The 144,179-nt window shown below is 37.5% G+C and overlaps 1 protein-coding gene across 2 annotated transcripts; it reads left to right on the plus strand.

Annotated features, from left to right (window-relative positions):
- The first annotated feature begins 22,089 nt into the window (after positions 1 to 22,089).
- On the plus strand, positions 22,090 to 119,082 carry Lnpep (leucyl and cystinyl aminopeptidase). Of its 2 annotated transcripts, none has more exons than XM_052750694.1 (18): positions 22,090 to 22,377; positions 63,972 to 64,812; positions 69,336 to 69,474; positions 70,839 to 70,970; positions 76,461 to 76,581; positions 77,233 to 77,387; positions 80,017 to 80,130; positions 81,529 to 81,660; positions 88,479 to 88,610; positions 90,668 to 90,828; positions 91,045 to 91,133; positions 98,772 to 98,955; positions 100,257 to 100,413; positions 106,004 to 106,188; positions 107,861 to 108,022; positions 109,192 to 109,332; positions 110,291 to 110,372; positions 110,956 to 119,082. In XM_052750694.1, the coding sequence occupies exons 2-18, from the start codon at positions 63,995 to 63,997 to the stop codon at positions 111,085 to 111,087; spliced, it is 3,036 nt and encodes a 1,011-aa protein (XP_052606654.1). In that variant the 5' UTR covers positions 22,090 to 22,377; positions 63,972 to 63,994; the 3' UTR covers positions 111,088 to 119,082. The 2 variants fall into 2 exon arrangements, with proteins under 2 accessions (XP_052606654.1, XP_052606653.1); XM_052750693.1 differs by lacking the exon at positions 22,090 to 22,377 and adding an exon at positions 22,548 to 23,888.
- The last annotated feature ends 25,097 nt before the right edge of the window (positions 119,083 to 144,179 follow it).

Below are 144,179 nucleotides of genomic sequence, written 5' to 3' on the forward strand. Positions count from 1 at the left end.
CCACAGCAAACTTATGAAGATGCTCCCTGTGGCTTCCCATTGTTTAGGGAGAGAGTAGAGGACACAACAGCTTAGGTAATTTGCCCAAGATCACATAGCTAGTCAGTAACAAAGCTAGGATTCAAACTAAGTAGTCTGGTTATAATGAACTCCTCCTGTTACTGCGCTAAGTATAAATACTTTAAGACTAAGAATATTAAGAACTGTAAGAATATGTACATACCACCTACATTTATTTTAGACTTCATTGAAGGAAAGTTGATCCTGGGCAAAGCCCTTGAACTAACTTACTATCTCCAGCATGAAACAAGTAGTCCTTCACTACTGAACTACTTAGAGATGTTTTATTATGTGATGGACAGACACAACATTTCAGATGTCACTGAAAATCTCAAGGTTTGTATAACTTTCAAAATATTTGTTAAGCAAATACACAGTGCCAAGACAACTGGCAAGAGTCAGTGTGTTCTGTGTAAACTTCTTGGAGATAAACCAGTGAGAAGCTGAAGCCACTGACTGATAGCCCAGCCAACACCCTAGTACATAATGGTTAAATAGCCTTTTTGTTTGTCATAGTTAATCTTAAGAACTGGATACCACAAATCTTCCAGAATCACAGCAAAGTATTTAGTAACGGAGATTTTTTTTATCATATATCTCCTCGTCTTCTCTCAGACAGGAAATTGCCTCATTTTTTTTTTAATCTTAAAATTCTGTTTTGTGTTGGTGTGCTGGGCAAGAAGCCAGAAAAAGATAAGCTTGAGGAAAGATTCATGCAGAAAGTTCAGAAATAGGCTTCTCATGGTAAGCGTGATCAGGACTAAACTTGTCACCTCTGTGAACCATTTCCTGTTTTTTTGCAGCATTATATTCTCCAGTATTTTCAGCCAGTGATTGACTCACAAAGTTGGAGTGAGTTAGCTCAGTCTGCAAGAAGATGCTTCTAACGTTGTCTTGAAGTTGGCCTGTGACCTACATCACACTACTTGTATCCAGAAAGCAACTGAGGTTTTCTCCCAGTAGATGGAATCAAAGGAAAATTAAAGTAACTCTAGATTTCTGTCCTATTCTTTTCCTTTGATGTAAAATTCTTTGCTTGAGCAAGATAGTAGATCTAAAGCCTTTTGGTAAGGATGAAAACAAAAAGTGCTAAGAGTTACACATCCCATTTCGCAATCTCACAGAGTGGGTGCTCAAAACATTTCTTGGGAAGCAATGATCCCAAGAAGAGGTAGGAAACAATGGCATGGCAATAGGAACAAGGTAGCCAGGGGGGTTTATTCAGAGGGAACTAAATTTCTACAAGTTATCCTCTTTAAGGACAAAACTACATTAGAAATAACAATGTGAAGTACACACACAATTAAAACACACTAAGATTTTGTGAAATAATTTTAAAAAGATCTTGTATTTAAAAACCTGTCTTTATTCTCCTTAGCAATCAATACCAAAGTCAATGCTAGGCCCCATGTTTCAACTTTAATGGGAAACAAATAGTTTGGGCCATTAAAGAATTGATACCATGGTAAAATTGATTCTGGGGGTGATTATAATCAGAAAGATGCCCAAATGATCAATGGTTATAACAATTTAGCTTAGTTGCTGTAGCACCTCTAATGTTTTAGTATAAGCATTAATTTCTGGCCAACACATGATTATTTTAAAAAGCCTGTCTCTATAGTCATATTGTATAGGATATTTTAGTGAAGTTTATTTGTGAATTAAGAATTTTTTATAAATAGATTTTTCCCACAAATTGGAGCCATGGAATGCAATGGTGTTAATTATTTCCATGCCAGGTTGCTAGAATGTGCTAACATAATAGCATAATTTGTCTCCCTATATAACTGAATCTCAGTGAGTTGTTTGAACTTCTGTCTGGAATTTTCTTTCTTTCTTTCTTTCTTTCTTTCTTTCTTTCTTTCTTTCTTTCTTTCTTTTTCTTTCTTTCTTTCTTTTTCGGGAATGGGGTGGAGTTGAGACACGGTTTCACTGTGTAACAGCTCTGGTTGTCTTGAAACTCCCTTTGAAGACCAGTCTGGCCCTAAACTCAGAGATCCACCTGCTTCTGCCTCCTGAGTGCTGGGATTAAAGGCATGTGCCATGACTCTCCCCTCCAACCCCTCCCAGTTTGAATTTCCTTAAGGAAAGCAATTGAAATTTTATTTTTTCTCTTTTTGGACTTTTCTGGTGGTTGCAAGATAAGCTTGAAACACATTTTAGAAAAACATCTTTTAGACCTATCATCCTCTTTGTTTCTTTGAATGTGTTGTTTTAGTGAGACAAAATGTAACATCACACAATGGATTACTACCAGTAGGTCTTAATGCTAGTTGTGAGAGAAGGATCTTAATCTTCAATAGCCCATCTATGGTAGGTGGGGGTTCAATCCACTGAACATATTATGAACAAATTCTGGGTAAAATTTTTTCATTGTAACAGGTCTTTCTTTTTATAGGTAGCTCTCTAATAATGACACAGAAGACTTCTTATTAAGTATGAAAGCTTGGGCTTAGCTTAGGCTTGTTCCCAACCAGCTCTTAAAACTTAAATTAACCTGTTTGCATTAATCTATGTTCTGCCACGTGACTTGTTACCTCTCCTCAGTACAGTATGTCCAACTTTCTACACATCTGGCTGGTGAATCTCCTGCCTCAGATTCTTTCTAGAGTTCCTATCTCTACCCAGAAGTCGTGCCTATCATCTCCTGCCTAGCTAGCTATTTGCCATTCAGCTCTTTATTAAACCAGTCAGAAGATACCTTAAACAGGTGAGGTAAAATGAAGACACATCTTTACACAGTGTACAAAAAGATTATTCCAACAATTCATAATTATATGTTATAGAGGTTTCAATTCCCCAAACCACAAGACTGCTACTATGACTCCTGATGATGGAATTATTTACACATGTTGATTGCTTCATGCATTTGTGAATTCAGACAAATCATTTTAAGGCTTCCCATGAGCTAGCTAAGCATAGCTATACGAGCTAAGGATAAAGACATGGACAAGACAACTGTGTGTTTGCTGTTAAGGAACTTACAGTGCATTCGTTACCAATTTTGTTAAATTTATAATTTGTAATCACTCAAGCCTAAACAGTGTGGGTAATAATATCCATAATCATTATTTCATGAGTCCAGTGGCACTCAGATACTACATTCATTCAGTAGAGTGTACACAGTACAGTGAAACATCAGTATCACAGGCTTAAATCCTGTCTCCAAAGTGGCTTAGCTTTCTAGAGATTTATTTCTTCTTTTTAAAAACACACAGTAACAACTCTCTTTGTGCTGTGATGTAGCTTCATGACAGCTACATGTTTCCTGTCCTTCCCCCATTGCTCTATGTTGTTTTTCTAAGCTCCTAATATGAATACCAATTACTGTTGTCCTATCTATACTTAGTAAAAAAAGAAAAAAAGGTATAGTAAGTTAGAACAAAAACTAGTTAACACCAGGTAAGGCAACAAAAAGCCTAGGAAATGTAAAATGCCTTAGACTTACCTCAAAAAATCTTTTAATATAACATTAATTTTTAATAATATTTTTAAAGCTAAGTTGTACCAATAGATGAATATATGACCAAATTTGTACAAACTAGTACTTTTATATACAAAAAATTCTTCCTTACTTGTTGACCCATAAACTTTTTATTTTTATCTCAGGGTAAGTTGAAATTCTGTGATTATTCTGCTTGCTAACATGCTGTTACAAAACAAATAATTTGCAAAGTAAAATTACATAAAAATGTCCATTAGTGTTAAACAGAAAAAATAATTTCTAATACATGAGGCACTGGGAATAATTTGGGGCTGATTCTGTTATTATAACCTAAAATTGAAATAACAGTTTTTCATTCATTAAACCTTTTTCTTCTCTTTGTGCTCAATGTTATAGTATTTCAACACATGTTTTAAAGACTGTATGTTCTGTGGATACATAGACATCAATAGGATGGAATTTATGGTGATATTTTATTTGTATTAAAATGTTATTTGTATGTTAATAAATAAAGTTGCCTGGGGGTCAGAGCTATTAGCAAGCCATAGGAAAGCAGGGCAGTGGTGGCGTACTCTTGAAATCCCAGCACTTGGTAGGCAGAGCTGGGTAAGTCTCTGTGTGCTCAGGGATACAGCCATTATTGGATACACATGCCTTTAATCAATACCAATCATGGAAAACCTGGAGGTCTATACAGACAGGCCGTGAGGAGGCGGTCATGTGGTTGGGTTTACAACCAATGAGAAGGCAGAACAGGAACTCTATATAAAGACTTTAACACAGGGGTAGCTCTGGTTCGAAGAGGTAGGACCACCGCAGGAGGAAGGGTAAGGTTTTAGCTCTTAACTCTGACCTCTTGGCTTTCTTCTTTGCATTGGTTCTGTGTTTCTTATTTAATAAGAAGGTTGGTTACATCTACAAACGGCATCCAACGTGGTGGCAAGAGTTTCCACCTAAAAACTGAGAAAAAAGATTCTAAAATGGAGCTAAAAACAGCTTCCCAATTGTCTTTCTCAAATGAGCGGCAGCTGCCGGTTTGAGCTACTGGCAGGTTCCTAGAGTGTGCGCTCTGCAAGTGGCACATTAAGCTGCATGGTGGATTTAGACTTTGCTAGTACAAAACAAAAAAAAGAGGTTTCTGGGCTACACGCTGCTTGGATAAAAGCATAGACCCACGATAGCTCCCAGAGCTGGTGGTAAACCACCGACATGTTGGGAAGCTGAGGTGGGCAGAGTCAGCAGCCACAGCTGCTGCAGCTTAAAGCAATAGATTCACAGTAAGACAGATTCAGATGTAATAGTTTACAATGTGTGTAAAATATATGTAGGCTTAAGAGACAAAAAAGGTGATATATACAGTTACATAAACAAATACATAGTTTTAAAAAATAAAGTCTTTAAAGAGACAGTAAAATTAATATAAAAAATAAGCCCTGTAAAAATGGATATCACACAGAGAATCTGGATTGTGTTATCTTTGGGATTCTTAACTGCAGAGAGATATTTGATTGTAAAGGAAGCTGAGTTAAACCAATATGCATATTTTAAAGGTACCTTGACTTCAAAATTTGGATATAAGGATATGTTACTTTGGAAAGGAGACTCTGCTTTTGTTCCCACAGAAAGCCAGAGGCTATGGATTTGATCAAGATTAAGATACATCACGTTTGACCAGCCAAGACCCCCTGAAGGTCTCTGATGACACCATGGCCCAGATGATCCAACATCCAGAATGGTTTGAAGGCAACTGGCTCAGACAATACAGCCTCACGGACTATCCCATAATCCTAAAATTTTCTTTGTATCCCCATAAGATACAGCACCCCCCTCCAGCAGGAAGTAGTAAGAGAAGCTACGCCCAAATTCCCAAATTATATGTAATTTTACTTTGTTAAGGTTAAAACCTTCCTTTTTGAAAAAAAAAGGGGGAAGTGCTGTGGGATGGTCTGTATGGCAAATGTGTTGCTGATTGGTCAATAAATAAAACACTGATTGGCCATTGGGTAGGCAGGAAGTGTAGGCGGGACAAGGAGGAGAATAAAGCTGGGAAGTGGATGGCTGAGTCAGAGAGACACTGCCATCTGCCACGACGAGAAACAGCATGTGAAGATGCCGGTAAGCCACGAGTCACATGGCAAGGTACAGACTTATAGAAATGGATTAATTTAAGCTGAAAGAACAGTTAGCAAGAAGCCTGCCATGGCCATACAGTTTGTAACCAATATAAGTCTCTGTGTTTACTTGGTTGGGTCTGAGCGGCTGTGGGACTGGCAGGTGAGAGTGATTTGTCCTGACTGTGGGCCAGGCAGGAAAACTTTAGCTACAGGAATTACCTACTATGGCACTATGAACAGTCACTATTAGGTGCTGAAAAAACAATTCTGTACACATTGTCTACCAGCAAGCATCAAGAAAAGTTGATGGAATAAGTTCATTAATCTATCTATATTATTAACAGTATCCTAACACATAATCACTAAAATCTCAGTGGCCATATTTACTTTTTGACTTAATTTTTTATTATTATTTTAAGCATATGAGTGTTTTGATTGCATGTATGTCTGGACACTACATGTGTACCTGATGACCACAGAGGCCATTAAAAGGGAATCTGATTCCCTGGAATTGTATATATTGACAGTTGGTTATAAGCCACCATGTGGTTGCTAGGTGTTGAGCCTGGGTTCTCTGTAAGAACGAGTGCTTTTACTCACACAAATTCTTCAGCTACCAATTTTAAAGCTGTAAGTCATCAAATTGAAATTTGGATAGATTTAATCATACTTTCTGGAAAAAATGTAAATTATGAACAAATATTTTCTCTGTTATCCTTATGATTGACACTAGGTAAATGGTATGTTTTGTGTCTAGTTCCTTGAAATAAAATTAATTGTTCAAAACTTCTTGTATATAATATGTGTATAAGGGTCTGATCAAAGTCTCTCAAACAACAATGGGGTAGTTTGAATGTAATTGGCCCCCATAAGCTTACGGAGAGTGGCACTATTGGGAGAAGATGTGGCTTTGTTGAAGTAGGTATGGCCTTGTTGGAGGAAGTGAGTCACTATGTTGGTTGGCTTTGAGGTCTCATATGTGCGCAAGCCATGCCTCGTGTCTCGGACCACTTCCTGTTGCCTGCAAGCCAAGATTTAGGACCCTCAGCTCCTTATCCAGCACCATGTCTGTCTGCATGCCACCATGTCACACCATGATGATAATGGACTAAACATCTGAAAATGTAAGCCATCCCAATTAAATGTTTTTCCTTTATAAGAGCTGCTGTGGTCATGGTGTCTCTTCACAACAATAGAAACCCTAAGACAAACAATTAAATGAAATTATGTTTTTTAAAAGTAAAATTTTAATTGGCACATTAAAAATATTAAATAATAGACATTCATCATATTTTATTGAACATTAATATACCTCTTTCTATTACTTTAGTATATTTGGACACAAGTGAATTCCCATGTATATTACAACTGCTGTGAAATGAATGCTGTTTTTTTATTTCTACAGGCTAATTGAAGTAGGACTGAAGGGAAAGATGATCAAGACTTAGGACTTGGCATATCTTCTTCACCTAATTGCCAGAAACCCAAATGGTCAACAGTTAGTCAGGAATTTTGTCCAAGAAAATTGTCCAGTTTTCTCCTCTCTCTCATCTCCTTCAAAAGTATGTGTTTAATCCTAATGTATGTTCTACCATGGAGATGACTCAGCTGCATGAAACTGGTGCAACCAAGTATCCCTCAGAGCACATAACAAATGCTCTCCCTACCCCCTGCCATCTTAACCCAAATTCTCAATGAACTCTGGCTTTAAAACTGCAACAGATTATCCTGCCTGAGTACAAAGAGAGCAATGAGACTGTAATGAGAAAAAGCATTATCTCAGTACAGACAACAAAAGGCCAGAAAGGACTAGTTGAGTTAAATGTAGTTTTCAGTTCTATCACCCCTGCTCTGTTGCTTGGCTTACACCTCAGCTAGAAAAGTCTAATGACACAGAATGCATCAAACATAGTTGGCCTACTTTGCAAAGTCAGTTTTGTCCTAAAAAAAAATCAAGATACTTTTAATTAACTTATTTATTACACAAGATAATGAGTCTCATCATGACATTTTCATGTGTGTCATTGTATCTCACTGTTATTCACCCTCATACTTTCTCTGCTCCCTCCTTCCCTTTCACTTGTCACATTCCTCCCTAAAAATAGTCACACACGCATACACACACACACACACACACACACACACACACACACACACACACATACACCCCTGTATGCATATCTGTGTGCACAGATTTTGTATATGACAAAAAAAATCATACTTTGTCTTTCTTCTATAATATATTACTCCCTCTTATCTCCCCTTTCATTACTCCACCCCCCTTTGCATAGACCTCTTCTACTTGCCTGAGTAGACTCAATGTACAAGAGAAAACATGCAAATATTTGTCTTTCTGAGTCTACCTTATTTCCCTTAACATTCTCTAGTTTCATGTTTCTAGAAATGACATAATTTCATTCTTCATGTCTGAATAAAATTACATGTGTGTATCACGTTTTCCTTATGCATTCATTTGTTGATGAGCATCTATGTTTCATGTATAAGTATTTAGTATGTTGACTTAAAATCCTTCAGTTATTTAACCAGGAGTGGTACAGCTAAATCATATCCAAGTTCTGTCTTCAGTTTTTAGAAACCTCCATACTGTTCTCCATAGTGGCTATACCAGTTTGTATTCCCACCAACAGCATGGTTTTTTCCACATCCTTGTTAATATTTATTATAAATGTTGTTAATATTTAAATGATAGCCATTCTGATATGGTGGATGAAATCTCTATTAGTTTTAATCTGCATTTTCCTGTGGGCTAAGACTGTTGAACATTTTTTCCCCAAATACTTACTGGTCATTTGCATTTCTTCTGTTTTAAGAAATATGTTCAGTTCATGTTCCCACTTACTGATAAACGTTCTTAAAGGACATTTAATTTTTAGAGTTCTATGTAAACTTTACATATTAGTCCCTTTCAGATGTATAGTTAACTAAGTTTTGTTTTTTACCATTGTTCAGGCTCTCTTCTCTCTGCTGATTGTTTCCTTTGCTGTGCAGAAGCTTTTTGTTTTATTCAGTTCCTCTTGCCAATTCTTGGCCTTATTTCCTGAGCTATTGGAGTCATTTCCAGAAAGTCCTCACCTATATCTGTATCATGAAGTATTTTGCCTGTTTTCCTCTAACAGCTTCACATTTCTATGTATTACTTTAAGGTCTTTGATCCATTTTAGATTGATATTGTTGTTCAGGGTTAGAGATATGGATCTAGCATCATTCTAAAGGCCAATATCTGGTTTTTCCCCTGTGGAGGAGACCCCCACATCCCAGACTCCTGGCAGCTGAAAGAAAACCTAGTCCAAGTGTTTCAGACACGTCTACACCTGCTTCTGATGTTGGATTGCTTCCAAGTTTTACCTGGGGATTCAACTTTTGGGAGAATTGGTGACTATTCCATTATGTTACTGGACCCAGACCAAACTTTCTCTCAATAGAGTGGTCATGATCAGATTATATAAAGAGTGCTTTCTCTCTCTCTCTCTCTCTCCTCTCCCTCTGTCCTTATCTCCCTCCCTCCCTTCTCTGAAATGTCATTCTGTATGCTGTGGATGTGTGTTGCTCTGATTGGTTGATAAATAAAATACTGATTGGCCAGTGGCCAGGAGGGAAGTATAGGTGGGATAAGCAGACAAGGAGAATTCTGGGAAGAGGAAGGCTGAGTCAGGAGTCACCAGCCAGACACAGAAGAAGCAAGATGACAAGGCAGAACTGAGAAAAGGTACCAAGCCATGTGGCTAAACATGGATAAGAATTATGGGTTAATTTAAGTGTAAGAGCTAGTCAGTAATAAGCTTGAGCCAATGCCATACAGTTTGTAATTAATATAAGCCTCTGTGTGTTTATTTGGTTCTGAGCAGCTACAGGACCAGGCAGGAGAGATTCATCCCAACCACAGGGCAGGGCCAGGGCCAGAGAAACTTTCAACTACACCTCCCTCCCCCTTTCTCTCTCCCTCATCTCTTTTTGTCTCTCTCTTCTCCCTACTAGGTCATTCAGTCATCCTTCATCCAAATTGGAAATGTCATTTGTAACTTATATATAAAATAGCAAGAAATGTCAGATAGCTGTGTGATTTGCCTTATCTGTTTTAGTTAGTACCCCTGATATTCCTGTTTCTACTCCTTTCTTATTTCTCTTTTTCTTCATAATATTTTTGTTGATTATTTGAGAATTTCACATCATGAATCCCAAGCACACTCACTTCTCAGTCTTCCAGGTCTGACCCCCTGCCCCACCCTATTTCTCCACCCTCCCCCCAAAAAAAGAAGAAGAAAAAAAAACAAGTCTTATCTGTGTTGCCCATATACTCACTGGATTGTGGTCAAATTCCTGGTGCCAGTACCTTAAAGAAAATGGAGTCCTTCCCAACCCCCACCAGAAGCCATCAATAGTGAAAAGCTATACCTTAGCATCCTTATCCTGATCTTTAAGAGTTCTCTTCAGTGGATTTCTGTCTAGTCTGTTACTTTTGTGGGGGTAGGGATGGGGGTATATGGGGATTGTGGTTGTCACATAAGCCTTCTATGTCCCTCTTTCTCAGCTGTGAGTCTGCAGTCATTAACACCATGGCAAAAGTAGCTTGTTTGCCCTTTATGGCCAGCAGGAGCATGGATCATGAACTTACACATGGTTCCTGAAGACAGCACAGACCACAGACATCTACATGGTCTTCAGCATCAGCATGTGCCAAAGACCACAGCATGGTCTCTGGTGGTAGTACAGACAATGGACATCAACAGGGCCCTCTGCTGCTGTACGTGCCACAGACACCATCATCGCAGCATGGTCTGGTGACAGTGAAGGTAACTCACATCAACATGGATTCAAGCTGCAGCACCGACCACAGGCATTGCATAGCCTTCAGTCATAACATGAGCCACAGACATCAACACAGACTCCAGTGGAACCATGGACCTGGACATCACCATGGCCTCAGCTGGCAGCACAGGCCACTCAGATCAACATGACCTTTGCAGCATGAAAGCCTATGGACATCAACATGGTTTTGGGCATCAGCCCAGACAATTGGACACTGCATGGCCCTTGGTTTCCTTTCTCATGTCTTAGAAAGAAAATTCAGAGTTCTAACAAGCAGCTCTAAGTCAAGAGCATAATTTTCATTGTGCACCCAGATAGACTTCAAGCAACTGACATCTACATAATACCAAATGGAAACTACTTATTTTTTTAAATGCAGAGCTATGATATACATATGCATATTTCTTTAAAGGCTCATAAAAGCTGATTTGACTGTTTCCATGATTGTGAGTGTGCTTTGAAAGGGTGAGTTTTTTTTTCCTGCAATGCTGTAGATTTCCTTTGTAATTGGAAATTAAGCCCTTCCTATCAAGTATTGAGCCTTGAGGGAGACCCTTGTTGGCTTGGATTCCTTGATGTTAATCACTTTGACCTGTGGTACAAGTTCTCTGTATAAAATGTTGAGGTAAAAGACTGTGAATGAGACTTCAACCTAGTAACACGCCCCCCCACAAATAGTATTTAAAATTCATGTTATCCAAAATGTGATGAAGAAGTATATAAGACACTATATTAGAATGCAGACAGAAGATATTTAGCATATATTGTTTATCGTGTGCTTTCAACTTTGCATTATAAGTTCTAACTTTTAAGCATAAGTACATAAGAATAAAATGGATAGGCTGTTATTATGTTATTTATTATTTCATGTTTTCCAGTCTTCTTCATCCTTTCATAATACACACAGACAGTTCAGAAACAAAAACATGTATATTGGGAGTTGGGCATATAGCTCAGTGGCAGAGCACTTGTTTAGTGTGTGCAAGGCCCAAGGGGTGATCCTTGGTGCACACACACACACACACACACAATTTCTTGCTTAAAAACCTTTATTGTTAAGGTTATATAAAAATAGAGAATACTATTTTTAAATATAACAAATACTAATACTTCTGAATAATAGAATCATATTTTTCCAAAATCTTTCATCTACATTTTCATTTTGATAAATTTCATAAATTCAGGATTATACCTAATGAGTTATTTTACATTAATTAATAGTATTTTTTGGTTTTTTTTATTTGTTTTTTGTTTTTCGAGACAGGGTTTCTCTGTGTAGCTTTGCACCTTTTCTGGAACTCACTTTGTAGACCAGGCTGGCCTCGAACTCATAGAGATCTGCCTGACTCTGCCTCCCAAGTGCTGGGATTAAAGGCGTGCGCTACCACCACCTGGCAATAGTATTTTTGTAATGTTTAATTTATCATGTACTTACTAGTACTGAATATAAATAATATATGATATGATAAAATAACATCAGGCCAGTGTTTATGTTATTTGAATCTGTAAGACTGTGTTTTCAGATTTGACTTGGGCTTGTTTGCTGTGAGAATCATCATCTCTGGCACATCTCACTTTTCTTCTAAGGATAAGCTGCAAAAAGTTTGTGACTTTCTATTCCCAAAAAAAGTCCAAATTGTAGAATTAAGTAAATTTGTATTCAATCTAATTCAAAGTTCTCATTTTATTTGAAGAAAAAAGTTGATTTCCAAATGCCACACACCAAGTGAGTAGAACAGGTAGATTGTAACCTCTTAAATATGTATTCATAGCATTACAGTTGAAACTATATGACATAATGAATGATGTTTTTATATTTCATTCATATTGCATATGATGCAAGGATGATCATATTATTAAAGTTTGGAAACATATCTGTCTTTTAAACAGAATTACTATAGTCAATAATTCTAGTTGTCTTTGTTTAAAAAAATTGTCTGATTTTACATCTTCTCACACTCTAATATTTTACATACTCGTTATATTACACCCTGAAATTATCCTGTAAGCAAATTTGGAATTCCAGATCTAAAATCCCAGCTTATCATATTTTCTGCAACTTGGATAAATAAGCTACTTCACTTCATGCACAGTGCTCACTTGTAAGATAACCAATTTTATTATGTAAAAATAAAGTGAAATAGTAATTATGCACAAACAAGAAAGCAATCTTGTAAAGGTCAGCACAAAATTGATGGTACTTGTGTGTATAATTTTCAAGCCGTTCTGAAATCTTTTGGAAAAAGTTGTGTTTTGTAAAACATGGCAGCAATTTTAAATGTTTTTTTTTTCCTGGTGAAATTCTTCTTTGAACCTCTAACGGTGCAAGGCTCAGAGCTGGGTATTGTCCAAATTGTTCTAGAAACCAAAACCAAAAATATTAAATAGCTAAAGAAGAATGTTACCATTCTGAAGAATTTGCTCCAGGTTAGTATTTAAGTTAGTATGTGGCTTTAATCCCAGCACTTGGGTGGCAGAGGCAGGTGAATCTCTGAGTTCAAGGCCAGCCTGGTTTACAGAGTAAGTTCCAGGACCGTCAGGGGTACACAGAGAAACCCTGTCTCCAAAATAACAATAACAACAAAAAACAAAAACAAAAACTAAGCAAACAAAGAAACAACAACAACAAAAAATTAGTATTTGATTAGTAGAGAACATGCCAGCAGTACTTATGATAGAGTTCTGGATGTTTTGTCTAGTCAGTAAGGAGTCTCAAAACAAACAAACAAACAAAAACAAACAACCACTCAACTTAGCAGCAGCTCAGCTGCCTGGGCCCAGCTATCCTCTTGATCTGACAGATATATAGTGAGTACCGGAAGGCCAGTTCAATAGTCCCTTTCAAAGTAAGTTTGCAAAATAATAGATCTGAGTAGATTTAGATCTGTTATTTAGATCTAACTACAACTGTGTGCCTCCATGAAACCTTCTCTATCACCTTACACTGTGTCTAATTTCTAATTTCTAATTGTAATTGATTTTTATCCTTGCTTAGTATTCTAGAGTTTCCCCAATCACTTTGCTGCTAAACAAAAATTCATAAATAAATGTGCTCTCTCTCTCTGTCTGTCTCTGTCTCTGTCTGTCTCTGTCTCTGTCCGTGTGTGTGTGTGTGTGTGTGTGTGTGTGTGTGTGTGTGTGTGTGTGTAGAGAGAGAGAGAGGGAGGGACGGATAGGAGGGGTAGAGAGATACCAAGGTAGATAGACATAGATATAAATATTTAAATTCTCCCCATCTTTAACTCAGCCTTAACTGGTTACTTTTTATCATATATGAAAAAATCTGGTAGAAAAGATCAAGAAACCAAAGATTTTGTCACCACATCTAAAATTTCTAGAAACAAAATGTCAGGTTTATCAAGTCAGCCCTGGGGACTTTGTTGCTCAAGTCTCACAGCTGTGAAGAGACCCAAGAATGGACTTTTGAAGCTGTCTCTAAAGCAGCTGAACTTGCAGTCATGGAAATAGAGAAGACAAAGAAGATAACCACTATACAACTTTCATTTATAAACTATTGCCTTTTAACAAATCCTTTGAAGGTTGCAGTTAGACTGAACTATATATTCTAGATTAAACCATTATTTAATGTAGATATTTAAATGTAGCATCACATTTTGTAGCTTAGCTTTAGTGTTTCTTCACCTGTTCAGGGGACCTCATGATCTCTGATACACTCAGATGCCTCTCTTAATTTTTTACATTGAATTAATTTTTAAACTGTATTTAGGTTGGATAAAACCTTAAAATTATGTTTACCAGGTAATTTTTAATATAACTACCAGAAAATTAATATATATGTGTATTATAGTTCTATTTAATGGTGATGCCCTAGGTCCTCCATCATGAACTGTGGAGTCAAAGTTAACAGGACAAGGACAAAGAGGTACAATTTTCCTAGGTGAAAAATAACAGTGTTTGAAAAATTACTCCTTTTTTGTCAGAATTTTAAAATTTATTTTAATATATTATCTTTTATTTATTCTTTGACAATTTCATACATGTAAACAGTGCATCTTGGTCATATGTAATCCTATCCCGCCTTTCCATTTTCCTCAGGACCCTTCAACTTCCTCTTCTCACCCCAAATCCCAGAACCTTGACACATCCCCTTTTCTCCTTCATGTCTTTCCCCTTTTTTGTTAGTAACCCAGAGTTCAATTAGTGCTGCCTCTTGGAATGCTGACTGATTTTGTTTCTTTGAGTCTGTGCAGGTAACCATAGTTAGAGTTCGTTCATGGGTGCAATGGCCATATCATGTCCCAAAGGCAGCATTTCATGGCACTCCTCTCCATCCTCTGTCCCTTATATTTTTTTTCTGTCCCTCTTCCAGGATGTTCTCTGAGCCTGGTGTGAATGGGGAGAGCCTAGCTTAATATTGACATGCCATTTAAGGCACTCACTTCTCTTCACCTTTTGAATAAGATGGTTTTTTAATAAAGAAGCCCTATATATACATACAGGTAGTAAACTTAACAAATCAGTATGATATAAATAGTTTCATGAAAACTTGAGTCAATATACTGCTGATTATATTTGGACAATGAGGGAAGCTGGGGAATTTCAGGGCAGGAGGGGAGGGTGTTATCTAATCTGTTTTGAATCTTAGTGCTGTCAGAGGTATGAAACTAATCCCTCAGGGACAGAGAAAGATGACTGCTTTAGGTTATCTGCTTCCTGATACCTTGATCTCATCAAAATCTAGTCCCTAAGTCATTGGGGGAAAAGGAGAAAAGGAACACGGAAAAAGTGTCTTTTGTATGTTGAAGTATATGTGCATTTCATATAACTCATATTTTAACAGGTTGTACTGTATTTTTTTTTTTTTACCAAGAGCAATGTTCTTTTACTTTCTTTGCTTCCTTCGACCCTACACTTATAGCACCAGATGTTAATCTTCTACGTATTGTTTTACTTGACTTGCAAAGTACTGCTTCCTCTGATGGACCTAAACTTGTACCAGCAGTCCCTTTGACCTTTGACTATTTCTGTATCCTTTAGTTTTATACAAGTCTGTTGTAAGCAGTCTCATTATATCTCAGTTTCATTTCCTATTATAGTCCCCAACTTGGGCAGGACCTGAAATATGATATCTGTCCCCAGCATTCTCAAAGGCATGAAAACTGAAGCTTCAGATGGCTCCTTCCCTCCCATGTCTGACTTCATTTGACCCACAGTAATTTTATGCTAACAGTTCAGAGCATCAAACTTTAATTTACACTTCATTTTTAGCAAGAGATGCAATCAGGGAACCTAGTCCAGAATATTCCTAGAAGCCATCATAATCTATATTCTAATTTATATATGTTTAACATTTTTATATAAGGAGCTCCTTGGGATGGAAATTAGTTTACAGTGTTGACCCTGTAAGTGCTGATCTCTCATAAACAACATTGTAGCATAGTAAGGAAGTTGGCAGAAAAAAAAAAAAAAGAACCCAGATCATTTGTCAGGATTTAAGTCAAGTGATTTCCTAATATTTATAGGGATGAATGCTTAGAAAGTCTGAGAACTGTGAACTTGATGGTAAGACCATATTACTGAAGACACCATATGCTTGAGTCATAGGACACAGGGAAATCAAACTGGTACTGCCCTGGAAGCGTTATCTCTACTGACTGTCTTTCATAGTGCTGGAAGGTACTATACATACTACTGGAGAAGTAAAGTAATCATCAGTGTTACCTAGCTATGGTACCCTTTGAGTTACAATAACTACTGGCCTGGCAAGATATGCCCACTGGTACAATAGTGGCAATAATGTTTTGAGAGTAAACAAGTACTTTCTGATTGTATTTAAGGCTAGCTCCACAAGATGGACCTTTTTCTGTTATTTGGTCAAAAACTCCTGGCTAGGTAGGTCACAGGCTCTAGGGGAGAACCTACTACTGTTCATTCTGCTAGATGAGTATAGTAGAAATTGCCACTTGTAGAGTAATGTAGCTTTCAACTTTCATCCGTGAAACTTTTTTTTTGCAGTAGATGGTAATTAATATAGAGATTCACAACTGATAAATGTACAATGAATAAAAGACTGTGGCATGCTCAGCCCTAAGTGGGACATGTATAATTGCACTCTTTTCTTCTCAGGCTCAATGATGATCTGAAGAGGTGAAAGAGTATAAGAGCCAGAAGTGGTGGAGGATTGCTGAGAAACAGTATTACCCAGATATAACAGGGCCATTGCACACACGGATTCACAGGGGCTGTGACTGCATGCAAAAGGCCTGCACAAGGCCTATACAAAAATCAAGTTTGCCAAAATTCCACCATGTATGAGGGATGGCTTGCAAAGTCGCTACCCTGGTTAAAGAGCTATTGATACTTTATGGCTGTTGCAGGAAAGAGTCAGTTTTCTTAGGATGTAGCCTCTGAGAGGCTGCCCATTCTATAATGGATAGCTTTATATCCATGTACATACTGGCAGCATTATGTTGTTTTAGTGGTTTAGGAATGAATATATGAATATTTTTATTATGGAATTATAAGAGTTCTTTACATATTTAGATACAAGTTTATTGTAAAGCATATGATTTGCAGACATTTTCTCTCTCTCTATAGGTTCTTTACTCATGGCTTAATGCTATTCTTTGAAGTGAAATCTATTTTGATATTTAACTTCATCTTTATTTCTCTAATAAAGATGTCAGGAGTTGAATAGTTTCCTCTTAATTTTTAATGCTACAATCATAATTCTCAATATCTCAGAATGTAATCTTACTTTGAAATAGAATTGGTAAAGATTAAAATTATTTAATTTAAGGTCAGAGCGGAGTAGATTGGTCCTCTAAACTAATATGACTGGAATCATTATAAGAAGGGGGAAATGTGAACACATGTTTTGTAGAATATTACTTTAACTAAGCAAAGATGTGTTACCTTTGTTTATGCTGCATTTGTTTCATTATGTAAAGATGTGTTGCTTTGTCTGCCTAAGGCATCTGATTGATCTAATAAAAAGCTGAATGGCCAATAGCTAGGCAGTAGAGGGATAGGCGGGACTGGAGGACAGAAAGAATAAGTAGTAGTAGGAATCTAGGCTTGAGAAGAGAAAGGAGGAGAGAATGAGGGAGAAAGAGAGAGAGATGCTTGTGGCCAGCCAGCCAGGTAGTCACCAGCCAGCCAAACATGGAGGAAACAGGAAAGTAGGGCAAATGGAAGGAAAGAAAGGTAAAAAGCCCTGAGGCAAAATGAAGAGAAACAGGTTAAAATAAGTTATAAGAGCTGGTGGGACAAGCCTAAACTAAGGCCAAGCATTCATAACTAATAATAAGTCTTTGTGTCATGATTTGGGGGCTGGCAGTCCAAGAAAGCCTGCTACACACAGGGGTTATCCTGTCAAGTCAAGAAACTGCCAATACCTAGAAGACAATTCCAAAACACATCTTTCTCTAGTGCCTTCCAAGGGCACCTATCCTTGACAATACCTGGAACTTCGACTTATATCCTCTAGAAGTATGATACAACAAATTCCACAAAGCCATACAGATTTCAGGGGCCTTAGAAGGTAGTCCTAGCAAACTAATACTGATGCTTCTTATGAATGCTAGATTTACTTTTCATTTTTAGTAGTTACAATATATCAAAATTCAAGGTCTAATCATATGGTATGTATTGGTTTGTAATCTTAATTATAGTGTTTATTTATATTATATTATTATGTGCAATTTTATATTGCATTTGAGGCACTCTATCTTAATTTTTTCTGTACAAGTATCATAGGACAAAAAATTATCAAAATAGTATTAAAATATGTCTACCTTTAGTGGACATAAATTTTGAATTTATATTCAAATAACCTCACCCTTCCCTTACACAAAACAAAAAAGGTAAACTCTAACCTCAGCCCTTCAAGACTATTGTCTAAGAAACCTTTTCACTTCTAGTGGTTTCTTTAGAAATGTACAAAATACAGACTTAGCAAATGAGACATAAGAATTCTCAGGGGTTTCTGAGGAAAGTTTTCTTGTTCTCAAAAAAGGGACATGAAAGAGAAAGTCCCTTCTTCTGCCTTCCCTCTTGCAGCTTATGCCATTTGGACCACATGACAGTGAGACTTTTTAGAAAAATCAATCACTCAGATGGAAAAGTAGAAATGAGCAGCTGGGCTCCCGGTAAAGTTGTGGTGCTGTACTGAGGATCAAGTCTCTGGAATTCTTCCGTGTAATGACAGATTTTCTTATTGAATGAAAAGTAAAAAATAAAAAGGAAAGGAAAGGACATGACTGCTCCTAGTAGAAAGTTTATTGTAGATAAAAGGGAGAGCATAGGTAGAGGCAGGGACAGGGACATCTGGACATGGACATGGACAGGACATGACCAGACTGAGTTGGGCCATGTAGGAGGAGAGGGGAACCAGGTGCAGCAGCCAGGAAGCCAAAGGTCCTAAACGGGGATAGGTAAGCAAGATATCTGGATTATATAGGGAAGAGCCTCTTGGAGAAGGGCAGTTCAACCCCTGGGCTGGAAAGTTCAGGGTAGGGGGTCTTGGTATGCCAGCCATACCCTGTAACAGGTAGGGTCTGAGGGAGGCTGGGAGAACCTGGCAGCCAGAACTGCTTTGATATGTTAAATAGGCACCTCAACTGTTTGTCCCAGGTTTGATACTTAACACTTACCTTTTAAATTATTTTGGTTCAGGGGCTTTGGATTTTGTTGTCCAAAGCAGCTGAACTAGTAGGTAGCTATTCTTTCCTGATAAACCCCTTTTAAAATTGGATGAATCTTCTTGCTAATATCAGAGCTCTCCAAGAGTTATTTTGAATTATTCTGCTTTTATAAATATTTTAAAATTTTATATAACTTCAAACATCACCAATTAATGTAGTTTGTGTGCAGCCAGTGGGTTACAGGAGCAGTGAGATACCAGACCTTAGAGTGGCAGGTAATCCCACAATGGCTATTGTTTTTTTTTGTTAGGAAGCAGCATCTTTCATTTATTCAATATTGTGAAACAAATAATGGTTTTAAATATGTGAAATTTGACATGAATATAAATTACCATTTATGGATATGCACTCTTACGGACTGCAGTCATTGACACTAACTCCCTTGTGTGATGCATGGCACATACTAAAACCCATGACATTTGAATTTTTCAGCTGAAATAAAAATGTTTTCCATTTAAATATACTATTCCAATGTAAAATAAAGAAGAATCAACAATCTAGATTATGATAGATATGGTAATTTTTAAAAATAAAAAAATAGAGTACCTGATCTACTATGGATCAGTCAATCCACACTTCACATTAAGTGAGAGAATGAGAGGTGAGAGTAGGTAGATTATTTACACAAAGTCCTGGGAAAGGCAGAGACTTCTTAACTATGATTGACTGGCCTTAGCTTAGGCTCGTACTACTAGCTCTTTTAACATAATTTTACCTGTTTCTATTCATCTACATTTTGCCCTAGGGCTTTTTACCTTTCTTTTATACTGTATGTCCTACTTTCCTGCTTCCTCTGTGTCTGTCTGTCTGGCCCCTGGAGTATCCTTGGAATCTCTTTTCTTTCTTTCCTTGAGCCTAAAGTCCTCCTCCTACTTACTCTCCCTGTGCAGAAGTATGCCTATACCTCCCTTGCTATTGGCCATTCAGCTGTTTATTAGACCAATTAGGTGCCTTAGGCAGGCAAGGTAAAACAGCAACACATCTTTACATAGTTAAACGAATATTTCACAACACCATTTTGCTATAGATGGTAGAATATTTCTTTTTATTTTTGAGTGATATTCATTGTGGGTGTGAATGTAACAATTCAACCATTGTTGGGTATCTAGTTCAATTCCTTATCTTAGCAAAAAAGCATAGGTGTTAAGATACCTCTTTGAAAAACAGAATTTCCTTTGGATATACATCTAGAAACAGTACAGCCAGATCCTAGCATAGATCTATTTATAGTATTCTGGGGATGCTCTCTATTATTTTCCATAATGGCTGTAATAATTTATGCTCCCATTTTTTGTTTCTTTATAAACAAATGTTAGTTATCCAGGGTGCTAATATTTTTCACTTCAAGCTATTAATATGTATTCTGTGTTATAATTTAAATGTTAAATAGTATGCAGTGATGACTCTGAAAATTGTAAGATGAATGCATTAGATAATGTCACCCTGCCTCCTCTGATAATGAATAGTAACTTTTAATAACCTCAAGTGTTAGACCCTTAAAATAAAAAAGTGAATCTGCCGAAAGAAAACATTAAAGATAGAAACATAATAAACTACAAGAGTAAAAACCTGTAATCATTTTCCCTCAAAAAGACTTTACAAAGTCAAATATAAAACAGTATTTGATAGAACAAAATTTGATATTAGCCCTATAAGGCTAGGCAGGATTCTGAAATATGTTGGTTTTATTTACTGTTTGCCTGCAAAACAAAGTCCTAAGGCTAAATGGTCCTCAGTGCCTTTGCTTGTACTCCTGAATAGTAGAGATTATATGCAAGAGATGTAAAGAGATAGCCCCCTTGTCAAGGCAATCTCTTGGTTCCCTCAAATTTATGAATGCAAATTGTGAAATACTTAACCACAAAGTCTTCAGAGCCAGAAAAAATTAAAACAAAACCCAAGATAATGTGATTCACACTTAAAAGGATGATAGACTGTAGCTTACAGGTGAGGTGAGGTGATTTAACAAGCTGTGGAGTTTTAAATATCTCTGCTACTGAGTGCTCTGGCAACAAAAATAACACCAAAGGGACATAAAATGACCTAATAGGGAGGAGTTTCTTATTTAAGCAATACCAAGGTGAACCTGGCTCATTTCAACAAAATCCATTAATACAAGAGTTCCTATGGTTCGCTTTCTATATTTGGTTCTGAATTACTCTGAGATGGAGACCAGCCTAAGGGCTCAGCCTATCTTTCACACAGTGAAAAGACCAAAGCACTACTGAGATATGATGTGATGAACATTTTCTCTGTATTGACCACATATGAAACCATTAGAGACATTCACTATAAAGACATTCACTGGAAAGGTTTCAGTATGGGCAGTAAATTAGAACTCTAAACATTATATTGTAGTTACTTAAAATTGCTGTGGGATGTTCTGCATGACAAATGTGTTGCTGATTGGTCAATAAATAAATCACTGATTGGCCTGTGGCTAGGCAGGAAGTATAGGCGGGACAAGGAGGAGAATAAAGCTCGGAAGTGGAAGGCTGAGGCAGAGAGACTCTGCCAGCCGCCACGATGAGAAACAGCATGTGAAGATGCCGGTAAGCCATAAGCCATGTGGCAAAGGTATAGATTTATAGAAATGAATTAATTTAAGCTGTAAGAACAGTTAGCAAGAAGCCTGCCATGGCCATACAGTTTGTAACCAATATAAGTCTCTGTGTTTACTTGGTCTGGTCTGAGTGGCTGTGGGACTGGCAGGTGAGAGAGATTTGTCCTGACTGTGGGCCAGGCAGGAAATTAGGAATTAGGAGACATAGCCCTAAAAAAAGCAAAAGGCTGCCCAAGGAATTTGCAATTTTTTTTTGATTTATTTTTTGTTGTTGTTTTGTTTTGTTTTTCGAGACAGGGTTTCTCTGTGTAGTTTTGGTGCCTCTCCTGGATCTCGCGCTGTAGCCCAGGCTAGTCTCGAACTCACAAAGATCCACCTGGCTCTGCCTCAGGAGTGCTGGGATTAAAGGCATGTGCTGATAAACAATTAGCTTTTGACAACTATGAGTGCTCTGAAAAAACCTGCAGGAGAAATCTTTGTAGAGTCTACTGTGCTTGCTGCTGTTTTAGGTGTGTGACCAGAGGATTCTCAGCAGGGGTGACATTTGAGCTAAGAAAACACCAAGCTGCTGAACAGTTTTGCAAGGATCTTTCATAATGGAATGGTTAACAATGCTCAATGAAACTTGGCAACTTCTAGGAGCCTCATGAAGGCCTCAGGGTCCAGCAAAGGACGGGCATGTTGATGTCGCCCCAGAATTAGGTAAGGAGTTTAGGGGTTACTCCAAGTTCAGTTGGTATTCATAGGACGTTGTAAATCAGGAGTGGGGAGTAGGGAGTATTGACGTCTTAAAAATATTGTACTTTGGTTTTATTTCTTAGAACGTAATTCGAATTTCCTTATGGGTTGAACAACATCACTGCCTCCTCTCTTTTGCCCAGGATATTTGTGCAAGCCCAGGTTTGTTTGCACCAGACGCCAGGGGTTGACAGCCTGGGAGGAGTGTGTGACAGTTGGCTAGCGCTGTGAGGCCCAGGCCAAGCCAAGTCGCCTCAGGGGCCGAGGCTATGCGCTGGGGGAGGGGCGGGGCGGCGGAGCAGAGGAGCTGTGACTGCTACTGCTGGGAGGGATAGAGGCCTCACCTCGGGGTGCTGGTGCCCCGCAGTCGGAGAGGGAAGAGCAAACACCCTTGAGAGCCTTCTCGGGGGCTCTTGGGTCGCACAGTCTCTAGGGGTCTCCTAGGCTGGTGGGGGCTGCCCCGATTTGTCACCGGAAACAATGGGGATTCCGGGCCCGAGGCAATGGCGCAAGTCCTGGGGGAAGGGGAAATTTAGCTTCCTCTGGTTTAGCCCTCCGGGGCCAAGCCGCGAGCCCTGGTGGCTGTGAGCAAGGGACTTGCAAGTGTCGAGTTAGGACGGGACTAGGCTGGCGGGCCTCTGTCTACAATCTCTTCGCGGACGGTCCGTTCTCCTGTATCCCGGCCGGTTTTTGTGATCTGCTCTCATCTCTAGGCCAGGCCCTAAGCAAAGAGCAAAGAACTGGCCAGGGCCCCTCCCTCCCGGGCCCCTCCCTCCCTCGGATCTGGGGTTTTGTAGCAGCAGCAGCAGCAGCAGCAGCAGCAGCAGCAGCAGCAGCAGCAGCAGCAGCAGCAGCAAGGCGCTCAGGTTCTGGAAGAGAGTCTTGTCGACAAGCGCCGCAGGGCTCGCTCCAGGGGTGAGGAAGAGCTCTGTCCTGGGGTCTAGCTCACCACAGAGACCGACGATCCCTGGCCCTGCCCTGCTTTCAGATCGCGAATTTAGCGACAGCCCCTTCGCTACCCACCGGCCGCGTTTCCGGGCTCAGTGCTGGGGTTGCGGCACCCGGAACACAGACGAACGCAGTATGTGCACTAGTTGTTGGAACCGGGGTACAGCTCTGCGGCACTGAGAGCTCGGCGGCCCCAAGTATGCCGCTGGGGGCGGGGCTTGCAGAGGCCCCGCCCCAGCCCTGCACGGCCCTCCCCCGCCTCTTGGCCGAGTAGGCCAGGGGTTGAGCTGCGCTCTGAGTCCACGCCTCAGCGGGTCTCTTTGCAGCAGTTGCGAAAACCCGGAACGAAGGTGTTGTTGCCGTTCGGCAGAGCGGCGCCGCCCCTCGCCGCACCTCCCCGCCAGTCCTCGGAGGCCTCGCTGGGCATGCTCAGTCCGCAGGGCCGCTTCAGCTCTCGTAGTAGGAAGCTTGGGGCGCTTGGCTTGTGAGGACCCACGGCGTTGCGAAGATGGAGCCCTTTACCAATGGTGAGTGGCTAGCCTGAGACTCGGATTCCTGGGCTTTCAGGGTCCAGAGGGTCAATTGTGGCACGGGGATCGGGCTGCTGGGTGTCCCCGCCCCAGGGGTTTCCCAGGAGAGCTGGGGGCGGCAGAGGGGCCAGGGCCGGCTTAGGGCGGGCGTGAAGGTCAGCCCGCTCCCGGGGGCTAGCACCGAGCCGCCAGGTGAGGCAGTGGCAAAGTTTGGGATGTTTGTGCGGAGGAGGGGGCGGCGGCAAAGTTGGCAACCGCAGTTTGTCCCCGGAGAGGCGGCCACTGCCCGGAGAAGCGGCGCCCGGGAGGAAGCCAACTCGCGATGGGAGCCTGGAGCTGTCCGCCCGTCCTTCAGCTAGCTGCTCTCACTCCTTTCTGTAATAGGGCGGGGTAGGGCCGCGGGCCTGGCAGCGAGATTTAGTGCACCGCAGGGAAGGAAACTTACCGGAGGCTGGCTGGTACTGCTCGGTGCGGCCAAGGTGCCGCCCCGTATGGCCACCTTTCTCTCTGCTGCTGCTGAAGCACTCCGTCGGACGACCAAGCTTTTTACCAGCTGGGGATATTGGTCTCCTAGTCGGAGATCCATTGAATATTAGTGCTTATATCATTAGGTGACGGGGTGAAAGTCAAAGCAGCCTATGTCCAGAAAACAGCCACAGACTTTTACTCCACAGCTTTGTCTGGTCCAGAAGTGCTGGAGTCACAATATAGGTGTGAGATGCCCCACCATTTTATGATGTTAAATATGTGAATTCACTATTAGGATGTAAAGTAGGAAAACTTAATAAACGATAGGACATACTGAAATTAGAGGATCCACTTTGCAGTTGTCATGTATTTCCAGTGTGGTTGGTTACTTCGGGTAGGTGGAAAATCAAATTAATAGGAGAGAAGCGTATGACTATTTGGGTGGGTTTCTTACCACTTAAGGGACTGGGGGGACGTTGCCCACTGTGTCCACTCTCCTGCCCGACTTTGTTGTGTACTTCATTCCTGGGTCTGTGACCTACACATGTTCTCCGTTTCCCTAATTCAGAATGTTTTATTTTACTGCCATCTTTCTGTCTGCAATGTTTACTTAGGTTTAGTAATGACAGCTTTAACTCTGAATTTTCTTTCTCATTTGTGTTCTATTTGTAATTACCAAGGCTCCAAGAATAGTATGATAAAATTACCGAGAGAATTAAGCAAGATTTGAACTGAAAGGCACCATAAAGACCATCTAGTACTTGAATGCTTAAAACAGGTTTTAGGTCCTTGCAAATCGATATTCTAAGGCTTTTTCTTCTAGGCAGGATTCTCAGATCCCCCTTGTTTGTAGGATTTTAAATATGAAATTTCACCCAAATGAAAACAATGTCTACACAAGAATGAGTCAGGTTTAAAGCTGGTTGATTTACTGAACCTTCCCCTACAGAATTAAAGTACATTCTCACACCTTAAAGTTAAAATCTTTTCTCCTCCCATAGGATATCAGCTTTTAGAAGTATTTGCAAATTGTCTCATTTGGGAGGACAGTGGAAAAATCCTGGAGAACAAAATAAAGAGGCAAAGGTTCAACTTTCATATAGGAAGTTGGATTCTAATTCTTTTCTGTCTACCAGATTTTCACAGTTGATGCTGCAGACTAGTTGGCAATGTGTCATTTGAGTTCATATGGTCTTACTTTTTCTCCTTTCACAAGGAAGATAGGAACTACAACATATAAAGTCAGTAACACCTTGGATACTGCTAATTTAAGGTGCTTTGAAGGTTTTAAGATGAACTAGGTATTTCAAAACTTTTGAAGGTTTTTGCTGTAGAATTTTCTAGTGTCTTCAAATATTATATAATGGAAACTCTATTTTTGTATTTAGTTACATAGCATGCACATGTAATTCTATAGGTAGTCTCTTACAGACTTTTATCGTCTTAGAATGTGTGATTGAAGGATTGCTTTATCAAGCTTAGTACTGGCTTTTGTTATACATTGATTCTCTTTTAGTAAATCTTTCTCATTTACATGTTCTTGTATGTCTCTGCATAAAGAGATATGTACGGGAATGCAATAAAGAACAATTTCAGTAACTCTGGATGCAGGTTTTTTTTTTTTTTAAATACTACCAGTAGTTCAACGACCTATAAGTTTGTAAGATAAATGAATTTAGTCTTGTCATTTCAGCCTTTAGTACTCATTGATTTCTGTGGTGTTTTCTGTAGTTTCCCTATTTTCTGTGAAATGTGCTGTTGGCGTGGCTCATCTTCTTGATCCTGGCTCTCTGCCCACAGTAATATAATGGGTTCATGTGTTAAATATCTTATGTTCATCTGTCCAGTTAATAACTCCTGGAACCCATTTAAAATTCATGTTTCTAGAAAAGGCCTATAAGGATGTACTTCAGTGCCAGGAATTCCTATTTGACTCAGGAAATATTTTTGGCCTTGACCTTGAGAGGAACTGTTACCACATTTAAGACCAGTCTGGCTTTGGTTCTCTGGAGACTTATGGGTAGAGGAATGTGTTGACTAGTATTTAGGATTGGTTTGACAGTAGCTGTCTTGTCCTGCCTTGTCCTATTCAGAATCCTTTAGGAGTAGTGACCTGGCTCTTTACCAGCACCACAGAAAGTTGATGGAAACTATCTAGGTTTTCTGAGATGGATACTAGATTAAGACAGCTAATTATTTGATGTCCATATGCCTCTGTCCTCATTTGTTTGGGATATTTCATAATAACAAATTTGTGTTAAGACATGCTAAAAGTCGGGGCTTAATTGCAAAATCTGGTTGAGAGGTCCAGGGTCAGGTCTGGAAATCTCTGACTCCTTTTTGAAGCTACTAGAAGTATTCAGTTAAAGAGAGCTTGGGGAGGTTTATCAGGTAAACAAATACAGACTTTACAAACATAGGGATGGATTAATTTTCTATTATTATTTAGTATATGTTTTGCTAACAGATTCTTGTTTGTGGTGTGATTACAAGTAAATCTAGTGGTTGGAAAATCATTGATATATTGAAGTGCCATAACAAAAAGCCTAGTAGAGGTTGTCATTTTTATATGAATAATATCACCTCCACACGAATCATTTTATTACTGTACACTGGTGCATAATCAAACAAGGGAGACCTCCTGTCTTTCAGAATTATGTCTTTTTATTTTTAGGTTGGTATCCAATTGAAAGTGTTTTTTAGTTTTTAAAATGTAAAGTCTTGACAACAAATTATCATGTGTGAGTTGTAAAGCAGTATAAAATTGTGATGCCATCTTTTTATCTTGTAAATAACAGTTGTTTTATAGATATGTGCATCTTTCTAAAAACAAGTTTATAGTATCATCTTAAAAATGAGAGCTTACCATGTACCATTTATGTGTACATTTACATATATGCCCATACATTTCTTTTGTTCTGTGGTGAATTTAAAGAAATCTCTAATTAAAGTTTTTTTGTAATGGGATGTGAATTAAATTGTGTGTGTGTTTTCCCTTTCTGCCTTATCTCTTAAATTACAGTTGGGGAAATCTGATATAAAAATTGAGAGTTAACCAGGAGTAATATTCCATGCCTTTAATCCCAGCACTTAGGGAGACAAAGGCAGAGGGACCTCTATGAGTTCTGGGCCAGCCTGGTTGACATAGTAAGCTCCAGGCAGCCAGGGCTATGAAGTGAGACCTTGCCTCAAAAAAACAACACAACAACAACAACAACAACAAAAAAATCAAGGGCCATCTAGCATCATAAAAAGTAGGTAGAAAGGGTAGCTAGAAAGTAGTCCAGTTTAAACTAGGAAGCAGTGTTAGAAAAATTCTTTGCTATTATGTATTCATTTTCAAAAGTGTCTTAAGACAGAACCAAGTACAGCATATTTTAGAAACTGTTACAGCAATGACTGTCATTTATCTGTATGTGATCTTTGAGAACTCAGTCTGAAAGAGATAGAACCAAAAAGAAAAGGGGTTATCATGTGGAAAATCCAGTGGTGATTTCATGCTCAGTAATTCAGTCATACAGCCTCTTTTAAATTCTTACTTTAGAGGTAGATTTTCTGCTATGTTTCACAAACATATCATCAGATGATGCTAGCCCAAATAAGAAATGGATTGAAATAATTTAATTTTGTTTTCATGCTAATATAAAAATGTATAAATATAGAAAAGGGAAAGCATTGCAACTTGGCATAAGATAATATTCTAATTGTGACAGAGATGTTCTTTGTTTTCTAACCTGTTCATATAATGTTGGTTACTAACAAGATTACATTTCACTAATGTCACATATCATCTCTATTAGAAAACAGCATTTTTATCTTCTCCAAAACTTAACCAAGATTACCCTGGACTTTGGGATAAATCCAGATTAGGACTGTGGTTCCTGGCAGTTAAGCTGTGTGTGATGCAGCTGTGTTCAGTCAGTTACTTGGTGTCTGGAAAACTGTGTGGGGTTGGAGTTGAGCTCCTGATACTAAGCTTTTGGTAAGGACCTGATGACCCTCCTGCCCCCCCCCCCCCCCATAGATATCCTTTCTGTTAATGGAAAACCAGGAATAGGAATGGTGGGAAATTTTGGAGCCCTTCTATTGTCATAACTTTTTATATCTAGTGACCTTTACAGAGAATGTTACTTGTTGCTCTAGTGTGGAGCACTGAAAGTATTAACAGGAAGAACAGAGCTGTTGTGTCCATGGAAGGGTCATCCTCAAGGAATGAAAGTGCTGGCAGGAAACAGAAAAAATTTGCTAGGAATTTAGCTGTACTACCTTCTTTTCTTCTAGTTAGAAAAATTCGGTCACTTTACGGTAGGACTATTTCCTGTCCAGAATATTCTGGATTTGAAGAAAATAAAATATAGACAAGACTGTAGTCATCCTTTTCTACCACGATAGCAGTCTTTTTCTGTTCTTATTGCGTGGTTTGTTTCACTTTGCTGTTGGTGCTTATGATTGAACAAAAAGCTGATTGATTTTAATTCCAGCCTTAGCATCTAAACTAGGAACCAAGCTGTTTGCCAAATAAAATTGAGGCTTGCAAGGAAGTTTCCAAAAACAATGGAGTGTTAAGTTTAATTATAGGAGACCCTTTGAAGTTCTTTTCCTTCTCATATGTACTGCTTAATGAAAGGCCTCCTGGGCATTCCACATATTTCCAGAATGTAGTCACTGAAACAAAATTTGACTCAGTTATCTGTACTTCTGCAGATTGAGAAGTCTAAACTTTTCTCTAACTAGAGGGTTCTACTGGAGGAGGCCAACTGATGAGGAATGAGGGGAGTTAGAGAAGCTTTCCCATATTTCTATGGGGAAAGCTGCTTCAGTCGAGGGATTGGAAAATGCAGGAGAAGTCACCAGGAGAATGGAGAATGCAATGAGAAGTCACCTCCTTGGGTTGATGTATTCCCTTTTCTTATAGCAAATGATGGCTCTGTGAAAGTGTTTTCCCAGGCAACTGCTTCAAGTGTCATAAAGGAAATTCCCAGTTGCAGAGGAGGCTCTGGTCATTGGTCTTGTGCTCGTGTGTGTGTGTGTGTGTGTGTGTGTGTGTGTGTGTGTGTGTGTGTGTGTGTGTGTGTTACTGTCCTCTATCAGTCTCTGCCTTAATTCCCTTGAGATGGTCTCTCCTTAAACCTGGAGTTCACTGTGTTTTATGACTAGGCTGGCAGCCAACAAGTATTGGGGATCCTCTTGTCTTCCTCCTGCAGAGTTAGAGGCACACGTGGCCATGTCCAGCTTTTTCAGAGGGAGGAATGATTCTGATGAGTCAAACTCAGGTCCTCATGCTTGTACAGCAAGTGTTTTTACTCATTTATTCATCTCTCCAGCTGGGGGCATGGTGTTTCTTACAGCGGAAACTTACTTTGGAAGATTTTACAACAACTATCAGAACATTCATCACCCAAAAAGCATTACATCATCCTAGGAATGAGAAAACTTGCATGGAGATTAGTAGTACAAACTAGGGAGAGCTGAGTGCATGAAGGACTATTCTAAGTCAGTATTGATACAGTGATATGAAGATAGTATAATGCTTATCCAGTTTTGGTTACCAAAAAAGGTTCTATGGTTTGGTTAGGGAAAGTTGCTGTGGCCCTTGAGACTTGAGAAGAACTGCTCTATCTAGATTTACCAAGATCTTGTATAGGAGCTTTGGCTGGCCTATCTATATACTTAGTAGCAGTAATTTTTCTGCTCTTTGAACTGGATGCTCTGTCAGTCTTTGGGGTCACTGATAGTGTCTCATCAGTATCTAGAGTGGGTAGCTAGATTAGGAAGACAGTTTAGGCTGAGCGTAGAGGATTGGGTGCTGCTCAGTGGGGATGAGAAGTGTATTATTCTCTTACACAGCACCTTTACTTATACAGTGATTACTGAGAGGTTTGGTAAATTTTCCAGTTGGTGGTAACATGCAGAAAATCATTGAATCTAAATAAGAGAGTCTTGAAGTACAATAAGGACAGATTTACTATGATGCTATTAACTTTGAACCTGTCTAGTTGTTCATTGCAGATGAGCACACATTTATGTTTCAATTAATTGCTGGTTTTAGAAATACTAAAATACTAGATATTAAAAATACTAAAGTTGAAGAACTCATACATCTGTTTAGTTTACATAATCGAATGGCAGTGATTGATTAGTTTAAAAATGTGGTTACAATCTTAGCTTTTTAATTATAGTTATTTTAATGGGCTAAATAAAAAAACTAGACTACAGATAGTTGTAAATTGGTGAGAAAAATTACTGCTTTAGTGATTTAAGATTATTATATACTTGTATTTTATTAGTCTGATGAATCAGATGGAAAGTATTTCAGAGACTTATCACAAAAAAGTATTTCAAAAGATTGTCTGCAAAATAATTACTTGGTAAAATCTGAGATTGGGCCTGGCAAATTTATTCACCAACTGAAATATTTTCTGATATGAGCTTTTTGTTTGTATTGAAATGTTATTCATTTCCCTTATAGATCCCATTATTGGTATTTGTAAGTGCATTCTCCTGTTCCTCATCCTGAAATCTACTTCCCTGGGCTTTGATCTCAGAAAACAGAGTGCTGTTATGTAGGATGGCATGTTTCAGAATACATGAAATCCATTATGAAATGACATTATATCCAGTCCTTTATTCTTTCTTCAGAGGTTAAAATTTCTAATTTTATAATTATAAAATTATATAAACTTAACTATATAAACTTAAAGTATAATTATAAATATCTTTAAAAGTTTATAGTATAAATTAAGAAAACTTGGTGATGAGCTACAAAATCTTGGAAAATTACTATCATGAAATCAATCTCCCCCCACCCTTCCATAAGAGCAACTCTTAAGGCCATTTGGTTCATGAGCATGGTCACAGCTTCAAAAGGAGACAGTGAAGAAACAAGATAATGAGAAAAACAAAAATTAAAAACATTAAAATTTTGATTAATATTAGATAAAATCAACTTAAGCCTAGTAAATTAGTTTTCAAGAAAACCAGACCATTTTTATCATCTAACTTTGTATCCAATAATTGCATCAAACTTAAGGTTGATCCTTTGTTTTAAAACTACCAGGAACTGCCCAGGAAATATCCTTTCTAATATAAATTTTTAAAACAATACTTTTTATTTTTTCTTTGAGAATTTTATACATGTCTACAGTGTATTTTGATCACATCCATTCCTTCACTCCAAATTCTCCCAACCCCCCTCCTCTTTCTTCATCTTCCACCCCACTCCCCACCCCATAACTCACTGACTCTAGTTAGTACTGCCCTTCTAAGTATGGGCATGATCCCTCACTGGAATATAGACAACCTTCCAGTATCCACTCCTCCAAAGAAAAATGGCCCTATCTCTTCCAGTAGCTATCAGCTAGCAATAGTTCCTAAACGGGATGTGGGGCCTTGTGAGCTCCTGACCCCCACTCCATGCTAGAGTTTTGACTGGCTTGATCTTGTACGTGTTACTGCAACTGTGAGAAGCTCTGCCATGTCCTGAAGATGTCACTTCACAGCATCATTCCCAGGCTCTTCCATTCTTTCTGCCTCTTCTTTTGTGGATGAGAGGTGGAAGGTTGATAAAGATGTCCCTTTTAGGACTGATCATAGAACTAAATTTTGATACAAATTCTTGGATGCTGTTTAAATTTCCTGAATTAACAAATATTCTTAGCACTGTATGTTAATTATGCAAAATAATGGGATTCATTAAGACATTTCATACATGTATATAAGATACCTTGATGTGTTTACCCTTTTTATTACACACAATTACCCTTTTCTCCATTTCTGCTGGTCTTACTGAATAGACAAATATTTTACATTTTTTTTGTTTTTTTGCTTATGTCTATTTTATACATATTATAAAAAGATACCTTCACAAATTATCTTTACCATATCTTAACTTACTCCAAGCTTTGTTTTTAAATAAGGAGTCTAGGTAGAATTGTGACCTGGCTCCTGTTCTTGGAGAGCTTACATTCTTGCAAGAGTAACTTTTTAAAAGGCTATGAGCCCAAGCTAACGATTCTCCTTGAGCACTGTCAGGTTGAGAATTATGGGTCCCTTCTCACAACTCTTCTCTCAAGCTCATTTAGTTTTATATTTTTCTTTATTCTTCTTGAAACTCTGTCTATGAATCCATCTTAATTTGTAAGACTGTATTGCACAAGATAGTGTTATGGTGAGCAATTCAGATGGCTTCATTCAAATTCTGGCTTCTCTCTGTCTGTGCCAGTAACTTTTAACTTAAAGATGTTACAGGATGTTGTTTTTAGCTTAAAAACTAAGTTTTATACAGATTTTTACAACTTTTTCTGTTCTGAGCAGTGGTTGAAGAAACATAGTGGTTTGATTGTGTTCTAGTTGTCCTAGTTACTGTTCTGTTGCTGCAAAGAGAGACCATGACCAAGCAACTCTTATAAAAGCAAGTATTTAATTGGAGTCCTGTTTACAGTTTTAGAGGATCAGTTCCTGATCATCATGATGGGAAGCAGACAGGCATAGTGCTAGAACAGTGTCTGACAGCTTTATATGCTCATCCGTAGACAGCAGACAGAAAGAAAGGGACTGGGCGTGGCTTGGGCTCTTGAAACCTCAAACCCACCCCCAGTGGCACACCTGCTCCAAGGACACACCTCCTAATTGTTTCCCAGTAGTTCCACTTCCGGGTGACTTAAGCATTCAAGTATCTGAGCCTATTGGGAGTCATTCTCATTCAAATCACTGCACCAGCCATAGTGAGATTTTTGAAAAATTTGGAATGAATTTTATTTTTCTTGTTTAATGCTTTACTGATTTGTAATACTTTTTGGGAATTGTGGCCTAAAAGTAGAGAAACCCTTCATCCCCACTTTAAGTTCTGGTGTAGGTAGGTTTTTTTTTGGTTCCCTCAAGTGAATGTAATGTGAAATACCTCATTATTCAGTAGAGGTGGAACCTACTTTAATCTTAGATTAGATTTTAAATATAGTTTATATTATAGGTAGAGTTGAAATAGACCAAAAGAGTGGTCTTTATAAGATGATACAAAGTCAATGTACTTTATTAGCTATCACTAAGGCCTGTGTTTTTCAGGCATCAGAGATACAAGTGTTTGTAATATCAGGCTCAGAGCAGCTCTCTTGCTGTGTTTCCTCACAAGAGGCTCAGTAAACTAGTTTTACTGATTAATTTGTGTTTATGTTTGTGACTGACATCTTAGTATTTTTGCTGAATGACTGTAACTTGGCAGCAGTTTTGGCTGAGAGTACATTTTGAATTTTGCAGTTTACCTCCCTACCTCTACCCTACCGTAGATTTGGATCTGTTTTTCTGTTTTCTATTTATTTTCTTACTAGAGGTAATATTTTGAACTTAAGAAACTCAAATGCTAGTGATTTTGACTAAGGAACTAAGAAGGGTGTCATTCTCCTGTAAGTATTGGGTGGCTGTGCAGGTAAATTACAGGGGAATAGAGTATAGAAACTAAGGGAAAGAGATTAGACTTTCTCACAGGAAAAAGCATAAGTGGTATGTTATAAAAGCAGAGATGCTACATGATTAGGATTTTGTTTGTTAAATGCTTATAAATATTTGTTTGACTCAGTATAAAAAATGTATATGTTTATTCATATAGGAACTGTTTAATTACATACAGCATATAAATAAAAACATATTTTTTAGTTAAGCATGAAACATATATCTGTAATCCTAGCACTTCAGTGGCTGAGGCAGGAGAATCTCCAGTTTGAAGGCAACATGCTGAGACCTTGTCTCAAACAAACAAACCCACAATTCTATGTATATTGTTACTTTGATTGTCATCTAACAGTGTTCCAAACATGTTGGATATTTATTGAGTGTTATTTTAGATTAAGATTACTTCAAAAAACTTGATTTGTATTCTTTTAATTTAGAGGTCTGTCTTTCCTCTTCCTTTTCTTAGAAACTTCTCTACAGAAAAGGATCTTTTTGTTTTTTGGAAGACTGTCTCCTATGCAGCTCTGGCTGGTCTGGAACTTACTAAGTGGGCCTCAAACTTGCAGCAATCCTGTTTCCTGTGTGCTAGGATTACATGTGTGAGCCCCACACCCTGCTTAGAACATTCTTAATTGTTCATTCAACTTCCCTTTTCAGTGAAATGCATGTATTGATCTTTGTTGAACTACAGATCCTATGCTTTACAGAGAGAAGACAGTATTTCTCAGTGTTTGAGAGGTGGAATGTGATGCGGGGGTAGGGAGTTTCTTTCTCTGAAAAAATTTTGAAGTTGAAGTTGGAAAGTGACCCAGTTGGGGGGTGCTAGAGAGATGACTCAGAATTAAGAGCACTGGCTGTTCTTCCAGAGGGCCTGAGTTCAATTCCCAGCAACCACATGGTGCCTCAGAAGCGTCTGTAAATGAGATCTGGTGCACTCTTCTGGCCTGCAGGCATACCTGCAGACAGAACACTATATATAATAAATAAATCTTGACAAAAAAAGGAAGGAAGGAAGGAAGGAAGAAAGAAAGAAAGAAAAAGAAAGAAAGAAAAGAAAAGAAAAGAGAGTGACCCAGTAGTTTCTTTTTCCATTTCTCATCTTCTGTACTTATTCCATGGCTAGAGAGCTGTTGTCCCTTTGAGGCCAAAGTAGTGTGGTTAAATCAATTTTTCTTCATGTGGTAATGTGGGGCCTTCTAGGGACTTGAATGGGGGCATTTTGCCCTTCATTAGAGAGCCACAAAATCAGTCCCCAACTGTTGTGAGATATTTGATTACACTGTGTAAAGCTATGTCACTATAATTGGTTTAATAAAAAGCAAAATGGCCAAAGCTAGGCAGGAGGTATAAGCGGAATTTCTGGAAAGAGAGAACTCTGGGAAGAAGAAGGGGAGTCACCAACCAGATGCAGAGGAAGCAGGACATGCACGAGGAGAGAAATGGGTTAATTTAAGTTATAAGAGCTAGTTAGAAACAAGCCTAAGCTAAGGCTGAGTGTTCATAATTAATAAGAAGTCTCTGCATCATTACTTAGGAGATGGCTGGCAGGACAGAGAAAGATTTGTTACACCCAACCAATTATATTTCGCTTTTAAAACTGAATTTTCTAATATCCCAGAGAGCTGATAAGAAGGCATAAGCAGGTCTTACACAATCTTTGATTAAAGAAGGTGAAGCTATATTGTAGCAGTTGATAGCAAGGCCATGTAGCTGGAGTTACCTCCAGTCCCATCTGGGCCCGCAGCCGCTCAGACCCAAATAAACACACAGATGCTTATATTATTTAAACTGTTTGGCCTAATGGCTCAGGCCTCTTGCTATCTAGTTCTTATATCTTAAATTAACCCATTCCTATTAATCTTTAAGTTGCCACATGGCTTGTGGCTTACTGGTACCTTACATCTTTCTTCTCATGGCGACGGCAGCTGGCAGCTTCTCTTGACTCAGCCTTCCACCTCCCAAAATTCTTCTCTCTCCTTATCCTGCCTATACTGTATTTCCTGCCTGGCTACTGGCCAATCAGCGTTTTATTTATCAATCAATCAATCAGAACAACACATTCACAGCAGCCCCAGCACTTCCCCTTTTCTTTTTTTTCAAAAGGGAATGTTTTAACTTTAATATAGTAAAATTACATATAACAGAACAATTATCAAGCAAGAATTACAGTTTCAATATCTAGTCTATTTATAATATCTAGTCTGTATTTGGCAAAATTAAAGGGGATATCCTATCTATCCTATATTTGTGAGTCTAAGGTTTCATATCTAACTTATCTTTTATCATGACTAAGGAAATTATAACTATCTACTCTTCAACTACATCAAAGACCTCAGAAGGATATAATATTACCTGAGAAATGGGAGAAGGATGCAAGCAACTTTCAAGAGTCTTGTGAGAGTAGACAGAGACAGCTGGCAGCCTGGACAGTCATCCAGAGTTCCTCTGTAAAGTTGGGGCATCTGTCTTCAGCCCACAGGCCTAGAGTCTCTCAGTTGCTTCTCTCTGTGTCCTGTAGAACATTTGGCAGTTTCCTCTGTGAAGCAGGAACCTGAAGGACCATTTCGCCAAGCAAAGTTCAGCGGTCACTTTCCTATGGGTCCTGCATGTCCAGTTGATCAAGCGGTCCAGGCAAGAACAGTTTCTTGCCCAAATGGTTATTTTTGCCAAGAAGAAGATGAACTCCATATAGAGTGTCTTCAATGCCTATCCTCCTCTCTGAAGTAAATCGGTGCTGCCAGGAGCAGACATGTCTCACTGTCCAGAAAGTCTAAATTTTTAAAACATTTTAAATGCCATATTCTGTAGGTCTTTGAAGTGTTTGAAGATTACTTACCTAATTGAGTTATATCTATGTATACCTAGAAAACTTAACATGACTATAAGTTTGACTATTATAGAAGACTGATTATTAATCTGTATTTCTTAATTATCCATTGCAATCTAAATGAGTTACATAAACATAATACCTTAAACAAGAGTATAAATATATATATATATATATATATATATATATATATATATATGTAGCTAGAGTTTTCCTGCCTGGCCCACAGTCAGGACAAATCTCTATCACCTGCCAGTCCCACAGCCGCTCAAACCCGACCAAGTAAACACAGAGACTTATATTGGTTACAAACTGTATGGCCGTGGCAGGCTTCTTGCTAACTGTTCTTACAGCTTAAATTAATCCATTTCTATTCATCTATACCTTGCCACATGGCTTGTGGCTTACCGGGATCTTCACATGCTGTTTCTCATCGTGGCAGCTGGCAGTGTCTCTCTGACTCAGCCTTCCACTTCCCAGCTTTATTCTCCTCCTTGTCCCACCTACACTTCCTGCCTAGCCAACGGCCAATCAGTGTTTTATTTATTGACTAATCAGCAACACATTTGCCATAAAGAACATCCCACAGCATATATATAAGAACAAAATCAACTCTAAATTTGTATCAGTAAACTAAAATCTATACCAGTGTAAAACATTTTAAACAAATTGTTCTTTAAAAGTAGGTTCAATAATCCACTCTTTTTATCCTATCATATCTATATCCTATATTTCCATATCATATCCCCCTTTCTTCTTTAGAAAGAGATTGCATTTATAATCAACCTGTTTTAAATAAAAATGTTGGTTTTTCTCTGTCCCACATCAGAGGGCTCTTCTGATATGGGACAGAAGACTCTCAACCTTTTGTTTTAGTAATATGCTTGGGTTTAGAGATGGAGTGAGCCAATTCCATCTCCAAAGCCAGCTTGGTATATTTGGGAATTTGGGTGTAGCTTCTCATACTACTTCCTGCTGGATGAGGGCTCTATATTCTTATGGGGACATAAAGAAAATTTTAGGATTATGGGGTAGTCTGTGAGGGTGTGCTGTCTGAGCCAGTTGCCTTGAAACCATTCTGGATGTTGGATCATCTGGACCATGGTGTCATCAGAGACCTTTCAGGGGATCTTGGCTGGTTAATAAACTATCACCTCCTCTAATTAAGAGGTCTCTCTTGTTCAAATCGAACCTTTATCGATTTTGATGATATCCACAGCTTATCTTCTCCTGTAGAAACAAAAGCAAAACCTTGTTCTCAGCGTAACACATATGCTGGTTTCCATTCTGAGGTCAGCACATCCTTAAAGTATATAGGCTGATTTAATTCTGTAGGTTTTTTTCTATTATCCAATGTCTCTCTGCAGCTGTTGTTCCTTTCTCATTAGCATTGAGACAATTAAAAGTTAATAAAGCATTATGCAGTCTATTTCTGGGGGTTTTTGTTACCCCTTTCTGTTTATTTAGCATATCCTTTAGAGTTCTGTTTGATCTTTCTATAACTGCTTGACCTGTAGGATTATGTGGTATACCTGTAATATGCTTTACATTGTAATAAGCAAAAAACTGTTTCATTTTACCAGAGACATATGCTGGAGCATTGTCAGTTTTAATTTGTGCAGGTGTATGCATGATGGCCATAACTTCTAGCAAATGAGTGATTACAGAATCAGCCTTTTCAGAACTCAAAGCAATTGCCCATTGAAATCCTGAGTAATTATCAATGGTATGATGTACATATTTCAATTTTCCAAATTCTGCAAAGTGAAACACATCCATTTGCCAGATATCAAGGCCATGGAGAGGCAAGGATGTCAGTGATATAATGGAATGACTAGTAAATTCATCAGTTGAGTTTGAGCTAAGGTAGAAAGTGTGAATTTTATCGCTGACCTACTCAACATGAAAAATTGGAGGGCATTTTTATCTTGGTGTTAATCTAATGATAAAAATCAAGTGACACTTTGAGAACACAGCCAAAAAAATACCTTAGTCACTACATAGCGCCACAAAAATAATTCCTATAAATTGTTGAAATGCGCATTGTGATATGTGATAGTGTGAAGACTGATTTCACCACTAAATTCTCCCTGAAGTTTCCATACATTCCTGCCTCCATTACTCTGTGTTTATGGAGTGCTTATATTAGAATGGAGTAGAGGCAGTATATTCTTTTTTCTCCTATAATGAAATGACACACAGTGAATGACTTAAACAACAGATTAATTTCCTTGTAGTTCTGAGGTTTATCCAAGATCAAGGTACCAGCATAGTTAGATTTTAATGAGGGTTTTCTGTTTTGCTTGCAGACATCCATTTTCTTTCTGTGTCCTCAAGTGGCCTTTCTTTTGCAAATGTGGAGCAAGCAAGCAAGCTTTGGTGTTTTTTCTTAAGTACACCATTTCTGTCAGATTCAGAACCTGCTCTCATAGCCTTATTAAACCTAATTATTAGAACGCATTGGTGCACACCTGTGATACCAGCATTTGGCATGAGGATCACTGCAAGCATGAGGTCAGCCTGGTCTAAGTACAAGTCTCAAGCTAGCCAGGGTTAAATAAGACCCTGTTTAAAAAAAAGAATTTAGGGGGATATAATTCAACATACACAGAGTAAGAATACTATTTTGATTCATTGTTATTCTTGTTTCTGTTTATGTCTATGGAGTTTCAACATGCTGCTCCTTTCCCAGCACTCTCAGACTTCCAACTCTTTAGAACATAGATTATCATTTTACTTCTTAGTCCTTTTCTATTTTTTGGCTTATCTTAGTGGGGTTTCAGTAAATTAAAGATCTCCATACCTAAATTTGTTTTTCTTTTCTACATGTCCTAATATGGAATCAGGAATGGAGAGTGATCTAAAGTTCTTTGTCTCATACCTCTCTTCACACAGAATGTTCTAGGCCTTTAGGAGAACCAAAATCCTTATCATATTCTCCCTCTCTCCCTCTCTCCCTCCTACTCCATTCCTCCCTCCCCCTCTTTTTTTCCCCCCTGGGTTCCCTGCACCATAAATAACGAGGATTGATCTGTGTTCCCAAGTTTTGCCCTGAGCTTACCCAGGTCAGCTGGGACTAGCCTGTGGGGTTAGATATTCCCTAGTACAGATAGCTAATTTGTCAATACCTTGTCAAAATTATAATTCCCATTTGGCTGGCTGTGGCAAGAGGAGGATATTCCTGTGAGTTTTGTGGTAATTTCATCTAATACCTGACCGGTGTTTTGTTATTGTAAAATGTATAAACAGAAAAAAGTTTCAATCACAGAAAGGCAGAAATCTTTTATAATATCCTTCTCTTAGAGCAAATTTAATAAAATTTTACAACATAAAACTTGCTTAAGTCCAAACTACTAAATCTTTGATCAACAATACTTAACTGTGCCACTACCACATAACTGTCACTCAAAAACTTTTAAGTTTCATTTAATCTCGTTAAATAAGACAATATGCAAAGAGTATTTACTTCCTATGTTGGCTTCCTGTTTATGGAGCATAAAATGTGGGCAAATAATATGTGGCCACACATGGTGTCCAGTTCTTCTATTTCTATGATTTTCATGAGTCTTTGCTGTGAGTCTGAAAGTTTTCTGTCACCCAGTTGTATTTTGGTATTTTCTTTTTATAACTAAAAATATAAATTTGTAAGAAATAAACTAGACCTTAGTTTGTATAGACTATAGTTTATATTCTTGACTTTTTTTTTGAGAAGTGTGAGCATTCCTTATTCTTGACCATAAAAGCAAGTATAAACTGATAAATACTTGTTAGAAACAGCCACAGGCTCAGAATTAAAAATAACTTTTAGATTATGCCATAGAATTATTGTTAGCATTCAGGCATTCCCACTGGCCTGCCCTTGGGGACCAAGCAACTGCAGGACAGTCATCATCAACCACTAAGATTCTACACTGGTGCACTCTCCCTATATGTATGTGCTCTGTCCCTGTAGAAGAAGCAAGAGCCTTCTCTCCTTACTCTCTTTTTTCCTTCCACTCTTGCTCAGAGGCAGCCTCTACCCCCAACCCATAAACCCTTCATGTTCATGTGAGATCTGTTGCATGATGTGACTTTGTGGCTCCCCTTGGCTCCAACCCTCTAAAGTACCTTCAGCCCTCAATCATTTTTAGATGTTTGGCCATTTTTAGCTTCTTTTGGAAATGGCTGTTTAATGTTTTGACATTTCTTTAAATTAGATTACTTTGTTGTCTTTCTGAGTGATAAGAATTTTTCAGATATTCTGCATATATGAGATAATAATAAATATATGTATATGTAATTATATGGACTTATACAAATATATGCAATAATAGTTTTCTGTAAGTGTGGTATATATGTGTATGTGTTCATGTGGGTGTATGTGTTTATATGCACATATAAATAACAGCATTAGATGCTGGGACTCTTAGTCACCCTTCACACATTTTTTTGTTTCATTGAGATTCTTGAACTTGTAAATGTATGCCTTTGGTTATAATTGTGGTCTTGGACTGTTGTTTCTTCAGATAATTTTTACTGTAATACTTTTCTGTTGTTATTCTGGAACTCCAAACTACATGTATTTTAGCCCATTTGGTATTATCCTGCAGGTGTTAATATTTGTTTATTTCCTAGCTTTTTACTTCATGATGAGCTGTCTCTCTGGACCATGGCAAGCTAAAGCAAACTGTCTAATTGTTTCTGCCAGGTATTTGCCACACTTGTATGAAGAGTGAGTAATAGAGGCAGCAATGGTAACTTTAATTTTTATCTGTTCTGAACACAGATAACTCACAGATTTCCCTTCAGTTTTTGTTGCTTCATAAAATAAATAAATAAATAAAAGCTGGGGCTCTGAGTCTCTTCCCTTTGACATCACTCCATTTTTTTTTTAGACTGTTACTTAACATTCTGTTGTTGTGATAAATACCATGAGCAAGACACTTCACAGAAGGAAGGGTTTTAGGCTTGCAGTTCTAGAGGAAGAAGGGTCTCTTATGGCTGGGAGGTGGCAGGCAGCAAGCAGCAGACATTGAGGTTGGAACAGAAGCTGAGGGATCACATTTGAACTGCAAGCAGCAGAGAGAGAGAGAGGTGGGGTGGAGAGAAGGGAGAGAGAGAGAGAGAGAGGAGAGAGAGAATGAATATGTAACCTCACACTTAGAATGCTTGGAATGTGAGGCTTTTAAACATCAAAGCCAGACCCCAGTGATCTTCCAGTGAGGCTACAGCTCTCAAGCCTACTCAAGCCTACCCAAACAGTACCACCAACTGGGAACCAAGTATTCAAACATCTGAGCCTAGGCCGAGGGGGCATTCTCATTTAAACCACACAGACACTGTTCAGGTTTTTTGTTTTTTTTCTCTTAATTTTAGAATTTTCTTTCAATTTAAAATTTTAACTTAAATTTTTTTCTCCTGAAACTTTTATTCTCACTTATCGCATCATGTTCTATTTCAGATCAAAATTATAACAACAGCTTAAAGCTGAAAGTTTCATCAGGTCTTGATTGTCTTTTACAAAGAAAATTAACATTTTCTCAATACTTTGTATGTAAAGTAGTTTTGGATTGTGACTTGTAGGTTGCTAATATTATGCAGTGTAGATTCAGTATCTGGTTTAGTCCTCTGGAGAGCTTCACTATTTTTATTTCAGCAGGCAGTCAACCTGCTCTGATTCAGCTCTTGAGACCTGTTTAATTTTGCATGGACAGCAGTTCCAATCAATTCAGTTCTCCTAGCTTTTGCATGGCGGGAATAATAATGGTCCCTAAACACTTCCATGTTCTGATCCTGGAGCCTGGTGGTAAATTAGGGTAATAATTAAAGGGAGTTAAAGATGTTAAAATTATGTCAAGTATGGTGATATACACCTACAATTCCAGCATTCAGGAGGTAAGCCAGAACTATATAGTGAAACACTGTTTCCAAAAAAACCACACAAAACAAAAAATTTTGTCAGCTCTTAAAAGGGATTACCCAGGACATCCACTTGAGCCCATTGAAGCCATAAAGATTAGCTAAAGTGTTAATATCAGTATGATACAGTATAAGAAAGACTCAATTGGCCTTTGCTGGATACAGTTTCTAGAATATGGAAAAGATAAGGAAATGAGTTCTTTCCAAAACCCTTTAGAAGAATCTTAGCACCCTTAACTTGATTTTGCCTCAGTGAGTCCCATTTTGGACTTTGTGATAATTTGTGTTGTTCCAATAAGCTTTTCAGGTTTGTGGCAATTGCTGTAGTAATGTATGGTTTGAATGTAATATTCTCCATAGGCTCATATATTTGAACACTTGATCCCCAGGTGGTGGTGATGTTTTGGGAAATTATTGAACCTTCTGGGCATGGTGGTAGATGGTGGGTGTTGGCTACTAGTGGTGAGACTTTGAGGTTATAGCCTGGCCCTTGTTCCAGTTCTGCTTTCCGCATCCTTTCTGCCATGATGTGAACATTGTGCCCCAACTCCTATTGTCACTAGCAGAGCACTCTTGAGTCACAATGCCTTTCTGCTCATGATTATCCCTCTGGACAATGTGCCAAAGTAAATGCTCTTTTGTTTCTGTCAGGTATTCTGTCAGAGTGGTAAGAAAAACAACTACTGCAAACTGTAATAGACAGTAATGCACACTGCTACATTGCAGTTTTGATCCATTCTATACATACATAGTTCTCTGGTTATTCTGTATTTTTTGTAGATTCATAGACAAATGTCTCTCTGATTCTTTCCCCTGGCATTCTGTCAACACTGTAGCCTGCAGGAGCTACTTTTCCTGGTTTCTCTATACAGAAATATCACACTCAATGAAATTTTAACTAATTGGCACCAGCATACTACTTTGTGACTGTTCCTGTCCTAAGGGCAGAATGGTCAAAGGAAAGAGAATAGTATTAAAATAGACACTAATCCTCATGTACATTGCTTTGCCAAGTTTTGTCTCTATTAACTACTGTAAGGTGAAGTGAACTGTGAACAGCTATGATGTAATCTGAGGGCAAAGCTTGTCTAGTTTAGTAGTTTTCCCAGTCTCTTATAGTTGTCTCGCACCTAATTTGAGAATAGTTTTAGGACCTTCTCTTTATTGAACTTTTCCAAAGATTTCAGCCAACTTGTCAGAATGGATTTCTTCATGTTTCGTAAGCTAGTTGAATTACCTAATAACTATACCAAGCACATATGACTGGAAATGTCACTTCTGACTTTGGGTATGCTCCCACCTACTGCCCTGGATACAAGCGGGGAGCTGACCAGCTGCAAATGTGGATATGCTGTATATAACAGTTTACTAATTTTCTATTACCACCATAACAAATGATCATAGATTAGAGAATAAAATACAAACTTACTCTCCTATAATTCTGTATGTAAGATCCACCACATGTCTTACCCAGGTATTGCCAGTGCAGTAATGTTCTCTGGGGCTTTGGGGAGGAGCCATGGGCCTTCAGTCTGCCAATTTCTGAAGGCCACTTACATTTCTTTGCTCCTGCTCCCCTTTTCATCTTCAAAGCTGCAAAAGGCAAGCCATGCCCTTTTTATATTACTTTACTATAATCTCTTCCTCTCACCTCTACTTTTAAGGACTGATTTGATTCTTTTGAGCACAGAATTGTTTCTGCAGGATTGAATCTGTTTTTCTTCATGATTATTATATAGTTAATTTTACTGTCTCTGTGTTTTGTTGAAGTATTCTATGTATAGAATTGAGGAAGAGATACGATTATTGAGATTATTGTGACTTGGTTTATGTGATACCAGTATTTGATCCTTGGTCACTTCACCCAAATTAGCCACATAGTAATGATACTTACCTAATTTAATAGTTTGTTGAAATCTTCATTTTAACTTTTGTAATGTATAGAGTTTGGTTTTTTGTTTTTGTTTTGTTGTTGTTACTGTATTGTTTTGTTTTATTTTTGGTTTTGGTATGGTAGTAGAAACAAACCCAGGAATTGTGCCTGAACCTGGAAAGATAAAAAAATTCCTGGTGACAGGAATTTCCTCTGTATTTAAAATCATAAGTCTTATAGATGACTCTAACGTAATAAGTAGTAATAAATGTGTATTTCAATGTATTTTAATCCAACATACTTATTTTAAATAGTATTTTAACTATGAGATTGCATGGACTATCACTTACATAGTTTAAGTATAAGAAATGCTTGTTACCTGATACCCTAAATCATAACCAAATTATAAATCCCCTGAAAAATACAGCTACACTAATTTAGTGCTATGAAAAAAAAAATCTGAACTAAAACTTAAAAAAAAAAAAAAAACTATGCTAGGCATGTGGCTCATACCAGTGTTTTCAGTACTAGTAATCTTTGCCAAGGTCAAAGCCAAGAGCATTACTGCTAGGTTGAGGCCAGCCATGATACATAGTGAATTCAAGGCCAGCCTGAGCCAAGAGTGAAATCCTGCCTAAAGAATACTTAAACAGCAGAATCAGTGCAGAATGATTTGCTATAAGCTTTAAGTTGTTAATTGGAATGAGGCATATGAAAGAAAGAAAAAGAAATGGAAAATAGTAATATATATTTAAAAGATTTTATAAAGACATTTAAGAATTTTGTGGAGTTTTATCATTTAGAAAACTTATAGTTTTAGCTTATAGTATCTCATCCAGATACTTATTTTACTGTTTCAGAAATCAACAAGTAATACAGGAGAAAAAGAAATAACGAGTAGTTTTTTTCTCAAAAACATCAACTATGATAGGGTGAGTGTTCTCTAGAGATATGAACCTCCCCCCCATCATGTCTAGTTTGTTTGTCTGAGATTGGTATTGAACTTTGTTACTTAGTTTTTACTTGTAAGTTTGACTCTTATGTAGTCAAAAGATTTCCTGTGTCCTGCCCAGCCTCTGGTCAGGACAGATCTCTCTCACCCATAGTCCTACAGCCACTTATAAAATAATCACTCAGAGGCTTAATATTAATTACAAACTGTATGGCCTATGGCTTAGAATTCTTGCTAGCTAGCTCTTTCATCTTAAATTAATCCATAGCTATTAATCTATATATCTCTATGTGTTCTGTGGCTTTACCTGTATCCCATTACATGTTTCTCCTTGGATGGTGACTTGGTGTCTCCCCAAACTCTCCTTTTTCCTCTTGCTATCTCTCTTGGATTTTCCCGCCTGGCTCCATCCTGCTCTGCCATAGGCCAATGCAGCTTTAATTATTAGCCAGTTGGGGTAACATATTCACAGCTTATACAAAGAGATCCCACAGTACTTCCCCTTTTCTGTTTAATCAAAAAGGAAGATTTTAACTTTAACATAGTAAAATTACATATAATAGAAATTATCAAGCAAGAATTACAGTTATAATATCTAATCTATTTGTATTTGACAAAATTAAAGAAAATATTCTATCATCTATCCTATATTTGTGAGTCTAAAGTTTCATATCTAATTTATCTTTTATCATAACCAATGAAAACTATAACTATCTAGTCTTCAAATACATCAAAGACCCCAGAAGCATATAATATTATTTGAGTAAACAGGAAGTGCATTGCATTTATATTCTAGAAATTACTGAGACACTTGGCTGCCTAGACAGTCACTCAAAGTTCCTCTGCAACATTGGGGCATCCATCTTCAGCCTACAGTCCTAGAGTCTCTCAATTGCTTTTCCCTGTGTCCTGTAGAATGTCTGGCAGTCTCCTCTGTGAAGCAGGAACCTGAAGGACCATTTCACCTTGTTTTGGCAAAATCAGTGGTCATTTTCCTATGGGTCCTGTATGTCCATTTTATACAACATATTATCAAGCAGTCCAGGCATGAGCAGTTTCTTGCCCAAATAACCAGTTTTGCCAAGAAGAAGATAAACTCCATATAGAGTGTCTTCAATGCATATCTTTCTCTTTGAAGTAAATTGGTGCAGCCAGGAGCAGACGTGTTTTATTGTCCAGAAAAGTCTAAGTTTTTAAACCATTTTAAATGCCATATTCTGTAGGTCTTTGAAGTGTTTGAAGATTACCTAACTAATTGAAATATATCTTTGTATACCAAAAAAACTTAACATGACTATAAGTTTGATTATCATAAATGACTCATCATTTTGTATTTTTCAATTATATATTATAGTTTTAAATGAGTTGCATAAACATAATACCTTAAACAAGAATAGAAATATATATATATATATATATATATATATATAGTATAGTATAGCAAAATTAACTTTAAATTTGTATCAGTAAACAAAATCCATAGCAATGTAAAACATTTCAAACAAGTTGTTGCTCTTTAAAAGTAGATTCAATAATCTCCCCTTTCATCCTATCATATCTATATCATATCCCCCTTTTTTCTTTTAGAAAGATATTGACTATGACCAATAACAATTTGTAATTAATCCCTAAACAAAGACAAACATCCATAATCCAATTTTTGGGAATGTGGGTGTAGTTTTCTAGGCTGCTTCCTGCTGATTGGGGGTGCTGGTAGTCTTATGGGGACATAAAGAAAATTTTAGGATTATGATCAAGTCTTGACTGGAGTAGTCTGTGAGGCTGTATTCTCTGAGCCAATTGCTTTGAAGCTGTTTTTGATGTTAAATCATCTGGAGACCTCTCAGGGGGTCTTCCTTGATGGAACCATATTAACCTGGAAGAAATCCACAGCTTCTTGTCTTCTGTGGAAAGAAAAGCAGAACCTCTTTTCCAAAGTAAGATATCTTTAGATATAAATTTTGAAGTCAAGATACCTTTAAAATATACATATTGATCTAACTGAATAGCCTTTACAATCAAATGTCTTTCTGCAGTTAAAAATACCAAAACCAATATAATAATATGCAGTATCCAGATTCTTTATGTAATTTCCATCCTTATATGGCTTATTATATTTTTTATATATTATTTTATTTTTTAAGACTTTATTTTTATGACTATATCCTTTCTCTTCTCTCTTTCTCAAGCCTATGTAAACCATTTGGAGTTTTATTCCATCTGAATCTGTCTCATTGTGAATCTATAATCCTTCTCTGACCAGGAGAGATTTTAAACTGCTAAACTGTTTAGCTTGGACCAACGCAGCAGCCTTGGCTGCTGACTCTGCCCCTATTGGCTTCCCAACATGGCAGAGGTACCCAGGAGAGTCATGCTTACCCCGCCAGCTATAGGGTCCATGCTGCCACAAGGTAGCATGTAGATGGCCCAGAAACCTTTTTTGTCTGTATGAGTAAAAGCTAAATCCACCATGCAGCATGCTGCACAGCTTGAAGACACGTCTGTGTACCGAGGCAGGAATCCACCAGGCTGTGCTCAAGCCTGAATGCTGCGGCATTTCTGTACTGTGGCCTGCATGCATTAGAGACACAAGTAGGAAGCTGTTTTTGACTCTGTTATTGTGTGCTTAGAAGCCCTTTTTAAACTCTTTCAGGCCTAATGGAAATTCGAGAACCCCAAGTTGGTACGTCAGATGTAGTCAAAAGATTCCCTGTGTCCTACCTGGCCCATGCTTGGGACAAATCTCTCTCATCCACAGTCCTGTAGCCGCTTATAAAATAATCACTCAGAGGCTTAATATTCATTATAAACTGTATGGCCTATGGCTAAGAATTCTTGCTAGCTAGCTCTTTCATCTTAAATTAACCCATAACTATTAATCTATGTATTGCCCCGTGTTCTGTGGCTTTACCTGTGTGCCATTACATGTTGCTCCTTGTGTGGTGGACTGGTGTCTGTTCTGCTTCTGACCCTCTTCTCTCTGTATCTCTCCTTGGATTTCCCGCCTGGCTGTAAGCTTTCTTACCATAGGCCAAAACAGCTTTATTTATTATCCAATGGGAGCCATACATAGTTACAGCATAAAGACATCCCACAGCACTCTTACTGTGATTATCTTTGATTAGATTTTAAGAATTTATTTTAGTATAAAAGTATGAAAATTCATTAAAATGTGAGTTCCCATTACTTTTTAAAAAAGGAATAAGAATATCTCAACCAGAAGTAACTTACAATATCAGAATGGACTTGCTTCCATTTAGTCTAAGATATCTTATTATTTGAAAATAATTATTTAGAAAAAAATATTTGTGAAACAAAAACAAATGACTGCTCTGAGGTTGCTTAACCATTTCCTGTGACTCTGAGAAAGTGACTGCTTTCAAAATCACTATGCTTAGCCTGCATGGACTGAATTGTTTCATTTCCATCTTCCTGTAGAGAATTTAAATTTTACAGACTGAGCAGGTTGTATTTATATATTTAGGAGTGTGTGTATTTGTTTATCTATATAATCAACAATTAAAGAAAAAGAGGCTGTGAATTTGAAAGAGAGTAGGGGATGGTACATGTGAAAGTTTTGAGGGAAGAATAGAAAGGAGAGAATAAAGTAATTATAATCTCAAAAATAAAAATGATTATTTATAAAATATGTTTTATTCCTGTCATTTTTAGTAAATATCCTTCAACAAATATAATTGTTTTATGCATGAAATTTCTTAGGATTCTCTTTATAGGCTTATTTAAGATCCCAGCGTTTGTTTTCATACAACAGCACTTAGTTTTCTAACAGCAAACTTGAAGTTTCAGTACAGGAGACAGTAGATTTTTGTTTGTTTATTTGTTTGTTGTTGTTGTGACAGAATCTGAACTCTGTATGTAGACCAGGCTAGCCTCAAACTCAGACATCCACCTGCCTCTGCCTTCCAAGTGCTGGGGTTAGAGGTATATACCAACATGCCCAGTTCTAGCTTCTTAATTTTAATGAGAGAGGCAGAAAATCCATCTTATTGCCTCAGCTTGGTAAGACAGTGAATTTAGGAAGTGGCAGAATGTCTGGTTCCAGAGAAGTTCTTAGCTATCCTCTGTTATTTCTGTTGCTCAGTCCAGTGTTATTATGTGAGAGAGCCTTTGGTAAGTGTTGTTGCTCATCATCATTGTTTGTAGGGTGATAAGGCTGTCTTGTTGATAATGAAGTCATATACATCAAACCCCTTAGGCTTAGGATGATAAGCCTACATCTATATACAGGAGTTTTTGTATGAAGAATGCAAATCGTTCTAACGACAAATGCTCTGTTCTTTCCTGTTTCTGAGTTGAATCTGAAGTAACAGTGAGGCCCTGCGTGCTTTTCCATCTCAGATGTGCCATGGAACTGTAAACTGATATGTACAGTGTGCTTTAAATTTTGTCTTTGGGGATAAATTGTTCTGTAAGAATAATTCAGGGGCATGTAGCTCAGTGGTAGAGCTTGAATCCTCAGAAAATAAGATCACTGAATTATTGATGGTTATACTATATAATGAATAAGGAGATCATATGTTATTACATAGAATTTCTAAAATTTATGACTTAAAACAACAACCGTTTTATTTGCTAATGATTCTTTAGCTCAGTAATTTAGATTGGGTTTAGGTAAGTGTTTCTTCCGCTCTTCCTGTCTGAAGTCGCTCTTAAGCAGTCATTGGCTGTTGCTTTGACTTGAGACTAGATGCTTCTAAGATAGCTTCACTTGTGTGTCTGGCTGTGGATGCTGGCTATTGGCTGGATGTCTTTTAATGTGGTTCCCCCACCCACAAGGAAGCTAACTTGGATTCCCTCTCATAGAGCTGTAAAAGTAGTAATGAATAGCAAAGTTTACACAGCCTCCCAAGGCCTAGCATTAAAAATTCTGCCAAAATCTTTCTGCTTCATTTCATTTATTAAACCAAGTTACAAGGACTGTAAAAATTTGAGTAGTAAAGATAAAATCCCACTTCCTAAAAAGAGATCAACAAAAGAGAAATAGCAAATACTATCTTGGTATCCAGGTTTCCTGATTTCTCTCTAAGCCAACAATATATTTTTTTTAATTAACTCACTAACTTTCTATCTTAGCATATTTAAAACATTGTTTTTACATGTATGAAAGTTTATTCCATTTACATATAAAAGAAAAATTGGGTAATAAAAATGTCTAGCATACCCAAGCTCTATCTCAGGAATAACCACAGTTAATAATAATAACAATAATATTTTATTTACATTGTATCCTATTGGATTCATATTTATTTAAAATTCTGTAACCTGCTTTTTTTTCTTTAAACTGTATTTTGAATACCTTTCCTTATTTAAGGTAAACATATATTATCTGTCTGTATAATACTGTATTAAATATGAGCATACTCACCTGCTGCTGTTAAACAGTTAGCCGTGTTCTATGATTTACCCACCAAAGGTTCACAGATTCTTGGGAATTGTTTCTCAGTGTGTTGTTGGGAGGTGATGGAACTTTTAAGAGGTGGAACTTGGAAGGCTTTTAGGTGATTGAGGGCACTGTCCTTAGAAGGGAATGACGTACTTTTCCTTTAATCCTGGGTTAGCACTGCAGAGAGGGTTGTTACAGAACAGTGAGCCTGACACCCCCTTGCTCTGGTCGTCTTCCTATCTTCCTCTGTGTTCCTGCCATTGTAGTGCCATCCAGCATGAGGTGATATATTCAAGGGAGCCTAATCAGAGCTACATGCTCTCTGGATTCACCAAGATCCAAAACTGTGAGCCAAGTAATCTTTTTTCTTTCTTTATAAGTACCCAGCTCCAGATATTTATAGTAAGAATAAATAGGATGAGTATAGTCTTTTGCCCTCCTCTCCCCTCCTTCCCTTCCCCTTTCCCTCCCTTCCTCCCTCCCTCGCTCCCTTCCTTTCTTGCTTTGTGAGAAAACTGCTATAAACATTCACTTAAAACTTTTATTACATTTATTTATTGTATGTGTATTGGGTAGGGGTTGCATGTGGAAGTCAGAGAATAACTTGTATGCATTGGTTTGATTCCATCCTTCCACCCTGTGGGACACAAGGTTTAAACTTTGGTCATCAGGCTTGGTTGCAAGTACCTGTACTACTGAGTTATCTCACTGGCCCTAAACATTTCTTTTTTTAAGTTTACTTACTACCATTTTGTTTATGTGAAAGTATGAGTATTATGTATGATATGTGTGTGTAAATGCAGCCATGCATGTATCACAGGATAAGTGAGTTCAGAGGACAGCTTTGAGGAGTCACTTATCTCTTTTCACCTTGTTGAAGCACTGAGGCAGGGACTCTTGCTATTTCCGTTGGACTGTGCAATCCAGACTATCTTACCCACCAGCCTCTGATAGATTCTCCTGTCTCTGCCTCCCATTGCCATGGATGTGCCGTTGTATCCATTGAATCCCATGGGTTCTGGGAATCAAATAGGTCCTCAGGTTTGTTCAGCAAACATTATTACACAGTAACCATCTTGCAGGCTTCTCTCTCTCTCTCTCTCTCTCTCTCTCTCTCTCTCTCTCTCTCTCTCTCTCTCTCTCTCTCTCTGTGTGTGTGTGTGTGTGTGTGTGTGTGTGTGTGTGTGTGTGTATGTATGTATGTGTAAAAACATTCTCCAACATATCCCTGTGTAATTGATATTATTCTCTTGTGGACTTACTTGGTGAAAAAACATTTTAGAACTTGATATGTATTGATGAGACATGAATTTAAGAATCCTGGTATAAGCTTATCAGTAGCTATAACTTTGCCAAGCTGGGTTTGTTGTGTTGAGATCATGTTAAAGAGAAATTTCTAAAAGCTAGTGAAAAATATAAGCCATAAAGAAAATCTTCCCTTAACATTTTATTTACAGATTAAAATATACAGACATAGTTGCTATGTTGGCTAATTGACTAAAATTTTATCTAGTGTGTGGATCTGCTGATGGAAGTTCTTCATCTTGTTTATTCAGGTGGAAACTTTCTTCCTTTTTCTACAGGAAATTACTTTTTCATTTTTTTTCTCTTTTGTGTGTTTCTGTTAAGGATTGCAGTATTCTGCTAAGGACTGTTGAATGCTGCAGATGTTTCTTGTCTCTACCTTTGATCCCTTATGTTCTTTTTGCAGAGCTTCCAGGCACTACTAATACTTTGTGTCCTGCAGTTCTATAGCAGATTTCTTTTTAATCTCAAATGCTTTCCTACATAGAAGCTTAAAACATGTTTCATAGCTGCAAAATTAAACCAGGTAGGAATTCATCTTTGTGCTTCTCTCTAGTACAGAAGTATTAATTTCTGCTCAAAGTATGCAAAACTACAGAAAATAGAAGTTGTGAATAGGCTCTTCATGTAACACAGTAAATAATTTGCAAATGGTAGAAATTTGACTCGGTATATCTATTTGGTAAATTATACTTGGTGTCTGTAACGCTGCCCTTTAGGTTATTTTAAACAGAAAAGTTTGAGAATTAAATAAAGTTAAATTGCCTTCTTACAAATTGTAGTTGTAAGACTAACTGCAAGTTACCTTTTTTTTGTTATATAAAGGCAAATGAGCATAGCTTTAGGTACACTCAATCCCTAGGGGTGTTAGGAACAATTATAGCATCTTTCATGTCAAGGCAGCTGTTTGGCCTAGGAGGTCAGATGAGTTAAAGCGTGAAATGTGGATATTGAAATCCCCAGAAACAAATATATAAATCCATAGTCACTGAGGTCTTACATGAACACTGTTGTAGATCTTAAAAGAAATCAGTGTTTTGGTGTTTGTGGGTCCCAAGGAGAAAGTGAGATTTCTGGATTCTTTTTTGTTTTAATGAATTTATCTACTAATGGGATGCAAATGACATCTTAGCAATGATCTCAAGAGTTGGTGTCCAGTAGAGATGAAATGTGGCTACTGCTCATAATCCCTGAAGTATTCCTAGGCCTTCTTTAAGACTTGGCCCCATTGTAGGTGTTAGAAGGAGCTTATTAACTTCATAACTCATATGTGAACTCTATCATTCCCTGAATATCAGTAAACGTAAGTTCAGTTTTTGAAGAGTTAATGCATAGACCAGGGTAATCTTCATTAATTTTGACTTAATTTTAATGTGTTGGATGCTACTTTTATTTCAGATGTTTATTGCAGGCTTCTCCCCTTTTAGGCACATTTACCAAGGTGAAATGACATGAATCTCTCCCTCAAAGATTTATATGTGAGTGAAGCAAAATGTTTTAAGTACAGTTTACTTAATTGAACAATTCCATGTTCTACAGAGTAAACTAGCCCTTTGAATTTTATTAATCTTGATTCTTTCAATTTTTAATAATAAGAAAGAAGTCATAAGTATTAAAGTGTGCTCATTATTCTAAAAGTAATTACAGTGCAGATTTTGGACTCAGTATTCCATCCTAAACTCTAAAGGCCATATAGTCCAGTTCCCTGTACAATTTCCAGTCTCCAGGTTTGACAGGTGGTTAGTGGTGTGCACTGTGGAGAGGGAGGTGATTTCATGATTCTGGAATAACTCTTGACTCTCCTTGTATCCTCCATAGAACATTGGCAGGGCTACTGATATAATTAGCATCACACAGTCTAATTATAAACAAAACTCTATGTACAGTGGTTACCAGGAAGTAAGCCTGTGCTGGATAATCTTTCAAGTTGGCAGGATTAGTTTAGAATACCAATGTGAAGTTTACTAAAATTCAAGTTGCTTTTTCTTGATTGACCATAAGGTTTACTGTAGAGAGAAAGTGGATTATGTGACAGTAATATCTGTGGAAATCATGGTTATTAATTTTCAAGGCCTGTAACAGTTCTTTGCCATAGTATTTCTATCCTTTTCTTCCTAAGAATTATGTATCTTGTATTTTATGGTATAGTCATTTAAGGAGTATTCTAAAAATAGTTTATTAATTTTGAAAAAAAACTACAGAGATATGAAAATTGCATTGGACTGATACAATTTTGAAGAAGGGGAATGGTGTATGTCATGGGGAGACTAAGAGGTAGAATAGGGAGCAGAGAAGTGCTGTGGTAGTCATGCACCCTTCCCGTGTTTGTAGCACTTTCACATTCTGTCAAACAGACCAGCCCTGTGCATGGTGTGTGCTTTGTGGAGTTCTAAAAGCTCAACTGAGACAAGGACTGATTTAGTTAGCTTATATATAAGCTTGGTCAATGGGTCTCTGAGATTCAGAGCAACGGTGCTATTACACATAGCCGTAACCCAAATTTCTGTGTAGGATGGTCATATTTTTGCAAAAAGGAGCCTCAGAGTTGTGGTTATCTGAAATGAAGTAAAACTCTTAAAGCAGATGCTTACACAAATGAGCCCCTTTGCCCTTTTCATATTCAGAACTACACGGTTAAAATTTTTAAATGAACATATAAAAGACATTTCTTTTAAAGAAATAAAAGGTACAAAAATTAAAATATAGAGATGGATGAGGGCTTTTTCCTGGGCAGTGGGGAGTAGGAGGTGTATTTTTTTTTTTTTTAGCTTGGGCATAGTAACAGTATCACTAGCTGGTTCTGTTTGCCAGAATGCTTTGAAAGGACAGATGCTGTCTCTAGCCCAGGACTTACTTCTGATTTTCCTTTAGTCAACTGGATGAGACTTTGGAGGAGTGAACACTTGGTTTTGGAGCTGCACCAGTGTTTGAGATGTGTGGACTATAGGCTGGTTCTTAGGAGTGTTAGCAGCAGAGCCCTGCTAGCCTTCCCTGCAGCGGTGTGCTTTGCTTTGACCTGTTGTTTTTGTTTTGTATTGCACTGGTTTCTGCTCCTTTTTATTTCTTCTTCTACTTTCAGGATACTTGATTTGTTAGTCTTTCTAATTCCTTAGAATGAAAAGTTCTGTTATTAGTTTTGAACATTTTTCTAACACAGGCATTTAAAGCAAAACAAAACAAAAAACCCTAGAAATTTTATGTTATTATTTGCTTTAAATGCTTTCTAAATTCCTTGTGGTTTCTTTAACCAGTGGATTGTATGAGGATTTTATTTCCCCAAATACTTAGAAATTGTCTAATAATTTACTGTTTGAATTTTTGATTGTTTCCATTGTGTCCTCACCCCACTTCCTTTACTCACTTCCCATCCTGCAGCTTTTATTTACATGGTTTACAAATAACAAATATCTACAATGTTATTTCTTACTCTAAGCATATTCTTTTAAGAAGATTCTAGATAAAGAGCATATTTTTATTTTTAACACTCATATTATTTCTGATATTTCCCTCTTTCTATATATCTAATATGTCTGATGTCTATATATCTTCCTATATATCTAATATTTTTGTTCATTCTAAGAAGTCTGCTCTATAATTTTTTGTAGTATGTAATTGCTTGAGATGAATTCTGTCATCTATGTTGAAAGTACCTACATACTATCCTTGTTTCTGAATGATACTGTTTTTGGGGATAGGATGCAAAGTTGATGTCATAGTTTTACTCTTGGCCTCTTAAAAATACTGTATTATTTGCTGGCCCAACTATTGCAAGACATTAGTGTTGTTTTTCTTAAAGATAATGTATTATTTTGAGGCTTCTTTAAAGAGTTTTTGCTTCTTTTTGTTTAGGCAGTTTGGTCATGGTGTATCTAGTACATTTTTTAAAATTTATTCTTCTTGTGGATACTCTAACATTTTTTTAAAATTAAACTTAGGAAATTTTAACTATTATTCAAATAATTCTTTCTGTCTCATTTTCACATGAGTCTTCTGGGGCTCTTGTTAACTTATGTTACAATATTTGATATTAACCCATAAAATACCTGATGGAGTATTCATTTTTCTTTCATATTTTATCCCTTTGTTCCTTAAATTGGTAATTTTTAATGGCCTGTCAAGTTCATATGGCTTTTTTCCCCTGCTATTTCCAGCTGCTGTTAAGTCCATTCATTGGTTTTTTTTTTCATTTTAATTATTGAACATGTCAATACTGCAGTTACCCAATTGCCTGTTTTTCCTGTGTGTGTGTGTGTGTGTGTGTGTGTGTGTGTGTGTGTGTGTGTGTTGGAGGAAAGGGGGTGTGTTTTAGTTAGGGTTTTTATTGCTGTGAAGAGACACCATGACCACAGCAATTCTTATAAAGAAATACATTTAATTGGGGCTGGCTTACAGTTTCAGAGGTTTAGTCCATTATTGTCATGACAGAACACATGGCAGTATGCAGGCAGACATGGTTCTGGAGAGGTACCTGGGAGTTCTACATCTGGATCCACAGGCAACAGGAAGTGACAGACACACTGAGTGTGGCTTGAGCTTCTGAGACTTCAAAGCTCACCCGCTAGTGACACACTTCAGCAAAGCCACACCTACTCCAGCAAGGCCACATCTCCTAATAATGCCACTCCCTATGGGCCAAGCATTCAAACACACGAGTCATGGGGGCCATTCCTATTCACACCACCACAGGGTGTGTTCATATGTGCATGTGCAGAGGCCATAGGAAGATGCTGGGTATCTTCTGTTGCTTCCTGCCTTGTTCCTTTCAGACCGGATCTTTCACTGAACCTGTTGGTCACAGTTTTTGCTAGGCTAAAGGCCAGCAAGCTCCTGGGTTCAGCCTGTCTTCTCTGCCCAGTGCTGGGGTTACAGGAATACGGGATCATGTCCACATTTTTCACTTGAGTGCTGGAGATTTAAACCCAGGTCTTCATGGTTTTGCAGCAATTATTCTTACCCATTGAGCCATCTCCTCAGCCTCTGGTCCCTTATATTTAGTTTCAGTTTTTTTTGGTGAAATTCCTATCTGTTCTCATAGTCCTCTGCTTTACTTTTTAAAGCCAGTTTCCTTTATTCTTTGGAACATATTTACTGCAGCTGTTCTAAAGTTAAGTGCAGCAGCTAACTTTTGTTTTCTTATGGGTCACATTTTCTTGTGTCATTAAATGACTAGTGATTTTCTATTACATTTTGGACAGTACTGAAGACATGTTGTAGAGGTTTTGTGTTTGTTTTGTTCATATTTTTCCATGGGGTGTTATTTTAAAGGCAACTTAGTTACTGGCTGATCACTTGCTTATAGGCTTATAGGCTTTTATCTCAGGGCAATTCTCGGGTCTTGCTAACTTAGCAAGATTCGAATTCTTTTTCTCCTGAGGGTTTCCTTAGGGCTTGGTCTTAGACTTTTTTAGTATAGGTATACAGTAGACCTTACTTGAGGGTGTGATTTCTACACCCTAGTGTTTCAAGTTGATGTCAAATGAGTTCTCTTTGCTGTGACTGGGTTGTATGTTGGCATTTCTCTATATTGCTTGACCTCTGGTGCTTCTGTTTCCTTTCGGGGATATTGTCTCCCTCTTTTACGAGGGTATGTGCTGTGTTTGACAAAGCGCTCTCAGGAAATCCTGTACAAGACTATGTGGTCCCTGGTACTTAGCTCCCTTTCTCCCTTGCCTCAGTCTCTGTCTGCCAGTCCTGTTCCACTTGGACTCCAGCTTGTCATTCTACTATTGGAAAATTGTCCCAAGGCAGAGAACCAGAGTTATTTGGGGCTCATTACTGTGTGGAACAAAGGTCACAATCTTGTGATTTAGATAGATAAAGAATTCACTAAGAAAGGAAAATGAAGAAGTAGAGTTGATTAGATATACTGCAGTACAACTACAGTGGAAAATAGCAAAGAGAAGCTGTCTAGAGCCTTTTTTAGGGGGCTGCTTTTTATGGAAGTGGGGTTTTTGGTGGGCAGCCAAGCAGTGTTTCAATGTTACCATGCTCTGAAACACTTTTAGGAGGGGATTGTTGTGGTTATCAACAGTCTGGCCTGGAGGCAATAATGGTCTTGCTCTGAGTCAGAAATGGATCAGCATAATTACCCATCCTCAATTTACCTCACTACGCATCTCTTTTTTTCCTTAGAGGTCACATACTTGATTTGTCTGTTGTCCAGTATGTGAAAAACACTTGTATCATTTGTGCAGATGAATAATAGATTACAAGAGGAAGAACAGTTTAGTGCCAACAACAGTTTTGTCTGATTGGGACAGCAATTTTAATGTGTTGAAATGAACTTTAACTATAGTGGTAGCTTACAAGAAAAAAGCATATCTTCTTTCCCTTCCTCCCTCCTCCCTTCTTTTTTTTCTCCCTTCCTTCCATAGGGTCTTGCTGTGTTTACTATGCTGACTTTCTACTCCTGGGGTGATCTTCCTTTCTCAGCCTTAGAAGTAGCAGGACCAAGAGGTGTATGCCATTGCACTCAGCTGGGAAAAGTAAATCTTAATTCCTTCAGGGCTGAATCATTTCTCCACGATGGTCTTGCTCCATATCTCCAGCCATATACCCACTTGTTTACAAAAGAAACACACTGAGTTAAAGGAACTTTAATGAAGTTTACAGCTGGAGATAGTCTAGAATATATTTTATAAATGCTTTTCCATGTTTACAGCATTTGGCTGTATATCAGTAGGTCATGGTGGGGGTTTCTGAGAAGCAGAGCAATGCTTGTTAAGTATTATAGCCTCATTTGAATATAGCAAGCCTTGTTTCTGCCCAAGAAAATTTGTTTAGATTAGGCTTTGGGGGGTGGATTTTGGCTTGTTAGTTTAAAAATACATACTATTTCATTTTCTCAGAAAATGGGATGACTGTGTAAAGGGATTGTATCTGTGGAAAGTTTGCTTCTCTTAATCCAAGTCTCTTGCTATGTTGTCATGGTTTGCATTTTTTCCTGTTCTCCAAATTGCACCTCAGTTAATCACTCTCTTGCTAGCAGCCCCTCTATACTTCCCCTGGCCTCTTACGACATCCTCCCTGCTTATGAAGCTCTGGAGTCATGATTTGTTTCTTTTATGATTTAATTTTTGTTTACTTTTCTGTTTTAATTGTGATAAAATACACATTCTTTTTCTCTAAGCCGGGGCTGGTAAGCACTGGGCTGTGTAAATGTCTCCACAGTGCCCTGCTCTGAGGCAGCGCTCCTTGATCCTCTTTTATCATTCTCCCCAAGTGTCTTTGCCTTCTCCGTTCTCGACTGTTGTGCTGGGCATATGGAATTGTTTCTCCTGTCACAGAGTTCACAGAGGCTGACTGTGGATCTCTTTTTGGGGATGTGACTCTTCTCAGTCTTTACCTTCAGTTCTCAGGCCCAGAGGAAAAGTGGCTTAGTCATGATCATCCTCCTTGGAGTTCTTGTGATCTCTCTCAATCACTCTGAGATAATGTCCTTGTGTTTTCCCTCAGCTCTGCCTCCACACCCACATTTTATCTTTCTTTATTTTTCCTTTCCCATAGCAATGCATGCTTAAGTTGCTTCCACCTTAAACATAGACTAACAAAAACAAAAGGATTTAACTTTCTACTGAAACTGTGTGTGTGTGTGGGGGGGCGTGTACACATATACACACATATACATACATACATACACATATATACACATACATATAACACTGATCCTGCATTTTTCCTTACAAACAGCCATGTACCTTGAAAGAACAGTGTGCAGCCCTTTCCTTCAGTTGCACCTTGCTTCCTTGGGAGACTGGAATAGCACTTGCATTCCCATCTTTCCACTGAAAGCACAGCTTAAAAGTCCCTGGTTTTTTAGTTGCCAGATGCAGGGAGTGGGAGGAGATTTCCAGTCCTGTTTTTACTTGACCTTTCTAATACATTAACTGTCAGTCCCTTTCCTTATGAAACCTTATAGTTGGTTCCAGGCATGCTACTCTCCTGATTTCTTGCTTGCTCATCTCTTCTTTCTTAATCTCCTGTGCTGCCTTTTTTCCCTCTGTCCACTTTTAGAAACTGATACTGTGTGACTCTTGTCTCCCTTTGAATGGTTTCAGCCACTGTGTGATTTAAATTACAATTTAGTAATCTTAATCATCTATCTCCATCCTTCCTTTGAGCACAAGACTCACTACCATAGTCCTTATGACAGTCTTATAAAATCAGGGTGTCTACATTGTAGGTAAGGAGACTGAGACCAGGCAAAGTAACCTGCTTCTGCTCTAATAATCAATAAAAGAGCTAAAATTTAAGCATTCATCTGAACATGAAACTATAATCTCTATATAATGCTGTTAATTAAATAGTTCTAACCAGCTGACAAGCGTATTAAATATATCATAGTTCATATGCTGTGCTTACCTTATTGCCATTGCTTTCTCTCATGAGTGGGGGGTGGTGACACAAAGGTTAGGGAGAGAGATGAAGAAACTACAGAGACAGACTGAAAACCTATATTCTCAATCTTAGGGTCTGATTTTCCTTCTTTCAGTTTTCCCAGCTGAAGTATATCCGAAGGACTTGATAGATGCAGATTTCCCTCTGTGTTGCTACCCAACTGGTTCATCCAACCCAAAGGAGCATCATTATGTGCTTCCTACCTGTCATGTGATTGCCCTCCCCCACCCCATCATAGTCTAGGACTTCTTCCTCTGAACTACCATGGCCCAGACCCATTGCTTTCAGATTATCTGACCCGAACAACCAGGGTGTCTTGTTTTTTTATTTAGATTTTTGTTGAAACATTTAATCCACTGCTGATTATATAAAAAAGAATTATTAGAAAATTTTTAAAAGATATGCAAAAATAAGTCTCATTTTAAATAGCATTGAATTCAACAGACATGAAATTACTCTGTCAGATTGTAATAAAAGGTTTTAGAAGCTAGTTTTCTATGACTGTCCTGTCACAGATAGATAATAAACAGTTTGCAGTTTAGATCTGGTCCATAAACGTTGAGTCTAGGCACAGCATCAGAGGGATAGAAATATCTTCAGTTTTCTTAGATTACAGCCACATGGATCCATGTTATTTAGAAGTTAAATTTCAACTAGGAATTTGTTGATTTACAGACAGCGTCTATGTGTAGCTTTAGGAAGCTTCAGAAAACACTGCTTCTGGGCTGGAGAGATGGTTCAGCTTTTAAAGGCCAGGCTCACAGCCAATAAATACATCAAGAAAATATGCTACTAGTTGTTTGCTTGTTTTATTTTTCAAATGTGAAAGCTTTATAATATGAATTGTTACATATCAAGCTACTTATGCATGCTAAGCAAGAAAACACATTTGTACTCCAGTTAAATTACACCTTTACTGTTTATATATGTACATGTGAAACTTTACTTTCTTTCTTTTTGGAAAGGGAAGGGGAAAATGCTATATATTATACTGTATATATAATGTATATTATATATTATAATATTATACTGTTTCTTAGAAGGAATAAGTCTAATTACAGTATAGAATAACCTTACAATTATGCTAAAATTAAAGTATATTGACTTAAGAATCAAGACAACATAAAAAAAAAACAGATTGAAAGTGCTATCTTTGATTGGCCTGTAATAATAATGGGTTTCCCCAGGTTGGTATTTAAATGAAAAGAATTGTATACATCAGAACTGTGTGCTTGTAATACTCAGTAAAATATGGCAGATTGTTTGGTTTGCTTTACTACTAGAAGAGTAAAGTTCTATGTAAATATTAATCTGATGAGGTGTTTAATAATAAAAATAAGTTATCTGCATTTTGACAGATTATTGACTGGCCAATTCTCAGATTTGATGAGGATAGGACATATTAAATGCTCAACTGTTAAATATTCCTTGGCTTTAAACAAGTCATTGCTAAGCAGTTGTGTTGGATAATTTTTATGTCAACTTGACACAAGGTATGGTCATCTGGGAAGAAGGATTTTTTAAAATAAATATAGTTAAATAAACAAACAAACAAACAAATAAATAAAGGAAAGAAACTGTGTTTCTCTGTAGGCCTGACTGTCCTGGAACTCCCTCTGTAGACCAGGCTGGCCTCAAACTTAGAGAACCACCTGCCTCTGCCTTCACTACCCCAACCTTTGGCTGGGAAGAAGGGCTCTTAATCAAGAAAGTGCCTCCATAGGATTAGCCTACAGAAACTCTAACTAAAAACAGTCAGACTCAAAAAGTTCTGATGGATCCTAGTTGATGAATGGGAATGCTCTAATATTAAGCTGATTCTCTACCCAGTGATAGTTAAGTTAAACATTTACTGAATAAACAATGCTCATGGTTGTCTGCTTCTGGCTTAGGGTAAGATGCTTAAGGAGCGTAATTTCATCTCACAGGAGATCTCATTACAGATGGCTGTGAGCCACTATGTGGTTGCTGGGAATTGAACTCAGGACCTCTGGAAGAGCAGCTAGTGCTCTTAACCTCTGAGCCACCTCTCCAGCCCCGAATAATATTTTTAATAATTTCATTGTCAGATACCAAATTTTTAAAAGCTCTTCCATTTCACTAAATTAACATGGGTCAGAAGATGCAGTATATTGAGATTAAAATTTGAAATAATTTTTTTTAGAATGTGGGTTCAAATATCAATTATACAAGTAAATATATGACTTTGAAATTAAATTAATCCACTTCTGTTTGTTTTTTTTAATGTCTTAATTTTTGCTACTTTATAGAACTGTTGTGAAGATTAGAAATGTTAATTGTAAAGTTCCTTGTGAGAACAAGTTAAAGATGATTTCAGTTTGTTAAAAATCTTGAAATCCCTTATAAGATGTGATTTTTTAAAAATACAAAATATTGAATGTCCCAAATCTAAGTTATTGATAGATAATCTTTGCTTCTTGAGACCTTTCTCCTCAGTGATTCTTGGCAAATGGGGTAAATGTAGCTTAGAAAAGCTCCCACCGCTTCAAGATATGCTGGCACTCATGGTGTTTGTTCTGTTTTTAAGGATGGGAAATGTTGTACTTGTGAAAGTTACAGAAGGGTGAAAAAACAGGTGTTTGAACTGTAGTTTGATCTGTTTTCTAATTTTTTTGTCCAGGTTACTATTTCTTGCTTACCAAAGTTTCATAAGTAATCTTCTTTCAATTTACTATGGTGCAGAAACATTCTTTACCTGAGGGAAACAATAACCCATTCTCTTGATGAGCCACCTTTTAAGCCTAGAAGCAGGTAAACCCATTTGTAATTTGCCCAAGGGAGAATGGGACGTAGAAAGGAGACCCACATAGGCCTTATGTTTGCAGTATTTGGCCAAAAAAATCTGAGCTTCAAGTGTCCAGACCCCAGAAGAAAGGCATTGACAGCAGTCCTTTTGACCCCACTTAGGGACAGACACAGGCAAAGATGACTAGAGTGACATCCTCTAAAGTCAAGCCTGGAACCCAGGGTGTTGGGTAGGACTGTATAAAGAAAGTGGTATAAAACCACAGCTGTTTTAAAAAAAAATATAATTATACTTTCATTATTAAAAGAAAACAAATTCAAATAAAATAAATATCACACACCAAAATTAGCCAGGCCTCAAATCTATATACATTTCAGTAAGCTTCTATACAGGCACAATAGCCATTCTTTTTCACTATCAGAATATTTTTGTGCACTTAGTGACCACTAACAATGAAAAAAATCTGTGACAGAAAAACAATTAGCTTTATACCATCTTTCTTTAATATTAGCCTATTTACTAGTTTTTTTTTTTTGGTTGATGACTATAGTATGCTTTTTTATACATTCTTGAGTTTTTAATGAACAACTCAAGAATGCCATAAAGCCTCTATTTAATTCATATAGTGTTAAGGTGGAAATAAATCTTAGTGATTTAAAAAACCCACTAAATTTGGTGTTTCCAAGAAACATTGTATTATGAGCTCTCCCCCACCTCTCTCTTATCATATGTCTTAATTTTGTAGATCGACTTCAGCTTCCAAGGAATATGATTGAAAACAGCATGTTTGAAGAAGAACCAGACGTGGTAGATTTAGCCAAAGAACCTTGTTTACACCCTCTGGAACCCGATGAAGTGGAATATGAGCCCCGGGGTTCGAGGCTACTGGTGCGAGGTCTTGGTGAGCATGAGATGGACGAGGACGAAGAGGATTATGAGTCATCTGCAAAGCTGCTGGGCATGTCCTTCATGAACAGAAGCTCAGGCCTTCGAAACAGTGCAACAGGCTACAGGCAGAGTCCAGATGGGACTTGTTCAGTACCCTCTGCCAGGACCTTAGTGGTCTGTGTTTTTGTCATCGTGGTTGCTGTCTCTGTGATTATGGTGATTTATCTACTGCCTAGATGTACCTTTACCAAAGAAGGCTGCCACAAAAAAAACCAGTCAACAGGACTAATTCAGCCAATTGCCACAAATGGGAAATTGTTTCCATGGGCACAAATTAGGCTTCCCACTGCCATTATGCCTCAGCGCTATGAACTTAGCCTACACCCAAACCTAACCTCAATGACATTCAGGGGCTCTGTGACAATTTCACTTCAGGCTCTTCAAGCCACGTGGAATATCATTCTCCATAGCACAGGACACAATATTTCAAGAGTGACATTTATGTCAGCAGTTTCAAGTCAAGAAAAACAAGTTGAAATCCTGGAATATCCATATCATGAACAAATCGCCATTGTTGCCCCTGAAGCCCTTCTAACAGGACACAATTATACTTTGAAGATAGAGTATTCGGCAAATATATCTAACTCTTATTATGGGTTTTATGGCATCTCCTACACAGATAAAAGTAATGAGAAAAAGTATGTAAACCTCCTAAATGGTTCTTGTTCTGTGCTCTTCTGCATGTAACTTCCTCGGTGCAGATCCTTTTGCTCACACCATAGATGTTTTTACATGTTTTTAAATTTGGGAAGCTATGTGCAAAATAGAATGGTTCTATGGAAGAATATACTATTGTCTTAGGCATAACTTGGAGTGAGTATTGTGGTGGAAGAAAATAGGAGTGTATAGTGGAAGGGGATGAAAGAAGATTTATTCTCTATCACAAACTAACAAATTTTCCTTGAGCTTTTCATGTTTTATGGGATGAATAGTGTCATCCTTTCCTGAAGTTGTAAGCGGCAGAGTGAGTGGTATGGGCTATCCTGCTGGCAGGCAGAAGTTTTAGGAGGTACTTAATGAGTTGGAGAAAGATGGTGTGAAATGTGGCGTACTTACATATATCATTCTTAGTACCCTTATTCTTCACTGGTTTCCTTTTTAAAATGCCAGTTTGACTATGAAATCTTTAAAAGTGTAGGAAAGAATCACATCTAAAAAAAAAAAAAAGTAATACAGAATATAAGGGTGTTCCACAGCCTCTTTGGATCATACTTTGCTGTTTAATCTTCATAGTCATATGATACATGGGTTTTATGAAAAATGTAGGGTACATTACTATGGAATATTCATAAATAATGGTAATGTCATTTCTGTGCACAAAGACTACTTATTTGTGCTTTATGTTAGTAGAGCATTCTTACATAGTGCACTCATAATACTCTGTAGACCAGTTTAAGAATTATTGACACTGGCCAGTTGGGTAATATATATCAATATATTGTTGTTGTTTTGTTTAATGTTTCAGAGTTTTTAATTTTTGATTCATTGAAAGAAAAAATATTTTTAAAAGAGTAATTTCACTAACTGAAAATAAAAAGAACATATTAGCTCTCTTTTTCTACCCAAGAGACATATTTAATTAGCAGTAGAAGGGATATTTCTTTCTTAGCTTTTGTCAAACGATAGAAAAATTTTTTTCTTTCTCAGCCATCAAAAAACACTCAAGTACTAAATGGATTTTTTTGTTACAAGACTGCAGCTCTCTATTGGAAATTAAGAATCATCAAAAGCTGTTACAATTTTCTTTTTAAATCAAATTGTGCATCTGGTTTTCACATATATTTTAAGGTTTTATACTGGTAGTTTGAATTTGAAACATATGGTTATATTTTAGTAACCTCTACTTATTATGAATGTCATATATATTCATAATATATATACTTTTTAAACAAATAGCATGCTGTCTGTATATTTCAGTTGTTGAATGATTATCTAAAATTGAACACAAATTTGTGATTATAATGGCATCCTTGGAGTTTTTAGCTTTAGTTATTGGTTTGTAATCTCTGTTATCCATAGGGAATATAGTATTCTCACCCTTTTTGCATTGTACATTTTGTATGTAGAATGATCCACATATATGGATAGTGAAATAGATAGTTAGACATATAGACAGACAGACACACCATGCACATTATAAAATAGTGACTTAGTATTGCAAAGAGAACTCTAAGACAAGCCCCAGAGCTATCACATCTAATTTGATTATTTCCCTGGAATCTTTGGACTTATTAGTACGTAATGGGAAGGATGAATGCTGTGCAATGGAATCCAGTGATGTTTTAGTATAAGCATGTATCAGTTCTTGACATGGGCTAGATTGAGTCATGGTACATGCTAGAAAAAAATGTGGGTCCTTGAAACTAAGAACTAGAGAATTTAAAATAGTATTTTAAACTGAAATTTTGGAACAAACGGAATGTAAGTTTATTTACCTGCTTGTTAATAACAGCGAAGGCCCCACATGATTGTCTATCTCGATAGAGGATAAAAGTTTAAATCATTCTTACCTTTGGGTGTCTGAAAACTATTAATCCTAAGAAATTTTGTGTGGGTATGTATCTTACAATTTTGCTTTATATTTCTGGAGACTACCCCTGCTATAATTAGAATAAATATTTAAACTGATAAGATGATTAGGGGGATGTATTTCTTGTTGCTTGAAAGGTAGCTTTTCTTACCACTATACCACCAATGCTCTTGTTGCCTGGAAAATCATAATGTCTGATGCTTTGAATAGACACTGTTTGTGGTCAGGAAACTTTACCTACTTTCCACACTGTTACATATGCCTATTCTTATCTCTGCACTTGTTTCCATTAGTAGAGGTGGTCATGGCCTTTGGTACAGTCCTGTTGCAGTTAGTTCTTATTTCTAACAGTTTGAAGATTTTCATTATTTGGCCTTTGTTTTTTCTCACAGCCGTTACTCTCCTATCATGTTGAACTCTGTATTTCCTAAAACTAAGGATAACAGTAGCCAATACTTATTGGGAACTAAAACACTAGAAACTGCTCAGAGCATTTTATGTTTCTTTAGTCTTCTACCTTATCAAACTCACTAAGAAATGCTAATACATTAATAATAGCCAAGGGCAAAGGTACATACAGTAATAGTCTGGCAGAGAGGGAACTCAAACCTGTGTTTCTTAAGCACTGTATTGAACTATTTCCCCAATTCACACTTCTTTTTTTTTGGCAAGTTGTTTTTTGCCATTGCTTAGGATTCTCTTACTCAACTCCCAGCTAATTCTTGTCTTCAAATAGGCTTGAGGAAATGCTGTAACAAAACAAAGTCACAAAGAAAGAATAGGCATCAAGTATTCAGAATAGAGAAGACATTGTACCTTCAGAAAGCAGTAATCTCAGAGACATTTGTGTGAGATAGTTATTATATTGCTTTAACAATAATTTAAGTTTTGTTTTGTTTTAGTTTGGTTTGGATTTTCTTAGAATGTTAGGATTTATAGTCAGGCATGATGGAACACATGTGCAGCCCTAGCACTTGGGAGGTCGAGGTAGGAGGATCAGAAGTTCAAGGTGTGTGTGTGTGTGTGTGTGTGTGTGTGTGTGTGTGTGTGTGTGTGTGTGTGTGTGTGTGTGTATGTACATGTGTATGTACACATAGTAAATATGAGGCCAATTTGGGCTATTTAAGATCCTGTCTCAACTGGGGGGTAGTGGCTCACACTTTTAATCCCAGCATAAGAGGCAGAGGCAGGTGATCTCTGTGAGTTTGAGACCAGCCTGGTCTACAGAATGAGTTCTAGGACAGCCAGGGCTACTCAGAGAAACCCTGTCTCAAAAAAAAAAAAAAAAAAAAAAAAAAAAAAAGACTCTGTTTCAAACAAAGGGAAGAACATTATGATGTAATTTTTATCCATAAATAGGTCCTCTAATGTGAGTAATAGGGATATAATAAGACTTTATCCTGTTCCTTTTACTATGTAAGAATGTTGGCAGTTAGAAATGGCATGGTTATCATGAAGTTCATTCTGCCTTTTCTGGGCCCATCCTTATCAAGAAAGACAAAATGATTTTAAGTGTGAGAAGGAGTTGTAGTTTCCTAGTATTAGTAGTATGCATCTATATACAATCACTTATGTAGTATACAAATGTTTTGTTTTATTGTAAAGTTTTACTGGATTCTGACAAAACTCTGGGCTTGATGCAGGGAATCCTGTCTCAATCATAATATATAAGATAAAAACACTGAGATATAGGTTACAAACATGACAGAGTTATATGGCTAATAAGTGTAGACCCCAAATCCAGTTTTCTCTTTTCTGCTTATCTTCTAAAAGTGGAGTCTAAGGACCTAGGAACAGAAGGTGCCATGACTAGAGTGCCTATGAATGGTATTTAAGCTGGTACAAGAGAGGTGCACTTGCCCTGATACTCTGTGTGGTCTTCCACGTGAAGATCATCTTCCTTGATTAAAAAATCTGCCATTAGCCCTTGTTTCTTTTTGTGCTTTTCACATGACCTGTAATTCAGTTTCTTTGTATGTATTATAGTCTTAACTGCTGCTGTTGTGGTATAGAAAGGAGAACATCCTTTCTGTTTATCTCTGAAAATAAAAATAGCAGAATACTGTTAAAGAACAACTGCTTTTCTATTTTCATTAAAGTTAATGTTATAAATTTGAGATTCAGTATTGCAAACCCAGATGTTTAGTAGCAATTAATGACAATCATCCCTATGAACTTCATGTCGAAAACTCTTTTAAGAAGCTACCTTTGTGAATCCCACCACACTCAGCAGCTGCCCCAGCTTATAGATACATACTGCCTTCTTCCTTTATGCTGCTTTTTTCTCAAGTGGTTTTTTGTTTATTTATTTTTGTTTTTGTTTGTTTATTTTCCCCTTCTGTACTTTATCAAGTATTCTTGTGTTCAAGGACTGATTCAGATTGTGTACTAGTTTCTCCAGTGTCTTCAACTCCAGCAGAATTTGTTTTATGCTATTTGATCCTACTAATGTGCTTCCACTGTTAGGATATGATCTGAAGCCTGTTAGAAGATTCTCTCCACTCTAGACTTCTGTCTCTTTACTTAATTGCTTAAAGTCTGGAACTGTATTTGTCTTCATACCCCTAGTACTTGGCAGGGTGCCTTGTCTAGTAGACACTTAGTAACTATTCAATTTGTATTTGTTTTTAGGTACTTTGCAGCAACTCAGTTTGAACCCCTGGCAGCAAGATCTGCTTTTCCCTGTTTTGATGAACCAGGATTTAAAGCCACATTTATCATCAAGATTACAAGGAATGAGCATCACACTGCATTATCCAATATGCCTAAGGTACTGTGACATGAAGGTAAAATCTTTGGATGGATCTCTGAGAACAGTTGGATTCCTTTTTATTGTACTGTTGGTAGGAATATTTAGATTCATATATGTATATATTACTGAAATAGTTAAATAAAAATGGAAAAATTTGTCAGCTCAAGGAACATGTGAAGAAGGAAAAGACCTTGCAGGATTTAGAATGCATGGGGAGGAGATGTGAAATGTTTTCTTGCTCTACAGTTGCACAAATACTAACACTATGAACTAGTACAAACCCAGTAAACTACTCAAGACATAATGAATTTGCTTTTCTAAGCAGTGTTGAGAGTGTGGAATTGTGATTATTCTTGGTGTTTTGGCAAATGAAACTTTTGATTATTGTCATGTGGAAATGGACAACAAATACAGGAGCTTCTTTCTTGAATGTTAGTTGCATGGGAGGTAGTCGGGATAAAACCAAACAGAGGGGTTTTATGCTAAACAGAACTTGGGGTTCCTTTTGTGTCTACCTGAATGGCTTTGTGCGGTCTGTGTGATGCTCCCTAGAACCTGTGTAGCTAGGGGTGAGAAATAGCCACAGCCAGCAGGTAATACAGTCTACTCCCATAGACAGTAGACAGCATGATCATTTATTGTCAGAACCCTACTCATAGCCAAACTCTTCACCTTAATCAGTCTCTTAAAGAGGTGGGCACCTACTTATCTAATAACCCGAAGCATAGCCTGATTCACGATTAGTAAATCCTGAGAGTTGCTGGCATTTCTCCACCTTTAGTCTGTTGCAGACTTCTCTAGTGGCCTAACACATTTGATTCCACTAAGTTTTCCTGGGGGTCCTCCAAGGAGCACTAGACCATGTTAGAAGATATCTTAGCTACAGTTCCTTCTTGAAGTCAGCTATCCTAAGGTTCTGGGGTGGTGGGGGGAAGGATTTGCATTTTGCTACAGTTTTTTTCTGTTTTTCGAGACAGGGTTTCTCTGTGTAGCTTTGCGCCTTTCCTGGGACTCGCTTGGTAGCCCAGGCTGGCCTCGAACTCACAGAGATCCACCTGGCTCTGCCTCCCGAGTGCTGGGATTAAAGGCGTGCGCCACCACCGCCCGGCTTGCTACAGTTTTTAAATGGAGAGACAAAAGCCACTGCTCCCTGTAATTTAAATATATTGAGAGCCATGTTGGGGTTCTCATTGTACTCGGTGTATCCTCTTGATCAAGGGTAGTAGAAGAAACTGAAACAAGGGGCTTTGCTCTCTAGAAATTTGTGCTGAAAGATTAAAATATACAATTATTATCTAAATGCATTTTTAGTTTCTTAGTATATTTGTCATTGATTGCTTTAATTACAGAACTGTCATCTTTTTTTTCCCCTTTGGCTATAGAAGTCATCAGTCCGTACAGAAGAAGGACTTATTCAGGATGAGTTTTCTGAAAGTGTGAAAATGAGCACATACCTGGTTGCTTTCATTGTAGGGGAGATGAGGAACCTGAGTCAGGATGTAAATGGAACCCTGGTATGTTGGTGTACTAATTGTCTGAAAGCCTATTTATAGTAAGCTAAGTAGAATTCTTTAATGATTCTTGGTAGTTGCCTTATGAAGACAAGCTTTTAGATCAGATTCTGATATTTTATAACAGACATACTATTCTTACTTAACTGTTGTGTTTATCTAAGTTGTTCTATTACTAATAAAGACTTGGTATGGTGATATTTTATTTTGTATTAAAATGTTATTTGTATGTTAATAAATAAAGTTGCCCAGGGGTCAGAGCTATTAGCAAGCCATAGGAAAGCAGGGCAGTGGTGGCGTACGCTTGTAATCCCAGCACTTGGTAGGCAGAGCTAGGTAAGTCTCTGTGTGTTCAGGGATACAGTCAGTATTGGATACACATGCCTTTAATCTTAATACCAATCATAGAAAACCTGGAGGTCTATACAGACAGGCCGTGATGAGGCGGTCATGTGGTTGGGTTTACAACCAATGAGAAGGCAGAACAGAAACTCTATATAAAGACTTTAACACAGGAAGTAGCTCTGGTTTGGAGAGAGAGGACCACCGCAGGAGGAAGGGTAAGGTTTTAACTCTTAGCTCTGACCTCTTGGCTTTCTTCTTTGCGTTGGTTCTGTGTTTCTGATTTAATAAGACGGTTGGTTACATCTACAACTTGGGAGTCAGATATTGGGGTGAAAACCTGATAGACCAAAGAAGTGGCAGAGGAGTGACTAGCTGACCTTCTCTCCACACTTCCTAGACCAAAAAGGAAGTATAAAAAAGCCTTGGAATCTCCAAGTCCCTCCTTATTCCTTCCTGTGCCTCTATTGCATCCTGGGTCCTCCATATACTCTTGACTAGTTCTTGTCAACTAGTCGCTGACTCCACCCCCCTCATTCAAGGTTACTTTATTAACTCAGTCTCAGGATGTCACAGAGTGATCAAATATCCCACAACACTTAACTCTTATTTACTGCTATTCATTTAATACCTGAAAGTCAATAGTTTTCAAGTGTTCTATTTTGTAATAGAATTATAGTAAGATAACACAGTATACCAATATTTCTAGAACTATGCTGTAGAATGTGATGGTCAGTAGCCTTGTACTGCTCTTTGGTTTTAAACTAAAATAAAATGTACAAGTCTCTGCTTGCCATACTTTAAGAGTTAGAGTAGTTTGTGTGGCTATTGATTGTCATATTAAATTAGCTGTAAAAATGAGATGAATACTCTTTAAAAAAATTTTAGGTGCTGGGCTAAGATCAGCAGTGTTTCTAAGCATGTGGAAGACTCTAGTTTCAATCTCCAAAACCAGAAGAAAAAAGCAAGTCCTGGTTGAGTTTATGTGTAAGATTGTTTAATTTAAGGGCCTGGTTTATTTCCATTTTCTCATAATTTGTGTTTTAATAAGGCTTTTTTTGTCATTAGTATCCATGTATAAATAGTTGTTTGATTTGAACTTTTATAGTAGAGATATAAACACTGATGATAGAGAAGAGTTATTTTTAAATACTTACTTTCTCTTTACTTACCTTTCCAAACCTGCTCCCCATCTGCCATGCTAGCTTGTTATTGTCTGTAGGATTACATTAAAATTCATCATGATATTTAAGACCTTTCTTTACAAGCTCAGCTATATTTTCAGTTGTTCTAGAGTGAATTCTTCCATCACTCCTAGTGTCATAATTCATTATCACATACATAACCCATCCTCATGTATGCTTGGTGTTGGGAAGAAACTTCAAGAAAAGTGTTTCACATAGCTTTTTTTGAGTGGTGGGCAGAGGCTTTTATACTCATTTGTATTAGGTGGCAGCACAGTTTAACAAGAATAAGTCTTTGGTATGGAATCGCTCCTTCATAATTACTAGCTCTGATCTCTTGAAGAGACTGAATTCTAATCCCCTCTACACTTCATTTTTTCAGTACTGTAATATATACAGACACACACAGAAAAGAAATTCCATTTACATGTATATGTGTATTATATATGCATATATACATATGCATAGATAGAATACACATTCTCTTTTTCCATATGTAACTGTATCATTTAATCTTTTGCATACTAAGAGATGTAATCTCAGTTTTTGTACTGCCTAGTAGTAAATATGGTTTTTTTTAGCAGCATGAATAAACAATAGTTTTACTATTTTTCTCCTTTTTTATTAGGAAATGGATAGGACATACTTTGTGTTAGCAACTGTGCTAGGAACTCATTTATAAACATTTTATTTTATGAAATAAAGATGATCACAGCATTAGCCCCATATCTCTGATGAGAGAGTGTCTCAGAAAGGTTAAGTGATTAACCTAGGTGCCAGTGGGAGAGAGTTTTACTCTCCACCACTATATAGTGCTGACATCAGTAACTTGTGTAGGTGTTGCAACCAGAAGTCCAAAACTTGGAAGGTAGGTGAAGAATTTTTGTTATTCTAAGATGTTGAAATCCAGCTTCTATTTTATAATATAGGTCTGTTTAACAAGGTTTAGGAATAAAGAGGTAGAATTATACTACTAAACTGATTTTTATCAATAACTGTAGATTACTATATGTGCCCTGTTTATTACTAAAGTCTGCTTTAATGTCCAAGCCTCAAAGGAAAAACAGGATTTAGGGATATAATCCAGTTCACTGGACATTAGCCACACCCTAGGTTCAATACCAGTAACACTCCTCCCACCAATTTTTTTTTTTTTACCTTTTATATTTCAGTTTTTATTCCTTAAACTTATCTTTTTTTAGTAGAAAGTGAAAGATCCATTTGGTGTGAAAAAAATGATTTTTTTCTTCATAGGAATGTTAGAATTACCTGGAAAATTGTAGGCCAGGTGTGAAAAATACTGCTTCCTGCTTCTCTAGAGGCTTTTGTTTTGTTCTGTTTTGTTTCCTTTCTTCCTGCTTTTCTTTTTGTTATAGATGGGCTAGTTGATAGAATTAGTTTAATCAGTCAGATATGAGTACTGCGTCTGACATGTAGCATTTAACTAGAGCCCTCAACAGTATTATCAATATAGCTATAATTTTAATTTATTCACAACATGTTTTTGTTCAAAATTTCTAAAATAATTTATATCTTGTCTTAGTTAGGGTTACTGTTGCTGTGATGAAACACCATGACCAAAGAAACCTGGAGACGAAAGGGTTTATTTGGCTTACACTTCCACAGCACTGTTTATCACTGAAGGAAGTCAGGACAGAAACTCAAACAGGGCAGGATCCTGGAAATAGAAGCTGATGCAGAAGCCATGGAGGGATGCTGCTTACTAGTTTGTGTCTATGGGCTTTGCTCAGCCTGCTTTTGTTATAGAACCTGGGGATAGCACCAGTCACTGTGGCTGGGCCCTCCCCCATCAATCACTAATTAAGAAAATACCTTACAGCTGGATCTTTTTTTTCCCCCTGGTTTTTTCGAGACAGGGTTTCTCTGTGTAGCTTTGCGCCTTTCCTGGATCTCACTCTGTAGACCAGGCTGGCCTCGGAACTCACAAAGATCCACCTGGCTCTGCCTCCCGAGTGCTGGGATTAAAGGCGTGCGCCACCACCGCCCAGCTACAGCTGGATCTTATGGCAGCATTTTCTCAGTCGAGTTTCCCTCCTTTCAGATGACTCTAGCTTGGGTCAAGTTGACATTAAACTAGCCAGGACATATCCCAAATGTCTTTCAATCATCCTGGTACACTTTTCACATTTGATATCATCCCCTTCTAGTTCATCTAATCAGTCATTAGGATGGGACTCAGTATATTCTTTATGTTAGGAATTCATGCTTTCTGTAATGTGTTTAGTTAACCTGTTTTGGAAGGCCAGTGTGTCCTTTAGATCCTACAGGCCATGTTATTACTTCTCATGGGCGTGATAAGGTTTGGTCCTGCTTTTGTTAGCTAGTTTTTGTTTTTATTCCTCTAAGTCACAGACAGGTTAAACCTACCAAATACTCTATTTTTCCGTCGTAAAGAACCTTTTGCTCTGAGGAAGCAGGGATCTTCATAGCTGTAGTTACAGAAATCTCTTAAATGGTCCTAGCAGTAGATGGCAAGAAAGCATTTAGGCTATAGCTATTAAGGCCTAGTTGCCAGTAGACTTTCATTTGACCGTGACTAAGATATTTGTTTGTTTGTTTTCTTTCCTTTTTTTATCTTTAATCTTTTTTTATTAAGTTTCAACCCAGAGCCTTAGGCTTGCTAACTTCCTCCTGTACCACAGAGCTGTACCCCAAACCACCAAACAGTAGTAATCAGTGTTCTCTTACCCAACCCAAAATGTTGTTTAAGGCATTTTTTCCCCTTATATGCATGGTAGTGAAGACCTGTAATCCCACTTACTCAGGATGCTGAGGCAGAAGGATCACAGGTTCAAGACTGAGCCTGGAGAACTTAATGAGACCCTGTGTCCAAATAAAAAGTAGAAAGCGGCCTTGGGAAATAGCTCAGTGGTGGAGTGCTAGCCTAATATGCATGGGACCATATTTTAAATCCTTCAGATCACAAAATGGCAAAAAATATTTCTACTGAGACATATTTTTTGCTTTGCTTATTTTCTACTGTTTTATTATTTATTAGAATGAGATTGATATAAATATAATGAACACATGATGTATGTGTATTAAGAAGATAAAAGCCCGTGGTTTTGTTTTTGTTGTTGTTTTTGTGTTTTGTTTTGTTTTGTTTTGTTTGAGACAGGGTTTCTCTGTGTAGCCTTAGCTGTCCTGGAATTCACTCCCTAGACCAGACTGAGGCTGCACATATTCTTTTAAGGAGAAGAAAAAGTAGAAAGAAAGAAAAATATCCAAATTACCTTTCTCCTAATTGTATTCTAGGATTGAGAATAATTGCATCCCTTGGTCAAATTTCAGTTTCTTTTATAATCCTGTCATATGTACTTAAACTATGAATTTATCTACCAAATGATAGGTAGAAAGCATAGGTATTTAAGCAACCTGTGTGCTTTTTTATATATGCTTTTTTCCTGAGTGTGTAGCCTGAAGTGAATGGGCAAGGTGAGACCTGAATCATAGTGAGGGTATATAATGATATGATTTTTTTTTATATTATGATCCATAAAAGCAAGACAACTGATGATTTGTTTACTAATATGTATTTAGTGCCTACTGAAGTACAGGCACAGTAATAGGATTAACACCTTAGTTTTGTACTGCAGATAACGCATCGTCGTCATGTTCATAAATAAGAGCATTTCTATGTCTTAGGAGTACAAGAATGTAAAATTAGATAGGATAGTGCTTATTATTTTCTCTGAGATATACCACAGTAGTTTGAGATATTGGTAAAACTTTAAAAAAATTAAAACATGAGGTAATTCTTTTGTGCAAGTATAGATACAGCTGACTTGTTCTGTGTGGCTGGAAGAATTTTAAGCAAGAGTTTCTATCTGAAAAGATCTCATATAGTATGCACTTCTTAAATTTGCTGGTCCTAATAGTCCTCAGCTGAGTGGCATAGCATTTTAATTTTACCTGTCTTTACATCATGGATTATGTTTCTCTTTAGGTTTCAATATATGCTGTACCAGAAAAGATTGGTCAAGTTCACCATGCCTTGGACACAACTGTAAAGCTCCTTGAGTTTTATCAAAATTACTTTGAAATTCAATATCCACTTAAGAAATTGGGTAAGAATTTAATAGAGGCTTTGATTTTTATTGCAATTTATAATGAAGATTTGCTTTACAAATGATTTTTTAGAAGAAGCTTTTGCCAAAATTGTTTAAAAAAAACCAAGAAATATTGTTAATGCTGTAAAAATTTTATTTGTTAAGATTATTTACAATCTCTAAGTTTTCTGAACTTGAACTTTAAATAACTTATATAACTTAAAAGTTTATGGAGTTGTAGGAATATGCTTAGGGCTCCATCTGGAGTTGGACTAACTTCCAAGAAATTTCTGATTCAAATAATAAAAAGTACATACCAGGAGCCCGTGAAAGTAAGAAGATTGAAGTTCTGTTCAGTGTGATGCTGGTTCTGAAGGACGTAATGGGATTTGCCCTGGGCTTTGTCTTGCTTACTCTAATCTGATTCATTGTCAAGGAAATGGCTATTTTTTTCTTTGTTAGGGACAGTAGAATTGTTGATCATAAAAGGGTTGGATCAGGTCTTCCTCAGCTAGCTGACAGCCAGGTGCAGAGCATGTAGATCTAGGAAAATGAAGATTCTGTGTGTTAAAGATCATGGAAGATCTCACTGTCTTTATTTGGTAAAGTATCTTGACTTAGGGAGTTCTGTAGATGAGAAGTTGATCTATTCTTTCATGTTATGTCCAGATTTGGTGGCCATTCCTGACTTTGAAGCGGGAGCAATGGAAAATTGGGGCCTGATTACATTCCGAGAAGAGACTCTTCTGTATGACAATGCCAGTTCTTCAGTAGCAGATAGAAAATTGGTTACTAAAATCATTGCTCATGAGCTGGCACATCAGGTATTACCAACCAGTGCATTACATCTAAAGCCCTAGAGTTTTAGTAAGCACCTGTATAATATTAAGTATATTACTATTCTGTGGTTTTAGTGTTGCTATTATATAAAAAAAATAAGCTTTTTAAACACAAACTTAATGACCAAGGGAAAATAATATGTTAGAGCTTCATATTTAAGTCATTTTCACATTCATTGTCTCATCTCACAAATGTCCTAAGGTGAGTGGTAATCCCATTTTACAGGTATAGAAACTGAGACTCAGCTCTAAGAAATGACTTGTTTAAACATACACAGCTAGTAAATGGTAACCTTGAAGAATAACTGTATCCTCAGATTATCTTTTTTATTACCACAGTGCTAGGACCAAGCCCAGAACTTTGTGTTTGTTAGACAGTACTTTACCACTGATCTCAATTCTCCAACCCTGGAATATCATTTTTCCCTTAATAATACACATCTGCATCACATCTGGCAACTACCAGCTGCTCAGTATATCCTTGTAGGATAGAACTTTTTCCCTCAGTTACACCATCTTCTTTATTAAGACAAAGCCTTCTTAATGTGTAGCTCACATTTCTCCTGCCTCAACTCTTAAGTACCAGATCATAGCTGTGGGGCTCATACCCAACTCCTTACTAACAATTCTTGAATCATAGTTGTCAGGACCAAATTTCTTTTTCTATTTCTTGCTAGAACTAGGTTCTTTATTACTGTGGGAGAAGGAGCTCTCCCCATATAGAGTGAAGGAATTCTTTGTATAAGATTAAAAAAGAAAAGAATTGTCCATATATATCCCCATTCCCAAAATATTATCTCTCTTGTGCCCTAGATATGAGATGCTTTTCAGTGTAGGGTGTGGTTTGGGAAACTGTGAAGTGGCGATACATGAAGGAAGACTAGAAAGTGCTGTGACCAGTTAACTTGGTCTCAAACATCATCTGTAGATGACTCTGTGACCTTTGTAAAAACTTCTTGGCAAGCTGATAAATGAAGCATATATTTACTGCTGTAAATGGGCTGGAAGATAAGTTGTCTTTTGTGAGTTTTTTTTTTTTTTTTTTGGTTTTTCGAGACAGGGTTTCTCTGTGTAGCTTTGCGCCTTTCCTGGAACTCACTTGGTAGTCCAGGCTGGCCTCGAACTCACAGAGATCCGCCTGGCTCTGCCTCCCGAGTGCTGGGATTAAAGGCGTGCGCCACCACCGCCCGGCGTGAGTTTTTTTTTTAATCCTGTTATTTCTGAGACCACTCATTACCACTTAGACTATTTCTCTTATTTTTTTCTTTTGTTTAGGGCTTATCACTCATCTTCCTGTTAAACAGATTTTTAAGATAGTATCTTAGAAAAAGAAATGATTGAACTCTCAAAAGTAATTTTGTTTTATTGTAGTAATAACCTTATTTTTTGCTACTGATGTGAAATAAACCCCAGACCACACTGACAAATTTGTATCCCCATGACCATTTTTTATTGCAAGTATTTTAAAAAGAAGTTTGTGCGTGTGTGCCTGCACTCGTGTGTGTGTGTGTGTGTGTGTGTGTGTGTGTATGTGTGTGTGTGTGTGTGTGTGTGTGTGTGCCTGAGTGTGTGTGTGTCTATGTGTGTATGTCTGTATGTGTTCTGTCTATGTGAGTGTATGAGCATGTGAGAGCACATGTGGAGGACAGAAGAGTGCATCAGGTGCCCTCTTCCATCACTCTCTACCTGTCCTGAGGCAGGGTCTCTTTCTAAACCTAGAACTCACATTTAGTGAGGTTGGGAGACCACAAACCCCAGTGATTTGCCTGTTTGTACCTCCCTAGAACTGGAATTGCCGACGTTTGTGGAGAATTACATGGTGGCTTGTTACATGGGTGCTGAGATCCAAACTCAGATCCTCAGGATTGCAGGGCAAGTGCTAACTGCTGAGCCACCTTTCCATGCCCACAAGAGACCTAGGAGGGCCTCTTACCTTTTGCCTTCTTTTTACTACCATATATAGAAAGCATTTAAAGATTTCTGTGTGTGTGTGTGTGTGTGTGTGTGTGTGTGTGTGTGTGTGTGTGTATACGCGTGCACACATGCGCGCGCGACAGCTTTCTATAGGAATGTTACTTGAATCTTGTGTGAATCATGTGTCTTGAATTCAGATAATGGAGGAGAAACATGAAATCCAGACCCTCTGACAATCTTTAGTTGTTATGAATAATTGTATATATATATATATATAAAATGGAAAATAACCTTACTAACTTAGTATTAGATCAGATAATTTCATTATCTAAGAAATCTCACCTTAATGAAACAGCTTAAAATTTTCATTATCTATATAATCTGATGTGTTTTATGTAAAAAATTCATATACATTTTAATAAATAAATATATTCACAGTCTTTCCTGCTTCTTTTCCCATTCAGCTAAGGTAAAATGTTGAAGTTTTTATTTTACTACTAAAATAAGTTTATACAACTTTTAAAATCCTTTATTTTTTGGTACAGTTTGTATAATTTTAATAAGTCTTTAATTGTTCTGGATATAGTTTATTTTAAGACATTTTAATTTGATTATCTGTAATTAGCCTGATAGTTAATCCAATTAAGAAATTCCTGGGAATATACATATCATGCTGGTTACTAGCTTGTCTTTCCTACAGTGGTTTGGTAATCTGGTTACAATGCAGTGGTGGAATGACCTATGGCTAAATGAAGGCTTTGCGACTTTCATGGAGTATTTCTCTGTGGAAAAAATATTCAAAGAGCTCAACAGTGTAAGTACTGTATTTCTTTATTCTATGAGGCAGGAATATCGAGGTTATGAGTTATACTTACCATATATTTTCTATGCATTTGAGGTAATGAAAATTTTTTAGAAAGCTATAGCAAAATCTATAATTCTGGAGATTTTACAATTAAAATCACACTCTTGCTTATTGATGTAGTTCATTGAACATTGAAATAGTTATGTATGATCATATTTTTTACTTTAGGATGAATATTTTAACTACTACATTTTTTAAAATAAATATAGTTCTTCTGTTTGAAGGAATTTAGATAAAGTTGGAAAATTTGTTTTGTTAAAAAAGCTTAAAAATCTTTGTATTAAGAGAAATGAAATGAAGACTGCTGTCAATACTGCTTTTTATGTTGTCACTGAGTGCATTCTTTCAACAGTTTTTAAGCAACATATAAGTTGCTATTAATTAATTAGTTAATTAGTTTTCCTTGCTGTATACAAACCACATGTCATACTGTTTCAAAGTCTTGAATACCATCCTGTTGTAGAGAGGCATTATGTTGTGAGTTGTGTCATTAGAGTTTGGAGATATTTCCTGTACTCACAGCTGTCATAGTAAGCCATAATTTGGCAGATATTGCTGAAATAATTCAAGCATTATTGGGCAGCAGAGGGGAAACATGAAACTTGGGCCCCTCAAACTGTAGGAAAACCTCCCACATAGAAATGTTTTCAACCCTAAAATTCTGTGACTTTGTGTTAGACTCCTTACAGATATTATTCATGTACTTGCAGTAATACTCTTGAGAATTTCAAGTTCAACATTTCTGTATATAGGGCTTGATTAAAATTGCAAGTAATTTTTAGTTGGAATACTAAGTAGGTAGTTTAAATCATGTGTGCTACTTAATTAAGCAATGAAATACACAGTTTCACCACTTGGGGGTGCCCAGAATGCTTAAAATTCTAATATACATTCTAGGGGAACTCTTGGCTGAGCTCTCTCTCTGTGCTTTCAGACTGACTTGTACTTTATTTAAAATAACCTTAACTAAGAATTGTATATTATTTTAACAGAAACTCAAGGTAAGGACCAAGTTTCTGTCCTAAGTTTCAACTTTTAAAAATATACTTTAATCTTCATTGAATATTTATCTTGGATATTCAGATTTGGAAATTTGCTTTCGTTAGTTGTATATTCTTAATTCTATAGTTATACTCTTCTTTTGGAAATGCTAATTCTCATGTCCCTCAATTCTAAGTGCAGTTTTGAATTTAAGGAATATTCATATACTGTATTTTCAGTAGTTTATATGCTAAAATTTAGTGAACCCAGGTTTTTTAATTTTGTAGCAATTTGCATAATTTATATAAATGCTATAATTGCCTTTATACTGGTCATGACTTCCTACTACTTTTTTTTTTTTGCTAGTACGAAGACTTCTTAGATGCTCGATTTAAAACCATGCGGAAAGATTCCTTGAATTCATCCCATCCAATATCATCATCTGTTCAGTCTTCAGAACAAATAGAAGAGATGTTTGATTCTCTTTCCTATTTTAAGGTATTACTGTGCACAAAGAAATGTGAATTGTTTGTTTGTTTGTTTGTTTGTTTGTTTGTTTGTTTTGAGACAGGGTTTCTCTGTGTATCCCTGACTATCCTGGAACTCTTTCAGTAGACTAGGCTGGCTGTGATCTCAGCAATCCGCCTGCCTCTGCCTCCTAAGTGCTGGGATTAAAAGCATGCACCACCACCATCCAGCTAAGAAATATACTTTTAATAGACTTCAAACTCACTTTATAAGTCAGCAAACAGCCTAATCCGTATTAAAGATTGAATAAATAATGCTTTTGAGTATCCTATTAAAGTTTAAACTGTTTAAATTTTAAAGATCTAAGTCTGTTTAAATTTTCATCTTAACTTTTGTGAATATTTCTTTCTCTGTCTCCCTCTTAGTCACTGTGACTAGTGAAGCAGATCCTGTAAGAATTCATCTTTCAAAGTTAGTTTCCTCTGTTGATCTACAAGTAGAATGTGTCCTGAGAAAAGAAGGTCCTGAGCAAAGCCCTTCATTGTATTACTCAGAATTGAGATATTTTCTAGAATCAAGATCACCAAAATAATTAAGCAAAAAATTTATTTTAATAATTGACAATTGCTATTACCCTTCAGGTTGTGAAACATAAACACCAGGTTTGTGGATGGAAGTGGAAGCTCTGTTGGGATCTGAGCAGATTGGAGAACAGAGAAAGTGTGGTGTCAGTGTTACTGTCAGAGGGCAGTGTTAAAACTGATTAGCCACTTATTTATTTATTTACTTATTTATTTTCCCTGATTAGCCCTTTATGTTTGGTTGTCAGATTACTTGGCTAGTAAATCCCTGTGCTAGATAGAGAAGAAAGCACATTGAATATGTGAGAATAGAACCCATATTATCAAAAGGCTCAAAATTGGGTGGTAAATACATGTGGAAGAGTAAGAGAAGTTACATATGCTGAACTGTACAGAGAATTTATGCATGCTGAAGAGATACTCTGAAGAAATATAAGGTTTGAAATACCTCTAAGAGCACAAGGTAGGACATAGATGGAATAGTACACTCTGCAGAGAAGAACCAGGAGTGCTGATGGCAGCTGGGGCAGGGACATTTATGCAGAGATGGGGCCAGAGTGAGTTAGGAAGGTAAGAAAGGAGGCATGAGCCTCAGCTACAGGAGGTCCTGAATGTCATAAGAAATCTAGGTGTTTTTAAATATAATATTGATTTGATTAAACTTGATATTTAGAGAACTGAAATTGATTCAGTTTATAAGTGGATTCCAGTAGGGAGAGAACAAAATAGGACATGGCACTGAACATCAGACATGCAGTGGTGGGTGTTTGAAGTGAGTGGTCATAACAATGAGAAGAAAATAGATCTAAAAATAAGGTGAGTTTTTGAACTTGAAGGACTTGGTAACAGGGTAAGTCAGATAAAGGCAGTGTTTTCCAGATTCAAGCCTTCATCAAGAAGGAAGGAAATTATAGTACTTTTAACAAGAAATCAGGAGTTTAATTTGGTCTAAAAATACATACACTAATTTCCCTTTATCTGCAGTTTTACTTTCTGTGGCATCAGTTACCTATTATTAACCATCTTATGAAAAATATTAAAAGGAAAGGTCCAATAATAAGCAATTCAAAAATTTTAACCTACATGTCATTCTGAGTTATGGGAAAAGCTCATGTTGTGTATGCTTCCCACCTGTTCACTACTAAGTACCTTCTCAATTATCAGATTAACTGACTCAATTAGGGCTATGGTCAAGTATCTCTTATTTTATTCATTTAATGATTCCTAATGCATAAGACTTGTCTTATTACCAAAGCAAAGGTATGAAGTAGTTCCTTTAAGTGACTAGGTCAAAGTTCTTAACCTTATAAGAAAAGAAAAATTATAGGTCTGTCTAGTTAATATCTTTACTAATATCTTTACTTATTATTTCAAAATAATAAGATATTTTGAAAGAGACTACATTCACTTGACTTATTACAGTTATTGTTTACAATTATTTATCTTATTATTAGGAATTATTAATATTGTATTACCTAATTCATAGATTAAATTGTATTGTAGGGGAAAGCATAGCATATGTAAAGTTTTGTGCTTTGTGGTATCTGGCATCCACTAGGAGTCTTGGAAATTATCCCCAGTGGATAATGAAACTACTGTATTCTAGTTTTTTACTATAGTGATTTTTAAAGCCCATACTTGAATGGTCAGTAAAGAAAAGTTTAAAACATGTGTTTCTGTTGTTATACAGAAGTTAAATAAAGTTGTTATTCCAAGACATGTTATAACTGCTCTGACACCAATCTTCTAAAACCAGAATTCATACATACCTTCTGATCATGAGATCAGTAGCATACTTAATCCCCGACAATATGGTAACTGCATATTTTACAGTTGGAAATTCGGCCAATATCACACATCACTGAGAAAAATAGAACATAGAATAATTTTAGTATTTTGTGCAAGAAGAAACAAATGTCTGGGGAAGTGTGTTTGACAAATATATTCCATTTGTTCTTCATAGTCACCAAGCCACTGACACAGGTTGCCTTGTGAGGTTTCATTCATTAGCCAGTTTTGAAAGAACCATGTGCTACGGGAGATTCTTCAGGAGACCAAGTAGACAATGTTTCTTTGGATTATCCATTTCATGGTTCAAACGTAGAGGCAGATATTAGATAAATAAAATAATTAATAGGCGCTATAGGAGATGAAAGAAAGAAGAGAAGTGAGAATAAAAAAAAATGCCATTTGACATAGTATAGTTGGGGAAGGCCACAGTAGGGAGGGAATATTTGTAACCCATTTGAGAATGAAGCTTGTGGGCTCCCGGGGACAAATATTTTAGGGAGAACTAATTAAAGTATAGACCTTGTTTGCAGAAAAGAGTTAATGTCACAGTGTTAGAACAACTGGCCTTTGGTAGCCTACCTAAAAGGCTATTCCTTCCTTAGGTGGTATTTGGCAGTCCAGGTTTGGGGGCAGTTTGTAATGTTGTTGATGAAAATTATTTACTCTGCCTAAGCTATACCAAAAATGTAGTTATGCTAAATGCCTTCTATTTCTTGGGAGCTCAGGAATTTGGATATATGCAAATCAGAAAGTACTTCTATGCCAACCCTTTAATCCTAGACCAAAAAAAAAAAAATAAAATTGAAGTTTGGATGTTGAATTTCTTTAAACAGTGACCCTGGTTAACAGTGTTCCATACATTATCACAGCTTGCTAAAGGAAAGAAGTACATCCTATCTAGTAGGAGAGGGCTCAGGAAGATGGATGTGTAGCTTCTGTTCGAATTTCTAAGTCGTCTTATAATAAAAATCCTGAGCCAGATATCGGGGTGAAAGCTTAAAGATTAGAGAAACAGAGCAAGCCACAGCCACCACCTATTACCTCACCAACTTCACAAATCCTCTGACTGAAATCCTCTGAGTCCTCACCCAAAAGGGTCTCAGCTGAACTGCCTTAGTTCCTGTCTCCTCACGCCTTATATACCTTTCTCTACCCAGCCATGTCACTTCCTGGGGTTAAAGGCATGAGTGCTTCCCAGTACTGGGATTAAAGAAGATGTGTGCCACCACTGCCTGGCTCTGTGTCCAGTGTGGCCTTGACCTTACAGAGATCCAGATGGATCTCTGCCTCCTGAGTGATAGGATTAAGGGTGTGTGCTACCACTGCCTGACCTCTATGTCTAATATAGTGGCTGGCTCTGTCCTCTGATCCTCAGACAAGTTTATTAGTGTACACAATATAGCACCACAGGCTTCCTTTAGACTTCACCCATGTAACTACTCCTCAGATGATTTTGCCTTGTTTTCATTGTAATAGATTATAATTGTGAGCATGCCTATCAGCTGAGTTTTGTGAGTCCTTTTAGTGCTGCATCTAACCTGGAACTGGTGTTAGGAAGTTCCACACAGCTTAAGATGACAGATTGCTTTTCATGCTTAAACATAATGTAGGAGCAGGGTATTTGAAATAGAATAAGCAATGGAAAACTAGTAGATGAAGTCAACAGAATTATTAAGCGAAATCATTGTGAAGTGTAATATATAATAAAGGCCTTTTATTCTAGGTGAAAAAGGACATTTGATCAGGGAAGTATTATGATATTTCTTACTGTTTTAAAAATTATGTCCTATGTTTAACATCACACGAAGTCATGATGACTGAGGTAGTTGTCATGGATGGACTATGATTGTAATGAGAAATGATATATGGTTGGACTTGGAATGTGTTACAAAAAAAAAAAATCTAGTAGCATTTGCTGATAGATTATATGTAGAATGTATGAGTGGAGTCAAACATAAACTCCTGAATGCTGTCCTCTGGCCTTCACATTTACACACACACACACACACACACACACACACACTAAAAAGTTTTCTCTCACCAACTAGAAATTAGAATTGTCATTTACTGAAATGGAGAAGACTGCTGTATAAGTAGAATTGGGCAAAGAAAAAACTGAACTGTTTAGTATGAGATGTATATTAACCATACAAGTGGAGATACCAAGTAGGTAGTTGAATGTTGTTGGTTGTTTTTGCTTTTTGACTCTTTTGGCTCTTTGTGGGGCCCACCACCCAGTTCCCAAATAAGTCACACATGGAGGCTTGTTCCTAATTATAAATGCCTGGCCTTAGCTTGGCTTGTTTCTTGCCAGCTTTTCTTAACTTTAAATTAGCTAAATTAGTCCATCTGCCTTTTGCATCTGGGCTTTTTCCTTTTCTTACTTCTGTAATCTTACAATAACTCTTACTCCATGGATGGCTGGATGGCTGGATGGCTGGCCTCTGTGCCCTCCTCTCCTTGTTCTCTTGCTCTTTCTTCTTTCCTCCCAGATTTCTCCTTTTATTCTCTCTGCCTGCCAGCCCCACCTGTCTTTTCTCTTGCCTTGTTGTTAACTGTTCAGCTCTTATTAGACCATCAGGTGTTTTACACAGGCACAGTAACACAGCTTCACAGTTAAACAAATGGATCATAAAAGAATGCAACACATCTTTGCATTATTAAACAAATGTTCTACAGCATAAACAAATGTAACACATCTTAAAATAAAATTCTACAACAGTTGAATATAAGTCTGGATGGAATTCAGAAGTAAAATCTAATTAGATATATAAATCAGGGGGTTAAAGCCCCTAGATTTGAGAACAACTAGAAAGCAAATTTAGGTGGCAAAAATTAGAGGCTCACTGCACAGTGGTGGTACATGCCTTTAATCCCAGCACTCAGGAGGCAGAGGCAGGTGGATCTCTGAGTTCGAGACCAGGCTGGGCTACAGAGTGAGTTCCAGGAAAGGCACAAAGCTACACAGAGAAACCCTGTCTCAAAAAAAACAAAACAAAACAAAACAAAAATTAAGAGTCTCAAGGGTCTAAAGAGCAAATGGCAGGGCACACCAAACTTTAGTCATTGGGAAGATAAGATTCAGTAAGAAAGACGTGACCATAGCATTGAATTAGAGGTAAAATTAGGAACACTCTCCCAAGGCTGGGTGCATAAAGACTTTCAAGCAGGAGTGGGAAATCAGTCATATTAACTGCTATCAGTGCATTATTGATAAGGTGAGTAAGAGAAGTGAGATTGATCTGACACCAGAAAATTCACCAGTGTCCTTGGTTATGATATTGCTAGTAGAGTAATGGTTAGTCTGTGGTATAAAAGAACATGAAAAGAGAGCACATGTAGATGACTGTAGAATTTTAGTACAAATGAGAAGAACTAGTGTGATAACTAGAAGAGGCATGAAGTTAAGGAAAGGTAGAGAGTCAATTATATGAATGTTTAACTGTGTGTGTTTTTTAATGGGAATAATTTAGTATAGAGGAGAAAGTTCATGTAGGGAAAAAAGAAGGGACTAATGAGAATAAAAATGCTTAAATTTATAGAATAAATATAGCTATAGAGTGAAAACTGAGTGGAATAGCTATTAAATTTATCAGTACTTATAATCTTGAAGACTTGATAGTGCTACATTTTTATCAGAAGTGAAATTCATTCAAACACTGTGTTTAGGGTCTGCTGCTAGGCATTGTAGTAGGCACTATTTTCTGTAGTTGCGTCTTTGAATAGTTCACTCAACTAGCCTTCAGTATAGAAGAAGAAATAAACATATTCCAGATATAGAAAATAATATCAACTGCAAATAGGGCAATGTGACTTCTCTCTCAATTCAGAAAAGACACCAAACAGGTAGTTGCTTCCTGGTTGGAAAGGTAACTTGTGTGAGGGGGTATAGTATTGCCTGAATACTTGCAAGTCCAGTTATGGAATCAGTGTTTGTTTCTCTGTACATTCATTAGTATAGGCATTGTTCAGAAGAAGAAAGATCCTGATTATTTCTGCAGCATGGGAGACTAAAATTAGAATGTAATTACTACCAACAGAGAGATTTTGAAAGCTCTGCTAACTAATTGTGTCTTTCTCAGTGTATGTACATGGATGCAGCTTGCACTTTAAGCATTGGAGGTGGGAGAAGAAATGCCATGGATTTGTCATGTGTTTCTATTAAAAATATACAAATGTTGACCATTTTAATACTGACATGATAACAGCAAAATACACTGATAGGCCACAAAGAATGGCTCGTGGTAGATTTAGTATGCATAGGAATCTGACTCTCTTTGTTAATGTTTATATCTTTAAATAATTGTATTTGAACATGGTCTACATCTATGCAAACAAGATTAATAATGTATTATTACTATGTTGTATATATGAAATCACATGTTTTAGAAATAATTCACTTTCAATCTTAGATTCTTGATTCTATGGCCTTCAATAATCTGTTATTTTCTCCTCTTTTTCTCAATTTTTGGACAGGGAGCTTCTCTCTTGTTGATGCTGAAAACTTACCTTAGTGAAGATGTGTTTCAGCATGCTATCATTCTTTACCTGCACAATCACAGTTATGCATCCATTCAAAACGATGATCTCTGGGACAGCTTTAATGAGGTAAGTAGCCTGGATAATTCAATCCTGTCTACGAACTATAAGGTCCTCTGCTTATATCTATCACACATGTAAATGGTACCGATGATAGTTATTTAAGAAAGAGAAGATAGAGCTTAGCATATAAACATTTGTTATTAAAGTCAAGAAATGAAAATACTGTTTATTGTTGCAAAAAAAAAAAAAAAAGTGATCTGGCCGTGGGTAGCCGTAATTATTCTGTACCATAATCTCCATTCCTTTTGTTGGTTGGATAAGGAAAATTTTTCTTCTCAATATTAATGAATATTACATATTTTTGATACTTGATTTTTTGAAAAAGCTTATTTTCCTATATCTTTTCTAGTTTTTCTATCTTCAGTTAATGGTACTATATGGAGCCTTATGAATCTCTTGTTTTGGGGCCCAGATCCCTCTCAGTAGATGATATATCACAAAATGACTACCCTGAGTTACATACTGTCCTTGAGTTGTTTGTCTCTTTGGATTTTGTTACACTTTCATTGTCTAACAAGCAGTGTAATTAGATAAAAGTTATTCTTCAGAGCAATGGGCGAACCCAGGTGCCTATACACCTATGTTGGCTGCACAATCCTCATAGGTTTCTGGGTTTATTATTCTGATCAAAATTGGTGGTTCTTTGTGTTCTTCAAGGTCACAGATATATCTGAAATCTGATAAAAGTTCTTGTCATTTGCCTCAGAAAACCACATACATGCAGGAAGACATCACACGTAGTTTCGGAGTCTTCTGGATGCTGAGCCAGGAGCCCTTGCTTTGGATGTGTCTCCTTTACTCTTGCTTTGCCCACTCTGAATGGTGGTATTTCCAGTATTAACTTTTTGCCCAGAAGATAGAACTTCCCTACTAAGTTCTGTTTGAGAGAAGGAATTAATTCTTATTACCTAACACTTGCTTCTGTATTATTATTTCCCCAATCATATGTTGGCATTTTAGTTGAGAGTGATCGATACTTGGTTCCCATTCATACATATTGTGACATTTGGAACATATCACTCACTACAAATAATGATGTCCCATCCCAACCTAGTTCCTAAGATTATTCTCGTTTTTTTCAACCTCCATATTAAACTTGTACATTAGTCTCTTCTTTAAAGTTATCAAAATACCTTGCTTTTCTTCCTAGCCTCTGGTCCTGAAATAAATAGGTCAGAGCCATGAGAAAGATAAGATTAATACCTCTATGAAATTGGGGAACATAGTTCCGTACTTTTGTATTTTAAGCAGCCATATAGTAGAGCCTTCCTTAATGATGTAATAATGCAGGTTTTATGATGTTGTGGTGGCTTGAATTTACATCTATGTGTAATCCAGAAAAGTAAGCTGAATCATAAATTTAATCTTCTTGCTTTAAAGAGACCATTTTTTGTAAACCACTTCTTGATCATTGATACCTGATGTCTTGGATGTAGTGAGCCTTATAGGACTAATAACCTGAGACATCAGATTTTAGATTTTGCAGAAAAGGTAATGTATTTTTGGAAAATGAGATCTATGATCATCAAAGAGTTTACAGTCATTCGCTAAAAGACATGGTTAAGGGTCTAGAGTTTTCTGTAGCTTCCACTGACTTAACTTTTTAGCTCTCCCCCAAGACTGGGTCTTTAAAAGATAGACACTGAAAAAGCAGAGTAGGAGAATAAAGAGGAGTATGGACTTGCTGCTTCTCAGGATTGAGTTGCAGTGCTTCCATCCTATAATACTTCTCACTAGTTGTGTCTTTGAAGTGGTAATGCTGTTTCTTGAAAGTGCACTTACATCTTCTATGAATCCATAGAATTAATGTTAAACTCTACTGGTTGGTAGCATACCTGCTGCTTTTCAGAATGGTACTGCTCATGCCTTAAGTAACACTCACTTATATTCCAAGCTAGTTTGTTTTACTTTGCTTGATGAAAAATGTAAACTCAACTCAGCATCAATTCTGTGTGATCTTCATGGAGTACATTAGGGAAAGAGGAAAAGTCACAGGCAAATTAAACTAAAACTTTTAAACTAATTTTATCATTAAGCAAAATTAATTTTTCTTAATTGACTAGGTCACAAACAAAACATTAGATGTAAAGAAAATGATGAAAACCTGGACCCTACAGAAAGGATTCCCATTGGTGACTGTCCAGAGAAAGGGGACCCAGCTCCTTCTACAACAAGAAAGATTTTTTCTAAGCATGCAAGCAGAAATTCAGGCTCCAGATGCCAGGTATCATCCTTCTTTCTTCCCAGCCCATGTCATTTCCACCTTCAGGTATAAGGATTTTAGATGTTTTTATAACCATCATTCTTGTGAAACCTGATGAGGTCTTTCCTCTCTAGAAGGAGTTTGGAAACTTTCGGTTACTGTCACAAACCACCAAGTCCTGAATAACTAACTGAAATATTAGGAAGAGAACTAACTTCCAATGTTTTACTTCTGCAGCTACCTTTGGCATATTCCAATATCCTATGTCACTGATGGAAGAAACTATTCAGAATATCGATCAGTTTCACTACTGGACAAGAAATCAGGTGTGACAATAGTTAATACCTTTCTGATAAAAAAATTACTAATAATGTAACTTTAAAAATTTGACCATAGGGCAAATAATAGATTGCATTTTGCAGTGTGTACATTCTCTAATCTAGTGTCATAAATAATTAACATTTGACTACAATAAGACTGACTCTTTATATGTATAGAATTGGCTTTTAGTTGTAAGAAATAAGACTAAGAAATTGTAGAGAATATCTTGGCAGTGTTTTATTTTTAGGTCCTGGATAAATATTTTATGTTTTAAAATAAGTAAAAGAACCAAAGCACTTGCTTAAAGTGTTGTTATCTACTTTCAAGGGATAGCCTGGGCCAGTGCATTTTAACAAGCATTTTATAGATTATTTATATGCATAATAAAGGTTGATTTATGACCTAGATTTATGGTAAATGCTTATTGTAACATATCCTGTAGACATGTATGTAGCTGGACTTTCATTTGACCACCAGCTCCCAAATAATGACACTGAGACTTCTTATTAATTATGAAAGCTTAGCCTTAGCTTAGGCTTGTTCCCAACTAGCTCTTAAAACTTAAATTAACCTGTTTATATTAATCTGTGCCCTGCCACATGGCTCGTTACCTCTCCTCAGTAAAGTATGTCCAACTTCCTCTGTGTCTCCTGGCAAATTTTCTGGCTCTCAGATTCTCCACTTCCCTGCAGTTTCTCTCTCTCTCTCTGGAAGTCCTACGTGTCCTCTCCTGCCTCGCTATTGGACATTCAGCTCTTTATTAAACCAATCAGAAGATGCCTTAGCAGAGACATATCTTCATAGTGTACAAAAAGATTATCCCACAAAACATGTGCATTTTTTAAAAATGAAAAACAAACAAGGAACTATCATAACAAGAAGATAATAAATCAATGATACAGGCTGAATATCCCTAATTGAGTTTCATTACAACATTCAAAATATTTCCTATTTTTAGATCAAAAATGGTTTCAGATATCCAGGTTAAGAATGTTCTACTAGTAAAATCTGTGCAAATGGTAGAAAATATACAATGCTCCCAGATTTGAAATACTTCTGGTCCCAGGCTTTTCAGACAAGGGACAATTAGTCTGTATATGTTTACCCATAAGCTGTCCATAAAAAAACTATTGAAGTATAATTTCTGACCATTTGTGAAATATATCTGTGATACCTACACATATATTATTTATATTTACATCCCAAAAGAACATAAGACTATTGTTGGGTATTGTTGGGTTCTGTGAGAATCAGCCATGAATACTTTAGATTTATGAAAAAGGGAAGGTTCTTGATTAGATTTGGGTCTGTTTTCAAATCTACATTTTTGATAGGTCAGTGAAGCCTAATTGCCTGGTTCACACCATGGCTCTCCCATTTACCACTTAACTGGATTTTAGAAGAGGTATTTGACTGTGAGCCTACTCTAAAATAGGATTGTGATAAGGATTTTTAGAGTTTATTTATATAGAGCACCTTAAATAATATCTGGCATGTGCTAAGTCCGTGTTAGACAACATTGCTAATGCCCTTACTAAAGAACCTTTAAGGCAAGTGTATCCACATTACATAGACTATGGAAACAGTCTTCTAACACTATCATAAGTTCTCTTGTGCTTTCTTTATCATTTTTAAAATTTTTACTTGAAATCATGTACACATGATTTCCATATCTTGCCTTTAAAAGCATATACATGGTAATTGACAGTCTTTCATTTTTTTATACCCATGATTCATCATTGTCTTTATTAAAAATATTCCCTAATAAAAATATCAGATGTTAAGATTCCCCCCCCCATTTTGTCTTTTTTTTTTCCTTTTTATCAGTGCATCTCAAAATTGAAGATTATTACCTTTTGTGATTGGGTACTGAAAACTAAGTCACTCTTCTGTATTGTATGATATCAGTGGAAGCTGTCAGCTTCAGTATATAAATGTGCCATTTCATTGCAGCTTTACCACACACTGCAGAAGAGTCACAGTAGCTACATAACAGTCTCACGATTTAAAGCCCTGGGAGCAAGAAAGTAATTCCACCATCTCTTTGATTAATGTGTGAAAAAGTGCTGCCTTCCCTGGTGAAACAGAACTCTAAACATTAGAGTTCCTAAAGGGGTACTCTGACTCAAGGAAGAAGATTACCCTTCCCTTCTGTGCATCCAGCAGTATAGTGTAGGCAGAGTTTTCTCAATTAACCATAGCCACTTCCCAAATTACCACACAGGGGCTTAATATTATTTATAAATGATCAGCTAATAGCTCAGGCTTGTTACTGGCTAGCTCTTACACTTAAATTAACCCATGTTTCTTATCTATGCTTTGCCATGTGGTTCATGGCTTGTTACCTCATTTTCTATATGTCCTGCTTGCTCGGCAGCTGGCTGATGTCCCTCCTGACTCTGCTCTTCCTCCTCCCAGAGTCCTCTGTGTCTGGCTGTCCTGCCTATACTGGCTACCAACTGGCCTATCAGCTTTTATTAACCAATGAGAGTAATACATATTCACAGTATACAGAAGGGTTATTCCACAGCAGTATAGTCTAAATACAATAGATCATTTAAAAAGAGCCAGTAAGGAAATTTGCAGACTTCCTAATAGTATTTAATTTTTACTGGTATTAGAAATAGACAATAAGAAATTTGCTTCTGTCTGTTCTTTAAAAAGCTCTGTTTATATGAGAGTGTGGTACACTATATTTGAGATTCATGCTGAATAAAACAGCTCCAATTTCCCTACTTATTCCTTACACTAGTCAACTCTTTGTTACTGTAACAGAATAACATAATTTAAAGTGGGGAGAGATTTAGATCAGCTCACAGTTTCTCAGGTTTTAGTTCCTGGCTCTGGGAGATGGGAAGGAGAAGAAAAGAAAAGACTCATAGTAAAAGGGAATATACAAAAAGGAATATAATTGTTGAATCTGAGGCTGGAACTGGCCCAATTTGACGTAAGCAGCATGTGCTCTTAATAACTATGTAGTTCTCTGGTGGCTGTTGCTGCTTTTATTTCTGGCAGCTTAGATTTAAGACTGCATGTTGAAAACACTCTGCTCTTATATGAAAACGTTTGACCCTAAGGACAGTTGGATCTCCTTGGCTCCTGATACCCTAATAGTAATTTCTCTCAACTTAGTTGCATTTTATTTTTTTTTTCTATCCTCAAAATGTAGCAGAGAAAATGACTTTAGGCTTATTTTATTTCATACATTGCTGCACTATAGGATCCTCTTTGGTTGCTTAAGTCTACAGTAGGGCTTTGGGCTTAGCTTGCTGATTCAATCATGTGTAATAGTTATATTCAGTTAGTATCTTTGTCACCCTTTCCCATACACATTATTTTTGAATAATTGTTGTGCATAATAGCAAAGGGGATCATTCTTCAGGTTATACTAAAATTTTCTACCTTGCCCTTCCTACCTTTCTGTTATCTATTTTTTCAAACCTAATGTCTTTAACTGTAGGAGATACTTAATTTTAACTAGAACTGTTATGTTTCTGAAAAAGTGTATCGTCATACCAGAAATATTGCTATGAAACTAAAAGATGTATCATTGGAAGGAAAAGCAATTAGAAAGAAAAAGAAGGGGAGGTGATTTACTACCATATCTTCATGTGCTGTTATCTGGTCTGTTTTCCTACTTAATATGATAAAGAGTAAAGGAAGTGATACAAGAAAGGGAGGGCTTTTTGCATGGAGTGCATTTAAATTGGGTACTGTGGTAACCTCTGGAACAGACTCGATGTCATATTTTCCAATTTTCTAATGTATTTTTTTGTTTCAGGACTTCAATATTTCTTTATAAAACAGTAGTTGATTTTCATAGCTTATTGACAAATGGTTTTTTAAAATCACAATTCGATTACTTTGTCTGGGTTTTTGCCATTTAATATTAAATTGCTCACTCTTTACTTTACAATAGACTGTGAAAACTGAACTGCTAATCTGTTAATGATTATAATAAATTAAAAATATATGAGTCGTCTCATCTCATCTACATTTGAGCTGGCAACCAGTTAGGTCCCTTATGTATAAAGTGATTATTTTTTGATAGCTATGCTATTGAGGTCCTGCATCCTAGTTCACTCAGAAGACATGAAAGGTACTACTATGCTGTTCTTTAAATGATAATTCTTCTCTGTTCTTCTGCTGTTGGCTGTGTTGCTTATGTTCTGGCAACTTAATGACAGTAATAATTTGAAATATACTCCTAGCTTCATTCCTTCACTCTACCATCTGGAGTTGGCCACGTTTGTAGTGTAGCACGTGCTCATCAGTGAAAGTAATCATTATTTTGCCATTTCCTGAACCTATCCAATGAAACAGTTGCCATGCTTGTCATTTATTTTTAGGTCAGCAGAGATGGGACTGTGTAGTCCTCCTTCTTTCAGAGAGTTTGTCTTTGAAAGCTCCATAGGACATTATGGAGCTTGCTAATCCAAATGGAAAATATTGGTACTTTTGGGGTTAGATAATTATACAATCATTCCCACCATTTATAAGCTTGTTTTTCCTAACCTGGAACCATGACTTTTTCCATCACAAATACTTCCCAGAACTCCATACTTCTCTGGAAAAAGAAATGAATTTATTTCATCTAACATATCTTTCCCATCTGTTATTATATTAATAATAAAACAGAAATTAATATTGAATCTTTTAATGAAAAAGACTGACAATTCTAGTAAGACATAATTAGAAACATTTCCATCTTCATAACATCCAAAATGTCAGTGAGATTAGAGTAATAAAAGGAATCAAATAAATTTCAATAATTCATGCTTTTGAGCTTGACAAACTATAAATAAAACTTCAAGTACTAATATATCTTTCATTTTAGAATATGTTTCTAAAGCACTTTGTATAAAAATAATTCACTATACAAGTATCATGATAGGGAAAAATTTTAAATGATGTTTTAAAATAGGAGATTGACTAGAGTAGAACAAGTCCTGAAATGGAAAGTTGGATATTTGAACATTGCATATGAAGACAATGGAAGTGAAGGGGTGGGAGAAGTCTTCAAGGTAAAGATACAGGATGATCATCAATACATGTAGGACAACTGTAGGAAATACTACATTAATTAAAACAAGTATAGGAAAATAAATATGCTCCACTATAGTATCATTTGTTTTAGATTAGTTTACTTCTTTTTTACTGATAACTGGGGAGCCAGCCTCCAATCAGCACCAAGATATGTAAAAAAAAAAAAAAAAAATCCACAAATGCAGTGAGGGCTTAGGAAAAATTCTTATCTGAGGGTTAGACTTTTTCTGAGCGGTAAATAAGGAAACACCTTTTTTGATGGTAACTTTCTCTTTTACTTCATCTTGAAAAAACCTTCTATTTGAAAATTTCTCTTGCTCTCTCTTCTAACTAGCTACTCATCTTTTCTCCTCTGCTCCCTCAGTACACCCTGCTCTTTATACAACAGCCCTCCACATAGCTCTACCCAGCCTTCCACATTGCTTTACCCAGCCCTCCACATAGCTCTACCCAGCCCTCCACATAGCTCTACCCAGCCCTCTACATAGCTCTACCCAGCCCTCCACATAGCTCTACCCAGCCCTCCACATAGCTCTACCCAGCCCTCTACATAGCTCTACCCAACCCTCCACATAGCTGTACCCAGCCCTCCACATAGCTCTACCCAGCCCTCTACATAGCTCTACCCAGCCCTCTACATAGCTCTACCCAGCCCTCCACATAGCTCTACCCAGCTCTCTACATAGCTCTACCCAGCCCTCTACATAGGTCTACCCAGCCTTCCACATAGCTCTACCCAGCCCCCTCTCACAGCCAAACTCTGGACAATTATATGTTACATTTTCAGGGCCTGACCCATTCTCATAACACAAGATAAGTCACATAGTCTCTCTTAGGCTGGGGATGTCACACTGACTGGCCATTGAGTAATGCTTGGCCATGCACGCAGCTCTTTCTGTAGGCAGAAAGTGTCATTGAAATTGAAGACTTAAAAGTAACAGCTGAACCTTGAGTGGTAGGGAATATGTGAAGAAAGTCCATTACTTCAGGGGGTTATGTCTACCAAAGTTGCTTCAAGTCTGACCCTGAATCAGCAATAAACACCTCGGAGTTTGTCATTGTATGTTTGTCTCCAGGGGCAATCAGTTTGCTTTGAATTTGTTCTGAAGTCTAAAATTAGCTGTCTTTGTGACTGAGAATACTATTACTTTCCTATGTCAGTCTGAATAATGAAAAATATCCTAGTATTTCTCTTCATCAAAATTATATAGCTTAAACAGAAATTATCTTCCGGATCATCCACAGCTATATGTGTCCCCAAAAGATGGAATATATACATGAGATAAAGATACAAGCAGTGGGAAAACACCCATAGTAGTTCTTAGGAAAGAAATGAAGTGGCACATGAGAAGAATTACAGACACAGGCAACTGGTTTTCAGAGTCTGTGGTCCTGTAGGCCTTGCTTGACAGGATTGTCTACATCATCTGGTGGGTTGACACCTGAATTATCAATTGCCCTGTGCTGTATACTCCCACAGCCTCCAGCACTACTATATTTATAATTAAAAAAGGATATACTTTTAAGATCAGAAGATAATATATCATTCAGACTTTAATGTAGTTTAAAACTGTTTGTAATGACTTTAGTCATTATTTATTTTTTCATTTGGTAAGGATTTGTACCTCGCTGTATCAGCTGAGAAGTTAGAGGTGAAGGTTCAGTGAGCACATAGGGCTTTTGTTCTAACAAATCATCATCTCAAGGTCTTTCCAAGCATGACTCTCCTGCTGCACCTACATCCTATTGTCAACTTTTAAAAACGTTTTATTAGTAATTTTAAGCATATTGAAAATTCTCCAGTATATTTTGTAGTCAGTTCCTTGTTTGCACATTCTCTTCCCCCAAAAAAATCCATAGGTGTTTTTAACAGTTCTCTCAAAAACACACACACACATGTATGTATATATGTGTTTAAAAAAAGTACTTGGCACTATAATGTTATTTTAACTCAGCTATTTCTTAACTTGTGCCTAGTAAAACCTTAAGCGTTTCCTAATGTTTATTTTCATAGCCTTGAAGTATTTTCTAAATGACTTTGTTTTTTTCTTTACTAGTGGTAAAAGACAAAAGTTGAGATGGGACCTATTTTGTATAGTGCACCCACTATTTTAGCTGCTGCTCCACTCTGCACATCATCCCCTCCCCCCCATTTCTCTCCCATGCTAAGGCTTGTGTATTCTGAAGTCACTTAAAAGAATGACATCTTAGACATCCTTTATTTCATGAAGCCTCTCCAGACCCTTCAGAGTGAAATATTTCTGTGTGCTTCCATGGAATGGTATGTTTTCTTTTTCCACCAGTGACACTTATGTAATATTGTATCTAGGTGTTTTTATTAGACCATAAAAACAGGTCTCTCTGCTCTCTTCATCATTTGATCTCCAGTGCCTATCCTCAAGCTAATAATGTATGATGAATAAATAATGTTTAAATAAGTGAGCAGCAAACTTCATTAACGTGAAACATACTGTACCAGCACACAGGCATTTAGTTTCTTAAAAGAATTATGAATGTGAAAACATGCCTTGTTAACTTTGAAAAAAATGAAGCCCCCTACTATCTTCTCTCTTGTTTTAATTTTTCCTCTCTTTTAGATATCATCAATCTTACAGAACAAGTACAGTGGGTCAAAGTCAATACAAACATGACTGGCTATTACATTGTTCACTATGCTGATGATGACTGGGCAGCTCTAATCAATCAGTTAAAGAGAGATCCTTATGTTTTGAGTGACAAAGATCGAGCCAACCTCATAAATAACATCTTTGAACTTGCAGGGTAAAGTATGCTTGATTTACATCATTATTGTCATTTTTAAAGATGTTATTGCAGTAAAGAACAATTCAGAAAATAGTTTGAAATAACAAGTATATATTGACTATTGGGTACATTTTTAGAGGATTTAGAAAATGTAAGGCATGTTCATGGCTTTCAGAGATTTTATAATGCATTAGAAACATCAGCTATAAACACATTGAATAAATAGTATAAAACAGGATCAACTAGGAGTTCAAGAATAGATACCAACAAGCAGGATATATTTTATTCAGTAAAAATATTGTAGGAATTCAAACTTCAAATTATTCCATGAGAGAATTATCTTCAAGAAGTAGTTGGATTCTGCCTAAAGCTAATTGCTAATCTATTGGTTGAATAGCATCCCTAGTGACTGGAGCATCCTTATATGTGTGTAGCTTGCCTCCCCAGCCACCTTGTACATTATAGAAACCCAAAACCAAGAATGGTAATAGTCTTTTGTAAAGGTATCTTTTGAATAGTTTACAAATTTAGATTGATTCTAGGTCTAGAAACGCAAAGAATACCCATCATTATTACTTTCTATTTTTGACATGTGTTTTAAATATGAAGTAGCCTTATGTCCTTTCAACCATTAGTGCTATAACTTCTACAAACTGCCCAGTGTGTTTGTTTGTTTGTTTGTTTGAGACAAAGATGTCATTGTGTAGCCTTGGCTGGCCTGGAACTGGCTATATAGACCAGGTTGGCTTCAGTCTCACAGAGATCCACCTCTCTTCCTCTTGAGTGTTAGGATTAAAGGCATGCAACACCCCACGCAGCCTAATGGCTTAGTTTTTAAAAGGTACTCACTGTAAACTCACCTTGGACCTTGTCTCAACAAATGTGTCAGACTGATTATAGCAAGAAATAAAATTTGTCTGTTTTCTGATTCAGAGTATCTGATTCTGATACTCTGAATCAGATACTGATTCAGATAGAGAGTATGCCACTCCCAATCATGTGGTAAATAGAAGTAATTAGTAAGTAAAATCAATAGTAGTCGTCTTTTCCAAGACAGCATGATGCTTTTACTGAGTCAATGGCAAATAATAGATGACTTCTGGATCTAAAAGTGAGCTGTTGTATATCTTTATGTTAAAATACATCTTTACCTGTGAGCCACTTAAATATAATTACATGAGTCTAACTTTGCTTAATGTTACTGTAAACTTAAGTTTCTTGTCTGCAGAACTCACTGGCTCACTGTAAAGTTTCCCTCCATGTACATAAAGTTATATGTGTCTCAGCAAATTTACATTCCCTATTCATTTATTCTTTAGCCTTGGCAAAGTGCCTCTTCGGATGGCATTTGATTTGATTGATTATCTTAGAAATGAGACCCATACTGCACCCATCACTGAAGCCCTGTTCCAGACGGGCCTTATCTATAACCTCTTGGAAAAACTAGGACACATGGACCTGGCCTCAAGATTGGTGGTAAGTCTTCCTTTTTTCATTTTTTCTTGTGGCCTACATTTAATGCTGTTATTCACAATTCTATTCACCTCTTAACATGCCTTAAACAAACAAACAAACAAACAGTTATATTGCAATTTCTTTATTTTGCTAGTTGTAGAAATCTCCACTCTGGATCAAAATGTCAACACTTACCATGAAGAGTTGGCGATGTTTTGTTTTTTGGTTTTTTTTTTGGGTTTTTTTTCTTCTTCTTCTTTTTAAATGCCCTACAGGCTTGCCTGCAGTCAGATTTTTTTTTTTTTAAGATTTATTTATTTATTATGTATACAACATTCTGCCTCCATGTATGCCTGAATGCCAGAAGAGGGCACCAGATGGCTGTGAGCCACCATGTAATTGCTGGGAATTGAACTCAGGACCTCTGGAAGAGCAGCTAGTGCTCTTAACCCCTGAGCCATCTCTGAACCCGGGTCCTCTGAAAGAGCAGCCAGTGTTCCTAACCTCTGAGCCATCTTTCCAGCTCTGACCCCTAGTTGGTAAAGCTTTTATGTGAAATAGTATTGTTTGAATATCAAAATTCAGACATTTGACACTATCAAATGGAACCATCTAAAAGGAAAATATCTCTGGGAATCCTCTTTTGTTTTTACACACACCATTAAAATAAGGTCTTTTAAAAAATAGATGTCCTGGGGCTGGAGAGATGGCTCAGAGGTTAAGAGCACTGGCTGTTCTTCCAGAGGTCCTGAGTTCAATTCCCAGCAACCACATGGTGGTTCACAACCATCTATAATGGGATCTGGTGCCCTCTTCTGGCCTGCAGGCTGAACACTCACTGTATACATAATAAATAAATAAATCTTTTAAAAAAAGAAAAGAAAATAGATATCTTATTAATTTGCGAGTGGCCTTTATAAAATGTAGTATGTTTGTACTGAAAATAACCTGCTTAAGAGTTGTTGCTGACTACTCTCCCATGAGTAATGATGCTAGTAGGTAGCAATGACTGTACAAGCTCTTAAAAGAATGTTAGACTTAGTAAAAGACTTCACCTTAAAACCAGTCTCCTAATCTTCAGCTGTTACTTTTGATACTTCAACAATAACTAAGGTAATATATTAGTTCCCTAGGATTGCCTTAATGTATTACTACAAACTTGATGTACAGAAATAGTGGGAATTTATTTATTATGCCTCTGGAGGCCAGAAGTAAGGTGTTGGCAGGTATGATGTCTTGTAAGGATAATCTACTGACTACCTGCTCTTCCCTTAGCTTTAAGGGAGTGCTAGCAGTCCTTGGCATTCCTTGCTTAAATCTGCATCACTCTTCTCCTGTCTCTGTTGACAAGGCACTGTGCTGTGTTTCTGTGCCCCAGTTTGCCAGTTGTCATAGATATACCACCCCTTAGGTTAGAGCCCATAGTAACACTGTATAGCTTCATTTTCACTTGGTTATATCTACAGAGACACTGTTCCCAATAATGTTATGTGAATTGAGTGAAGGTACACTACTCAGTGTGGTATCAGTAGTAGCAGACAAGACTAGTGCACATCACTCATTTTTACCACTCTTGAAGGGCACTGATTTGAAGGGTTTGAAAAATACTCTAAAGGGAGGCAGAATGTCTGCCTATTTTAAAGCTATCTGGCTAGTTAGTTTCATGGTAGCAGAAGCCCTTCTTCCATGCATCTTTTCCCATTCTATTTAAGATTAGTCTTGGGAATCACTTGGTAATTATCTCAAGCTATCCTTTGTTGAAATTGCAAATTGGGTCTTTGGAATATTTTCTTGTTGGTGTTCAACTGACCTGTTTCATGTTGCATCTTCATCCTCTATCGTTTCAGGTGTTTGTTTGGAACATATTATAGAGTAGGATTCAGGGAACTGATGAGTAAAGGGCAAAGATGGGAGGCTTAGTGTCTCTTTCTAAGACTTGGACCCTGTTAATGCTATAACACCTTAAATTTGTAGTTAAATACCAAGTTGGCTTTAGTTCATAACAGAAGTAAACATTAAAATTCTTGTTTATTCTTAGGGGATTTAGATAGCTTCAAAACTTTCAAACTGTGAAACCACTTTGTAGTTAGGAAGTAGGATGGCAGACATTCCAAACCTTTGAGTTCAATATTCAAGTGTATTAATCAAATATCTGATTAATACTTAATGTCATTATAACCAGAACACTATATATATTAATTTGTCATTTTGTTATGAAAGCTATACGTGATGTATACAGTATTCTGTGGAATATACTGTGGTGTGGTGGGTAGGATCTGGAGGTACATTTGAATTGTGTTAAATTGTTAACACCTGAAGTTGATGTCTGGTTTTAGCCATATTCCTGTTTTATAACTTACAAATCTGCCATTCTCTTACATATGAACCATTGGTGGGATAAACCTTGGCAATAAAACTGACAGTTCACTTTTAAAAACCTTGTTAACTTAGGAAAGAACGTCCCTGAGTGTATTAATGTAAAATTAAAGCAGTAAATCAAAATGTAATGTATACCAAGTGTCAGCATCTTTTCCTGTTTTATTCTTAAAATAATTTTGTCACTGTTGTTGCATCTTATTGCATATACAGTGTTGGTAGCTTATGTGACACATCTCTTTATTCCTTCCTCTTCTTGCCATTTTTTATGAAATTAGTGTTAGATCATGTTGTTTGGTTACCTTAACTTCAAAAGGTTAATTTAGAAACCATATGAAAAGTATACTTCATTTTATAAGAGAAAAAGGCAACTTGAGGCACCTGCTATGCTCTTACTAATATAAATAATATTGAAAACATAACTTGAGTCACTTATTTAAATAGTCACATTTAAAACAGAGGATTTTTATGAAAATAGAATGATGTTAGTAAAATATTTATCATATTTTCAAATATACTTAAAATATTTTGGGAATCTCTCTTAATCATTTGGTATAAGGAGACTAACAGAATCATGCTCTCTGATCGTGCGGTGTGAGTGCCGAGAGCTTAGTCTAAGCATCTTCAAGTGTCCGCTTTCTCTGCTCTAGTGCTTCAAAGTGCCATTTCTACTTGTGTTGCTGTGTCTCTCCACTGAGGTTTTTGAAGATAGGATTCTAAGCTGCAACTTTCCCACACATTATTTCCTTATTACTGATTATAAGTACCTTTAAATGTTCTTTGTTTCTCCATTCATTTGGGACAAAAGCAGCAGGCTTAGGGCCTGTGTCTACAGTCAGGGATAGTGCTGTCTTTATGTTATTGAATGGGTCAGTCAGTTGAAGATAGCAGGTACCAATACAGTCTCATGAGCCAATAGGAATGTCCTGCATTGACAGCTAGCATGTCGAGTATCTTCTGGTTCCATGCTCTCCCAGTAGCTCTCAAGCTCTACCACCTCAAACATGCCACAAGGTATCTAGTCTCTATTTCATTGTCTTCAAACAAACAAAGACAAGTTGATGTGTGATCACAAGCTTTGAGAATTTCTTGTACCAATTCTTCTTGGCTTTAGGATGGACAGTGTTCTTCAAGAAGTGCATAATTTTTTGAAAGAACTTAAGCTGAATTTCGGGAATTAAACTGTTTTTTCATAACTCATCTGTGATACTCTATTATTGGGGTGAGGTAGTGTCTAACTAAGGGTTTCTTGTTATGATGAAACACAACCAAAAGCAACTTGAGAGAAAGTGTTTTTTGCTTACACTTCCAGGTAATAGGCCATCATTGAGGAAAATCTGAAACTCAGATAGTTCAGGAACCTGGAGGCAGGAGCTAATGCAGAGGCCATGGAGTGCTGCTTACTGGCTTGCTTCTCATGGCTTGCTCAGCCTGTTTTCTTATAGCACCCAGAACCAACCAGCCACCCACAGTGGGGTGAGCTCTCATCACTAATTAAGAAAATGCCCTACTAGCCTGCCTACAGCCAGATCTTATGGGGACAGTTTCTCAGGTTCTATCCTCTCAGATAACTATAGTTTATGTCAAGTTGATATAAAAGTTGCCAACACAGGAAGGATGGTGGTCATGATGGTAAAGAACTCGCTGGTGCCAAGATACTGAGGAAAAGGAACATCTGTTGTTTTTTTAAAAAATTTGATCCTCCTTATTTATAGCTTGAAGATATTCTTTACAGAGAAAAAAAGCAATTAAGCATTTTATATGAGAGTTTTAACTCTCTAGGATTTTCTGGGTACATATTTCTTACAGTATTGTTAAACCTTGTGTACCTTTTCCCTCCATGGTGCACAATAACTTGTAACATGGAAGGACTTCCACATATTGAATAGCTTTTATGCTTCTGCAGAGGAAAGAGATGAAAAGGGGGTTGCTGATTCCATGATACACATGTATTTGACAACAGCTTCTCATTCAGAAGTAACTGTAACAATGAGTTGGATAGAATAGCAGATGATATTGAATAATTGTCCTTAAGGTATTTTGATCACATGTAAACTAAGTATATATAAATGAAATTTCATGGTATCTATAATTTACAAGCAATTCAACTGAAATGAAAAAAAGTATATACATATTATGTATGCAAAAATGAAGAATTAGAAACTGATAAATCTAGATGAATAACATTTGGATGTGCACTATACATCTATTTTTGCATTTTTCTGTAGCTTTGACGTTTTTACATTAAAAATGGGGATATAGATTATACTATTCCCTAGAGACCTCATTTTCTTTTAAATTTTGGTAGGTTAATTTTCTATGACCTCAAATTAAATGGTATGTTAAATACACTTTTTTTTTTTTTTTTTGGTTTTTCGAGACAGGGTTTCTCTGTGTAGCTTTGCGCCTTTCCTGGAACTCACTTGGTAGACCAGGCTGGCCTTGAACTCACAGAGATTCACCTGCCTCTGCCTCCCGAGTGCTGGGATTAAAGGCGTGCACCACCACCGCCCGGCCTAAATACACTTTTTTTTTTTTTTTTTTTTTTTGGTTTTTTCGAGATAGGGTTTCTCTGTGTAGCTTTGCGCCTTTCCTGGAACTCGCTTTGGAGACCAGGCTGGCCTCGAACTCACAGAGATCCGCCTGGCTCTGCCTCCCGAGTGCTGGGTAAATACACTTTTAATAATGGATTTGAAACTATTTAAACATTAAATCATTGGTAAAGAAATGTATTTTAGCAGAACATGGTGACATATTCTTGTAGTCTCAGCAAGAGAATTGTGCATTCAAGGCCACCCTGGGCTATATAGTTAGATTGGGGGTGGAGGGGAAGCCAATAAGTAGTAATAGTGGTGTATTCTTTCTTTTCTTTATGGATTTGCCAATTCAAAAGTCATCAGGTAAAGAGATTCCAGCAGTTATGGATGATGTTTTAGGCAGGAAGGTAGCTTTTAGCCAAGTACACACAGAAAAAAGGTTCTCTGTAGTGAAGACACCATCAACTCTTCCTGAGTTGAGTTGTAGCATTCTAAGTCCTACTTGTCTGTAGCTTTATTATTGAGTAGTTTTATATCAGCTAAATGTGGGCTTTATGTGTCAATTAATAGTTAATAAGTAATATTTTGTAATTTTTCTTTATTGGGTAAATCTTGGAGAAAAGATACATAGTTGTACTGATTTCCTGATTGATTGATTGAATTATTAATACCATTATAATTATATTTCATCTCTGTAGACCAGAGTATATAAATTGCTCCAGAACCAAATCCAGCAACAGACTTGGACTGATGAGGGAATGCCATCCATGCGAGAGCTTCGGTCAGCCTTGCTGGAATTTGCCTGTGCCCACAGACTAGAGAACTGTACCACTATGGCCACAAAGCTTTTTGACAATTGGATGGCATCAAATGGAACTCAGAGGTGAAGTGCACATCTACTTGAATGGGTCTTCCCATTCATTATTTCCTAAAGAAGGGAGGAATGATAGTCCACTGTATGCATGTGCGGTATTTAATACATTTTTCTCATGAAATTTGAATTGCTTCTACTTCTTGACATTGTAAATATTACTGCCATGAATTTGAGCATACAATTATCTTTTGCAAATCTGATTTAAATTCTTTTGGTATATATCCAAAAGTGGTATTGCTGGATCATAGAGAATTTATCATTTGTTTTGTTTTACCATATGTATATATATGTGTTTGTGTGAGTACCCATGTGTAGGGAGGCCAGAAAACAATCTTCAGTGTCAAATCCTCAGAAATGCTGTTTTTTGAGATAGTGGCTTCCATTGGCCTGGAGCCCACTGAATAATCTAGATTGGCTGACTAAAGAGCCCCTGGGATCTGCCTGTTTCTGTCTCCTGAATGTTGGGATTTCAAGTATATTCCAACCCCTTGGCTTTATTATGTGGGTTCTAGAGATCAGACTCAAGTACTTATGTTTGCTTGGCAAGCACTGTATTGATTGAACTATTATCCCTAGCATTCCATTTTTAATATTTAAGGACTTTCATGATATCATGTTTCCCTTAGTAATTGTGAGATTTTATGTTTCCACCAACAGAGTATAAACATTCCAGTTTTTTACAACCTTGCTAACACATGTTTACTGGTTTTGTTTGGTGGGTTTGGTTTTGAGATGGGGTCTCACTGTGTAGCCCTGGTTGGCCTACCTCTGCCTCCTGAGTGCTGACATTAAAACGAGCACTTCCATATATGGCTTAGTTTTTTGCTTTGTTTTGTTTGTATTTAAAACTTTTTTTCCCCCTGTGGTGCTGAGGATCTAACTCATGGTCTCACACTTGCTGGACAAATGCTCTATCACTGATCTCTACCCACCTATCTCCATCTCCCCAGCACTGGACTCACAAGTACATGCCCTATACCCAGTTCTATTATACACTTGGGTGCTAGTTACTGAGCTCAGGTTCTCTTGCTTGTGTGGCAAGTACTTTAAATGATAGAACTATCTCCACAACCCCAATTTTCTGGGTTTTGATAACAGATATTTCTCAGAGTATGATAGATGTCTCCTTTAATTTAGAAGTGAAATGACTGGTGGGGTGATCAGTTAGGAGAAATGCTCTGGAATGTGATTAATTCTTTCTAGGTTCCTTATTGAAAATTTTGGAGCAGTGATTAAAATATGATTTGGAAAGTTGAAACAGGGAGTTTGAATAAGGTTCTGAAATCTTTCCTATCTCTGAGATCTTAGTAAAGACCCTGCCTCCAAACATGCATTTACTGTTCTATTTATAACATGAAACTTAGCACACTGTATTATAATGCATATAGTTATTGTGTATACTTTGGGATAGCCCATGAACTCCTACAGAGAAAGGGGTGTGTCTCATTCCTTCCTCTATCCCTCCCCAGTATGCAAACATGTGTCTTCTCAGTAAATAATTATTATTCAACTTATGTTCTTTAAAGTCATAACTGTAGGAAAGTAGCAATCATTGAATTAACTTCTTGAAGATTTACAATTATTATTTAACCTGAACCTAGAAACACAACCAGTCAACTCTTTGCCTTTGTAGTCAGATGTTTCTCCTTGTTATTCTCATGTTTCACTATCTCTTTTGTAGCCTGCCTACTGATGTCATGATCACTGTGTTCAAAGTTGGAGCGAGAACCGAGAAAGGCTGGTCATTCCTCTTAAGCATGTATTCATCCATGGGCTGTGAAGCAGAAAAGAATAAAATACTTGAAGCTCTTGCCAGCTCAGAGGATGTGCAGAAACTTTACTGGTATGGAACCATTCAAAGAACATGATACAAAGAAACCAAAAGATAAAAGCACATTGCTCTTTAGGACAGGAGCCTATTTTCTCTTGAGTTCTCACTTTTTCATTAACCTGACTTGGACAGGGTTGTGAGGAGTTTGCATGAACTAGACTTCATCTTGGTGATTGAACCTTAACAGATGGTGCAGAATACACTTTGTTTGAGAGATTTGGAGATATTAATACTCATAACCCCATCTGTGTCCTGCTGGGAAATGTTGTCCTCCCCTGGCATGATGTGCTAAACCTGCTGGTACTATATATTAATCTGTTCATGTTGTCACTTTGAAAATGTAAACACTTCAGAAAAAGAACTATAGAAGTGTATATATTCTATCTTCCCATGAATTTATTGCTCATACTTCTTAATGTCTAACTACCTGGCCTAGAAATGGGAGCTTCATGTGGGTAAAAGAAAGGCAGTATGAACTGGCAGAGAGAACAGGAAGAGACAGAGTTAAAGGCTCAGTGTCCAAGGGGAATTTAAAGGTACATGCACTTTAGGACATAGACACTGAAAGCCATACCAGGGATAGAGGGAGCATCTTAGCTTCATTGCTTCTCTTACATAAGTTCATTCAGCTAAATCATACCAGTGTCCCAGAAATATCCCTGGCCCCTGCCCAGACCTACTTTTTAAATTATACTCTGTAAATAAGCATTATCTTTAAAGCAAAGGCTAACCTCTGACCTATAAACTCCCATTATAAATATACAGACAGCACCTGAGCATAGAGAGTAAAATGAAAATATTTCTTAGGCCTCTTCACTTTGTACTATTTTTCTTTGTCTTTTAGTCGTATCAGCTAAGTCTGTGTGTTTACATCAGAAATATACAGGCTAAGTATTCCTGACCTGAAAAACCAGAAAATGTACTAGTTTCCAAAATTGTAGTAAGTTGCAGAAGTTTTTCTTGATATATCGTAAATCATTATGTAATAACATGAATATGTGTATCATGATGAGTCAAATAATTGACAGGTTTTAACTTGTGTACTAAACTAATCTTAGCCTAATCCAATCTGATTTATCGTGAATTAATAAAGAGTTTATATTGGAACCCAGTGCTAATACAAGTTTGGTCATCACTTCAAAAACAATTATTTTGAAGGCTAAATCTGTTTTCTTCTTCAGGTTAATGAAAAGTAGCCTTGATGGTGATATCATCCGAACACAGAAGTTGTCGCTTATCATCAGAACAGTGGGCAGACACTTTCCTGGACACTTGCTGGCATGGGATTTTGTTAAAGAAAACTGGAATAAGCTTGTACATAAGTAAGTTTCCTGGAGAATGACTGAATTTCATATCCTGAGGCAGTACATTTGCAAAAGGCTCCCTGGGTAATGATGTGTCCTAAGTGCGGAAGCACCTTTTTTTTTCTTTTTAAAGAATCAAATCTTTTTTTAAATTTATTTATTTTTATTTTATGTGCATTGGTGTTTTGCCTGCATATATGTCTGTGTGAGGAGTGTCAGATCTTGGAGTTATAGACAGTTATGAGCTACCATGTGGTTGCTGGGAATTGAACACAGGTCCTCTGGAAGAACAGTCAGTGCTCTTAACCACTGAGCCATCTCTCCAACCCCAGGGAAACACTTGTTTGTTTGTTTGTTTTTCTTTTTCTCTGTGTAGTTTTGGTGCCCATCCTAGATCTCATTTTGTAGACCAGGCTGGCCTCAAACTCACTCCCAGGTGCTGGGATTAAAGGAGTGCGCCACCATTGCCCGGGGAAACTCTTCTTAAGCAGCAGCTTCTTATATTTAAAAGCATTGCACTTGCACTTAGCTGTGGTGTCTATTTAAACACTGATCAAGACCAGGTACACCTGATAAGTTATGCATCCTAGCATAGCCATGGACTATTTCAGAATAGTTGTTTAGTTATATGTGTTAGAAGTATTTCTTGATTACTAAAATATCAGTTAAGGAATCACAGTCAGCTAGGGAGCACATGTAGGTGCTTTCTTCTTCTCTTAAAGCAATAATGATTTTTCTGGGTATAGATGATTTTTGAGAACCAGATTAAAATTCTTTCTAAATACCCCTAGCCCCCACCTCCTTTCCTGCCCAGTGACAATAAGTATGTAAAGATGCCCCAACTTCTAGGCTGCATTTCCAAGAGGAAAACCCCACTCTGTCTTTATGTTAAAGCATTTCCTTCATGCTCTAGAATGGTGCTTTGGTTGTCAGCAGCTGCTTCATTTTTTTTCTCTTAATATTTGTGTTTCTTCAGGTTCCATCTGGGCTCCTATACTATACAAAGTATTGTTGCTGGATCAACTCACTTGTTTTCAACGAAGGCACATTTGTCTGAGGTTGGTTTATAAAACACTAGTGGGGAAACTGCATGCCTCTCCCCTGAGGCTGCTCTGTTTAAGTGCAATGGAGTCTCTTCATGCTAATTTCAGTCCCTTCTGCCTTTTTTCATCAATGGTAATGATTCTGCATGGAGATTATTATTAAATGGTTGCATGTATAGCAAGGACCTGAAGTTCTGGTGCCATTCTCAGCTCTGTTTGCTGTCTCATCAATCCAAATAGCTTAAGTAGTAATGAAATTATTTTGAGGAATTCCATTCAAAATTTGAATTTATTTATCAAGCCTAATTTTAGATTGATTCATTTTTCTTCAGAGTCCTTTTTTCTATTTTAAGAAATAATAAGGAAAGAAGAAGTAACAGACACAGCAGTGAAGAAAAGTTTGGTTTTGTTTTTAAAATCACTTCAGTTATTATCACACTTGATTGATGCAAATACTTTGGCTGTCAAAGTATAAGTCTGCTATTTCCAAGGTGTCAGACCTTGGAACCACCATCACAGGGTTAAAACTTATTTCAGAAAGCTGATCAGGGAGCCTCAACCTTTCCTTGTTTAAAATGCTTCTCTGTGGAACTTGCAGGTCCAGGCATTCTTTGAAAATCAGTCAGAGGCAACCTTGCAGCTTCGGTGTGTCCAGGAGGCTTTGGAAGTTATTCAGCTGAATATCCAGTGGATGTCGAGGAATCTGAAAACTCTGACCTTGTGGCTGTAGCACTCACAGCTGATCTTCCGGTGCCCACGGCTCTGCTGCTTTTGCAAAAGTTGAAGTGAAGGCAGGCCTGCTACTGAATTGTTTGCACTGTTAGGAATTCTAGTCAGCTCAGGGCCCAATTGTGTTTTTCATGTCTTTTCTGAAATGTCTTTAGGCAGTAAGTAGTTATTTATTACAAAATTATATTCACCTGTATACTAACCATCTACAAAAACAATGCATAATTTTTCTTTGGACACACAAATGGAGAAAAAAAAGTCATATTTGAAATTCTGTTCTGTTTATTAGTGTCCAGAGAGTTGCTGACATAGTACATCCAAGGAAAGTCTGCTGTAAGAACCACCATATCTGAGGGTTGCTGATTGGCCAGTTGGTTGTTGCTCCTTGTTCATAGATGCATTTGGAGTATGATAGCCTGGAAGAGTCCAGTGCCAAAGGCCTGGAAGATGCAATTATAGACAACTGACCTCAGGTGGGCAGGTCTGCCCTGATTGGGGGTTCTTTAAAAGGTTTATATCTTTATTATAATTTTCCCTGCAGAATAATCAGGTTCTAAAGAGTTTATCTTGTTTCTGTTGAACAAATGAACGAACAGGCCCCAAATTGCAGTTTTCCAAGTATTTAACACTTTCTGCTTCATCTTTATGGCGCTACTGTAGGAAGGTATTCTGAATTGAGTTAATGTTAATTATTTTATCCATGAATTCCAGTACCCCCCAACTCTATACACTTGGTTAGTCCTGCTTAGGTAGATTTTCTGCTGTGGAGGAGTATTTCTTTGCTTTGGCAAGCTTTCTGTTAAGCACTGGTATTTTTGTCATTTACTTTCCCACCAAGAATGTAATTTGTTTAAGTTGCCTTTTGACCTAACAAATCATACCCTTTACTGTGTGAATCGTACCCATGTGTGTGCTTTTACTTTATGTTACAATGTGTATTAGAAGCATTTCTCAAGAAATTAAAGCTTTTTATTTTGAAGTTCACCATAGTACCTTAAAGGGACAATGAGAATGTGGAAAAGGAATAAGTTGAAAATATGGTGGACTATGAATTCTTTTTTCACTGTTAAAAACAGTACTTCTGTTTAGTTGAAAAAAAAAAAAAACTGTAGCTTTGTTTTCCTTTCTTATGGCCAAACTAACATTAAACAGAGCAGCCAAGGCTCAAGCAAAGGAAAAGGGAGGGAGGGTGTCCAGAGCAGAATGCAGGCGTTTTCACTCCTTCTGAAGGAGAAATACTGTACTTGAATTTTTTGAGCTATGCAGACTTATTCCTAGATTGTTGTGTTTCTTTGATTCTTAGGAGAGAAGTTTTCTTCTTAATAACTCATGAGAATTCTATATTTTGTTTGAAAACTGTCCGTGTACATAAAAAAGAATTACTCATTTGTGAACACTGAAAACACTCCACAGAATCAGACCATAGAAAGGCCACTTTTTTTATTTGGCTGTTGTAAAGTTAGAATATGTGGAGCTGTATACAAAGTTATAGTTTATTTTATGAAAATATTTTTATATAACAAAATTTTAATGGCTGACAAGCTGAAAATAGCCTGCTTTAAATCTAGTGTTTGCTCCCAATTTAGTCTTTTCTAAACATTTTTGTGTTTTTGAGTAGAAAATGTTATTCCTGAGAATCACAGAATCATCTTGATATCTTTGTGAAATAGTTAATTGTAGATCTTTATTTCCTTTGTGCTTTTGGTAAATGAATGATAGTTTAGTTGATACTGAAGGTTGTGGGGGGTTGTATTTTTAGAGTGAAGGGAAAATACTCTGGTGGGTTTTAGTTGCCTTTTTTTTTTTTTTACCATGTTGTATTACTAAATTCTACTTTGATACAAAATTTAACTTTTGCTACTTCTCAAGATCAGTTCAATCTTGAGATTTATCTGCCCATCTTGGCATTGATCCTAAAGTCTATGTAACTCTGCATATGGCAAATCTTGTCTTAAATAACACTTTTTTCCATGTATGAGTGTGAATGTATATGGTGTGTGATGTTGTAAATAAAGCCTTATGAGGATATGTGCTTAAAAAAAAGTAATTCTTGATTCACTTCTATCAGAAGCTGTTCATTCCCAGGATACTGGAGCCATAATATTTTCAGTCTTACCTATAATCTTCATCTCAATTGTTTTTAACTTTGATAGGCCTCCTCTTAATTTTCCCACAAAATCCTGTGATTTTTCATGTTTTGTTAGCCCGTTATGTGCAGCCTCTTATAACTAACTCAAAGTCAAGAATATAAGGCTGAGAGGTAGCATGTATAGTCTGATAAGTATATTGGTAGCGTTCAGATTTTCCTCCTCCGAAATTTACATTGCGTTCTGTACTTCTAGGAAGGAAGATTGAGGCACAGGCCAGCTTGTGCTCTAGGTATAAGCACACAGATATCCGACATTGTTGGGTAGTGATTGAATGAGCATTCTGCTCACCACAGAGAAAGGGTGTACTTGAATATAATATGAAAGGTACGCCTTGATTATTAGGAAAAATTGAATTGGAAATCTAGATTTGTGGGGGAAAAATTGATTTGGAGATCTGAAAGTTAGGAATTGGAGGAGATAAGTTTAGTCTACTAATATAGAGTTAGCTATAATAAAAAGTAGTGGCAATTTCTCCTCAGAAACTTGTGCCTTCTGTCTCATTTTGTCTTTAAAAATGAAATTGTGTTTGTCAGTGTTCAGTGTTTACAAACTTTCTTGCTATCACAGGTTCTACTTAACTGGTTTTCTTTGCCACATGTGTTTTCATTTTATGAGACTTTAGCCACCATTAGAACAAAAGCTTCCAGAAGAGTCCTGGGTATAAAAAAAAACAAATCCAGCTGCATCAGGTTTACTGGGTACCAAACAATTCTTTCTGATTATTGGGAAGCAAGAAATTAACATTAAGTCTTGTGTTTGTTGCATGATTGATAGCCTGTTGTTGAATTGGATTTTAAAGGTGCTTACTTAATCTAAAGCACCTGGAATGGTAATCTTCAGCCAGACTGCTGAGCATTTATATAAGACCATGTGTTCGAGGGTTTCAGGGATGGCACAGTACCTCTCAGGTGCACTGTTGCTGAGGACTGCAGTCCCAGGTTGAGTTCACAGATAAGAGTGGGTTGGTTTATATCGACCTCTTAAAAATTGGGATCACAGGTATAATGTAGTTCCCCCACCCTTGCCTTACTTTTATTTATACAGAATGAATCCTCTGTTTTGGAAATGTTCTGTCTTTTTTCATTTATAGTTCTTGAAACTCAGATATACACACACACACACACACACACACACACACACACACACACACACACACACACACATTTGCCTGGTTTTATGTTCTTTTATTTTGTTCTTAAATCTCTGAAATATCAAAGAAGTACAAAGTGAAAAGTGGAGGTCTCAAAAGTATGACAAATCTACTCTTTTCCCCATCCCATACTGCCTGGTTGGGCAATAATTAGCAGAATAAGTGCTTGATTTTTAGAGAGTTTGTGGGAGCTTTTGTGAGGGAGGTGATATATACTTTTGAAACATACACATGTATTTTTATGTTTTTATTTTACAAATTTTGTCCTGGTAAAGAGTGAAATACTGCTCTCTGATAATCTCTCCTCTTCCCATGTTGCCTACAGCTATAGAGTAATTTGGTTTTAATTTTTGAAAGGATGTGGTAGGTTTCAAGAAGGAGCAAGGTAACTTCTTTTAAAAGTGTGTAGAAATAATTTTGCTGCTATTTGGGACTTAATGCTGCCCTCCTGACATTCTTGTGGACATGTACATAACCATGCAAGTCCACATGGATGCATTGGCAATAACAGAATAGTAATAGTGCCTACTGTTTTGTTCTAGTCTTAGGAACTTAGGTTGCCTCTCATCCTTTCAAGCACATTTATAAATGCAATTCTACTTTTTAGACTTGTTTCTTTGCATAGATAACTTAATTACCATTATGACTGAGTATGACAGAGTGTTCCCTTTTCCTTGTTCCCTTTAAGGCAATAATTAATTGTTCTGTTAGGGAGAGTTTGGAAGAGAGTAGAGTAGTGCTTGCTATGATTTTTTATTACTAATTTTGTTTGGTCCTATGCCCTTGAAATGCATGTGAAAATACCTGATGAAATGTGGAAGACCAAATTAAACAGTCACATTTTATCACCTCTTATTGCTTGTTGGCAGTAGCCAATAGAATGGCTGTATGAGTGGAGTGTGGGGGTGCAGGGATGTGTACCTAATGCCTGTATGTATGTTCTTACTACTGTATTGTATTAATTCACTGGATGCTCAGAGTGGAAGGTACCAGTGGAGTTCAGATGTATAACAGTGCCTCTTTTCCTTTCTTTTATTGTCTGAGGTGCAATACTTGTTAAAGTAGTTTTTTTTGAAAGTTGGATTTGGGTTTGGGGTGGTGGTTGTTTGGTTGGTTGGTTTTTGCTAGTCTGGAAAAGTAGTTTTGGGGTAAAAGTATATACTTTTTAAGTGTATAAACATGCTTTGCTGCATTTTACTTCCTTGCTTTCCCTGTCCTTTCCGTGGATTTACGAGGGAAGTTGGGGATCTCTCTAAGAGGTTTCTTCCTTATCGTACATTGGACATGCAGTGAGTGTCAAGTAGCACAGGCAGCTTTGGAGGTGGGGCCGACATATGCCTTCACTGTGCTTTTGCTATGTGCTTTTGTTCCTTGGTCACTTTGTTCCATTGGGTACCTGTCTTGAACTTGGACTTACCAGTTTCTGACAAACCATGGAGCTTTGAATTTAGTGTCCTAGTGTTCTTATCCATCGATGTGGGAAGGATTTTCTTTTCATTTTTTATCTTAGCTTTAGGGGGGACTAAGGGCAGGAGATATAGTCTTACAAATGTATATAATTTTGTTACTATACTGTGTTATTTCATTTGGTACTAAGTCCTTTACATGGGCGTATAAGTGCCTAATGAGACGTGGAGGTCCGGATGTATGAAAACTTCCTCTTTTCCCTTTCCTCATTGCCTCTGTGGGCAATTGTAGAGTAGCATAGATTTTCTAACTCTGTTCCACCCTCAAGGGTGGGTATGTATATACTTTAAAATGTAAATATAAATTTTTTAATCTTTTTGTTGTTTCTTCATTTGTACCTAAACCTGTCTGTGGACACTTAGGTACATAAGGAATATTGAGGTTCATTCTATGAAAAATCTCCCCATCCCCTTCCCTCATTGCCTGTCTGGGCAATCGCTTATAGAGTAGTTGTGTAGCTTTGGCATGGGAGTATGGGGTGAAAGAGTTCTGGGTTTTTACTTTTTTAAATGTATTTGAAAGTTTGTCAGTTATTTCATTATTTCACTCCCAATCTGCTTTTGTGTTTGAGCTTACTGTCAAAGGAAGTGAGAATCTATACCCAGAGGCATGGAACATCTTTGCTTCACTCATCACCTGTGCCATACTGTAGGAGTATATGAGTACTGTGGGGCTTGGGTTCTTGTTTTGTCTGTTCATTGCTTATAACACAGCTTGTTAGAGAAAAAGGTAACCATGTATGTATGTGTATGTGTGTGCATATATGTATACACACACACACACACACACACACACATACACACACACACACACATTACGTTGTAATGCCTTGTGATGTTAACTTCATTTTGAACCTGGTCCTTGGCGTGACTGTTTTTTTAAATATGTATTTAATGAACATTGAGATTGATTCTATGAAAACTCTCCACACTCCCTTATCCCTCATTGCCTGGTGGGCAGTGGTAGACTAGATGTTTTGTTTACTTATTTTTTGTTGCTTTGTGGGGGGGTCTGGGTGTACATATATTTTTGATATATATAAATAATTGCTACATTCTATATATTATTCCACATAGCACCAGTTCTTTGCTGGGATTTGTAGATATATAATGAAACATGGAGGTCTAGACGTATGATAACTCTCCCCTGCTCCCTTTCCTCATTGCCTATAGAGGCAATAATTTTATAACGGGTTTTTTTTTTTTTTTTTAGTGGAGGGGAGGGGGGACTGCTTAGATAGGTAGTGGTTAGATAGAGTGCATGCTTTTAAAATATATTTTTTCATGGTACTGATTAGGCTCCTAGTCCTTTGCATGGATAAATGGGTACCTAATCAAAATTGAGGATTGGTGTATGACATACCTCCTATTCTCCCCTTCTCCTTATGCTTGTATTGGCAACAGTGAGTAGAGCAGTTGTGTGTTTTTTACTTAATTGTTTTGGATTTATATTTTTGATAGAAGACTATCCTTAGTATAAATAGTTTTGGTTTTTTTTATTTCATTTTGTGTTTAGTTCTTTGCCTAACTATAAAGGGCATAATGAAAATTAGTTTCATAATATGATAGAGTGCATCCTTTCTTGCATATGTCATCACTCAGCAGTAACTAGTGCAGTTGTTTTGGTTTTTTTTTTTTTTTATTCTAGTTATTTTCTAGGATATATCTTTAAGGATACAAATATATACACATACATATTCAATTTTTCCCTTGCTGTCATTGTTTTGCTTTAACATTTATTCCTTTGAAGATTTCTACATGCACCTAGGACAAAAACAAAAGCTCATTACATCTTGGGCACCTGACTGGAAGTGCAGCCCTGTGACTCCATGTCGAACAGTGGCAATGAGCATGCAGCAAATAAGATGGGCAAAGACACTCAGATATGGCTGCGTTGTGGAAACTAATCAGACCCAGCAATTCTAATGTGTCAAACTGAGATGGTGGAAGAACTTCAGGGGCTAGCTTTTTCTATCTTAGAACATCCACAGATGGGAGGGCAAATTGGCCCCTTCTTACCCAGAACTCTTTTGTGTGGCTGCATCTCTTCCCCAGTTCTCTATTAACTGAACCATTCCTGTTCTGTTTTTCCTTTTGCCTCCAGCGCCTTCGTTGTTATTAGGTGCTGTCTTAGGTTGTACTCACAAATTTAAGCTAATGCTGCATCCTAGTCGACTTTGTGATTCTGTGTGCATCTCATGCACCCAAGCCTGTGTGTCTGCTCTCAGCATTCTTATATTCCACCACATGGTAAATGTTATGACTACACATTTGTCTGCATCAAAGAAAATGCACATGCATACCTTCCCTGTCCTTGCTGCATCTTAGCTTTGTTTTGTTTGTACATTTTTTTAATTGATATTCCATGAGGAAGATTTGCCATATCCTTTTAAGAAACACTGAGTGATAGATAGGACTCCTAGAAAAAATTCTCAAAGAAGTGTTATTTACCATATCAAACTCAGGAATGTGTTGGAAAATTAGTCTAGTAACATTGCTGTTACTTATACCTGCTGCTGTAGGAAAAGTTATTCATGACACATTTACCTTTGATCATAAATAAAAGAGAAAGGGCCACCTTTTTGGAGTTAGTCATGGTAGTCATTAGTTATATTTTTGAACCGTTTTTAATTTGAAATACTTCAAAGGAAGTAAAGGTCATGGCTTAGCTCAAAGAAATGCTCCAGAAGTTCGGCTGTATAAATCATCAGTACAATAATACACTCTGTGTGTGTGTGTGTGTGTGTGTGTGTGTGTGTGTGTGTGTGTGTGAAATGAGAATTGCTACATAATTGGAGCATTTGCCTTCATCAGCAAATCACATTGAGACAAACTATAGTCGGCTGTCTTGATTAAAGCCAAGTGTTCCTTGTGGCTGTGAGGAAGAGTCTCTTGCAAATACTTTGGAAAGTAACTACTTGGAAACTTACAAAGGTATTACTTTTTTTTTTTTTTTTAATTTAAACACCAGTAGAAACCTTCAGTTCCTTCAGTCTGAGTTCGTGGGTAAAATTCTAAATTTGTATTCTAATCTGTCTTTTGTGGAAATTTTTGAAAATAGTATGTATGTGTAATATTGTATGTGCAAATTGTATTGTTTTACTTGTAAAGGGAAAATGCTTATTTTTCTTTGTACTTGTTTTGCATATGACCAGCACTGATTGAAAGGCATGTTTAACTGCAAACACTTGCTTTCTTTGTGAAATGAAAATAAAGTATTTAAATACAAACACTGTGGATTCATCTAATTAGACAGAATATATGTTGTATTTCATCCCAGATTCTGAGTTCCATCAGAGCTGTTGCCATATACATTAATTTATCTAATTTGCTTCCTACCTTACCCCAGGTCCTTAACACAAAAACCACACTGTCACATTTTGGGCTGGATAATTATTTGCTGTGAGAGACTGTTGTGCACAGCATTGAGTTTTCAACATCCACCCTGACTACTGATGTCAGTAGTATCTACAGATAATCAGCTGCCCATAGCAACCCTCATGCCTCTGGCCCTTGTGAGAACCAAAAATATTTACTTCATATATAGACAAATGTTCCCTGCACTTGCAGTTAAAACTGTATGTGGATGCTTGGGACAATGGGCTCAGCAATGGTTAGGGGAGCTGGTTTAGCACAGTTATTTACTTTTCCACAGCAGCAATCCTTATGAACACTCAGATTCTATAAGTAGCAATGGGCTCCATAATAATACACTACCTAGGTTAGTATAAATCCATTGAAAGCTAGCAGTTCCACCTGCTTTGATCATGCAAGTCAGAATACAGGTACCAGCCCTTCAGGAAGGACACTGCTACAGTTAGGTACCTAGTTAGGTCCACAAAAGTAGTCTGTTCCCTCTTCATGAATAGTCTTTGTAGCTGGAGTTTTCCTGGTTCTGTTCAGCTCCTGCAGCCCTGCAACCGGCTGCTTGGACCCAAGTAAACACACAGAGACTTATATTACTTATAAACTGTATGGCTGTGGCAGGCTTCCTGCTATCTGTTCTTATATCTTAACCCATTTCTATTAATCTATAAGTTGCCACGTGGCTTGCGGCTTACCGGTACTTTTACATCTCGATTCCTCTGTGTCTGGCTCATGACTCCTGACTCAACCTTCCTATTCCCAGAATTCTCTTCTCTGCTTGTCCTGCCTATACTTCCTGCCTGGCTACTGGCCAGTCAGCATGAGTCTTTTAATTCTGACCCAGAGCCCTGTTCTGGGAATTTAAAAAGCTTTTATGCTGTGCCCTTTTAAAAAGAAAATTATGATCATTGCCAGTATTTACAGAATGCTCAGAAATTGCAAGGCTTTTTATATTTAAAAACTGGCTACATGTTTTATGTTCATAGATATGAACAATAATTGGACTAAAATTCAGAAGTGTAAAGAACACTTAATTCCACTAGATTTTGGGTGTGTGGTAATGAGATTGATAAACCTCTCCCTATTTTTTAAAATCACAGCCCAGAAGAATTTAATTTAATGTTGGCCTGCTGTTCTTTGATTCTTTCATAAAGTCTCCCCTTTTCCAGCACACACAAAGCCTCCAGTATTTACTTATATTGTGTGTGGATTGAACAAGTTGACATACACTATAGAGTGGTGTTTTATTATCAGAGGAAAAACATCCCTTTAAATTACTAATTTCATTCACCCCACCCAATTTGGTAATTGGTGGTAAGTTTCCAGTGCCTGTGCTTGTGTGCTTTTATTTTCCTTTGTGTATGACATTCAGTTAACTGGTCAAAGTCTAGATGAGGTTAAATGCAATTTTGAGACCACATTATTTTTGGTTTGGGCTGAGCTGAATTATATTCAAGACCTTTACTTACAGTAATTTTCAATCTTTCCCACTCATTTTTATAAAAGTACATAATGCAAGTAAAATTAAACTGTTGACAAGCACCAGGTGGCTGTAGTTTGAAAGGGAAATCTGGGTATTTATAAAAGGCCAGAGAAGGGCAGGACAGACCTAGGGTGCCAGTATATTGCTTACTAAGGCAACAAGTTCTTGGTATACAAGCTGAATCTTGGCAATGGGAAGCCTTTTTTGTCTCTAATGTTTCTTCTCCATGCATGTTGCTGCCATGTGCAGCTTTGCACAATAACTGCCCTGTCTTGATATTCTGTCTATCTCAAGGGTGTCTAATTTTTTTTATTTCAGCAGAAATTATAGAGATATTGCTGTTACCACATGGTTAAAAAATCTTCATGATTTGAAGAAATTATAATATTGAAAAACTTAGGACAGAAGGACACTAGTCAGAACCAGGACTTCTTTCACACCTGTTATTCCCTATTTAAAGAAAAAGATAATTTTAGTTCCGCTAGCTAGGATACTTCTCACCTACTTACCTTGCAGGAGTGTTAACATGAGATAAAAACATCTAGAACTGTAACATTCTATGAAAACATTCTACCCATCCCAGAAAGCATAAATTCAACTCTGATGATTAAAAGTACCAGCTGCTTCCTGAGATGTCTGTGTGTTAACATCCTGGAACAAATAGAAATAATTCCTGTAAATTGAATAAGGTTATAAAACATACTGGTTAGGAAATTATAGGAATAAAGTCTAATATACTTTTATTTTTGCCTATTTAGGCCTTGAATTTGCTTATATTTTATTTGAGAGAGTATTATATGTTAGAAAACAGGCCAGTGAGATGACTCAGTCAGTAAAGGCATTTACTGTCAGGCCTGGCAACCTGAATTTGATCCACATCATGGAATAAGAGAACTGATTCCCACAAATTGTCCTCTGACTTCTATATGAGCATGGTATGTGCATCCTGTTCTCACACATACACATAAATAAGAAAAGATAAAATGTATGCAGTTATTTTGGTTTCACAACTGAAATAAAACCCTGACTGTAGGTGATTTTTGGTATAAGAAAATTGCAAACTAAACTCTTGATTGATTTATAATGGAGATAATATTTACTTGACCATCAAAGCATGAGGCACAAATTTGTGGGAAGATGATCCTAGTTCTTTAAAGGTATTCAAGAAATGTACTACTCAACTTATTTGCTTTTAATAGGTGAAAGAATCAGATTCTAGCTAGAAAACATTGTTTGCAAATTACGTCATACACCGAGAAATTGGCCAAATGTCTTAGGATCTCTGATTGCTTGTACTGGAAGGAACCTTCTAAATGATCTAGTCTCCCCACACCATTCTATAGACTAAGGGTACCAGAGATATACCTTAGCTAAAATCTCACATAACATGCTTAATTTATATGTATCTAATGTAGATGTAGATGATGTACAGTTGCATCTTGGAAGAGAATTACTTCAATAAAAAGTTATCCTATTATGAATTCACTGTCAAAAGAAGTTATACATTACTGTAAAGTTGAGCTTGAAGCTGAATTAAATGATTTAAACTTACTGATAATTTAAATGATCCAGATATGACCTTGCCAGGGTGGCCCTTTTTCGTATGTGGTTGGATGCAGTGCACTGCACTGAAGTAGCACTGTCTCTGTGGAAGGCAATAATGCCAGGAGCTTCCAAATCATATTTAGGGAGGAGAGAAATCATCATTGGTCAAGTGGCAAGTGCTGTAATGTATGACAAACCAAGCATAAAGGAATAAATACTAGCTTTACTAACTAGGTTTTTTAAAACTCCATTTTCCTAAAGTAGTTTGAATTTAGCTTGAAGTAAACCATTTACCCCCAGCTTCAAACCCTTGTGCCTTTTATTGCCAGGAACATAGGACCTTCACAAAGCTTTGTTCTAAGAAAGGTGTTTTTAAGTCAGTTTTCTTGTTTTGTTTTGTTTGTTGTTGCTTGTTTCTGAGAAGGCATAATCCAAGTGTCAGATGTCCCTCTTCTGCTTGGTGTGCATGCTTGTAGTCTCTTTTTCTGCTGTTAGCAAACTTGGATTCAGAATTTAACACTTAGTTCAAGATTCTTTTCTGCAAAATGCGATAAAGCCAACATGTTGCTGAACAATATAGGATTTCCCAGACATCCAAGTGAGAAAATCCAAAAGAAAATTTACCTTCCAGAGCCTCTTGATATTTATCTTCTCCAGAGCTTCTTGCTTACCTAGGCATTTCTCAGTGATCTTCTTACATAGACATGAAATGCACATGTGTACACACACACACACACACATACACATACACACACACACACATTCTCACAGACATTGATGCTTGTGCACAAATGAGCACACAGAGACAGACAGACACAGACACAGACCCACTTGCTGATTCCTTACTTCTGAACACCTTGAACTTGAAGGGTCTCTCTCCTTTAGAGCACTGTGGCTCAGTGTCAGAATCCAGATGCATAGGGCCAATATGTCAGGAGTTCAACAAAATTGGCCCCACAATTTAAAAGGCTAGTTTTTTGGCCTTTTGTATTGTGGTCATGCCTTGGAGTCACTTCTTATAAGCCACTAAGTATTTATTATGAGGAAAACTATTGTTATAAAAGGAAACTTCAAATCTTTATATTGGCAAGGATTTTTCTTACGGTTTTCTAGGATAACATGAAAATTGACTTATAATCCCTGAGCACACCCAGACTTTGGGTAAGAGAAACCAATCTCAGACTGAAGAGACATGCAGGATGTACTTGTAAATGTTTTTCATAGTTAATTTATTCAGTAACTGTTGGGATCTATTTGCTGTGCATAGGCTGGGTGCTAGGTGGATGCATGAGGCTTAGCTACAATATGAGCTGCAAGTGCCTCTTGGGTTTTATAAATGCAGACTGGTAGTATAGTGGGTAGATAATCAAGGGTATTTGAGTTCATGAGAAGCAGATACAAGGAGTATCACAATGGGAGGTTGTAAACTATGAGGCTGATGTTTCTGCACTCTACTTCAATAAATGCCAGAGTGTAGGGGGCACAGAATTATTCCCCAGCCAGTATTCCTCTCTACTCATTTGGGTGTACAGTGGGATGTCAGAGGCTGAGTTCTCCACACAGAGGCTACATACATTTCCTATTTAACATCTGTGTCATTGACTGGGACCTAGATGCACCTTGTTTCCCATTGAGTAAACCACACAGTTGAGTATTGGTTCCTAACGATGTTCCAAGTGAGTGACAAGAGGCAAGGAGTTGACTGCATGTTGCACTTTCACCCCAGGGTCCCTTTAATTTCAGTTAGTGAGCTTGGCTCACTTCAGCCTGAGTTATGAGTATGTCTTTCTCCTCTGCTTTCCTCTGTGTCATGAAGCAAGAATGAGGACAGCATTTCAAGACAGATTCACAAAGCAGGTAGTCTTGACATAAACATGAGTTTAAGGGAAGAGGGATCTGCGAGCACTTGAATATAATCAGCTAAATGAATCAAACAGGAAATGCACCTTTCCATCAGCTTGGTTTCTAAATGACAGGCACAACTGCCTGCCTTACTTCAATGACATCTAGCCTCAGTAATAAGGGAAGGAATTGTGATATTCTATATCTCCAAGGTCCTTGCTTTAATAGCACTCTGCTTGGGATATAGCTAGACTGGTGTGGGGGTGTGGGGGGAGGAGTTGGTAGTTTTTTCCTTACCCAAATCTCACAGTAGATGGACAGAGAATACCTGGTTTTCTTGAGATAGCTTAGAGTCCACATAGTCCTCATAGAAGCAGGCCCAGACTCAGAGACCAGGAGAGACTCAGAAATCGAAGGAATCCCGACAAAAGTGCTCATGTATGTATGTTTTAAGTGAAGGTTTTAAAAACTTAAAAATAAAAGCAGTGCTCTTGTTTGAGAAGATGGTAAAGAAGGAATTTAAAGTGAAGTGATCTAAAATAGACACTGTTCCTTTTATATTTTAAAGGAGATCTAAAGGATAGCCTATACCTTCCTAGAACATAGCTGAACTCACCTATAGTCCAATTTACATAGCTTAGAAATTGTCACCAGCCAGAAGATGACCAGTAATGGAAGCAAACCATCTTGGGTAAAGTTCTGTTCAGCAGGAACTATACAAGGTGATACCTTCCCAGGGTGGGGCCAGGGGGTTTTCTGGAGAAGACAGGCTTGGGCAGGCTTGGCGTCACTACATCCCAGAACATGGCCTTGCAACGAGAGGGAAGTAACCTCCACATGGTAAAATCCCTTGGACTGTAGCTGTTTCTCTCCAGAAACCATGGAGACCAAAAGGAGTATAATGACATATTGACAGTGTGACAGAAAAAATATTTTATGCTCCACAAAACTATTCTTCAAAAACAATCAGAAGAAATTTCCAGATGATCAAAAATTGGGAGTTTGTTGTTAGCATATGTAGCTAGAGTTTTCCTGCCTTGCCCACAGTCAGGACAAATCTTTGTCACCCGCCAGTCCCACAGCTGTCAGACCCAACCAAGTAAACACAGAGACTTATATTGTTTAAACTATTTGGCCTAATGGCTCAGGCTTCTAGCTATCCAGTTCTTGCATCTTAAATTAATCCATTTCTATAAATCTATATCTTGCCACGTGGCTCGGGGCTTACCGGTGTCTTCACATGCTGCTTGTCATGGCGGTGACTGGCAGTGTCTCCCTTCTGCCTTCCTGTTTTCTCAATTCTCCTCTCTGTTAGTCTCGCCTATATTTCCTGCCTGGCCACTGGCCAATCAGTGATTTATTTATTGACCAATCAGCAACACATTTGACATACAGTCCATCCCACAGCAAGCATAGCTATTATATATGAATCACTAGAAGGACTTTTTGAGTTGAAATACAAAGACTCTAGATAGTAAAACCAAAGCGAAGAAAGATACAGCATAATTAACTGCATAGATAACTGTAAAACACACACACACACACACACACACACACACACTGTGGATAAGTGCCCTTGGTAAAGGTAAATAAATATTCTTTATAGATACAGGTGCAAAAATACTGAATGGAGTGATGGCTAATTAAAATCAATAACATACATGAAAAATTACACATCACTACAAAGTAAGACATACCAGAAGTGAGAGGATAGATTGCATCTAAAAGCCAACTAATGTAATATATCATACTAAAGAATTAAATATAAAGCCCATGCATTTGACTAGATGCTAACAAAGCATTTCATGATCAAAAACACAAGTTAGTAGCAAAAGAGAGCCTCCTCAACTTTTAAAAGGAACCTATGAAAAACCCACAGTTAAAATTATCTTTAGTGCTGTAAAAATGAAATGTATTCCTTTAACATAAGAAACAAAGGTAGCTTTTTTCAGCTACTTCTATCCAGCATCGTTTGAAAGTTCTATTCAAGAAATTATGTCATTAAAAAATAAAGAAAAGGTATCAATATTAGAAAACAACATACCAAATACTATTCATTACAAATGACATGATTATATGTATAACAAAAACCCTAAAGTGCAAACCGGGAGCTGGACTGGGAGCCCAGCTTCCACATTTTCCCCAGGGAACTCTTGAGGAGAGAGTGATAAGAGATATTAGATAGGATAGAGGAGAGAGAAACAGAAACACAGGATGGCCTTGGGAGGGCCTGGATCCTTATCCACCGGCCCCTTCTGTCTCTTCTAAAGGGCTATTTACAGGAATGCCAAGGGGTGGAGCAAAAGATCTCCCCCTAGCACAGCCAAGTACAGACCCTTTGCAATCCACACACATGGTAACCACACACGTGGTCAAGCAGTCCCCTAATGCAGCCCTGCTGGGTAAAGCAAGCTCAGATCTCACTAGGAAACCTTTGTGGGCCTCCACAACCAATCTAAATATAAACCTATCATAGGTAACAAGCTTGCAGAGGATACTATTAGTATATAAAGACAGTATTATTTTTAAACACTAACAATGAACAATATTAGTATGAATTTTAAACTTAATCCCACAGACTATGTACTTCAGTCCATGTTTAATGTTCAGTCCCTAGTACCATAACAAAGAAGAGGGTAGGGTGAAGAGAAGGAGGCTACTCAGCATTTGTCCATTGAAATCTATTAAACATTGCTCAGATAAAGAACATGATAGATGCAAATGCTCTGTATGCCCATAAATGGGAGATTGAATAGTGTTAAGATGAAAATATCTTTAAACTGATCTGCTGAGTCAATACAGTTTCTATGAGAATCTTACCTGGCACCTTTGTAGAAACTGCCAAACTGATCCTAAAGTCCCACAGAACCGCGAAAAACCTAGAAAAGCCAAAACAGTCTTGAGTTAAGAGAAAGGCAGAGGACTTAGACTAACATGATCTCAACCTCACTATAAAACTATAGTAGTTGGAATAATGTAGGACAGGCAGATTGGTCAACAGCACATATTGAAAACCCTAAATAAACCCTTACATTTAAGGACAGAGATTCTTGATGAGGCTACCATGGCAATCCAGTGGGGAAAAATTCTCGGCAACAGTATTGCACCAACTGGATAGCTACATGTGAAAGAATAAATTGGGACCACTTTCTCGTGTTCCATAAAAAAATTAATTCAAAATGAATCAAAACCACAATTTTAATGACTAAAATTATGAAACTCTTAGAAGAATGGAAATAAACTTCATGACCTTGTATTAGGGAACAGTTAATATATAAAATGAAAGCATAAATAGCAAGACAACATAGGTAAAAAGAAAGTTCACAAAAATTTAAAACTTTCTGAACCAAAGGACACTTTCAAGAAAATGAAGAAACAACAGAGAACGCCACAAAATATTTCCAAATCTTTCATAATGAACTCTACAATGAAAAGATAACCCAGATTAAACAGGCAAATAGGGGTTGGAGCAATGGCCCAGTGGTTAAGAGCACTTTGGGGTTTGATTACCAGCATTCACATGATAACTCACAACCACCTGTATGTCCAATCTCATGAGAGGTAACACCCTCTTCTGATGTCCAATGACACTGTGCACACCTGGTATACAGACATATGCAAGAAAACACCAAATACACATAACAAAATTTTTAAAGGGAAAAAAGTTAAAGAATAAAACAGGCAAAGAATCTTAACTTTTTTCCCACAGAAAATACACAAATAAACACTAAACATATAATACTGAGCATCATTAGTCACTAGAAAATACAAATCAAAACTTATGTCAAATGCTTGAATTTAGACAATAATGCATATTCAGTATAAGGAAGAATGATACCACATGGATGAACCTTTAAAAAATCATGCTAAATGTAAAAAGATAGACACAAAAGCCCATATATTGCTTAGAACTGTTCATTTGAAAGCAGATTTGTGTCTGCCAAATGGAGGGAGGAGGTATATGTAGAATGATTTTTAATGAGCATGGGGTTTCTTTATAGGGTGATGAAAATGTTTCTGGAATTGGACACAGGTGATGATTTTATAGTCTTATTAACTCAAAACTATTGAATTTTATACCTTATCCACATTTTATAGTGTGTGAATTATATCTCAACAAAAACTAAAATTACAATTAGCAGAACAACAATTCTTAGAGTCTGTTCTCTGGACTGCTTTACACTCTTCAAATTATGAAAGACACCAGTAAGATTTTATTTATATTCATTAGGACAAATACTAACCCTATTTGAAATTAAAACTAAGATTTTGAAAAAAAATATTGAATTGGAAACTTATTTTATAACAGAAGAATCTGATTACCAACTAACATAAATTACATTTTATGACAAATAACTACATTTTCCAAAGCAAAAAGCTATTGTTTTACATTTTTGTAAATCTCTTTCAATGTCTGACCTAATAGAAGGCAGCTGGATTCTCAGATCTGCTTCTTCATGTGTCTGTTGTTACATGTATTTTTTGGTTGAACTGTAAAAGAAGATCCAGCCTCATGTAAATATGCAATTGGATAAGGGGGGGTTCAGATAACTATTAATATTCCTTGTGGATCACCAAATACCCACAAGCTATAAAATCTGAAAGACTAATTGCAATATTAATGGGTATGAAGCCATTTCAATGAATGTTTTGTCTTCTATTTAAAGACCATTGGCATGTCTAAAACTTTAACTGATCTTGCTACTCATGAACACTTTGAAATATCATGTACTAGTCATTAGAATAGGTTTGTTCAGAATTACGAAGATCTTCCAGTTGGCTACTAGTTTCATTATATCATCAAAAAGAAAGTCACACTTACTAACGTCACTACCCTTATTATACAATATTAGAAGATGTAGCTGTTGAGAAGCTGTCTGTATATAGTAACAGATGTACAAATGTTATCATAAGAGACAAATATTGTCTCTTAAAGTAACAAGATTAATTCTTTCCTTTTCCTTTTTCTTCCTTCTCTCAGTTTCCACTCTCTTTAATGACATGAGTCCAGACTGTCCTTGAACTATCTGTGTAGCCAAAGAAGACCTTGAACTTTTTATTCAAATGCTTCCATCTCACCAGTGCTGGAATTGTAGGTATGCACCACCATGCCCAGTTTATGCAATGCTCTGGATTGACACAGGGATTGATGCATGTTAAGTAAGCACTCTGCCAACTAAGCTGTATCTTCAGTACTCGTTTCCATTTTTAGGCTTTTAAATTTCTATTTTAAAATAATTATAATTTCACAAGAAATTGCAAAGATGGAGCAAGAAGGATTCTATATATTCTTCACCTGATGTTGCCTAATGACTACTTATATAATTACAGTACAATATCCAAGCAAGGAAACTGACAGTAGTACAGGTGTCACTTTTATTACATGTGTAGGCTTATGTAACTACAGTGATAGTTCTATAGAACCTATAGAACCCCTCTCTACCTCTCCCCTAATAACCTAACTTCTAGCAAAAACTAATCTGATTTTGATCTATAATTTGATTTCTAGAATATCAAAAAATGGTTACATAGTATGTGACCTTTTTACCTTTGCTCTTTTCACTCATCGTGGTTCCCTTGAGAGCCATCCAAGTGGTTGCAAGTTTCAGCCGTTCATTCCTTTCTTTTGACAGACAGCATTGCACAGTATGAGTACACTGCAGTTTGTTTAACCCTTTCCCTATGGGGCTTCCATTTGTTTTCACATTTGACCATTCAATATCATCACTCTAATTTGCATTTCCTTAGTGCAGAGCATCTTTTACAGGAAACATCTTATATGTTATTATTTCATTATTTTGTGAGAAAGTATCCACTCAATACTGATGACTGAGAAACCATGATTTGTTAGTGTTCTTTCAATTAGTAATAGTGTTCTTTGACTAGTTCAGATAACATTTTAATTGTGCAAGTAAAATGCCCTTATGTAATCATTTGCTTCAGAAATGAATAGACTCAACTATGCTGTAAATATTTTCCAGTCCACTATGCAAAACATTTAAAATACACAAACTTAGGGATTTAGATTTAAATAGCTGCTACTGTACTAAGAAACCAATATTTTTTTAAATAAATTTTATTTTAAACATTTTAGGTTTACAGAAAAATTAAAATAGTTTGGAGAATTATATACCTATCTGTTTTTTTCTTTTTCTTTCTTTTTTTTCTATTACTACACATTTTTGAAAAATAAAACAACTACTAGTATGGTTTAGTGTCACTGTCTAACTCATTCTAAAGCACCAGTAGCTTTAACCAGCAGTGATTTTACACTATCAGCAAAAATGTCAACATAGTAAAAAGTAACAACGATGCTAGGAAAATAGCTGTGAGCCAGGAAAATAGTTGTGAGCCAGGATTCCCCCAAAAGAATCTTGCATATTGCTTTAGCTTCTTTTCTTCTTGCTATGATAAAATATCCTGGCAAACATAACGTGGGGAGAAAGAGTTGATTTTAGTTTACAGTTCAAGGGTGAAGTCCACTGTGGTGGGGAAGTAAAGGAAGCAGGGGCTTGAAGCAACTGATCATATTACATATGTAATCAGTATGCAGAGAGCAAGCAACGAACGTTTATTCTCAGCTCACTTTCTCCTCTTCACACAGTTCAGAATCCCAGCTGAAGGAATGGTGCCGCCCATGGTTAGTGAGTTTTCCTGTTATAATTAGCTTGAGCTAGATAACAGCTCTATATGCTTGCCCAGAAGCTAACCTAACCTGGTAATCCCTCAGAGGTGTGTCTGGAAAATTATCTTCAGAGTCTAGATCTCATCAAGTTGACAATCAAGATTAACCATTGTTAAGTGTACATAAAGATCCACATACCACTTCTCCATTAGAAAAAAAAATGTAAGTAGCTGATTCTTGTTGTCATCAAATACATCAAAATAAAGGTAGATCCATAATAGGAGATGAAAGAAGATAGAAGAAGAAGGACAGGAGAGTGATCTCAGGATACCCAGTAATCCCACCATTTTCCTCACTCCTTTCCCTTATCCTGGACAATTGCTTTTGTTGGGAACATCTGAATAATATGCTAGGTTACATCTCTGGATTATTAGTGTCCACAATGCTTCAATAGCCCCTTCCTGGAGAACTTGATACACTGAATTGTGGATGGGTTTTGTGTAGCTAGAGTTTTCCTGCCTGGCCCACAGTCAGGACAAATCTCTCTCACCTGCCAGTCCCACAGCCTCAGACCCAACCAAGTAAACACAAAGACTTATATTGGTTACAAACTGTATGGCCGTGACAGGCTTCTTGCTAACTGTTCTTACAGCTTAAATTAATCCATTTTCATAAATCTATACCTTGCCACGTGGCTCGTGGCTTACCGGCATCTTCACATGCTGTTTGTCATCATGGCGGCTGGCAGAGTCTCTCTGCCTCAGCCTTCCACTTCCCAGCTTTATTCTCCTCCTTGTCCCGCCTATACTTCCTGCCTAGCCACTGGCCAATCAGTGATTTATTTATTGACCAATCAGCAACACACTTGACATACAGACCATCCCACAGCACAGTATCTGTCTATAGCTTTTACTGTATCTCAGTCAAGACTGATTGAACCAAGCAGACAAACCAGGTGTGGGGGAAACAAACCAATTTGTGCTGACCCAATGAGGTTCATTAAATCTCATGACATTGTGCCACAGGCAGAATTAATGAATTAATTCAAGGGGACTACAAGAGTATAAATTTATGGAGTTAAATTTGTAAGGTGCCCCGAGGCAATGCATGGAAAGAAAGAATGCTGTTTTACCTGAGACTTTCCTTATTCAGCTCTAAAAGTCCCACATTCCAGGAACTCCATAACAGATCAATGAATAGGCCAGACATCACAAAGAAGAACCACAATAGAGCAGTCATCTACATCTATCAGAAATAGACAAGTGGAACTGATACATGTAAGCAGATCAGTGTAGCTGTAAGTTTAGATTACATGGGCAAATTTAGAGCCAGTGAGATCATCTACTTTGATTCCTGATGCTTTTCTGCTTTTCTGTCCCTTCATCTACCAATTACTCATTTACCCACTTTACCAAAACTTAATAAGCATTGTCTTAATGTCAGGAAACCTGGTAGGATAGGATGACCTTTAAGGCCTGAGAATACTACTCACTTTTCCAAAATATCTTTTGTTCTTCCAATAAACGTCATTTTTTCATTGAATGGATGTTTATTCCTCATAACTAAGCGCTCTCTCTCTCTCTCTCTCTCTCTCTCTCTCTCTCTCTCTCTCTCTCTCTCTCTCTCTCTCTGTTTTGTTTGTTTGTTTGTTTTATTTTTTTGAGACAGGGTTTCTCTGTGTAACAGTCTTGGCTGCCCTGGAACTCACTCTGTAGATCAGGCTGGCCTCGAACTCACAAAGAACCTCCTGTCTCTGCCTCCCTCAGTGCTGGGATTAAAGGAGTGCACTACCACACCTGGCTAGCCAAGATATCTCATAATAAAAACAAAAACAAAAACAAAAAAACCCTCATTTCTCTGTTAAGATAATAGAATGCTCAGTGAATATGACTTGAATATTTCACAACTTTTTGATTCAATGCATAAAGGACTCTTACCTATGGTTTATACTCTCTTGTTTGTGGCATATGTCAACCTATGCCCTCCTGGGTAGGGTCTGTTTTGGAATAGTGACATCTGTGCATCTTAATGCTTGAGAACAGCATAATTAGGCAGCCACTTTTGGATGAGGAAGAGTTCTCTAAGGAATTCTAGGTATGTCAACTGTACCACTCGTGTTCAAATATTTTTCAGCCTGATGTAGAGAAAGGCAGACTAGAAGTCATGGATTGCTCTTCAGCAATGAAGGGATATTAAGCAGACATACACATATTGTTTTTTAATTTGCATAATTTTTGTGAACTATAAAACACATTTTTCAAAAATGCCAGAACACACATGCAGTAAAACAAATATGTTAATTGCACCAAATTGAGTCAACAGAGGCAGAAAACTGAGGGAAGAAATAAAGCAAAAAAGAGTCAGTTTCTTCCTTCGTGCTATGGGTACCGAGGATTGACTCAGGTCCTCTAGCTTGACCACAGATGCCTTTGCCAGCAGAGGTATCTTAGTAGCCCATTATTCTTTTATTTAGTGTTTTCAGCCCACTAAATGAATTTATCATTTTCATGGTGTCACAGGATATATATAGATGGAAATTTTTATACCACCCCTCAGAGAAAAGTACATTCCTAGGTAGCAACTATTCCTATTAAATCAGTTTGTCAAGGATTCCAAATCAATTAAGCACAGAAATGTTTGCAAAGAAGGAGCAAAAATGTTGTCACTTTGCTATTTTATGTAGGTATATTTTGGACTCAACTCCTCCTTTTTTGATGTTGGAGTTTGGACCTAGGGCTTCACACATCCTAAGTACATGCTGTACCACTCAGCAGCATCCTCAGCCTTCTCATTTCTATTTCTGATTAAGATTTAACACTACTATGTGATAAGCAAATAGTCCCCTAAAGACATCCACATGCTTTATCCCAGAACCTGTTAATTTATTACCTGGCATAGCAAAGCAGAATTGAGTTTGCAGATGGAATTAAGGCGGTTAATCTGCTGACCTGAAAACAAGAAGATTACCTTGGATTTTCTGGTTGGTCCCACTTGAATCACAAGGACCCTCAAAAGCAGACAGGAATTTGGGGATTTTTGTGAATGTACCACTGAAACCCACAGTACTTTGTCACAATAGCATATGCAATATTAATATGTACAATTTACCTGTGAGTATAATTAGAAAAGTTGAATATAATCAGTTGCTACAGAGCTGGTTATTACAAATCCTAACACTGAGAAAGGAGTGCTAAGCTTCAGGAAGTTATTACTAATGCCAAGTAGAGTTGCTTGGCAACAAAGGAAAAAAAAAAAACTAAACAGTTTCAGATGCAGCCAGCAGGAGACTAGAATCAACCTTTTCCAGACCTGTCTCTTCATACAAATTCCAAATGTTTTTCATCTTTAATTTTTTTTTGTAAAAAAAGGAAAAAGAAAAAGAAAGAAAGAGAAATCCAGAAACTAATTCAAATAATATGCAAGTATCACTGCTCATAGCAAATTCCTCAAATAAGAGAATTCACTAGGTGGTAAGAAGTAGAAAAACAATGGCACTCAACATCCCTTAATTTAATAATCATATCTAAATCAGCAGTTATTGGCATCTTTTGGGCCATAGATCCATTTAAGACTTTCTGGAGAAAAATAGATATAGACCTGAAAACAAAATGTTGCAATTTAAGGGTTTTCAAGCATCTCTAATATTTATAGCCCCAGACTATAACCAGTTACACTGATATTTTTTAAATGTTGTTTTATTTAAGTGAGGAGTAAATTTATTATAAAAGATTCATATGGAATAAACATTAGAAATGGTCCTAGTTAGGTTTCTATTGCTGTATTAAAGACTATGACCAAAAGCAAGTTGGAGAAAAAAGGGTTATTGCTGTGGGATGTTCTGTATGTTAAATGTGTTGCTCTGATTGGTTAATAAATAAAACACTGAATGACCAGTAGCCAGGCAGGAAGTATAGGCAGGACAAGGAGAGAGGAGAATTCTGAGAAGTGAAAGGCTGAGGCAGAGAGACGCTGCCAACGGCCGCCATAAGAAGATGTTAAGATACCGGTAAGCCACGAGACACATGGCAACTTATAGACTAATAGATATAGGTTAATTTAAGATAGAAGAACTAGATAACAAGAAGCCTGCCACGGCCATACAGTTTGTAAGCAATATAAGTCTCTGTGTGTTTACTTGGTTGAGTGTGAGCGGCTGTGGGACTGGTGGGTGAGAGAGATTTGTCCTGACCATGGGCCAGGCAGGAAAACTCTAGCTACAGATTATTTTGCCTGGCAGCTCTTAGATCACACTCCTGCTGTGAGGTAAATCAGGGCAGGAACTTGAAGTAGGAACCTGAAGACCTGAACTGAAGCAAAAGCCATGAAGGAGTGCTGCTTACTGGCTTGCTCCCTATGTTCAGTCTGCTTTCTTACACAACCCAGAATCACTATCCAGAGATGGTACCATTGACAGTGACTCCAGGTTATCTAATGGAAACATTTTCTCAGTTGAGGTTCCTCTGCCCAGATAATTCTAGCTTGTGTCAAGTTGACTGTGGGGTGTTGGGGAAACAACAAGGACAGAAATAAGGACGATTTTTAATTAACTGAGAGGGACTAGATTTTCTTTGAAGGGCTAATGTTATTTTTTTTTTAACACCAATAAAATCTAACTTCACTACTTCACTGGACAAAGATGAGGACTCTGAAACTTAGTAATTGTGAATGCATGGGAGAGATTTTATGAGCCATACAGCTCTGAACTTTCTATGGAACTTTCAATGGAAGCATCTTAGAAAAACTGGCTGTGAAGAAAGTGGCCATAAATTCTGGAGGAATAAGCTCCAAGAACACGCTAAGGTAACACTATGGGGATTTTTCCTAATTTGTCTATACAACCCTTATTTGAATTTTTAAATTTCATTAACATAAAAACTTAAAAATGTAAACAAACATTATGGTCATATGGCAAGTGATGTTGCATTATGGTAAAGCTGAAGTCTTCTCATCTCGGAGGCACCACCTCATAGGGCTTCCATGCAAAGTACTGAGCAGGCTCTGACATGCTACACACAGCAGCTATTATTTTAACTGGTACTGTGAAGTGCACTCTGTAGTGATATGAGTCCCAGAATCCTAAGCTGTTTACTTTAATCACATCTTAGCCTTTTGCCTAAGTTCAAGGGTTGACTTTTTACATTCAGTTTGACTTTGGAGTTAGCTTAACTTTCTATCCTCTTCCCCATTTTACAAGAAAAACAAAGACCAAGTTAGGTTATTTGTTTTGTCCAAAGCCAAAAGTAATGCTCAGAGTACAATTCTGTTGTACTTGCTTAAGAAAACAATCTTTCTCCAATTCAATAGAGACATTTACAAAACACTCCTGCACCTAAGGCTCAGGTAACACTGCAAAAGAGGGGACAGAAAGATTGTAAGAACCAGAGGACCAGTGAGTTTACTGTGAGATTGTGTCCCTAATAATATCAGAAACTACATCTATAAAGTCTCACCAGCATGACTGCCTAAGTGTGAGCCTAACAAGGATGATATCAGTAGACATGCCAAAGCGAATGGGGACAGTCCCATGAAACTTCAACCCTGCATAAAGAACTACAGGCAACTAAGGAATGTTGAGAGTAAGAGAAATAGTCTTCTCCAGGGGAGAGCATATCAGTGGTTACCCAATACCAAACGGTCAGCCCTGAAAACATACATATGAACAGCATTGTGCAGATGGAGAAGGTCATACTTAGGATATGTATGTATATACATATACATATATGTATGTAATAGCAATTAATAAAAAAGAGATCATGAATTTAAAAGAGAGCATGGGGTGGTATATGGGACAGTTTAGAGGGGCAAAGGGAAAGGAGATATATAATTATAATCTCAAAAAAGTCTAAAAAAAATTTTAATTCCTTTCAGCATTACTGTGGTAGCTCACTTATTAACAAATCTGCAGTAGTTTTCTGACTGTATAAAAAAACAAAACAAAACCAATGCTGTGTTCAAGAACTCTAGAGGACAGAATTAATATTTACAATGCCCATGAATTGAAGCATTTTGTGGAAACCAAATAAGACCAGTAGGCCTTTATAGCTCCTTGTTAATTTTCAGTCTGTGCATGACAGGCTAGTCATAGAGACACATAGTCTCTACCGGAAAAACCTAGAAGAAAAGAATATAAATCAGATGGTTACAAAGATATCAAATACATGTAGGATGTGTTCTAAGCACTTCGTCCTTACATGGGAGAAGCATGAAATACAAGAGCATCACTTCACAGGCAACAAACAAGGTAAAAACAAATGCCAGCTGATTCCCTTCTGTGGTTGGTATGCAGCATATTATGGTTTTCTTTCAGCACAAGACATTGCTGGTTGTTTCTGGGAACAGGAAACAGAGAGGGAAGAAGGGAGAGCTGGCATGAGGCTTGCAACTAAGAGTGGGGATAATCCTAAAGAGCTAGATATAAGGAAGAAGCAAACATTGCTAAAAGAAACAATATAACTAAAAGCCTCATTCTAGGAGGTCTAGACAGAGATGAGACAAAATGCAGCAGGAAGTTAGCTGTGTGGTCTATTCCTGCAAAGTCAGCAATGTGGGCTATTCCTGCAGAGGTGAATCAGGAATTTGGGCTATTCCTATTCAGGAGGCTCAGTTATTCACACCATAACTTCAGATATTAGAGATGCCAGAAATATAGGTCTAAGGAAAAAGACTAAGACAGAATAACAGGTTAAGCTTGACCCTGCAGAGGACTGAGTAAAACTGAAGGACAGGTCCCATGGCAGACACCAACTTGGTATTGCAGGTGCGAAACTATGACCTGGCCAAGCTGAGAAGCATGTGGTAAGTGGTATATCTTTATGTGTTAGGCAAAACAGGGATGCTAATGTGGGGCCCCTCAGGAGCCCCTCAAATCGTGCAAACACAGCTGGGTTTCCATGAGAATTCTGACCATTAGTAGATGCTTGAGCCTGGTTGTCTCAGGCCTAAGGTAGCTACTGAAGCTATTAAATGGCTTTCCATCACAGTGACAGAATACCTGCGATAAACAACTAAAGAAGAAAAGATTTTGTTTTAGCTCAGGTTTCCAGAGGTTTCAGTCCATGGTTTCATGACTATGTAGTTCTGAGCCTATGGTTGAGACAGATGACCAGGGTGGGAATTCAAAGCAGAGGTGTCTGGTGATGTCATGACATCCAGGAAGTGAAAGAGAGAGGCAGAGACCTGAGTCCTCAATATACTCTTTAAATCCAGTTACACTGAACTTGATAGAAGAGAAAGTAGGAAGTAGTCTTGAATGCATTGGCACAGGAGATCACTTCCTAAATATAACACCAGTAGTACAGACACTGAGAGCAACAATTAATAAATGGGACCTCTTGAAGCTTTTGTAGGGCAAAGGACACGGTCAATAAGACAAAACAACAGCCTACAGAATGGGAAAAGATCTTCACCAACCCTACATCTGACAGAGGGCTGATCTCCAGAATGTATAAAGAACTCAAGAAACTAGACATCAAAATACCTAACAATCCAATTAAAAATGGGTACAGAGCTAAACAGAGAATTCTCAACAGAAGAATCTCAAATGGCCAAAAGACATTTAAGGAATTGCTCAACATCCTTAGTCATCAGGGAAATGCAAATCAAAATGACTCTGAGATACAATCTTACATCTGTCAGAATGACTAAGATCAAAAACACTGAAGACAGCTTATATTGGAGAGGATGTGGAGCAAGGAGAACACTCCTCCACTGTTGGTGGGAATACAAACTTGTACAGCCACTTTGGAAATCAGTATGGTGGTTTCTCAGAAAATTGGGAATCAATCTTCATTAAGATTCAGCAATACCACTCTTGGGCATATACCCAAGGAATGCTCAATCATACCACAAGGACACATGCTCAATTATGTTTATAGCAGCATTGTTTGTAATAGCCAGAACCTGGAAACAACCTAGATACCCCTCAACTGAAGAATGGATTAAGAAAATATACAAATGTACAATGTACAAATGTACAAATATACAATGGAGTACTACTCAGCAGAGAAAAACAATGACATCATGAAATTTGCAGGCAAATGGATGGAACTAGAAAATGTCATCCTGAGTAAGGTAACTCAGACTCAGAAGGACAAACATGATATGTACTCACTCATAAGTAGATACTAGATGTAAAGCAAAGGATAACCGGACTACAACCCACAGCTCCAGGGAGGCTAGCTAGCAGGGAAGATCCTAGGAAGGACATATGGATTGCCCAGTGAAGGAGAAATAGATGAGATCTACATGAGCAAACTGGGGGTAAGGGTGAGGTAATGGAGGGCAAGGGATGGGGGATGAGAACACAGGGGAACGGGAGGTTCTAGCTGGAACAAGGACAGAGGGGGAGAGCAAGGAAAGAGATACCATGATAAACGAAGACATCATGGGAATAGGGAGAAACAGGGTGCTAGGGAAGTTCCCAGGAATCCACAAGGATGACCCCACTTTAGACTATGCAATAGTTGAAAAGGTGCCTGAACTGGCCTACTCTGGTGATCAGATGGCTGAATACCATAACTATCATCATAGAGTCTTCATCCAGTGACTGGTGGAAACTGATGCAGATCCATGGCCAGGTGCCAGGCTGAGCTCCATCCAGGAGTCCAATCGATGAGAGAGAGGAGGGATTCTATGAGCAAGGGACATTGAGATCATGATAGGAAAATGTATAGAGACAACCAGCCAAACTAGTGGAAACGTATGAACTGTGGACCAACAGCTGAGGAGCCCCCATAGTACTGGACTAGGCCCTCTGGATAGGTCAGATAGTTGTTTATCTTGAACTGTTTAAGGGGCCCCCAAGCAGTGGGATCGGGACCTGTCCCTGGTGCATGAGCCGGCTTTTTGGAGCCTAGTGCCTATGGACTCTTTCACAGTCTTGGTGCAGGGAGGAGGGGCTTGGACCTGCCTCAACTGAATGTACCAGCTCTGCTGACTCCCCATGGGAGACCTTGCCTTGGAAGAGGTGGGAATGGGGGGTGGGTTGGGGGGAAGGCTGGGGGGTGGGAGGAAAGAGGAATCTATGATTGGTATATAAAATGAATAGAAAATCTCTTAATATTAAATACATAAATAAAAGTGTGTTCTCCCCCCCCCAAAAAAAAGAAAGAAGAATATGTCCTGGGCGGTGGTGGTGCACACCTTTAATACCAGCACTTGGGAGGCAGAGACAGGTAGATCTCTGTGAGTTTGAGTCCAGCCTGGGCTACAGAGTGAGTTCCAGAACAAGCTCCAAAGCTACAGAGAAACCCTGTCTCAAAAAAAAAAAGGATATGTTCCTAGTGACCTAACTTCCTTTACAGAGGTCCCACCTCCTAAATGGTTCTCTTCCTTACAGGAAATAGGAGGTAGGAAATAGGAGTCTACATTTGAGAATCTGTGAGAAGACAGAGAACAAGCTAGCAAATAGATAAGATTAAAACTGAGTGCTGAGATCAACACTTATAGAGGATTGTGAAGTACTATATCCAAAATAAGTAGTTATCATTTGTCAGGCTGCCTGGGAATCTTGAAGATTGTTTTGCATATGAGTAATTAAATCACTTTTTAAAACATTGACATAATGGCTTTAGTTGGGAGTCAGTTGTATAGGCTGAGGGAAGGATAATGCTAGACTGAGGGAATCACACTAGCCTGAAGGGTACTCTGCAGACAGCCCTTGGTTCAGAATTCCTCCAGATATTTCTGTTAAGTGCCTGAGGCTCCTGCCCTTACAGATAATTCATCAGAATGATGGCCACATTGTCGCTTTAAGGAAATTATTTACAAATACATATAAACACATTTAACTGCAGAAAAAGCTTTTGTGAATTACTAACAACTAGCTGAGCACATTAGCTTTATTACTATTTTTAAAGCAGACCTCCAGGGATACCTTTTATTTTTAATTAGGCACAAAAAAGAAGTGCCCAGAGGATGGCTTCCAGGATTCCCCATAGGGAGCCCTTTTATTTTGTCATACTCCCCGTCCCTTGCAACGTGATTTAGCTATAAAATGGTGTTGCTTAACTTACTCACTTAATAAGAGTTCTACTATTTAATTGCATCCTCCCACCACCGTCTTCTGGATGTCCAGCTGCTTTGCTTCAGCTTGTTCGTGTTAGTTTGGTTTGGGAAAAATTGATAACCTGAAATGGGAGCGGTGCATTTATAACACAGAACTACAGTTCACATGGCATGCTGAAGACCAGGAGCTGCTCATCTGTGGAGTGTGATCCAGGCTGCAGGGAAAACTTGACTACTGAAGAGCTGGAGTCTCTGAAGGCAGCAACAGTTGAAGAGTCTGGTCCCTTCCTGTGAAAGCTGTACTTCCAGTCCTGTGATAGTTCCTGGTTTAAAGCAACTGCCTCTGCTGCCCAGTGTCCAAAACAACGCACACTCTCTTCATTTCCTGAGATTATGACTCAATTGCTTCTCCCTGAAACATCTGTGCAGGCCAAACCTAGTCTTCTGCTGGCACAGAAGGGCTAGGATTGACAGTTTTGGGCGCTCAGACTAGATGGCTTAGCTTGGAAATTTTTACCCTTAGGTAAAATTGTTAACGTGCATATTTTTTTCATATTGAAACAAAATAATTTAGTAAATTAAAGGTGTGTGTGTGTGTGTTACAGAGACACAGAGAGACACAGGGGGAGAGGGAGAGAGGGAGAGAGAGAGAGAGAGAGAGAGAGAGGGAGAGAAAGAGAATAATCTATTCTAAGAAATTCAGCTGTGTAGAGTTAAAATGTCAGTTAAATCTGAAAAGAGTGAAGTTCACTGATTCAAGTGATGCTCCACAACTGGGGGTGGAAGTAGGGTGTATATGAATCTTCCAGTTACCACAACATGGCAATACTAGTGAGAAATTGGACATATTTTGAACACAGAATTCGATGCTTGCCCTGTCTCCTGTCTCCACATACACATTTGTTTTCTGTGCTGTGAGTATCGCATGCTGATCATTTCTCTATGAGGCCCAAATGTCCACAGGATTTTCACCTTATAATGTGCTGGAGTGTGAAAGTTCCCAAGAGCTACAGAGATTTACAGACGAAAAAATTCGCTCTGTCTCCAGTCCTCTGAGTCCAGCTTGCACAGTTGAAACAGGCGCCTTAATCGAGCTGATCCAGGCCTGCTTTCCGGTGCCGGCCTCCGGAGTGATCCAGTAACCTGAGCTCCCTAGCTCTCTGTCCATCCCAGGCGGCGGAAAGAAGCCATTTCCTTTCCCTTGGAGGCAATGCTCAGCAACTGGGTAGGACCACGTGTTCAAAGGCAGCTTCGCCATCTGCATGGGGGGCAGGGCGGACGACATGCCACAGGCCTGGTAGGAGCCCTTTGAAAAGCCACGACAAGCTGCAGGCTGACTGAACAGGCAACCAACCATGCAACAGCTGGAACCCATTAAGATTGGCAATTTTTGCCCAAGGGAATAAAGTGCCATTACATAGGCAGAGCCAGGGATTTGGCTCACACTTGACCATATTTATAAAGGGATGCTGAAGGGAATTTAAGGCAAAGGAGGTGAGCCTTTCCCCCAGGGCTCTGCTGCAAGCTGGAGCAACCTGCCTGTGGAAGTAATTAGGTGCTGTCCTGATGGGGTCTCTGTCAACAGCACATCACAATGTCCAGGAAAGGTTGTCCACAGAGTGCAGGCCATTCCGTGAGAATTTCCTGGAGGAAAAATGGCCTGTACATGGGGATGGTATCAAACAAGAATGACAGTGTGGCTTTCCTCCTGTTCTTGTTGTTATTGGTGGAGCTTGAACCCAGGGCCTCATGCATGCCAACAATAAGCTGTACCCCTGAGTTATACTCCAAAACTACTTTTTTTTTTTTTTTTTTTTTTTTTGGTTTTTCGAGACAGGGTTTCTCTGTGTAGCTTTGCGCCTCTCCTGGAACTCACTTGGTAGCCCAGGCTGGCCTCGAACTCACAGAGATCCGCCTGGCTCTGCCTCCCGAGTGCTGGGATTAAAGGCGTGCGCCACCACCGCCCGGCCAAAACTACTTTTATTATTGCTTTTAATATTAACACTGGTAACATAATGTTTAATGTTAATACATCAGTACATTCTATCTAAGTTTTGTTTAGAAAATTTAATATTTGGGCTGAGGAAATATTCACTCAATAAAGTGCTTGCCTTTCAAGTACAGGACTAGAGTTGGATCCCCTGAATCCAGGTGGAAAATGCAGGGTATGGTGCCACATGTTTATAATCCCAGTGCCAAGGAGGCAGGGACAGGTAGATCCCTGGCACTCTTTGCTCAGCGAGCATAGCCTGTTTAGAGAATTCCAAGCCAGTGAGTGACTCTCTCATGACCTCCACACACACTGTGAACCATACATACTAAATAAATAAATAAAATTTAACTTTAAAAAAGGGGGGCAATTGTTAATGAATTAGGTTGAATTGTTATAGCTAAACCCTGCCCTTAGTGGCTGATGATACAAATGAGAACATTAAGAGTTCCCAGGTAAAGTTAAAAACCACATTTCCCACTTTCTTTTGATAGTGTAACTTTTTGAGGAATTTAATTCTCTTTTGCTTAGTTGTACAAACCCAAGACTTGTGCCTAGACTGAGTTAAGAAAGGAGGGAAGAATGAGCAGGGAGCATTCATTGTAGCAGGTCCAAGTTAGCAGATACAGAATGACTTTCGAGCTTAGAGTTTTGAGGGGGCAAATTTATTCCTTCAATTATTTCCTCAAGGTATGGTGTTTTTGAAACCCACGGTGCAGAGGCAGCTTCTTCACTGCTATATTTCAACTTAAGTAGTCAGATCCTGGATCCAGCAGTTCCCACTCCACGATTCAGATCCCCAGTTCTCTGGCTGTAACTGAGGCAACAGTTCCCTTAATGCACTAGTTTATCGGAGTTACTCTGAAAATCATTTTCTAAAATCCAGTCTAGCTGGAAATCCTGTTCTTCTAGTTATTCCAAGATTTCCTGAATTAGATTCTTTCTGCATGAAAAGAGTAGATTGTTGTCTCCTACCTGCAACTGATCCCTGCTTGGCTCACTGTGGTTTCACTCTGAAAGGCCGAAAGGTATCTTTCATGATCATTTGCGTTGGGAGATATGTACGGTCCTTTCCTTTTGAGCTTCACACTTGTCAATGGTAGCTGGTATTTTTTTTTCCTACAGACAGTAAACCCTTCTCATAATCCATGAGCTCTCATTTTTGTCTTACGGTGGTGTGGTCAAGGAGAACTCTACTGGGTAGGCGGAGCAATATTTCCAAGATTTTAAAATGATGCATTCTTTTTTTTTATTAAGAAATTTTCTACTCACTCCACATACCATCCACAGATCCCCCGTCCTCCCTCCTCCCACCCCCAGCCCTCTCTCCCAAGCCACCCTGCATCCCCACATCCCCTAAATCGAGGTCTCCCATGGGGAGTCAGCAGAGCCCAGCACACTGAGCCTAGGCAGGTCCAAGCTTCTTCCCACTGCACCAAGGCTGTGCAAGGTGTCACACCACAGACACCGG

The sequence above is a fragment of the Peromyscus californicus genome, unplaced genomic scaffold (genome assembly GCF_007827085.1).
Source record: "Peromyscus californicus insignis strain IS unplaced genomic scaffold, ASM782708v3 Scaffold_22__1_contigs__length_63687245, whole genome shotgun sequence".
In the NCBI taxonomy this organism is placed as follows: domain Eukaryota; kingdom Metazoa; phylum Chordata; class Mammalia; order Rodentia; family Cricetidae; genus Peromyscus; species Peromyscus californicus.

Bases quoted from the DNA above. Each gene is read 5' to 3' on its own strand.
- Lnpep (XM_052750693.1), top strand. The intron at 100,414-106,003 runs GTAAGTCTTCCT...TCATCTCTGTAG, and splicing joins ACCTGGCCTCAAGATTGGTG to ACCAGAGTATATAAATTGCT. The intron at 106,189-107,860 runs GTGAAGTGCACA...TCTCTTTTGTAG, and splicing joins GCATCAAATGGAACTCAGAG to CCTGCCTACTGATGTCATGA.